Source organism: Ramularia collo-cygni, assembly GCF_900074925.1.
Source record: "Ramularia collo-cygni strain URUG2 genome assembly, contig: RCC_scaffold05, whole genome shotgun sequence".
Lineage (NCBI taxonomy): Eukaryota > Fungi > Ascomycota > Dothideomycetes > Mycosphaerellales > Mycosphaerellaceae > Ramularia > Ramularia collo-cygni.
Window position 1 is genome coordinate 18,332 of NW_019716259.1, and position 132,291 is coordinate 150,622.

Here is a 132,291-nt window from a genome sequence, read left to right on the forward strand (position 1 = left end):
AAGTCGAAGGGCGCTAATTAAACCGCCTATCGTGCCTGTCGACCGACTAACTGTTTTATCGTTATAAAAGCTTTAAGGTTAGCATAGTCGACGATTACTTAAATCGCATGCGCAGCGCCATCGAGGTACGGGCGCTACTGCTTAAACGCACTTACTACTACAAGTAGCTCTTTGTCGTGGGTCTCGTAATTGCATTCGGCCGGGATTATCTTCCGTGACCAAAAAGCAATAGGATGCCACTGTTTGTCCTTAAACTGCTGTGAGAGGATGCCCGCAAGCGCGAAGTCCGATGCGTCGGTTTCGACTCGCAGGCGAAGCGCAGGGTTATAGTGCCTTAGCAGTGGGGCTAACTAAAAGGCTTCCTTAAGCTGGCTTAGCGCATTCTCTTCGCTAGCGCCCTAAGGGATCTTCCCTAGCTTCTTGCCTTTAATAGCTCCCTTCGATAGGTCGGTTAAGGGCCTTATAATGCGTGAGTACTACTAAATGAACCGCCTATAGAAGTTGGTAAACCCAAGGAGTGCTTGCACATCCTTAAGGGTTTCTAGCCGAGGCCACTCGGCGACTGCGTCTACCCTACGTGGGTCTATCGTAACGCCTTGCGTAGTAACCACGAAGCCGAGAAAATCGACTGAATCTTAGAAGAAACTGCACTTCTTAAAGTTGCAGTAAAGTTAAAACTTCCTTAGCCTGTCGAGTACGGCGCATACGTCACGCTAGTGTTGCGCTCGGTCTTTGCTATAGATGAGAATGTCATCTAAGTAAACGACGCAGATTACATCAACTAGCCCCGATAAGGCTCGGTTAATGTATCCTTAAAAAGTCGCTAGTGCGTTGCACAGTCTAAAAGGCATAACCTTATATTGGAAGTGTCCGTAACGCGTGCGAAACGCAGTCTTCTAGCGATCGCTAGCCTTGATCTTAATGCGATAATACGCAGCCGAGAGGTCTAGGCTGGTAAAGAATGCGTTGCCCCTAAGTCGATCAAGCGTCTCGCTAATTAAGGGAAGTGGATAGCGGTTCTTAATCGTGATTTCGTTTAAGCCGCGATAGTCCACACATAAGCGCAGTGAGCTATCCTTTTTCGGAACGAACAGGATAGGCGCACCCGCCTCGCTTTCGCTAAGCTCGATCCAATCGTTCTTAGTCGCTTTAGTAATGTACTCCTATAGCTACACTAGCTCTTTCGGAGACTAATAATAGAGAGGTTTGAAGGGCGGCTTCTTGCCTAGCTCCAAATCGATAGCGTGCTCCACGTTATCGGGGAGCTTGCGCCTCGCCTCATCCGTAGGAAAGAACACATCGTAATATGCCTTGAATTCCTCCGGAAGTTCGGGCATGCTAAGGATTTCGCTAGTGCGTAATACGCTTACTGCGAGAACCCTTGTGTGCTTACCCTACATCTTACGGTAAAACTCCTGTAGATTAATAACCTTAATTCGGCTGGAGCTTAGTTTGCTAAAGCGCCACGCATCCGTAGCGCTGTCGACGATCACACGTTGTGTACGTCGCTAGGGGCGGCCTAATATTAGTTCGGGCTTCGGAGTTTCGTATGTATAGAAGGTTGCTTCTATTATTCGTTCGACTCCTTCCGAGTCTACGATACGCAGGCGCATAACGTGCGCTCCGTAGTAGTGACCTAGTTCTCCGGTAAAGGAGGATGTAGATGGCAATAGCGCATCCACTCTCGCTAGTAAGCCGGCTCGAAGCACGAACTCTCTCGATACAACGTTAATATCGGCTGCATCGTCTAGCAGGCAGTCGACCTACATTGGTCCTGCCTTCGTTTCGACTGCGCCGCGCTAGTGGCGCGCTAGATGCATGTCGACCTTGCTTAATAGCTTTGGACTTAGAGTTTGAGCTTTTTCTCGGAGTCCTTTGCTTTTTCCGTAACGACTACGGTGACCTTACTCCGCGCATTGCTCGGCCCTTGGCCTTCTACGCCGCCGCCTTTAGCCTAACATGTCTTATTAGCATAGCCGGTGCGGCCACAGTTAGAGTACTTTAGGTCTGAATTAGCGCCTTCTTCACGCTTGCGTAAAGGCTGCTCGCTACTACGGTTGGACTTAGGTTTGCGTTCCTTATCACGATTGTAGGTATTCTTGCGTAGTCTGCTGCCACTACGGTTATAGTCCTAAGACTTATAATTGCCGCGCTTAGTACCCGCAAGCTATGCGCTCGTACCCTTATCGGCTGCTTTAATGCGCCTTGCTAGCGCTACTATCTCTACCCTTGTTGCAGGTATAGAGTGTAACTTAATAATCTCCTAACGGAGAGCTGGTCTTAGCTTAGCGAGGAACTAACGCACGAGCTGYGCTTGCGTGTAGTCTAGTTAACTCTCTAGCACTTCTAGTTTAAGGGCGAATTGCTTTACCGTTTGATCCTGGCTCTGCCGAACCCTTTCGTACTTAAGCGTAACGCTGAGCGCGCGGTTCGTAGGGTCCCCGACGGTGTTGCGCACGAACGATTGGAAATCCTCCCACGTATAGCTCGGCGTAAGCGCCTCGATATCGTGCTCGTTGTGCCACGACTCCGCGGCGTTACCTCCTAGCTACATAACGCTATAGAGGACCTTATTATAGTYACTCTCTAGGCCAGTAGTAGTATTAGCGAAGATTATCTTRAGTTGGCGTAGGAATTCGCGTGCCTCTTTAATAGAATCCCCTAAGAATRGTTTAGGATCCTTTATCTTAGGTCTTGCGCCTACTCCGCTGCGCGCATGCGCTACGCTTGAACTCGAGGTGCTTATAGCATCCGGATCTTCCTTATGCAAGAGGCGCGTAGGCACGACTCCGCGGCGGGGTATAGCAGTGGCTACGCCTGCGTCGGCGCGGTTACGATTGCGCTTTATTTGTTAGACTTCTAACTGAAGTTAGCGAATCGTCTCTTGCTGCTGTAGAGCCTGCTTCTCGCCTTCGAGGCGCTGGATTATCTTATTAGCCGTCTCTTCCTTATCGCGTTCGATTTCTCCGTAATCTATCGTGTCTTCGTCTAGAGTAGGCTGTATAGGCTCTACGGCAGCGACTTCTTCGACATCGTGGTTAGGGAGTTCTTCGACGCGTTCTTCTTCGTAGCGCTGCTCGGGAGCAGTCGCTTCGCGGGCGGCGCGCCTAGGGGCCATTTCGTTAGGATCTAATAGATCGCTACCCTCAGAGAGGAAGAAGAATTAGAATTGTAAGGGTAAAGATGTAGCAATGTATTAGACACCCGTAATCACTCGATTAGAGATGAGACTAATTCTTGCAGGTTGAATGTGCGCTGTGCGCAGGAGTTATGCATGCGCCAAGCCTGCGCTAAGCAGTTAGGCCACATTACACTCCCTTCTCTGAGGTTGGTTGATCCAGCCACCTCTATTAATCCTGTTATTGCAAGGGCTCTCACACGGCCCTTACAACATCCCTATAAGTGTAATAATGCGGAACCTTATAGAATCGGTATTAGCGCTAACCTAGGCGGGTTCCGTACGGGAACTATCGGGACTAAAGGACTAGAGACCGCTAACCTAGGATAGTAGAGCCGACACTTTTAGGGATTACCTTCTTAGGCTAAAAAGCTCCTACCGAGTGCGTTCCGGCCTTAAGCTAACGCTCTCCGCGGACTACTACTAGAACTCTATCTACGACACCCTCCCTACTAGGGAGAGAGCGAGGATACGCTACTTCTAGGAAGCGGGGCTAGCCGCCGAAGCGACGGATCCCGACGCTTTCTTCACGTAGATCGAGAAAGTCTTCGGGGATAGTAACGAGAGAGCAAAGGCCCTAGAACAGCTTACGAGTCTTAGACACTCCCTTAGCTAACCTTCGTACGATTACTAGCTAGAATTCGACGGACTCCTACTAAGTGCTAGCGGATAGAGCTAGACCGACGATGCGAAGATCGTATACCTAAAGAACACCTTCTCGAACCTAGTACGTACGCATACGGCCTCTATATAGAAGTTAACGGACTACTACGACTTCGTAGAGGAAGTAGAAAGGATTATAACTAACCTCGAAGAGACAGACTAGTTTAAATCCTCGAATAAGAAGTAGAGGGAAAAGCACTCGGATAGCGGCACTACTATAACGGTTACTACTCGTTCTTACTCGAGACCCGCGACTTATCGCGTCGACTCCGACGGAGACGTAGTAATAGCTCCTACTCGACCGGGCGGGAACCGACTAAGAACTAACGGAGACCGTAAGGAAAACGGGAAATAGCGAGCTAAATAGGTTTCCTAGGCGGAGCGAGACAAATGCCGATAAGTAAGGCTCTGCTTCCGTTTTAGAGCGGGCGGACACCTAGTAAAAGATTGTCTATACGCCCCGGCTATCCGCCCCGCGACGTAGATTAATACGATAGCCGTCGGGCTAATGTTAGAGTCCGACTACGAAGGGTCGGACTAAGGAGGAAACGAGTCGGGAAAAGAGTAACTCCCGTTTAGAGTTAGGAACTAGGAGTAAAGGAAGCAATAGTAGCAGGATAGAGCGAAGCGAAGAAGATAATAGACGGTCGCCTAGTATATAGTAACGTAGTCCTCGAGAAAACCTTCGGAAGCTTCGCTCTTATCGATAAAGGCTACTAGGACTATGCTACAATTTACGGAGACCTTATAGAAGGACTCGGACTCTCCTTTATAAGTCGCGAGAAACGTAAGGTAAAAGGGGCTACTTTAAGCATAAAGAAAGCCGCGATAGAAGGAGTAGTAGCCCTTCGGATGGAAATCGACGGATATAGTTAAGTTATATACGCGTATATCGTACTAGACTTAGACTTTCCGCTAGTTTTGGGAAATCCCTAGAAGGCGTAGAATAAGGTTAGGACCGCGCTAGATAAGGGCCGGTTCTATTATAGAATCCTACGGAAGTAGGTAAAGGAAGGAAGGAACTACCTAGAGGTTAACGATATTACTACGTTAGCCGCTACTTGTTTAGCGGATATCGAGAAGGCTCTAAAGACTAAGAACCCTCGGACTCTCGAAGAATTAAAGAAGAGCATACCTCTAGAGCTTTACGATATGCTCCCGTTATTCTTCGAGCGGGAAGCGGACAAGTTAGCTCCGTATAGAGGGGAGTACGATTACCGAATCGAACTCCGAAGGGAACTAGACGGGTCCCTACTAGAACTGCCCTTAGGGCCCGCTATATAGTATGTCGAAGGACGAACTTCTTATATTACGAAAGACCTTAGATAACTTAATGCAGAAAGGATATATACGTCCTTCTACGTTATCGGTAGTAGCCCCCGTGCTTTTTATACGGAAGCCCGGAGGGGGGTTAAGGTTCTGCTATAACTACCGCGCACTTAATAAGTTAACGAAGCCGGATCGGTACCCCCTACCGTTAATCCCGGAGACCTTGCGAAACTTGTCGGGTGCTAAGTAGATTATAAAGGTAGACGTCGTAGCTATATTCTATTATATCCGTATAGCTAGCGGTTACGAAGAGAAAACCGCGTTCCGTACGCGGTTCGGTTCGTTCGAATAGTTAGTATATCCGTTCGGTTTGTTAGGGGCCCCGGCATCTTTCTAACGGTATATTAACGGGCTACTACAAAAGTTCCTCGACGACTTCTGCTCTATATATATAGACGATGTAATTATCTACTCTAGCGGAATAAAAGAGGACTACTTCCGGAAGGTTCGTTAAGTACTCTAGGCACTTTAGAACGGAGGCCTATACTTAGACCCTAGGAAGTACGAGTTCGTAACTAAGAAGGTAAAGTACCTCGGGTTTATTATCTATACCGACGGAAAAGGAGTAGGACCCGACCCGGAAAAACTAGAAGTAGTAAGAAACTAGGTAAGACCTAAAACTTAGAAGGAGACCCGCAGATTCCTCGGGTTCGCGAACTACTACCGCATGTTTATCGCTTGTTATTTAGAGCTAGCCGCTCCGTTAACGGCGCTTACCGGGAAGGGAACGCCGTTCTCCTAGGGAAAAGCGGAGGAGGAGGCGTTCGAGAAACTTAAGGCAGCGTACTATTAGGCTCTAGTGCTTTCCTACTAGGATCTAACGCGAGAGACCTTCCTTAAAGCCGATTATAGCGGGTTTGCGATTAGAGGCGCCCTCCTAAAAATTTAAGACGGAGTCCTATACCTCGTAGGCTTCTTCTCGCGGAAACTAAACAAGGCAGAGATTAACTACGACATCTACGATAAAGAGATGCTAGTAATTATCTCCTGCTTAAAATTCTAGACTTCCGAGCTAAAGCGTGTAGGTCCGTTACGATTTAGACGGATTATAAGAACCTCGAGTACTTTATAGTAAGAAGGCAGTTATTAGAACGCTAAATTAGATAGGTGGAATTTATAGCGCAATTCTAGTTCACCCTAGTATACCGACCGGGAGCCGAAGTAATTATACCGGACGCCCTATCGAGGAGAGAATAAGACACCCTTAGGCAAGACGACAAACGTTCGAGGTTCCGCCGATTCTTAAACCCGGATTCCGTAAAAGATTAGCCTAAACCCGTAGAAGAAGCTACGGACGTAGTTATAGCTACGACTAGCTCCCTCCGAGATACGGCTAGATAAGAACTCGTTCCCGTTAGGGAATAGCCGATCTCCGGAGAGATACCGTCGGAAATTAACGGACCGTTTTAGGAACGCGAACTAAACGTACTATAGGGGGAAGTGGAAAAGGGCGACTATGTCTACTAAGCCTTACGCCGCGTAGTTTAAGACGGAGACCGAACGCTACCTAGCGATATTAAGTTAAAAGTGTAAGCTAGCGATTGTTCCCTTAATAAAGAAGGGAGGCTCTAATACCGAGGCAAACTATAGGTGCCCGAAGTACTAATCTCGTCGGAATCCGAATATAAAGTAGCAGACTACGACGCTCTACGAGGAGACACGCTCCGGACGAAGCTAATCTAGTCCGTCTACGATTTACCGGTATACCGCTACCCTAAGCGGAACTCTACGGCATTGTTAGTAGGAAGGCAGTTTTACTAGCCTCTATACTCGAAACACGTAAGGCAGTTCCTACGTAATTGCGATTACTACGGAAGGAATAAGGTATAGCGAGAGCATAAGCACGGACTCCTAAAGCCCTTACCGGTCCCCGAAAGGTTCTTCTAGGAGATCTCTATAGACTTTATAACGGATCTACTAGACTCGTAGGGTAACCGCTACCTATAGGTAATTAAGGACCGCTTAAGTAAGTTAGTCGTATATAAGCGATGTCCGGCATAAAAGCGGAGGACTACGTATAGAACTTTATAGAGTATTAGGTGCGCTACTACGGCTTACTACGGGTAATTACTAGCGATCGAGGAACGAACTAGACTAGTACCTTTTAAAGGACCCTATGCCGCCTTACGGGCGTAACCTAGCGATTAAGCTCCGCTTACTACCCTTAAACGGACGGAGGCCCGGAAAAAATAAGCTAGGAAATACAAGCCTACCTTCGGAACTACATTAATAGGGAGCAATCCGACTAGAATCGATAGCTCCCCGTAGCATAATTAGCGCTAAACGGGAGGTATTAAGCGAGACTAGGGATAAGCCCCTTCTTCGCTACCTACGGCTACGAGGCGCTACCGCCCGTAGCGCTAGAGCCGGAGAACGACGATTCTCCGAAGCTAGCCGCCGTAGAACGAGCGGCTTAATTCGTAGAAAAGATTAAGGAAATTACTACCTTATCCTAAGCTAGTATAGCGGATTCCGCATAGAAATAAGAGGAAGCCGTAAACAAGTTACGCAAACTAGCACTAGTCTATAATATTAGCGATAAAGTCTAGCTCGACTTAAGGAACTACGATACCGACCGGCCGAAGAGGAGTCTAGCGGAGAGACACGTAAAATATACTGTCTCCGAAGTATTATCGCCGGTCTCCTTTAGGTTAACGGGGCTCCCTAAGAATATCTACCCCGTGTTTTACCCGGATAAGCTAATGCTAGCGAGTAGCGACCCTCTACCTAAGTAGGAGTCCGACGACAAATAGCCGGACCTAGTGCTATTTAAGACTTACGACGAGTAGGAGGTAGAGCAAATTCTCTATACGAGGAACAAACCTCGAAATAGAGGAAAGGGGAGGGAAGTGCTAGTAAAATAGGCCGAATACTACGAGCCTACGTAGGAACCCTTAGAAAACTTATCGGACACCGCGGCTCTAGACCTTTTCGAGACTTAATACGGCGACGTAGCGGAGAACGACGGCCCTAAGGAAAAATGGGGGAAAGCGACGACTAAACGCCGGACTTAAAAGGAGACACTACGGGGATAAAGGGTAGAGTATAGGATTACGGGAGTTTAAAGCGATTTAGGAGACTCCGGCCGTTATTTAACGGCCCCCGGGGAACGGGTTACGGATATAGGCGTTATACGATTGCTTTTTGGACTTTTTATTAGAGATTGTAGAACTTACGGGAGACCGACGAAAAAGAGACGGGAACCGACGTTTTATAATAGTAACATTTTATTTCTTAGACAGACTAGGAGAGACTTACGGACTCTAGGGTTATTCCTACGGAGCCCGACCGAAACACTACTTACTTAGGCTAAGAGCGGCGCTTTCCTAGCTATAGGGCAGGAACCAGACTACTAGGACTATTACGATTAGCGACGGAAAAGTAGCGGAGAACGGGGTAAACTTACGTAAGAGCGGCCTATATAGCCTTAGTGTCGATAGTAATGTTAAAAGTATTATATATATAACTAAAGTTCGGTTAGCGACGAAAAAGGGCCGGAGAGCGGAGAACTTACGGCGGGAGTAGCATCTAGAGCTTTAGAATCTCTAGAGGGTTAATAACCTTAATAGCGGTCTTAAGGTCCTTAAAGGTAATCTCGCTAAAACGCGCGTAAGCCGATAGAAAACGATCGGGAAGCGGGCAATATCTTACGCGTCCTCCTTATCCCTAGCTCTAGTCTAGGCAGCATACGTAGTATAGTAGAGAGACGGGCTAAATCCCACGGTTAGCGAGGTAAAACGGTCGGAACCTAGGGTATATATATAGGGCCTTATAGGGTTAACGCCTATTAGAGCATAACTTATAGGCGCGAGTGCGGGAAGACTAAGATATTAGCGGAGAGCGTAGGAAAAGGGTCGGAGTCCGGGACTTACCTTCTAAGTTAAGCAATCGACCCTAGAGTTGGCGTAGCTAATATAGTAGATATAGTTTGGCTTAGACATCTAAGGAAACCGGTTAAAAACTATCGGAGAGCAGGGGAAAGGGGGGATGCCTCCTAGGAGGAAGGGAAGGGGGGAAAGGGTAATAATACGCACGTTAGTAAAGGTATAGCTAACGAAAGAAAGAGGGGAGGGGAGGGGATCCGCTATATATACGTAGCGGAGCGGTATAGTAAATAGCGGGGCGGCGGAGTAAGGCAGCAGTAAACAACTCTAATTATAAGTTAGCGGCGCTTTTCGGCCTAAGTCCGACGGTTCCGGTGCGGAGAGGTAAAGTAAAGTAAGGGCGGAACGCGGGAAGGACGGGAAGCGTATATATACGCACGCGGCTACCTAATTATAAAGCGGAGGGCGGTAGTAAAGTAAGCGGCCGGAGCCCGGGAATTTTTTCCCGCGCTCCGTACCGAAAAGGAAGGGGGAGAGGGGGGAGGGGGGTAATATAATAGGCGAAGCCCTAAGGCCGAAGCATAGGCGTAGCCTATATAGAACGCTTAGCATCCGCGTACTTTGTGTCGGAATCCGCGGAGGATAGTTCTCTTCCCTATCGAACTTATTCAATCAAAACCTCACCTAAGCTCCTGTGTATACGCTGCTCGCCCGTAACACGTAGTAATAGCTTGGGCACTTACCACCTCCGCGGAGTGGCTTGGTATAGACATAGGGCATGCAAAAAGCAGCTTCTGTTCGAACTTTACATAGACTATCGAATCTTCTTCACTCATTTTCACGCCACTACCAAGTGTCCACGTTGATCGATCGCCTTCAGCCTTTAAGCGAGGACTATATCAAGAGCCTATAGTCCTGTCCATTCACTCGGCGAGGTACAGCAAATCATTCCCTCGTCCAACCACATACGCAATGCATGACCTCCTTGGTTGTTGTTGTGTGTTGTGGTTTGCGCCCTTCATCAGGAAGCGTATAGCACGCCGCTCACAAAACAAAGACACCCGTCCAGACATCCATACTTGCAATCTTTCGATCGCCTAGCTCTGCTACAGCACGCTCCATCGCGCGAATTTGAAACCCCGCCACGCCATCATATTCCATGGTTTTTACAGAACCCACCTCCCATTGCCCGTCTTCGACATCGGGACAGGCAAGCCAGACTTCCCGTTCGATCTTCAGACCAGCTTCTGAAGCTAGTCTCTGAATATCTGCCGGCGTGATCACTGTCCGCACGTTGCCATCCGTGATTGGATTGGCAGCCTGAGCTTTTACGGCGAGAACATGCGCATCAGCTGCAGAATTCGAGGCTCGCATGCCCCACTCCGCAATCAGGACTTTCATGGCTTTCCCGTCCCCGTGTCTCCGAGCCACGACGGCCAAAGCTCGAAGGAGCTCTACGAAGTACTGTTCAGACTCGAGGTAAAAAAGCGAGTGAGCGAGGACAGCAAAGTCTGGCAGTAGTTCCGATGTCCTCTGGATATATTGAATCGGATCGCTTTGCACCCACGTGATCTTTTCCCCGACTTGAGCTGAGCGCGAGATTTGGTCTTGCGCCTGACCGAGAGTGAAGGGTGCGCCGTAGTCCAGTGGAGCCGGATCTACGGCGATGACATGACGAGCGAAATGGGCCAGTGGCACCGTCATGTCCCCTTGCCCACAGCCAATCTCGAGAACGGTAGAGCCAGGTAAGATGTTGGATTCCGAGAAAGGGTCTCCAAGCCATGCGGTGAGGAGGTTCAGTCGGTGGCGTAACTGCGAGAGGTTGGTTGGGCTGTTCCCTCCAGACATCAAGGCAGACAGCGTGTCGATCACCCCGTCAAGGAGCAACTGAGACGAGCTAGAAGGCATTGCTGTAGGAACGAAGCTGTGGAAAGGTTGAGCAATTCGTCTCCTCGCATCGAGTGTATGTATCCATGGCAGGGCCGTTATGAGTCATGCTGGCTTGATCCTTCGTGCATCCTCCGTGGTTTCCGCTACGATTGGCGCAACGAATCCCATACGAGACCTGGTGCAAAGACTCCGCTTTACCGTCGTGATACGCCCTGATAGAGAAACATTGAGGTTGTGTCGTGTTCAAAAAGGCAAGAACGGGAGCCGCCACTCTGCTTCTAGATCTGACCGCTTGACATTGAACCGCAAGGCTGGCCACAATTCATCCCGGGACTCGTTGGGTTTATTACAGTGGGCAGTCACCGCACCGACGGAATGCATTTCTCAAAGGGACCGGTCGATGAATGATATTCTTGGGTCGATGGGAAAGGATGCGCGACGCCTCCAATCTCACTGTGGAGCCCGTCTCCCGCTTTGCCGAAAGCCGAACAAGGTAGCACACCTCACCTCCGTCAGCTTCAGCTTCGCCTTGATCTTCACGCCTACGAGCACACCTCCGCCGCTTGACTTTAACCTCGTTGTATCAGCTGTAGCATGTCTCTCCGCGAGTCTTTACCCTTCACACAATGGCCTTTGATCATCAATGCTCCCGTAAGCGCCCGCGGGCATCAAAGCCCACACAAACAAAACACTTACCGTGCGTCTGAAGCTAGATGGGAGGTTTCGCCCTCGCAGATCTCGCCATTGCAGTCTTCAAAGCGGGAGGTCTTGGCTTCATTGGATCTGATGGGAACTTGACCAACCTGGCAGCCGAGCTTACCAAAGTAGAAGAGGCACTCGATCGGCACAACGACCTACTACCAATTGGTGTTGGCATTCTTTTGTTTGCCATGAAGATGCCAGCCGTCCTCGAAGTGATACAGAGGTTCAGACCACGCATCGTTTGGCTCTTTGCAGCTCGCAGTATCCACGACTACACGACGTGGGCTGAAGAGGTCCGTAGAGTCTCCCCGAATTCTCAGGTGTGGGTACAGATTGGATCTGTCGATGGCGCGCTTCATATTGCGAAGGATGTCAAGCCTGATACAATGTGCATACAGGTAAGTAGAGGGCGAATAATCGAGGACTGCGGACAAAGCGTTGTTCAGGCCTTTGCTAACTTGTCCATTCCTGATCTCGTCCACCTTCAAACGCAGCTGATACGACATCAGGGAATTGACGCAGGTGGCCATGGATATGAGCAGGGTGCCGGGATCATTTCACTTCTTCCGGAGGTCGTGGACACGCTAGCCATTGCTGGATACAGCCACATACCTCTTGTTGCTGCTGGAGGTATCGTAGAAGGTCGAGCAGCAGCCGCCGCACTCACACTCGGAGCGCAAGGAGTCGTCATGGGAACCCGCTTTCTGGCAGCATCGGAGACCAACGTTCATCCCGAATATCGAAGAGCTATACTCGGTGCCAAGGATGGTGGACAATGCACTGTTCGATCCAAGCTTTTCGACGAGCTGCGAGGTCCAAACGCATGGCCACAACCGTATGATGGCCGGAGTTTTCGGATCCAGAGCTTTAAAGAGCATGCTAAAGGTGTCCACATTGACGAGATTCGTGAGCGTCACTCTGAAGCCATCAAAGAAGACAGTCGGGGATTTGCGGCGGATCTCTCTGGCAGAGCGGCCACGTGGGCCGGCACAGGCGTGGGTTTGGTGAAAATCGAGCAATCCGCCGGAGATATTGTGGAATCTGTCCGACATGGTATTCTTGTGGCGCTTGAGGCAGCGAGGTCAAGGCTGTAGAGCTTGCGTGCAAGCATGGCATGCGTATGTCTGGGTATCTATGTGCTGGATATACTGAAGGCGCGGGTGGAAAGTCCGCTAATCTTCCGAGCAAATCGCTTTGCTTTCCAGGGAATCTTGTATCCATTTATCTGCAAAGATCGTGCGCTCATCTCGACAGCTTGCTCTTCTCCTTCCTGACCTCGCCCTCGACCTTCTCTTCCAAATCACCCACTCCCTGTCCGTTCACTACAGCATACAGCCAGATCAGCAGTGCAGTGGATGCTGTCATCAAGAGCGCGGAGAAAGCGAAGAGCCTACAACAGGTCAGCGGAGCATTACTTTCCCATAGTTTGCGCAAACTCACCCGATGCGCTGTGTTGTATCGAGCAGCTCAAAGATGGGGTACGGGTAGAATCCGTTCTTCTGGTAGCAGTGTTCAATCCAAAACCAATACCCGAATGCAATGCAGCCACTCAGACCGAAAGCGGGGAGAAAATCAACTGCGTATGGAGGAGAAAAGAGGAGCAGGTCAAGGACCAGTGCAATAGAAGGGACAGCGTGGAAGGAGAGATCCGCGTGCAGCTCTAGCGGTGCCGCCCAGTCCGGCATGACAAGCTTGGGGTCAACGGCCTGTAATCCCCAGTACAGAATGCTGATCAGCACTTCCATTGGTGCGCTGGCGATACTGAGGGCATTCTTAACGCGKAACAGGCGCGGGGAGAGTGTGATGTCTGCGAGGAGACCAGCGCCAAAGGTGAGCGTTGCGAGCGACAGACCGATGATGGTGAGATACTGCATGTGCCAACCATAGGAGTCGCTGACCGGGTTGGGATGCTGGACGAGGTAGGCAAAGGAGTATGCAAAGGAGCTCAATCCTGCGACGTGCAAAGCCGCTGAAAGTCCGCGGGAGGGAGATGGCAGCCTCTGGAGATGGTGTACAAACACATTATGCGCCGTGGACTTTGCCATGATGCATCAATGCTAAGTTGAGCCGAATTGGAAAGGCACAAATGCGTGATTGTCGGTAAGTGAATGCATTTTTCGGACGTCATCTCTCGCTCGTCGCTTGGTGGAGGTCGCGTCGTCGCCGCTCGGTCCATCTCAATGCCGACTGCCGATGCCCGACTCTCTCTATCAATAGGTAAGGTACTACCTACTACGCACCGAACCGCGACGACGGCGACACCATACAACCCCCCACGCCTCCAACCTCGCAAGCTGTAAGACTTTTGGACCCGACGATTCTCGGACTACGGTACACACCCGGTGAAACTCCAAGCAGCGATCCCATGCATGCTCGACACAGTGACCAGCGACTTGCGAGCTCTTCAAGAGGAGTACCCACTGGACCATCCGAGGGCGCGCACCATGTCGCCGTTGCGTTGAAGTGTGAAAGCAAAGTCCCTATATGGACTCTGGAAGCGGCAACTACGAAGCACCGCCTACAAACACACCGTCTGCCACCGCTGAAAAGGTCGCATCGCACCAACAATTGCCATGCCTCGACCGAAGAAGGAAGCAGGCGCAGAGCCCAAAAAGCGAAGTCGCACTGGTTGTTGGCCCTGCAAGGCGCGGAAGGTCAAGTGTGGGGAAGAGAAGCCAAATTGTGCAAACTGCTCGAAGTCGGGCGAGACGTGCGATTAMAGCATTCGGTTGAACTGGGGAGGACGAACCAAAAGGGACAAAGATGGAAAAGGAGAGGGAGGCTTCTCGTTCGTCTCGGCACCAAGTGCGGCGAGCTACTCCAAGGAGAATGGCTCGGGACACGAGCACATATTCTCTGCTCAGCACATTGCCACAGTCTCAGAGCGACCCACCAGCAGCAGTTGCAGATCGAATGCGTCCACGCCGCAGGCCACGCCCAGCTCCAATACCGCCATGATCGACCCACGTCTGCAGGTGATTGGGTATGAGGCATACTCACCTCCCGATCCAAATGCGGCAGTTCCCTTGGTACCAGCCAATCCCCATCATCATGCGAGTGCAGCTTCTCGACTAGGAGCAGCGTCCACAACCTCTAATCCTACGGAAGAATTCCGCTGGTCGCCACAGCATCGTGCAAAACGTGTCAGGCTCAGTAGTCCCCGTGCCTTCCACGTCGACCCAGCTCTGGCGTCTTCGCAGTTTTCCATCCCCCCGGTCCAGTCTCCAGATTCGAGCCATGTCACCGCTCACAGCATCAGTAGCATTGTAAACACTCCGGCGACCCCAGATTCCAGCACAGCCTACGAATCTCCTTTTTCGGCACAGTCCACGGCGTTGGCAGTGCCGGAAGCACCAGATCTTCGAAGACTGTCGGTGAAGTCTCTGCTCTCCGACTCAACCGAGGAGACGCCGCGGGTACGGAGTACTCGTTCTGATAATCAGGGCTACCGCACATATGGATACGATCATGGATTCCCGGACCTCGATGTACCTCACAACGACGACCACAGCGTAGTACTGCCAAGATCTCCCGACCTGCGGCGCGCCAGTGCAGCTCCGTCTGAGGTCAGTGGGCACAGTGGCGAGATTGATGCCAGGCAGATTGCTTTCGAGCCTGGTGGATACTACGCACAGCCAGTCGCCGTACGACTCCCCACTTCGCTCGAGCCACTGCCTCCAGAGCTCGCGGGCAACCAGATGAACTTGCTCTACTTTCACCATTTCATCCATCACACTGGCCGAATCTTGGTCCCTCACGACTGCCCAGAAAATCCATTCCGCACAGTACTACCTCTGATGGCCGTACAAAATGTCAATCTGCTCCATCTTTTGCTGGCCTTTTCAGCCTCTCATAGAGCGAGACTGTTGGACCACCCGGAGCCAGCTAATCGGATTGCGGGATGGATGACCGACGTCCTGCCTGCCTTGCGTCAAGCTTTGGACGACCCTTCATTCCCGAGCATGCCTGAACCGAATGATCCGGCATCTCTGGCTCCTCTCACGACTGCGGTCATGCTCGCATCTCTCGAGATCATCACTCCTCACACCTTTTCCATCCGGATCCCGTGGCAGCAGCATGTCAACGTCGCGCGGGAATTGATCGTAGCCAAGGGAGGCCTGCACCACCTCTCTCAGGACGCTGACGGCGTCCGCGACAAGACCATATTCTTCCTCTCCCGCTGGTTTGCATATCTTGACGTGATGGGTAGCCTGTCCAATCGACATGAACAGCCGCTCTTCGGAGCATATTTGGAAGATGGCGGAGGGCTATGGCTAGTCAATCGCGACAACGAGGAGATCTACCAAATTGACTGCTTCTTCGGCTTTTCGGGGCGATGCATCGCTCTACTGGCGCAAGTTGCTGAGCTCGCCGCATCCTGCGATCTCCAGCGGATCGATGCTGTCATAAATGAGATCAGACCAGACTGGATGCCGAGTGAGGAGATCCAAACTCAGGCGGAGGAACTGCGCAAGCGTATCGAAGCCAGCGCAAGCACCGTTTTCCGGGGTTGCACACATTCTCACGCAAACCCGAATGCGCAGGAGCCGGGCGGTCACAGGGACGAGCAGGACATTGAGGAGATCTATGCCACAAACGAGGCATATCACTGGGCCGGCCTGATACATCTGAGCAGACGTGTGCTCGCGCTGCCATCGAGTCATGAACAGGTACAGAAGTCGGTTGAGAGGGTGATCCAGTCCTTGGCGAAAGTGAGGCGAGGGAGTCCTGCCGAAGGATGCTTGCTATTTCCCATGTTCTCCGCAGGATGCGAAGCGCAGACCGATGAGCAGCGGAAAGTCTTTATGGATCGTCTGTCTGCCGTCGAAGGATGGGGTATGTCGCATGTAGGCCGCGCTCGTTCGTTGATGCAGACGGTGTGGGACACGGGGAAACCGTGGGAGCTGCTTGTCAATGGTGAGTTCTTTGGTTGATTCAAGCAAGGAGATGGTGGGATTTCTAGGCGCATGTTTCAGAGCGATCATGCTGGTGGGTTGGAGAGCAAAACAATTACCAATTATATGCTTCAGAACGTATTTGCTCTGTGATACCGTACACACATGTATACATGTTACACCTCGGTTTCTTCTTCTCTCGGGTCCTCGTAGGAATCATCCTGGATCCAACATTTCTTCAACGCCCCGATTCGTACGCCTCCTTTCTTTGCGCGGACCTCCCGAACTCGACATCGCGAGTGGCATCTCAAAGATGTTGGTTGCTACCTCCCGTAAGTTTATTCGATCGACCGGTGCCTGTCTCAATCCCATCGGCCAACGAAATCACAGTGCAGATGAGACAGAGATACTTGAAGCTCGCATACTCTGATGCGAGCAATCATTGCTCTCTCACAGGCTGTGAATTATGAAGTGGAGCCCTAAGACGAGCCCAAGGATCGCAGGAGGTCGGGTCATGCCACTGGAAAKTACCAGAGGATGCAACAACACAAGGGCGCAAGGCGAGCGGATGGGGGGAGGGGAAGGCTGTGTGCACCTACGCGTACGGTTATGGAGAACATAGACGGCATCCGATGAAGCACTGTCGTCCAATTGTGTCCGAGGAAACTCTGCTCTGTAGCAGAGTCTGTACTCATTCACCTACGACATTTTGCTCATACGTGGCCAATTCGCTCCTCAGTGAACGTCCCAGCAGCAAGATGGATATCCTGGAGGCCAGCGAGATACAAAGACCTCGATTCTAGGTAAACTGCTCTCCTCGCGCACGCCGTCCGCAGCCAGCATAATCTCATGCGAGCGTCGATGAGAGACACGTGYGACATGAGTTTCAAGCTTTCGGACTTGATCATAATATCTTGTAGCTTTGAAACTCGTTACTTACGCATATCAGAAAGTTTGCATTGTCCACCCACTGCCAGAGTCTTCAACCTTCTCGACGCAGTGCATCTCAGACGGAGTCCACCTGTACGCTGGACCATTGAAAGGGTATTTGAGCCATTGGTCCGTCCAAGACATTGAGAACTTCACCAACTGGACGAACCGTCAGACGTGTCATCCATTGTTCCCATCAGATGAGTCCCCGTATCATGGTCTTTGTCACGCGCGGTCCTACTACTCTCACTGCCACTCGACCCCGAAGCTGGCGCTCTCGTCCCATGTCGGCCTGCTGTTCCGGGGGTAGTAGAGCTAGAGTGGCGGTGTGAAGGTTGGCCTCGCCGGTTCTGGTTGCTTGTTGTCGCGAGTTCAAGGCGARCTCGACGGGACGCCTCTCGGTCCGCGCTGATACGAGCCAGCGTGCTGTCGAGGTTGAATGGATGAGCTGGTGCTTCGATCTCTGCACTGCGGCGCGTAGAGGAATGAGTGAGTTGAGGCCGAAGCATGCTGCGACGTGAAATTCGTGGATCCCGCAGGTCGGGTATTGAGAGGGGATAACCGGTGTAGTTGTACGAGCCTGGATCAACGAAGCGCGCGCGGCGTTGAACCAAAGTCTCTAGACGGTGACGAGGGTTTGCCTCAATCGGAGTATCTGCGAGGCATGTTAGTTTTTGATCAAAGGGCACCAAATGGCGACGCAGATCCCACCCAGTAGCCGTACTCTGCTCAGATCCGTCGCTGTCCTCCTCGGATCCAGGCTCACCCATTCCCATCTCCATGTCGTCAGTCTGTCCAGCCTCATCGTCATCGCTAGCTGACTCGCCGTTTGTACTGCGATCGCTCTCCTCATCAACGTTGGATTCGCTAGCCTGGTCAGATTCCTCGTCTGAGCTTGACTCCACGTGGATCCGGCTACTTGCGTGATAATTGGCGACGGGCCGTGTCGTGTCGTTGCTCTCGTCGCTATCGTACTGAAGCGGTGAGAAGCCAGCATTGGCATCATGCCGGGTCGTGTCCTCGCTGTCAGATCTGCGGCTGCTCGACGTTTCGACGTCCGTTCGGTTGACGCCACGACTCCGCATACCGTTGGGCCGCACAGGGGGATCCTCGACCTCATCAGAATCGTCCTCTGAGTCGGAGTCAATAGTCACGGGGCGTCGTCGACGTATTGGCTGCATGTCGTCCGAATCGGATTCGGAATCGGATTCGTCGGACACCAGGAGTGGAGCTTGTCCTTGCGGTTGAGGTGTGTCTTCAAAGTCCACTGCCTCGAAGGAATAGTCCGGCTGGTCTGCGTCGCTCTCCCATCGAATGTCATTCTCAACGAAGCCCGAGAGATCTTCGGCATCCTCAGAATCCGAGCCGTCGTCGGATGATATGTCTGATATGGTGATGTGATGATGTACGTCCAGGCCGATGTGATCCTCCCCACTCATGTCAGATGAATCCGTATCGTCCGAGTCGCTGTCAGACGATCTTACACGCACGTGGCATGTGAGACACCAGCCGTCTTCCACCTCGTGGAGGCAATTCGGGCAACGATCCACGTGGTCACTAGTATCGTGGACAGCAGTGACGGGCCGTGCCGACGCACGCGAGAATGTGCCCTTGAAAAGTCCTCCTTGTCGCTCATCCGTGTCTGCGCGATCCTTTGCAACGATATCAGCCTCTTCTCGAGCCAATTGATGGTGCTCCTCAGATGTCTCGCCGTCTGCCAGCAATTGAGTTCGATTGACAAATATGAGCACCATCTCCTTGATTATGAATGCGGGAGTGGGCTCTTGTTTGGTGTAGGTGCGGCAGTCAGGACACGTTTTCTTATGGTTTGTCCCCATCCACTCGGCCAGACAGCTGTAGCAGTACGTGTGCCCGCATGGCAAGGCGTACGGCTCATACATGAACCGCTGGCAGATATTGCAGGTGATAAGGTGGCGCATCGAGCTGAGGTCGTTGTGTAGGCTGAGCAGTTCTTGTTCGTGGTGACATGGCTTCTTGTGGTGGTTCTCCTCCTTCTCAATGGGCTCGGCCGCCTGGCGAGAAGCCGTTTGGGCAGCAGAAGCCATTGTTTCCGACTCGAGGGTGCCTTCAATCGGAACGTCGTCGCCTGGTGAAACCCTCCGCCGTTTTCGTGAGGGGCCTACAGTGGACATCGGAGGAGRGATGGGGTGGTGTAAGGTGAGTGGTGATTTGTGTGTGGAAGGTGTGAGATGGGTAGGACATCCAAATTCCGAAAGTCGCGTTCGCCGTGAGATCGCAGATCCGCGATATCGGCCCGTGCCGTCGGGAATGATCGACAGCGGAGAGGCTTTCTTTCGGCTTTTGCGAAGTTCAATAAACACAATAATAGAGCAATTGTTCTCATCCCAAAGCAAGCATCATTTGAGCGAGCATGGCAAATTTGCACCAGGGCCCTGTTTGGATTCTACGGAAACGATCGCATCTCCAACTCCTTTGAATGGCAGCTGGACAAGCTCGCAAACAACGTGCGGCGCTCAGCCAACACAAATTGAGGCACTCTCCCGCCACACAAACTGTTTTCAGCTACACGGTATAACGAGAATCGTTGGTACTGGCCCGATCTTGTGCCCTTTCCCCTGAACGATCCACAGAATAAGCAGGACGACGACCAGAGGCCCGGCACGAATCGACTGCGATGCAATGGATCGCTCATTCTTATTAGCCGGCATGTGATTGCTGTCCTCATCGCCACTGTAGTGCGTGCTGCCGTCGGATTTCTTGTAACGGTAGCTGAGAAGTGCATATCAGCAGGTAATTCGAGTCGATAGATGATTGTCAAGCTGGACATGTGCATACCTTTCGCCCGTGTTGGAGCAGTGGTACGATACTTGACAGGGTTGAGAAGTGACGCAGATGCGCGAGCAGCGGTGATTCCCTGGTCAAAAGGCAGGATGAAGTCTTTTGATGAGTATTTTCGAGGGTCTCCAACGTTGTTGTCGGTGCCCGGGAGGTCACAAGAAAGGATCCTACCTTGCTGAGACCGATTCCTCCCTTTGATACGCGTTCCATGCGTTGAAGTCATGGTGAGAAGTCATATTGGCGGGACGTTGACAGATGGATGTTCGTAGACACTTTGCAAAGCTGGCGAGAAGAACTGTGTCGTAGTGACAGCGCGAACGGGAAAGGGGGAGCTTGGAATGAAAGGGAGGTCTTGGAAAGGAAAAGGCGGGGAGATGTGTTTGCTAAAGTCCCTGGAGTATGTATTCAGGTGAATTCTGTCAGTCCCCATCTCGGCCATGTACTTTAGGCGGCCAGCGGCTCTTGATACAATAGCGGAGGTCGTGCATCAGCGGAGCAATCAATTCTTGTAGTCGCCCCGACCATTCGATAGCTATGGAGCGATGAGTCGGGTTTGAATTTCGTGCTTGCATCATTTATTGAGGTCGACCCTCGCCTCCTTCGCCTTGGCCAAGCCTCTCTCTTTCCTATTTGCGGCCCGGCGCAGTGTAGGTGCTGCCTCCATTACCAGTGTTGTAGTAAGTACTACCGTTCGGGTTGGAGTAGTAGTAGCTGGCAAAGATTAATAAAGCACCTAGCCAATAGATGTTGTACTCACCTTCCGTCGCTGTTTGAATAGTGGTACGAGTTGGAGTTCGAGGCCGAGCTTCCATAATCGCGGGTGCAGTAGTGATTGCCCTGAAGATGTCATGAGTACGAAGGAAGGGTGCAAGTTGTACTTCGTCAGAGACATACGCTGCTGTTGGTGCCGGAAGAGGTCACGTTGTAGCCGCCAGCGCTGGAGCTGCCGGAGCTACCTTTGTTGCAAGACCCCTGGGTGGACGACATGGTTAAGTCCTGTTTTTCGCTTTGACGATCGAAATGCTGCTGTTCGTGTGCCGATTCGTTGTGGGTTTGCGAATCTGGTCCAGCGGAGGGGAGTGTGGTTCTTTTGTATTTGGGGAAGATAGGTACTTTGGCTGGTCTGCTCCTTCGCCCAGATCTTGGGCGCTCTAGAGCCGGCCTAGCGGCCAGTTCTTGACAGGGCTAACCTGAAAAGTCCGGGGAGTTGGAGTTAAACCAGCTGAAGATTGAAAAAGCAACGACGACGCCCGTGTATACAAGTCCGTGACATGATGATTTAATTGGTCAAACCTGCCAAATTCGCGCTTCCGTGTGCAATCGAACCAATCGAGTCAAGATGCGGATCCGCCCTGAACGATGGACCCTCTGTGATGTATGGAGCGGTTGATGAAAACACCTTACATCGATGACGGGTTGGTGGTTGACGGCGTTTTGTCATGCCGGTGGTTCAGAGCAACAAAGCCATCATAGTAAGAGCGACTCTACACTTCTTTTCTTGCAAATGCTTGAGGTATCTTCACGGAAGGAAGCTTCGGGTCGGATGGCCCCTTCATGTCCCACGGAAGCGTACTTGTATGTACGCATCTTCGCGATCGCGAGCACAGGAACAGCGTCTCCTGCATCGGCAGTGCATTGGCCAGGGATATATGTACCTTACACCTCGAAGAAGCTACCTGGGGCTTGAGAGAAGCCAAATGATTATCAGGACCGCGCGATCCGCTGCGAGGTTCTGGGTTGTACCTATGAATGGTTGGGCTGGCGAGCGGTGGGCCGGTGGCGGGTAAGATGTTTCTGAAGGTCTTGCTTGGCTAGCTAGACTGGCAAGTCACCGCAGATGCAGCTACAGTGTGGTGTACCYATTTGAGGCCAGTCTTTCGACTTTGTGTTCTCGACCTGTCATTTTTGTGACGTGCACAATGGAAAGCTGACCACTTGAGGCCAGGATGTACCTGTACCTGAGGGGTTGCCGGGAGAATGATGAAGTGTAACCAACCGGCTTGGCGGATCTGCAAGCAAGCGCCAACGCCCAAAACACACATCCAATGCCACCTCACACTCACACTTCCATTGAATTTCTGCCCTGCGGGAAAGCTACAACGACGCTCGAACCTGAAGGAAGTGATCACACTTCATCTTCTCCTCTCTCGCGCATGCTCGCTCATGCTTCTTCATCACAGGCGTCCATCTGAGATCATGGGTCAGCACGGAAATGAGATGGGCCGGGGGTCTACTTCTCCTACCCTGTCCGTGACACAGGACTAGAAAAGTCGGCACGTACAACGCGTCGCGACGCGAGACATGGGTAAGTCGAAGGACTGGTCAGCTTTCTTTTCGACGCGTCTGTCCTCGATGGTACAACTTCATGTAGCTCTCATTCTTTCTCATTCCTAACCTCGATCCTGCCCGACTCTCAGTGGTAAACATTGCAATGCCATCCAAACGGAAGTTATCGAGTGTCGCTTCCAATGCACTCCCTGCACAGACCACCCCTCCTGCGCCGCTCAAGCCAGGAAAGCTCAAGAGTATCTTGAAGCGGCCCTCCCCCTCATCACGTCTTGTGGCATCCACTCCCTCAGCTCAGATCAAGCTCGAATTTCAAGCGGCTGCACGTACTGCCAACAATGGCCAAGCTTCGAATGTCGCGAACGCCAGCCTCTCTACAGTTCCTCCACCAACGGCGGAGAAACTCAAACGCGAGATCAAGTCCGTTGACGTTCCGCATCCGAATGCTCCTCGGCCTTCCCTTTCCACGCATGTCGAAGTCGATGCCATCGAAGATTCTGCTGCTGAGACAGAGTCGCCCAAGCCACTGCGCAAGAAGATCAACTCGCCAAGATACGAAGATGACGGCGACACCGAAGACTTGATTACGGACTCGCAGCCGCAGTCTCTACACTCGGACGACACGCTTCTGATGTCGGGAGGCCTCGGCGAGGGGGAAAGTCCTTACAAAAGGATCGCCAATTCCACCAAGGCTAGTCCCTCCAAACGCAAGTCCAAGAAGAAGAGGACAAAAAAGAGCTTGAAAGTCCAGGAGCAAGTTGGGTCTGGGCCGAAGGACGGAGGCACGCTTGTGAAGGAGCAAGTCCAAGTTCCAATCTTGCCCGCTACCAAACTTGATACTATCAAGGAGAACGGAATCACAGCAGATGGGACAATGTGCGGAACTGTCTCGGATCTTGTCAAGTCAGGGGCAGAGCCAAAGCTGGAGCCCGGTACTACTGCACTTCCTCTCGATGCGAGGGTGGTCACAGCGACGTCCGCAGTAGACCTGAACATCGCGACTTCAAGCATGTCACAATCGCCAAGACGCACAGTCAAGCAAGGCCAGTCCATCGATCTGGCCGAGGTGTTCGAGAAGCTTGGGGAGTATGAGCGGACTCGTGAGATGGAGAGGCAGACTCTTCGTGAGGCATTACGAGTCGCTGAGGCGAWAGCTACACAGCTCAAGACGAAACCGAGTGAAGCATTACAGCTCGCCGAGGCAAAGATTGTGCAACTCGCAACTACGTCACAAAATCTAGAGGTAAAAGCTGCTCAACTCCACACCCAGCTCGAAATGTTGCGTGGGGAGCTTGAATCTCAGTCGAAGCGGCGACACCTCCAATACTCGTGGCACCTCAACAAATTTGCGATCTGGTCGCGTCGCACGTACTCGCTCCAAAAGGAGGAGGAGATGCAAGTGATTGCCGGATGTGACGACCTGGAGCACGCGAACGAGTTTGTCAGTAACATGTTCCAAGGCGAGATGAGGAAACTTGAGAGTGTGGTCGAGGATCTGGGCGAGGCGGCTTCGTTTAGCGATATCATGACCCGCATGCCAAAGGTCCAGATGCGGCTTACTCCCTGCGGTATGACAAAGTGTCGTGCGTACTTTACCGACAGTCGGTGGGATTTGACCGTCGAGCGGGTTGCTGGTCATTGATCCCACCGTGGACCTCCGGATGAAGACGGTTTTTCTTTCTTTGTGACAAGACAGAGGGTACCACCGTGCCACTTGTTGTCATCACTGTCAGCGCGAGTGTGTGTATGTGAATCGAAGGGTTTGAATGTATATGTATGGTTGTATATGTAGATTGAGTTCGTATATCAAGGTCAATAACTTATGCTATATGATTCTCCACAATGCCAGTGTGCCTTGCATCTTGACAGTAATGTTGTGAGAAGGACGTGCACTTACCGGCATGAAGCAGCTTGTGATGAGTCTGAGGTCGGCGCCACAAGGAATTGAAGCGCAGGGGCCTTGTCAAGTCTGAACGTTCGGAAAATGGCAACAAACATGAACACAGCGCGGAAGCTTTTGTCTGTGGATGTATCTAAGGTATGAGCATTTCCAGAGCCCGGTCCCGCTGAACTTCAATGAACATCAAATACTCAACGAAAACTTCCCCAGTGCAGACTCTACGCATGGTCTACTGTCGGCATGGCAAGCATCGCCAGTTCGCAATATCTTTTTTGGCATTTCCAACGAACTCCAACTCTCGACTACAATTGATGACTTCCCAATTAGTCGTCGAACTTAATACCCTTGGGTGTCAAATCGATCGCTCCACCGCGGTAGGCGCCTATGCACATGATGTCAGCTTTGGCCATGTAATAGCATCACCAGATGCGAGGATAAACCTACCTCTCTTCTTCTTGTTCTTTTCCTTGGTGAATCCCTTTCCCTTGGTGACCACCAGATCCCGGTGGGCGCGGTCGGCATAGTCGTAGCTCACGTAAGCGTTGCTGGCAAAGCGCGGATCGACTTTCTGGTCGGCGGGAATGCGAGAAAAGGGAATGACGGCACCCTTGCCCTCGGCAGCGATCTGCTTACGTGTAGCGGCTGGCAGGTCAACGACGGGGACTTGAGCTAGGCGGGATGGGTGGATGGAGGACTCTTGTACGTTTTCGGGTGCTTCGCTGGCGGATTCAGCTTCAAGGGTGGCGGAGGAGCTGGATGATGGGGCTTCGACCACGGCAAGTGCCTCCTTTTGGGCTTTCTTCGACTTCTTATCTTTCTTGTCCTTGGCCTTTGCTTCGACGACGACCACAGGTGCAGACACCACTTCGACTTTGGGCTGCTCTTCGGATTTGGTCTTCTTTGAAATTTTGGCCTTCTTGGGCGGAGGCGCAGGCGCATCAGACTCGCTGGAGCTGGAGCCATCATCGCTGCTGCTGCTGTCGCTGTCTGAGGAGGCGCTCGAGGAGTCCGAGGAGGATTCGTCGGAAGAGGAGGACGATGTGGAGCCAGATTCCGAACTCGAATTCGAATCGCTGGCACTCGAGGATGAGACAGAGGCGGCCTTTTTCGTCTTAACCTTTTTTGCAATGGGTGCCTCGTCGGCCGAGCTGTCACCGTCAGAATCTTCGCTCGAGGACGGCGGACTCATGACGCGCTTCCTCTTGTTTGCGGTGGGTTGTGCGACCTCTTCCTCCTCCTCTTCACTGGTGCTGCTCGACTTGTCTGAATCGTCGTTGCTGGTCGATTCGGCCTCAACATCCACCAGAGCGCCGGCCTCTACATCATCCATCGATGCGTCATCATCGCTGTCCTCCTCCTCCTCCTCCTCCTCGTCGTCATCACTGTCGCTGCTGCTACTGCTGTCGTCGCTGTTGCTGCTGGCGCCTTCCTTTGCGGCCGGGGGAAGCGTAGGTAACGACTTCTTTTTCTTCAGGTACACCTCATAAAGTTCGAGYAATGGTACGCCAGTCTGCTCGCTGATTGCACGCGACCATTCCGCGGGGTCGACAACGACATCGTTTTTGCTGGCTTCCTTGACAAGTGCTGCGACCGTCTTTGAGTATCCGAGTTGCTCGAGAGTATGCGCAATTTGAGAGAGGAGATCACTGGTGGGAAGCGGTGTTTCTGAGTTGGCCCAGAGGTCCGAAGACACAAGTGAACTGCCTGCCATGGTTGAGTATGGTGAGCGAAAGGTGCACGTCTCAGATTCTCAATCTCCAGAACTTTTCCACGGCGCGCTTTTTCTGGGTCTGGCGTCGGCGTCGGCACAGATTAGATTAGATTAGATCGAGGCAAGGTACCCTCCACGACAGTGCACGCTCGTGACGCTCCGATCCTCGCAGGTGCACTTTTGAGACCCTTCGCTTCATCTGGACCCACAGTCTGCTCGCAACATTCCTCCACGGTTCAACAACACGCCGCAAATCATGGCTCAATCACACGCTATGATTGCCGAAACAATTGCGGCGATGAAGGCCGCAATGAAGCGCAAGGCCGAGGACGATTTGGGAGGGCAACTCAAGCGACGCGACACCAGGCCTCACTTAAACCCGGACAGTCAAGATTCTTTGAGCTGGAGAAGAAGAGTCAACCACGCGGGATACACGCGCAACACCATCTCAACGAATCCCAAGCGTTACGACAAGTATGGCTATGCCTACTCCCCCGCAGCCTCGGACGACGAAGAGCTCGACGAAGACGCTGAAATTGAAGCGGAGGATGACAACCCGTTTGGAGAGGTGCAGCTGGAGAAWCTCCTACGACCTCTGAACTCTGCTGCCGACCTGGCCGAACATCCGAGTTTGAAAGTTGCGTACGAAAGCAAGGCATTGACGCAGATGGCCGATGAGGCCGCCGAGACATTGCGGAGAGAGCGTGCAAGTCTGTACAAGGCCAAGCGACTGCTGCGGCGGTTCAGAGGCGACGGAGATTGGGTGCCGTGTGGGCTGTTTGAGACAGAGCACGACGAGTATCTACTGCTGGGCGGGCACAGTAGCGTGGGCGTGCGAAGTATTGTACCCAGTGCTATCATGGAACAGTCCGCGATGGATTCGGACATCCCACCACCCCAGGGTGTCGAAGAGAATGCGGACCCTACGAAGACTGTGCCAGCCGGGACCCTGGGAATGGACGCTGAAGCGATGGAGGGCATCGAGAGAGTCGATCAGGCCGCTCTAGTGTTAGCTGATGACGCTGTAGAGAGCGTGCGGCCCTTGCAGGAGGGCACAGAGCCGGCACGGGAGAATACGGAGCCAGCGAACAGAAACGGAGACACGGCAGACCTCGTCAACGGAGAAACAGTCGAAGCCACCAACGGAGAGAGTACAGCACCGACGAATACCGACGACGCATGCCTCGAACCGGCCTCTAACCCCGTGGTCACCGATCYCGCCGACCGCGAGGCCAACTCAGAAACAGCGTCCAATTCCAACGCAACTGAGCGCCACGCCATGACCACGCGTGCACGTGCTAGATCACCTGCAGAACGCACGCCTTCACCATCGCCCAGCGACTCCGCATCGGTCCCGGACATTCACCCTTGGTTCATCGCACCACCCTCCGCCCTCACAGATCGTGATCTCGGTCTCCCTCCCCACGAAGCAGAGGACACACGTAAGCTTCTTCTCCTGTATGTTCAAAAGCAGGAGCAAATCTGTCGTCACCTAGAGGAATTGTGTTTCGGACTGCAAAAAGCGRATCGTTTGAGAAAATTCGTCTATCGCAGTGCCAAAGCCGAAGGACATGTTATCCTTGATGGGAAGGGAAATGCTGTGACGGAGATGAGCGACGGTGAGGACTGGTACGATGTCAAGGACTGGGATCTACAGCCGTGGGAGTTGAAGGATGGAGCCTTGGAAAAGGGCAAGGATGAGGTCGAGGATGTGGAGGAAGAGAGAAGGGGAAGGCCCGGGAGGGGTAGGAGAGTCAATCGTATTTAAACTAGTTATGTTGTGTACTACTAGTGACACTGAATCACAGCGACCTCCTCTTTCCCATTCTCTCATGCACATCTTACAGAAGAGTTGCCTTCCTTCACTCACAAAGTCAATCGTTATCGCTGTCACTACTCGATGAGTCCGACGGGTCGCCGCAGCCAAACAGATTATTTGGGTCGATCGGTGGGGGAGATTTGCGACGGACCGGAGGCGGCCTGTGCTGGGCGTTCTTGACGATGTCACGCATCCATTGGTACGACTCGTCGCCATCGTCAAGATCATCGGGGACCGCAGATGTCCTCCCAGGCTCGACTGTCTGCACATCTTTTGATAGGTCGGAGGCCGCTTTGGATGATGTGGAAGCGTCTGGGCGACGGAGCGAAAGCCTGCGTCGCCTCAAAGCCGCCTGGCTCTTTTTCTGACCCTTCTTCCCAATTACAGGCGTCGGTTTACTGCCTGGTTTGATTTTTTTACCATCTTCCTTCGGCGGCTGTTTCTGCTTCTTCTGCTGCATCTTCTGATAATGCCTCTGCCTCCACTCTCGTTCTTTCTTCTGCTTTTTGGCGGGGGGCGGCGGCATTGCCTCGTCTATCTCCTTTCGTTTCTTCAGCGGTGCTTCTTCTTCCTCGTCAATCTCTGACACATGACCATGGAATGGTTCGGCTGGTCTAAGTCTCTCGTCGTACGGGTCGTCGCCGTCGTCGCCGTCGTCGCCGTCATCATACATGGCTTCTTGCATGGGGTCGAAATAGTCAATTGGCTCGCCAGGCACTGGTCTCGGACCGAAAACAACAGGCTCCCTAAGGTACATGTCCTTGACCTCCTTCTCCCATGAATGATATGACCAGTATCGACCATAGACCTTCTTCTCAAAAAGGTCCAAATGTTGGGGCTGATCTCGTACCGGAGTAACGGGCGGTGGTCTTCCTTCTCTGAGAGCATCTTCACGCGCTCTGCGCATCCGAACAGCCTTGATACCGTTGATGATTTCGTGGTCTAGGTTGCAAACCGCTTGCAACATGTGCTCGTCTGTCGTCAGGCTCGCGTACATCCGATAAGCGGCCTCGGCATCCCCTTGAGAGTAGGAATAGGCTTCGCGCCAGATGCTCAGCTTGGTTGAGTGCATCATGCCGACCCTGTCCTTCTCTTGACCCGAGCCGAACGGTGGGGTCGTTGCAGCGTATCTTGCCTCTTGGTCATTGACCGCAGCGCGGCGTCGCACTAAGGGTCCGGCCCGGAAGTCCAGGACATCACTGAGGTCAGGGCGAGCCGGAATTACCACGTATGCTGTTCGCAGTGGTTTCGTCTGCGTTGAAGCCTTGGGGTAGGAAACGGGGCTGTCGGGGATGATGACCTCTTCGCAGTCGACGTCTGTGACTTGGACGTCCTCGGTATTGATGGCGTCCTGGACCACGATCTCAGGCTCTTCGGACTGATCCGTGCCGTCGTTAGCATCATCGACCGAGATCTCAGGTTCCTCGGAGTCTGCCATGTCCTTGGTGTTGAGAACGTCCTCGACCACGATCTCAGGCTCTTCGGAGTCGTCCATGTCGTCGTTGGCGTCCCCGACCGCGATTTCAGGCTCCTCGGAGTCGTCCACGTCGTCAACATCCTGCAGCACACTCTCTTCCTCCTGCACAACGGGGAGCTTCTCAGTAGTGCCCTCCTCTAACTGGCGCTTCGCTGCGGCTTGGGCCGGGGAGCTTCGAGTCTGGCTAGACAGAGGGAACATTGCCGGGCTGGAGCTGTGATACTGTGTCTGGGAGGCATGAGGCGTGTGGATGCCGCCCCCACTACGTCTTTGCGCCCTCTTCGCGGACACAGCTCGCACCTTCCGCAGTCTACCAATCACAGAGTCTTCAGTTCGGTTGGGAAAGTGCAGAGCTTGGATGTCGCGATCACTGATGCCCAGAGTCATGCATTTCCGTAACGTGGTCAGTTCGCTGGGTGACCAAGCTTTTCGAGGAGGCATCGGAGGAGCCGGAACACGTGGAGTGGAATTCGGCATATTGGCCAGTCTCTCCAGTTTGTCGCCAAATTTCTCCTGCAACTCCCTCTTCTTGCCTCGCACAGCACTCGCCGAGCGCTCGGACGGTAGGAGGTTGAGTAGAATCTGAGCCTGGCTCAGGCCTTCGCGAATACCTTCCGCCACTGTCCATTCCTCCTCCGATGTCCACTTTTGAGCAGCAGGGCGGCCTGCTGGCGTTGACCTCGGGGTCTTCGCGGCCTGAGAGCTTGCAAGTACGGTGAAGGCATTGCGCTAGATGTAGGTATGAGTAGGAGTCTATCCGCAAAGTGAAATTGGGGACTTGCCTCCGCAGGAACAGCCTTTTTGACGGGTTGCGAGACCTCCTCCACAGCATCACCGTCGTCTGCATCGATGGGTGATGACTTCGAGGCGGGTGGACGTTGGGCAGAGGGCGGCGTAGCGGAGTCGATATCTTCGCCATCATTGGGAATGTTCGCGTCTTTTCGCGACAAAGTCGCGTTTTTGGCTGCCGAAGATGACGGCAGCGCGCCTGACATGATGGTGGCGGGCTTGCGTACTTTCTTGGCCGTGTACACCTTCTGCGTTTTGCGTTTCCTCGACTTGAGGATGAAGTCGGGGGACATGATGGGCGAGCGAAAAAGTGGTGCGGTCAAAGTAGGTGGAAGAAAGCAGTGGGAAGTGGGATGATGAAGTCCGATTCGGAAAGTCAGGGCCCGAGCTTCACGGCACCTTGGGTTCCCTCGTTGCTTCCCAATGCCATGTCATCCAATATTTCATGACCTTGCAACTTCTAAACTCTGTGAGCTCACGACCAATTCCTCCCGCTGATGATGTCCTCCCGGTGATACCTAATGTAGAGTAAAATATGAAGGAATTACGCCCTACAATGCTCAGATCTACGGAAAAGACGAACGACCTGTCCAGCCAGAGCTGCAACGAGCTGCGACAACTTCACATCCGCAAAAAACGCTGGCCATTTACATGCTACAAGGTGCCTAGGTATGTATGCGCTATCATGGATGGCAATGCCTGCCTGCACTTTGCTCACGCGGAACTTGTCGGGCTCTACATGACAGTCTCGAGTTCTGCCACACAGGAAGGAATTCACACCCACAATGTCGAATTGCCACACCGGCTGGTACTTATCCATAAAGTAAGGTAGTCTGGGAATGCTCACGGCGATACGATCACTTGCGAAAATCGAGATCAGATTCAAGATCAGGATCAGGATCAAGATCAGAATCGGTCGATATGCCATCGCTCCGCTTTCAGATTCGTTTCAGCCTGCATTGAAAGACTGTGACACTCACGCATCGCATCGACACCCTTCCCTTCCCTTCCCTTCCCTTTCGCCAATTCCGCCGATGCCGCCGCTTCCCCCCGCTGTCATAGCGGGACAGACCGCGGGTGGATCATTCCCGRCCCACCTGCAGGAGTAGGTAACGTAACGTAGGTATGTATTACCGAAGWTGCACTATCCTGTCACGAGTGACGACGTGGGCGAACCACAAAGACGTCCCATCCAGTCGTCTTGTCACAGCAGTTTCGTATATCCCACACTGATGCACGCTCCCGTATGCCAATCCGTTCCAGGTATTACGAGCCCACGACGTACTTCCTCCCATCTTCAACGCTCAACCGACCATGAATGGGGACTTGCCATCTGCAGCTATGCGAAAGCGGTGTGCATGCCAAGTGGCAGCTCTTGTCGGACACATTCGCACCAGGACGGAGCCTTCTCAGATTGAGCCAGACGCTCGTCCACCAGCATCGTGTCCGTTGGATGCACAATCCAGTGGGTTGTGGGCCGTTTTCCGCCGTTCTTGCATTCCTCGACATACAGCTAGGTTCAACAAGGCCGACGTGTTGTCACGTCCCCTCTATGGAGTGACTATCGGAATGCCGCTGCTGAACCGCCACGCTCCCCAACTACGGACTGCGAACTCGGACCAACAGATCCTGCACAGTCCGCCACCCTCTTCTACCACAGCAGGGTCCACGAAGCAGGCCCGTTCCCGCTAGCAGGGTTGGTGCATCAGGGGTCGGCAAGCCGAACACAGCGCCTTTCCACACTAGGTGGAATTCGGCGGGCGCCCGGACCTGCGGTAGCGTATCACGATGTCAAGACATTGTGATTGCACCATGCTCCCATGTCATCCGATTACAGCGTGTGAGATCAAACTTGCTTGGGTGACTCGATACAGTAATCGCAGCTTCTTGAGTCCAGGAGAGGTACCGATAGCAGTACAGTACAGCCCTAACTGAACCTTCTACGCTAAGTCTTCTCGCAGTCTTCTGGGCTTCTAGCATTCGGCGCCTTTTTTCGACACAAGCAGAGATCTGGGCGACACTACGTTGTACGACGATGCCCTATACCACAGCGTTGCCCTAACTCGACCCTTCTAAGCTAACTATTCTTGCATGCTCCTAACCTTCTAACAGTATGTGCTGATTCCTACAAAGGCTATCAAGCCGCAAACTACTTGAACATGGCCACACGGCTGTGATGAGACAATCAAGAAAATCACGGTCTCATAACATTCATCAAGTGGGACGCTGTCGATAGCTGACTGGGAGCCATGATGATCATGAAGATCGCGAAATTGCAGACGCGACTCTCCGGCCTGGGCATCAGTACCTATCTCGATCTTTGCAGGACTCGTGCCGTGGCGACGACAGCAAGAGGTTGTCGGGCGCAGAGCCATCGATCATAGCCATTGATCATTCCAACAACATGCGCAATCCCGCGGGAGTCTATGGCAAGAGGCCTCTTCCCGCGCCACGATTACCGGGCTACCTTTCATCAAAGAGTTGCTTGACCCGGCTGCTTGGAACTCTATTTACACTACGAGGACTAGACATGATGCACAGCCTGGCGTGCCGAGTCCGGTGCAGTGCTGCGTTCTCTATGCACGGCCGGCCGCTCTTCCACGGCCGGTCCCGCCTCGAAAGATTCGCCTACATGCAGTAACACATTCCGAGCCGCGCCTCCCCAGATTACTCACTGGCCACACAAGGCCTAGTCAGATCCACTGTTGGCGTAGGACCATCGGCATTTCACAGGCATGTGTTTCACAGCAGCTCGACCAGATCTTGAGTGGTAACGGCGGCTTCCGCGCGGGCTGGACTGTGAATCGGCCCCACGACCTGGTCTACATTACAGGCACATGTTACACGGCTCCTGCTGTGTATTGCCAGGTTGGCGTATCGAAGTCGGGCAACGCTATGCGCAAGCGTGATTCCCGCACAATACCCTGCTCGAGATCGAAATCCACTGTACGCTGCGACAACTCCAGAAGCAGTCCTCAGCGAGATACCCACTACGTGCTGCGCCAATCTCGAAAAAAGTACACGGAAGCAGGTCCCCGTTGTCGCAAAGATCGTAGTAGCGCCTCCACCATCGACATCTATCAAAATCTCTGCAGTATCTTATATACTCGTGCATCCGGCAATCGAGTCGCCATCTTTAATACGCCGATCTGTCGTCCGCGCTACCCACACGAACTCCCCATCCATCACACTCAACCCGTTCTGCTCGCAAAGCCCGGCTGCTTTGAGTGAAACAGATCGACTGTGGTCAATACCTCTACTGTTGACATTCGATCGTTACAGTCGAATTGTTCCAAGATACTACAACTGCACCATTGCACGCTTGCTAATCTGCCAAACGCTTCTGGCGTCGATAATCTCGGCCTGACTCGTGTTCGTCGAAATGATTGTTGCAAGCAATCTAGTCTCCCGACCCGAAAGCAAAGGACAGGCAATGCACACAGAGACGACCGTTCATGGTCAAGGGCATCGTGTTAGTGAGGATGTTCATGCCATACGAGATCAACTTCTTACCAGCTGATAGGAAATCCACTCAATGGTCAAGCACCTCGAAAACAATGGCTTTGAAGATACACCTTTCGCCATTGTGGCCATCGACAAGGATGGCAATGCACAGGTTCATGCATCGAAACAGGTCAAAGGATTTCTTGACGAGCGACTCTTTGCCGCCAGATTTGAAGACGCGCACACGCTATCAATACAGCACAACTACTCCGGATCTTCCCGTTCGTATGCCTTGCCGTCTTGTTGACCATCAGCTGACGGAGTTACACAGCAGCTTTCTCGCCCGAGTTAGACTCAGCCGGTGAAATTTCCTGGCCATGTCATCTCAATTTGATGAAGCAACGGCAAACCCTCACATCCAACACTAGTAATTGCACGCTCCCAAGGGCGAGGCACCAACAGCGGTTATCTTTGCTGCGAGAACCCTCTCCAGCTTCTTCCTCGTACTCGAGGATTGTTCGTGGGGGAGCAGCATCCGATGCCGCAGATCATAGACCTGACTTCAAGAAAGGCTCAATGAAGTCCTTCAGAATCGACTCCAAGGCTGATGTCACTGCGTACCTCGAAAGTCGGCTCAAGCGGCTGCAGCAGCTGGCTGTCAAGAAGATTGCCAAGGCATGGATCAAAGGCATATGCCCCAAGAAGCAAGCCAACTTTCCCTATCGAAACAAGCAGAGAGGGAATGAAGTTCCTCGGATTCCTGGCTGGTGGCCACAGGAACAAGGGGTGTGTCGTTTCCTCGAACCCGACCACATCAAGCGTGAAGGTGGGCGTTGTATCCATAGCAGCGGAGATTTGTACTGACTTTTCCAAGAACGTATGCAGCTGTGCCTACACCTGCTTCGTCTGCGCCCAACTCCCCAGCAACTCCGCGCTTGGAACAACAACCATACAGAAGACAACAAGACTCATGTGCGGTGTGGTTGGACCGCGTTCCTCAAGGAGCTTGCTGGCCCAGATGTGTTTGATGATCTTCCCAAAGAGGCGCCGAATCGGGTCAGACTTAGACAGAATCTCTTGGCTCAGATGTATGAAGTCGCGGCAATGGAGGAGCAGCTCGAGAAGGACGAGATCGGTGAGTCTCAAGTCTCCACTCTGCCCAGGGGGCACATCCTAATATGTTGCAGATGGTGGATCTCTATACCATTGTGGGGAGGAAGAAGGGGAAGAGAGAAGACAAGTGGCTTTGAAGCGATCTCGTAGTTTATCACTGACCTCGAGCGTCGGAGATGATTCTGGAGATGATTCTAGCGAGTCAGTTGCATTGGCGAGGTGCATCGGGGCCAAAAAGCCAAGACAGAGCGACGATTCGGCTCTCACCTCGGCCGGATTGAGCTCCGAGGGTCGGATAGAACCTACGGAGAAGGCCAGTCGAGAGCAGTCCCCGCATTGGGATAATATTCAGGACCAGTCCTACAGTGAGCCAAGTGTAGCGATTGCCTCAGCCATGCCTTCGAACGATACTCGAGCATCCCGGGCTCTCCTTCAGTCTCACTGGACAAGCGTCCAACCATATCCCCAGCATATCGAGCCATCGATGATGGCTTCAGACGACGGCCTTGCAAGTTCGGATCCACCTGTCAGTATGATGAGCCGCAGACGTGCTGCCAGAGCCCAAAGGCAGAAGTTCAGCAACTCGATCGATCCCTCTCGCGTTAAGATCGAGACTCAACCTTCAATGCCAATACCTCAGGTTGATCAAGTCCAATCTTGGCGTGCTTCTGCTGGCCATGACTGGGTCGACGTTGCATCGTCGTTCGGGTCTTCTCGGGCGGATGCAAATGCGACCTCCGAGATCTACTCTGCTGGATTCCAGCCACTAAACTTTCCGGAAACACAGCGCTACGATTTCCCAAGCTACTCGGAGCATGGTTCGGGCCAATCACCACAGCAGATTCCCTGCACCCAAGTGTATCCAGCACAGAATCTGTTACGAACGGAAGTGTGTCTGCCGCCCAACTGCTGTGCGCAAATCGAACCTGCGGCTGCGCCCACGCCAATACCAATGTCATTTGGGAGCTTTTCGTTTGCGGCCGGTCTAGAAACGACCAGTATCGGGCTGCAACAGCCGTGGCAAGTTCAGGCCTCACCAGCACGCCATACGCAACAGCGCGATGGTGTTCCTGGCTTCTTCTACTCTTGGCCTACCAGTGCATGGGACAGCCGATGCTGATCTGGTATCAGCTTCCACCATACGGTGGTTTCATGGAATGATGGAATGATTGATGTAGATGATAATGTTAATGTTCATGCGACACCATGAGAGATGATGGAGCGTATCAAACGAGATGGGGAAGCATGAACCAAATGGCTTGCCGACACCGGCAATGCGAGGACCAAAATGGAGAGAAGAGACAGCATGAGGCGGACTACAGATATTAAGTATTGTATATATCCACAGTCTAATCGTTCTTCAATCACGCTATCTGCTGCCGTCCAGACTGTTTCGGTTGCAAAAGCGCCTCAGCCTCTACATTCGTTCAAGCGTCCGTATCCAGAGAGAGTTCGACTCATGCGTCGAACAAAACTGCGCGGTGTTGCATCGCGGCCGATGCTCGTCGGCCATATAGATGGAAATTGTAGCAAGTGAGGTTAAAAGAGGAACGGCATAGTTTCGGAAACCGGCAGCGAGATTGAAGCCTGAGTTGCCGCCCTTACTGGCAGGTATTTTGTACCGACTGCAACCAAAGACGTTGTCCTTTTCGCGAGAGGTACAGCACAATCGAGAAGACTTCTTTTGGCGAGACAATTGGATTGTGTGCAACACTGCTCGTTTTAGTGATCATAGCTACCCGTCCGTGGGCGTAGTCTTCGTCGCTTGAAAACGAGAGCCGGCAGGCTTCAATACCCTCGGCCCTCGTCCACGTGCTTCAATAGACAGCCGCATATCTTCATCCGAAAGTTTTGTCCATGAAAGACTTGACATCTGGATCCGGCTGTAGATTCCGCTGACTAGGCAGACTTTGCACGATCATTGTGGAAAGGCTTTTCGAACGAGAAAGTGCTACATACGCCTGTCCCGGAGCGAAGCATTCGCCCAGCGTTACGACTACATTGTCCAGAGTCATGCCCTGCGATTTGTGGATGGTGATGGCCCAGCTAACGATTTGATTAGCGTCAGCAATCGTTCTGCGCTCCGGATATGATGCTTTGACTTACCCGGCGATCAGAGGAATTTGGGTTTTAGAAAGTAGGCTGAAGGGCTCCGTAGTTCCGAGCTCTGTGATCGAACAATGTGCGTAGATCACGCGCTCCACACCGTTTGTGAATCTCACAATGGGCCATAGTTGGGATTCCTTGGACTGATACTTGAACTCTCGGACTCGTTCTTGAGCATACCGTTTGTGCTTGTGCGTGATGAGTGGCTCGCCATCAAGCGAAGTGTCATTTGCCTTTCTCTTTGCGCGAGGTAGCTTGGCGTCAGTCATCTCTTCAAAGCCAATGATTTTTCCACTTGAACCGTTGACAAGTCCACGTTCTTGATCAAGGTTTGCGACCAGAAGCACCTAAGCGAGGTGAAACGTCAGTGAAGGATGCTAGATCTTCTGGGGTTCACAATTCACCTGCCTTCATGCCTTGCTTCAACTCGAGCTCATCTTGATAACGATGCTGAGATAAGGATGCAGTGATCTTACGATCCTGATATTCCGGGTGATGTTTCTCCCAGTGGAAGTGATCCACACTCTGGTATCTACATTCGCGGGTACGAGGATCAGCGATACTTCAGACACGGAAAAGGGAGCTGGAGACCTATGTAGAGTTCTCCCAGAGCCCATGGCGTCTGAACAAGTAGCTGGCCATTCATGCCGATGCAGTCAACTTTCAACAAAGAGAGGGAAAGAGGGAAAGAGAAACCGGAGACGGTGGAAATCCTGCCTCTAGCGTTCCTCATGGATCCACTTACCGCTGGGTTGGGGTTTGAAGCTGCTCCATATGTGTCTCGTTGATCGTGTCAACCTGCTGTCGCAATGGATTGAGCTTCACGGCATCATCGAATACGACGTTGTGATAGTGATCGAAAAGCAAGTTCTCCTGTTCCAGTGACCACTTAACGCCCTTGCGAACGTAGTGCAGGATCTCGGTGTAGTGTGGATCTTGCTGACGATGTACCGTCACAAGCTGGACATTTTTGAATTGGCAGTCCTGCCACACGCTGCTCTTGAAAGCCCACTTGTCTGCGTCGTGGAAGTGACCATGCGATGCGCATGTTCCGGGGCTGGAGTTTCCGCTCGAGCGCTCTAAAACTTCGCCACACTCGATGCAGGTCCGAAAGGGTAGTACCGGTGGCAGCTGGAAAAAGTCGCCTTCCATCTTGCGTTGTCAGCGGCTTACCTTCGAACGGTGGTGTCCACTGTGCTGATACTCACCTGTGATTACTACCTGAACACCTCCGAATGGGAGATCAGGTGTCAATGCCTCTTGCATCATGCACGAAAGTCGAGACAGGGTGTCACTTTCGACCATGCTGATCTCGTCAATGACAAGCACATCTGTGTTCCTGAATCGGTTATACACTTTCTTCTCTCCCGCAAGCTTGCGCAGCTCCCCCCGAGAAGCTTGGGATAGTTTGACAGACCAGCCAGCATAAACGTGTATTGTGATACCGCCAACGTGGAGCGCGGCGATTCCTGTCGGTGCCAAGATTTGACCGGCGATTTCGATACTCGAAAAGAGGTCTGAAAATGCCTCGAGAACCCGGCTCTTACCAGTGCCAGCTGCGCCGGTGAAGAAGACATTATCTCCCATGGCAATAGACTCCAACAATTTGACTTGCTCATCGCAAAGTTCAAATCTACCCGCACACGATCGCACTTTGGTCAAAAAATGGTCCAATGCCGGGCAGTCCGAACAGACCTTTCGCCGGCCAAGGAGCGGAAGTGTCCCACACGCTCTACACGAGCGCCGATCCCTCCTCGGTCGAGATGCGACAGCATCGATGTGCTGGAAGTTTTGCTGCGAGGTCTGGACGACTTGCCTAGGTTGAACACAATTGCTGGTGTTGTGACAGCTGTACCTGCAATTGCTGGAGTCGTGGTTCATATAAGTGACTGCATCACGGACCACCTGATCCAAGATGTCGGAGTCGAGTCTCTTGGGTTTACCCTTCGGAAACGACTCATGGAGCGCGGAAGGAAATCCTTTACATTGTCGCTCTGCAGCATCCCAATCGTAGTAGAAACCTGGAATGCGTCCACGTAAGATAGCATATATCTTCTTGGTGCCAACAGGCACAGCATCGGGAYGAAGAGACCACAGCGGAACGGCCGGTAGAGGCACAGGCTCAAGGGATTCTTGCTTGATTTTCTTCTGGGGCAAGTCGTCTTCATCTTCCTCGTCGGGGCTCGCAGCCGACCTCTTCGCCGACATGTTCCGCACGATTGCGCGTGGCAGGGTCTCTGTGTCGTGTCATGCGGGAGCGAGAGGATTAATCATTAAAATGCGGCTTGGTGAGAGCGGTGCCCGGTGGTTCCCGTCTCGCGTGGACGACGGGATGTTCGCATTCGGCTCGGCATTCAAAACTCTCCGACGGCGCGTCCAAGGCGCGTCATGATTCCAACAATTCGTCCCACCTCTCATCCCATCTCCACCTCTCCTCCTCCTCTGCTTGCCGCTCCACGTCAGCTTGGGCGGACAACAGCCATGACCCTGCCCTCGTCTCCTCCCATTCTTCCCACGGCCATGGAAATTGACCCACCGTCATCGCCGCCGCTTCCGGCGCTCGCTGTCCCGCCCAGTCGGAAGCGCCAGTTCGAGTTTGACCTTTCCAGCGATCCCGTCTTCTCCGAGGGCACGACCGACTCGGAGGATGGGTGCGACCGGCCACGGAGGAAGCGCATGGTGCGGGGTCCGTGGTGGAGTATGGGCAAAAGGCCTCAACGGGATGGCTCCGTGCTCAACGAGAACAGTAGAAACGTTGACAGCGGGGTGTGGATGGGCAGTGACGAGAGCGATGTGAGTTCTGCAAGTCTACTCTCCAATCAGAGACGACTGCAGGCGTTGCGGGTAACTCCAACACCACGCGTGGTTGCAAAGGTCGGTGCGATCAAGGCGACAACTACGTCCATGAGCAGAGCTCGCCAGGTTGAGCAGGTCGCGGACAACATTATCAACAATTGCGTGGAGGAAGGCAACGAATCGGTGGACCTATCACAGCTGGACCTAAAGACGCTGTCATCGGAGACGCTTCGCCCACTTCAACAGCTCATTCGGCATGCGCAACTGAGCATGATGGAGCCGCCTTCAGAGGATCAATTCACTGCCTTGACGCCCGAGCTGAAATTGTTCCTGGCTGGCAATCAACTGACGAGACTGCCCTCGGAGCTGTTTCTGCTGGAGAATATGGTGTGTCCGGTGCGTCTGCGTCTGTCAAGCTGACATGCTAATCCACTCGCCAGACGGTATTGAGTGTGCGCAGCAACCTCCTGCCGGAGCTCCCACACTCCATAGGGCGACTCAAGTTGCTGAAGGAGCTGAACATTGGTCAGTCCATTCGTGAATGCCGGCGAGACGACCACAGAGGTGGCTGACTCATGTAAAGCGGGAAACCAGATAAAATACCTGCCGTGGGAACTTCTAGACCTCCTTCGAAGTGCCAAGAGGGTGAGCATTCGGCCAAACCCCTTGATCGAGATCGAGAGTCTGTCGACATTGGCGATACCTCAAAGCGAGACGACCGGAGAGGAGAACATGATGAGTAGTTCCCAGGAGCAGGCCGACCCGATAAGCACGCGCTTACATGAACGTCTGGCGCTCGGCCGCTCCCGGCACGCTGAACGTACAGCAGAATACAGTCTCACCGGTGACGAGTCCTGCGAAGCCCGGCAAGAGCTGATCTATTTGGCTTCCTCCAAGGTGCGATACTTTGACGTTGCTGGCACGCCTTGCCGAGGATCGGGTGAAGACTTTGCGGTCGTCTTTGACGGACTACTATCTGCTGCGTCCTCGTTACACAGACCACCTTCTCTATTCGAATTGGTCTTGCAGCGCGCACAAAAAGACTGCGACTTGTCGGCTCTGCCATCTGGCTTGCCCGGGAGCGTTCTTGCCGGGCTCTGCAAAGCTGCCGAAGCGGTGGATGTTGGCAACCAGGAATGCACCACATGCAAGCGCGGGTTTATCATTCCAAGAGCGACCTGGATGGAGTTCTGGTTTCGAGGACCGCCAACACAAAGGGAACTCAGCTCAGACGCAGTGCTGCCGTTCTTGCGGACAGCGTGTAGTTGGGCCTGTGCAGAGCCGACAGCGGCGGGAGGCTTTCGGTGAGGTCGCAGACCATCAACATACATTACATTCAAGCACCAACTCTGTGTACATACAACTTCCTCGAACAAACACCTCGCCGCTGGCAGCAACGATACCGCGCTAAAGCWCGTGCAAGTCAAACGAACTAGTGCCAAGCGTGGAACATCCCTCGCTCACGTTTCGAGCCATGCGATGTGACGCTAACTTAGATGCAGGGAGTTTATTCTTTGCACATGGCTGGGTGATGATGCAAGCAGCTGCATCTGCACACCGCATAAATTCTCCATTCGCCACGATCTAACTATCTGTGCATCACTCTAGTCGAAATGATCCTTTCGATCCTTGCACGGTCACCGGACAGGGAGCGTCTTGGCCAAGTGGAGAAGCTCCCATAAGATTTTGACAAGACTTCCGGCTTTCCGGTTCGCTCGAATGGTTCTCGCGACGAACGAACGGCTTAAAGCATGCAGTCTCGGAGCAAAGCTGAAGTCGACGTGGAAAAACAATCTTCCAACACCACATTTCTGGCATTAATAACCCCATCTCTCTCCGACGTATGGGTCATGCTCCATCGGCGATTGGCCGCAGGAATCGTGTGGGTACCCCGCGTCCGAAACCTATGACGAAATCACATATACTTTTGCTGCTGCAGGATCGTAAATTTGCCTTATTCGGTGTTGGCATGCCGCTGCGGAAGCTTATGCCACGCGACAAGCTTCGGCGACGACTCTTGTTGGTCGCTGAGCCGTAACGTCCATGCTCGAACCCGCCTTCGATTCTGCAACGTTGTACTAGAAAACGTCATGGAACATCCTTCGGTGGTCCTATGTGGGTCGTGTGCTCTGGTCGCGCCTCTTCTCTTCCAGCCCTGCCTTCATCAACTAAGTAGCCCCAGCCCTCGTGTGCCGTTTGTTTACTTTTCGTCTCAAGGAGCACTCCTCCCGCCCCCTATTTGGTTTGGCTGCATGGTGACACAGCACAAAACCAGTATCAATAACCATGCCGACTCACTTCTCGGAAGACCCTCCACAGGTCATGAATCAGGCCGACCTCAACTTGGCCAACGAGAAACTTCACGAACGTGATTCCTCCAAGGAAAATTCCGAGCACGAACGCGACGCGAATGGAGGCGAGAAGCTTGGCCKCCTAGGCACATACGACAAGTACGAGCTCACAGAGGAAGATTGCTACAATGAGCTGGGCTTTGGATTTCCCACGTGGAAGAAGTGGTACATCCTCAGCGTGATCTTCATCGTGCAAGTCTCGATGAACTTCAACACATCCCTGTACAGCAATGCAATCCCAGGCATACAAGAGGAATTTGGCGTCAGCGCACAAGCTGCACGATGTGGAGCTATGATATTCTTGGTCCTCTACGCATTCGGCTGTGAGCTGTGGGCACCCTGGTCAGAGGTAAGTTGCGGTGGAGAGGTCCTGCTAGCATGATGTGCAAATCTGACCGCAGTTTGCTGCAGGAATTTGGTCGTTGGCCTGTTCTTCAGCTATCGCTTTTCCTGGTCAACATCTGGCAGCTCCCAGTAGCTTTGGCCCCCAACTTTGCTACGATCATGGTCGGCCGCGCACTCGGAGGTCTCTCTTCAGCAGGAGGATCTGTCACGCTGGGCATGATTGCGGATATGTGGGAAGCCGACGACCAGCAATATGCTGTAGCTTTTGTTGTGTTTTCGTCCGTTGGAGGATCAATCCTTGGACCCATTGYTGGTGGATTCAGCGAGCACTTCTTGGACTGGCGGTCCGTCCCATTTGCTCCCACGCTCTATTCGTTCGCTGACTCGTTCGTTGCAGATGGTCTATCTGGATCCAGCTCATCTTCGGCGGAGCTGTTCAGATTCTACACTTTTTCACCGTTCCGGAGACTCGGACCACTCGCATGATGAATAACATCGCGAAGAAGCGTAGAAAGGCTGACCCGCAGGCCAACGTCTGGGGTCCTGACGAACTCGTTCCATTCCGGGATCGATTCTCTGCCAAAGAGATACTCGTCACCTGGATCCGACCTTTCAAAATGTTCTTAACCGAGCCCATCGTCCTGACTTTGTCGCTCCTTTCTGGATTCTCCGATGCCCTCATCTTCATGTTCATCCAGTCGTTCGCGCTGGTGTACGGTGAAGGTAATGGCTGGAACTTTGGCACCATTGCAATTGGACTCTCTTTCATCCCAATTGGCATCGGCTACATCATTGCCTGGATCGCTTTCATTCCCGCGATTCGTCGCAATATTGCAGAGCGCAAAGCCAAGCCAGAAGACGAGAAGGCTCAGTATGAATCGCGTCTGTGGTTCTTGCTCTTTACTGCCCCTTGCCTACCCATTGGACTCATTGGATTTGCATGGACCATTCAAGGCCCTCCCTTGCACTGGATCGGATCCATGGTCTTCGCAGCGATTGTCGGAATCGCCAACTATTCGATCTACATGGCGACGATCGATTACATGATCTGTGCTTACGGTCCATACTCTGCCTCCGCAACCGGTGGTAATGGCTGGGCTCGTGATTTCCTGGCTGGTGTCCTGACTGTTCCAGCCACGCCATTCTTCCAGAACATTGGCAGGGATAGCGGTAAGAATCTTGAATATGCGTCTACGATTCTTGCTTGTATCTCGCTGGTTCTCGTCTTGGCGGTCTACGCTGTTTATTACTACGGACCCACTCTGAGGAAGCGTTCCAAATTCGCCATGGCGCTCGCGAAAGGAAAAGAGGATGGCAGGCGTGCCAGCGCTGTGGACCCTGCTGGATCACGACAAGCCAGTAAGTTTGGATTTTCCTTGATCTCTTTCGACTTGGCTAACAAGATCGTAGGTGTTGCCGGCAAGGCTGATGGCGGCCGTCCAGAGATGGGGCTGAGAAGCTACTCTCAGCAACAGCGGTTCTTTGTAAGTTCCCGCAGTGGAATGATTCATGCTCAATGTCTAACCTGTGTACAGGGCGAAACCCGCGTCACCCCTCGTCAAACACCAAATGCTAGCAGAGCAAACTCTCTCGTTGGACGGCAATGAGCGGCGCTGTGAGATAAAATTTATTTCTAGTTAATGTTGTTACTTTATGACGGACGGAGTACAGCACGGCATGTCGCGAGCATTGCAGTGCCTGTCTGCTTGCTGTAGTAGCGCATGATGTAATGACTGTATTGGCATCGCTATGTCATGTCGTTTTCTGCATCTCATGGAATACGGTCTATGATTCTCTACCTGCGTCAGCGATACGAGGCCTTTGCTTACTATTGCGTTTGAGTCTTGATGATTCGTCGCCGCGCAGAGATTGTATTTTTTGGTTTAGGGTTAGGGTTGGGGTAGCAGGTCGGCAGCCTGGCAAGGGAAATGGAAGATGAGGATGCTCCAACGAGGACCTCGGTGGGCACTTTTATGAGCATTGTCAAAGAGACACTGGTTCTGCACATGCATGTCCTCTATAGGCCTCTCTTCGGTCGACGAATTCCTTTAGCGAAGCATTTTGCATGACTATTGGTGGTGGAGGAGGAAGGCTCGGAATGTTCAGGGTTCACCACCACGGAATATGCACTGAGATAGCTATAGACTCAAGCAAGCATCGCTCAAAGGGTCGAGCATTATGCTTCTCATGGCCTTCGGTCGCAAGAGCCCTGACCGATAAACTGGGAGTTGGAATTGTAAGCGGCTGCGTACTCACGCGAAAGCCAAGGAATGCCTTGTGCACGACATTGAGGTGAGAGCAATCGTGGACATGATTTGGACAAGCTATATTGAAAGTTTGTAGAAGACCGGACGCAACACCGCCCGCCTCTCAGCTGGTGTGCGTATTCGGCGTGGCTGGGTAGAAATCCTCATTGTACGTCTTGTTCAGCTGGACCGAGCCCACCCTATACCCAGTCTCTAATCGAATCCATGTGTCCACGGCATGGTCCTGCAACATGGCTTCTGTGACCAAGATCTGTCTGGCGCCTCTCGTCCAGTTTCCGTAGCCTCCATGACCGGAGTGCCTGGAGATGTGTTAGCTACGACCCAAGAATGATACTACATCTATTGCTCGTCGCCACGATGGCACATACTGCCCGAAACACAAGTCTACAGGGAAAGTTAGAGTCGAGCGACGGCAACATGGGCTGGCTGCTCACTGAGTCCATTTCCCTCGAAAGCCATCCCGGGAAGCTTCTTTTCCCAGCGATAGCACCACGTGTCTCCATGGTCATGGCCTGAGAACAACGCCATGAGTCCAGGAGTGGATGTGACAGCCTTCATGAAGGGAACGTCTTGCTCGCCGTATTCGCAGTCCTATGCGAGTTAACAACGGCCTACAACGCCCCCGCAATGACAAACAGCACTACTGACCTCCCCATTCGACCCATCGACACACCAGCCCGCAGCTTGTGGGGCAAGAGGCTTATCATCATCGATACCGGGCTGTCGATGTGGATCCACGCCAACTTCGTTCTGGAAGRTCCGACTAGCATTCACCGGGATATGCACGAATGCGAGTGATGGTATGATCTTCTGATGCAGCTGCGTGAGACTTTCACTGGTGGCTCTGAACCAATCCACTACCGATTGGTCGACCCAGTCTGCCTGCCCGATCTTATCACCAGTGGCATTCAGCTGTTGGTACAGAAACCCGCCTCGCGAGTCGAAGAACCACAAGATCAAGCACGGAACCGTCGCGTCTTTGCGAGGATATACAGGTAGGAAATAGTTGCTCACGCCTGAGTTGCGGCCAAACACCATCTGGTTGGTAAGGCTGTTCAAATGCAGCCGCTCATGGCCAAGTATGTCTTCACGGGAGAGATTGAAAGCGCTGTCGTGGTTGCCATAGGTAGATGCCCAGGGAAGATTGCGCTGCAACATTGGCCCGACAATCTGAGAGACATAGCTGGTGCTGTTTTCCAGAAATGTGTTTTCGCCGGTGATGAGGTCTCCGTTGAGGACAACAAGCTGTGGGCTTTCGACATCGAGCACTCTGTTCATGACCTTGACGGACTTTTTGTCATTTCGTGGTCCCCATGCTTCCCATGCATCTAACCAATATCAACGGCATAACTTCACCGAATGTGGAGCAACATACTCTCCCCAAAGTGCAAATCTTCGAAGATGGCAATTTGAAATGTGCCATTCTCTGTGAATGCCAGCGGCGGCCGCCAGCCGGTCGTCGTCTCGCTGTAGGATGGGATAGATCTAGCCCATGAAGGCAAGAGATGGCAACACAACGCCCACAGAACGCAAAACATGATGACAAGATGCAGAGCGTGTAAGTATTCCCTGGGGTTTGGCCGGCGACTCTTTCCCGCTGGGGCCTTGTCAACTGAGGAGATGGCAGCCATGGATGGTGATGGTTGCGAGCAGCTGCGCGTGATCGACACCGAAACCCAGCTTGTCAGTCACAGGCAGGGAATGCGTGTTTAAATGCTCAGCCAGTAGCATCTGAGACTGAGGAATCGTGAAGAAGACGCGGCAGCAGCTAATGCATCGCCATTATTACTCCATGTGACGTGGAGTGCTCACCGACCTCGACGACCTGCACGACGCTGACATTGCATGCATCTGTGGTATTGAGTTCGATGGAGCATGTAAAAAGACAATTTTATAACGTACCTACCTAGGTAGTTGGGGAGGCACGCTGAAAATGGGAATTGGAATCGGAATCGGCAGGCGCGGCACATGACATGGAGGTTTGCCGAAGCCTTGCCGGCAAAATCTCTTGCCAATACAACGTACTGGACCAAAATACTTCCAAGGTATCATCTCCAAGGAATCGTAGGTTGCCGCTCTACCTGTGGTAGTGGAAGATGATGTCCCTTCTACGACAACGACAACACACTTAAGAAGACATCTTTCGACGACATGTCTGAATCTCCGTAAGCCTGCTTCTTTCAATGCCTACAGCTACCTCATCGCAACCATTGTCATCATCATCGTCATCGTGTCACTCTAGGTAAGGACATCTGGAGCTTCAACTTCACCACCCCTCGCTCCCTTTGAACCGCACAGCAACCATGAACACCTCGATCGAGTGCGCACAATCCTCGAAATGAGATCGGGGTTCGAAACTCCAAGATCTGGACCGACGCATTGCGAGCTGGGGGATCAGTCTCATCGCCGCTGGGGCAGGCCGGTAAATGCTTATGGAAGGCCACTCAATCGCAATGATGCGAACATGAGCATGGAGCGACTTGTCGGGAATCTCTCGCATCACACCTCAGCATCGCTCGAGTCCGCTCGGAAATACGCCATCCGACCGAAGGTTGGATCCAAGGAGCGACCATCTTCCGCCTTGCGCAGTACCGGTAGGTTCGTGGACTGTAATGGCGGCGGTAAATGAGATGAGCAGGCGCATGCGTGTGTGAGTCCGAGCGAGTGAAGCTGGGAGGAGAGAGTAAAGGTACTTGAGTGAGTGAGAATTGGGGGTCGCGGTGATGACAATTTGAGACTTGGGCGTCCGCACTGGACTTGCCGTACTGGAGATACCTTAGGTATGGAAGTTGCGTACTACGACCTGTCCAGGTATCTTGAGCCCTCAAGGTTGTAAATCCTCTTCTCTCACAGTTGCCAGTCTGTATAGACTGTGCTCCCAAATTCCCTCTCATATTTAAATGAAACCCGCTCTCTTGAACCCAACGAACTTCTCGGCGACCATGGCTCCTCCTCACCCTCGTCCGCCGAGCTCTCTCTCCCCGGAGCCGGCAAGCTTCATGGAATCCATCACTTTCACCGACCCTTGGAAGCGCTGGGCTGAACTTCGGCTCCGGCGCGTCCTCCGTCTCACCTTTCGAAACAACGCGACCTGTTACACGTAACACAACGCAGCCCGACCACCGCCGGACTAACTTCTGAGCGCAGAGGTATTCCTTCTTCCTTGCTGGCCAGGCCGCTCACTGTCTGCGGTCCGCAAGTTCTTCCAGGAAATATGAAAGCCTAGATCGTACATGATGAGCTGCGGAAAGAAGCGTGGCCGTGCAGGGCATGAAGCACCAGTAGAAGCAGGGCCTCGGATCGAGCACTGCAACAAGAAACAGAAACATTGCAACGCGAACAGCAACAGTAATGGCGCACTACTCACGGTCCAGCAACCTGGAAGCTTGTGCCGAATCGCGAACAACATTCAGCTCAAGAAAGCTTTGTGCCTGGCCGATTCGTATGCCGCGGAACGGCAGAAGCAGGAGGGGAAGAAGAAGAAGAAGAAAAGGGAAAAGCAAAGAAAACATGCACTCCCTGGATCCACCTCTGAGCATGTCAAATCATCAAACACCACCGTCGACAATCGTGGGCGCAAGTTGACCTCAACAAACCCGGGCACAACTCAGCACGCTCTCCATCTGGTTCCCAACGACTCGAAGGAAGTCCGACCGAGCGATACCTCCAGCGCCAAGTTAAGCAAAAGACGCCGTCAACGCGAGAGGAGGCAGCGTCGTGCACTGCAATTGGAAGCCGAACAGACTCCACGGCCTGCTGTCACCGCAATCGAGACTCGTATAAAACAGCTCGATTCTGAATATCAGAACAGGAACCTGAAAGCATGCCCACCCGCACCACATGTAAGGACCCAAGTGGCGCAGACCACAAAAACTTTGCTGCGTGCCAAATCTACCATCACACCTTCGGCTCAGCTCGCCCTGGATCGTCAAGGATTAGAGCATGCGAAAGAGCTGTCCAAGGCAGGTGCACGGAGTTGGACATGCTTGCCGACCACGAGCATTGGATGCGCACAAGCCTCAAGTCTGTCAAAGCCGCAACTGCCCATCGACAATTCCATCACACCCGCTGCTCAGCGTGCTAGTGATCTAGTTGGCTTGAAGCAGGCGAAATGCTTGTCGCTCGCAGGTGCTCAAAAGCATCGCAGCCTTCAAGATACCACCTGTAAGAATATGCCCGAGGTGACTGATAGCCATTTACTTCCCACGCCCAGGTACGGCTTCTTCGCTGACTTGGTTGGAGACACTTCAGCTCTCGAGGCTCCGGTGTCTGTGTCATGGTTCACGGCTAAGGATGTACTTGGCAACCCATATTGCGCAGAGGACACGTTGCGTGGGCTTCTGACCACATTGGTCTTCAATGTTGATGATGCAACTGCGGCAGATGCCTTTGTTGGTGCATTCAGCTATAAGCTGCACGCTCAACCCGATACACCGCTCAACAAACCGCTTCCCGAAGAGCTCGAAAAGACAAAGCAACTGTCCGAGCGGGCGTCCGGTCACCTTTCGCTTGTGGCTGATGGACCCAAAGTTGCCAGGCTGCCGGACCCTCCCACACAGATTGAGCTTTGTGATGAGCAGAAAGATCTGGTCGACCTCGTATTGACGGGCCACAACGTATTCTACACAGGATCGGCAGGTACGGGAAAATCGACGGTTCTGCATGCCTTCTTCGAGCGTCTGATCTCTCAAGGAAAGCGGGTCGAGAAGCTCGCGCCTACTGGCCTCACAGCTTTGAATATCGGAGGGCAGACTTACTTCAGATTCGCTGATTGGAAACCGGACAGTAAGAAACGGCATCTCGATGTATTCAAAAACCAGGCAAGGAGCGGAAGGCAGTACAGGAGGATGAACGAAGCCGATGTTATCATAATCGACGAGATCAGCATGCTGGAGGCGCACCAGCTCGAACGCCTAGATGCCGCCTTCCGAGCCGCACGCCAGCCTGGCAGGTGTGGATGTCAGTGTCCTCCTCATGAGAAGTCTTGCAAGGTGATCGCCGAATGGTTCGACACTGGATATGGTAGCAGAAATTCCCGATCTCCCCATGATCCGGAGCTTCCGTTTGGCGGCGTCCAGGTCGTCATCACGGGAGACTTCAACCAACTGCCGCCTGTGAAGCCGTTTTCGACATGTTTTCCTTGCGGGCGAGAGACGAAGCCCCAAAACTCGAATCGTGGGCCGTGGACATGTGATCAGTGCCCCAACAAGACCTTCTATCTGGATGATCGGTGGGCGTTTCAGAGTGATGCTTGGAAGAGCTGTAACTTTGTAAATGTCAACTTGACTGAGATCCACAGACAAGCAGATCCAGACTTTGTCGCCATTTTGGAAACCGTGCGAAACTCCGGAGATCTCTCTCCAGACCAAATTGCACTTCTCCTGGATCATCCCTGTGACATTGAGGGTGCAGTTCACCTGTTTCCAAGGAATCGAAAAGCCGATAAATGCAATGCTGAAAATCTTGCAAAGATCAAGCGGACACCACGATTTTTTTTCTGCTACGACAATCGAATGGAGGGCGGAGAACATCATCAAGCGTGCTCGGGGAAACGTTCTGCTCGCAAACTTAAGGCATTGAAAGACCATCGATTTGCAGAGTCGTTGGAACTGAAGGTTGGCATGCGCGTAATGTACTTGGTAAACAGTCCAGATGATCCAGAGATCGTCAACGGAAGCCAAGGCGAAGTCGTGGGWTTTCTTCCCTACAAGCCAACGGCACTGAATGACCGACGATGTCTGAACGCCACGAGTGTCCCATTGGCTTCAGGTGAGCACGCCGGATACCGAAATCTCAGTGTGCGTAACTGGATCACACAGTCTCTAGTGCACGAATGGCCGATCGTCCGTTTCCTCAACGGGAAAAAGAAAGTCATACATCCAGTGTGCGAAGTGAAGGAGATCGGGAACAAGCAGCCATTCACACTTCAGTCCCGCACACAGCTTCCGCTGGTACCTGCCTGGGCCATCACAATTCACAAGAGCCAGGGCATGAGTCTGGATAGGGTCAAAATGGATTTGGATGATTCTTTCGAGCSCGAGATGACTTATGTTGCCTTGTCCAGGGCGAGGTCGCTTCAAGGCTTGAAAATAACAAGTCATGATGGACTGGCTGTCTTGCAGGGTCGGAATGGACGGGATAATTGTGCGGTACGAGAATTCTTGGAGGGTTGTTTTGGGAAGCCCAAAGGTCATACAAAGGCCTTGCACGCGGATATTGTACGTCTCCCATAAGTGACACCCCTCGAAAGCTCTTCAATTTCTTGCGACTATGTCAGTGTCTCTCATATCGTTCATAGGGGTCCGCTCCACTTTGGGTCGCTCGTGAAGTCGAGCCATCCCTTGCATCACGCTCGCGTTCCTCGCAACCTTACATAGAATGCTCGCGCTGGCATGCAAGCCCATGCCATACCTCATCTCTCTCTGATCTTTGCAAACTTCCATCTCCTCGATGCCATGCTCTTGTCCGCTCAGAAATGACCTCACAATCAGCCGCCGAGAGGATTCCATTCCGCGACATCTCTCCCCACACGCCCAGTTCACCAACCTCATTGCCACAATGGCTCAAGCGATCCCGTGGCCGATCCGCCATGTTCTCCAACGCGCGCCTCAAATTCTTCGCAATTGCATTGACATGCATGATGATGGGATGGACGGTTACTGCAATGTTGGGACCTTCTTCTGATGAGACGTTATTGGAAATTCCAGGGCTCGACATGGCTTCAGGAGGAGTGCTAGAAGATCCCACAGGCTTTGGACTGAAATCAGCAGCCCCAAAGACGAAATTGCAAGAAGGGATCATTGGCTCAAGTATCCCGGAGGATGATTATGGCCTCCTCTCCGAAGAAGAATTCATGCTCCGCAGCAAAGAGCCGACGGTGAAAGGTGCTCTAGCAGAACTTCATCACGCGGTGAAGGACAAGGTCAAATCTTGGAATCCTTATTTCGTTAAGCCTGATCCTTCTGGTGTGCTGGACACCAACGGAACAGCAGTCAGCAGTGCTGCGAAACCCATCAATACCACGGTCGCTGCTCTTACAGGAGAAAGTGTGAAGGACGGCATTAGCGAAGACGGCATGCTAGGCGCCCGCACCCGAATCGGGAAATGTACGATCCTGTTCAACGGCAACAGTTTCTGGGAACGAGCCATCAGGACTCACGAGCGGCATGATCGCGAACACGGCTACCGTCTCCATGTCCTCCGTCAACACCTCATGGACGACGTCTGGTCCAAACCAGCTTACATCCTCTCCCTCCTGCTGAGAGAACTCTCGAAGCCCGAAAGCGAGCGCCTAGAATGGTTATTCTGGGTAGACGCCGACACCATCATCTTGAACCCGTACATCCCAATCGAAGTTTTCCTCCCACCACCGGGAAGTGAATTCGAAGATATCCATCTCATGTACTCCAACGACTGGAATGGCCTCAACAACGGCGTCTTCCCAGTCCGAGTGAATCAATGGTCCGTCCACCTCTTCTCGGCAATCACATCTTTCCGACACTACCGTCCAACCGATGAATTGCAATTCCGAGACCAATCCGCCATGGACATTCTCATGAAAGAACCTCGGTTTGTCGACAACATCGTTCAAACGCCTCAGCGGTGGTTTAATGCTTATCAAGGAGAACACAATGAAACACTCGCACCTTTCCAAATTCGAAGGGGAGATTTCTTGGTACATTTTGCCGGAGTGCCGGATCGGGAGACAAGGATGGGTTATTGGTTGAATCGTGCAGAACAGCATCTTGATGATTGGGAAGTTCCGGTCAAGTCTACGAGCTACGGGCAAGAAGTCAAGGATTTTTGGGCTGAGCAAGCTGGAGCTAGGAGGGCCAAGAAGGAAGCTATGGCTGACATGCGACTGAAAGCCAAGGAAGCGATRGAGAAAGTTGAAACCGAGCTGAAAGATTATGGAGATCGACTGAGTGAGGAGCAGAAATTGGAAGTGGAAAAGACGAGGGATGAATTGAAGACTCTGCTAGATAACGAGATGGTTCCAGCGGGGTTGGAGAAACTTGAAGAGACGGTCAAGAAGTTGGAGGAAGCTGCCAAGCCTCTAAGGGGGGCTATCGGCGATGCGCAGAAGATGTTGTTGACTGCAGCGCATGAAGCGATCATCTCGGGGGAGAGGGATCTTCTGTTGGGAGGCTTTGGAGAGGGAGTGTCGACTTTGGAGATGATAAGGGTTTCGGATTCGGTCCGGGCGTTGAAGGAGTTGGTCATGACGCCGCAGGAGGATTGGAACCGGCATGAGATTTCATTGGCGACGAATGCTGTTACCTTGGCCAGGGCGAGGCTGCAAGAGAAGACGGTAGCGATGATGACGGAGACGCAGAAGGCGAAGAGTGCTGGAAGAGTGCAGGCCGGGTTGTTGAGGAATGGGTCGTTGCCGTTGAGTGAGATTGATGGCGCGCAGCTGTCAACCAACAGTGAAGCGGTCATGTCAACTCCAACTCCAACGCCCAAGATCGCGCTTGAAGCAGAAGCGCTGTCTGCGTCCGGAGTGGAAGAGCCAGCCACGATCGAAACGGAAGTCGAAGCGGGAATTCTTCCCGAAGTTTCAGCGGAGGAAACATGGGACCTACCTGATATCAGCGACGGCCTTGCTAGCTAGTTTGCGATGGGGGGAATTGTACGTCGAAGTGCATGCGTACACGCGAGCAATCATTACAATCTCTTCGTTATGTCGACACCTCAAACTCCCCCCCACCATCCGCTGTGACGCCGTGTGGAGCAGATCCATCGCATTTTGTTGAGTTGGCCGTCCATCTTACATCCTCTCATGACACTTCCAGACCAGATCAAGCGACCTGCAACTGCTGCGATAGGAGAGACTGCTCCTCCCTCAACAATCGTCTCAATCGTCTCCTCGACCTCCGTGCAGCCTGGTCCGACTTCTTTGCCCATCGTCGCGGATCAATGGTGACTTTGGGCAGCTCCGGGTATTGCCTCTTCACCTTGGGCACCGGGATTTCCGTCGTCTTCTTCGCTCTGGCCATTTCATTCCTCGTCAACCTCTTTGCCCTGGCACGACTCTTCTTATTCGCCATCTTCACTTCCGTCGTCTGAACCACCCGCACATCCGTCTCCGGCTCGATGTGCTCTCGCTTGACGACCACGGGCACCTGCACCTGCGCCTCATTGATGATTCCCTGCTGCGGCACCTGGACCTGTGCCTCCTTCACGTCATTCAACTCCACCTTCACATCCAGCTCGCCTCTTCCTTCCGTGACCTGCGCCTTCGCATCCGGCATGACTGCGTCCTGGACCCCATCAACCCCACTCTGCGCCGCATTCGATCCTCGTTCCGCCATGCGCACCRCTATGTTGTCCTCGTCTTCTTCCTGCTCGTGCTCGAGGGTATCCGGTGACTCGCTGGGTTCAATGTGATCGTCAAAGCTGAGACTGCGGGGTGTCGGGTCAGCATGATTGACGGATATTTGTACATGGAGATGCACACTCACTTTGGAATCTCCTTCGGCACGGGCATCGTCTGGGCAGCGACCTTGACGGCTCTGCGCTTGGCAGCGAGGGTCTCGGGGGCGTTGTAGACTTCGCTTTCTTCCAATCGTCGTTTGCGCAACAAGTTGCGCTTCATATCCTCGTCGTCGCTGTAAGAAATGGAGATGGTGGGAGACGCTGGGTTGGGTGGAGACCTGMTGGTCATGGTGGGGATGAGAAGCACACGAGAATTTGACGAGAGTATCCAAGAGATGCGTTTGTTGGTACACTTCTTGCGGTGGAGAGCGGATTTTCGAGATCGCCGTCGGTAGATGTTCGGGATGTCAAGGATTGTGATTATGCTTTGTGGTCCCTTCCCTCCCCCTCCCTCGGGCTCGTCCTTGCCTCTCAATCATTGACTCCAGCATGGATATGTGATGTGAAGTCTCACTTCCAAAGGCGAGACGTGTTTTATTGGAGGCCGCCATGCCCACTATCATCCCCGCTCGGCAAGGCGCCCACTGCCTCCTCCAACCCTCCCAAAAGCTCAAACTCACCACCCCATCCGGCCTGCAAGTCATAGATCTCTGGGCCTTTCCCACCACTGGAGCTCCAAGCTGGATGTCCATGGCGCAGACTCGCTCAACATTGCTGCAACTCAAACTTTCCATCGGCGACGTTCTCGTCAACACTCGCCGCGAACCACTCTTGAAGCTGGTTGAAGACAGCTCGGCGGGGACCCATGACCTACTCTTTCCACCTTGCGATTCTTGGAGATATGCCCAGGCGGGCGTACCAGGGCATGAAAGCTGTGGCGGGAATCTCAGGAACTCGTTGCAAGACTTCCTTACAGATCAGGATTCTCCATCACTGCGGGAGCTTGAGGCTACTATTAGGAATTGGGGATGGTCTCCAGAGCCCTTGAACGTTTTTATGAACGTGCCGTGGAGTGTGAATGGTGCTCTGCAAGTTCGGAAACCGCACTGCAAACCCGGCGACTTTGTGGCGCTGGAAGCGCTTACCGAGTGCCTGATCATCATGAGTGCGTGTCCAAACGATTTGATGGATACTAATGGTGGAAAGTGCGGGCCTGTTGAGTATGATGTCGTAACGTAGGAGGAAGGTATGAGAGTCGTGTCATGTCACAACAGGGCCTTTCTGTTTGGTTGCACTGCACTGCTACTGGAGGCTACCCATGCCAATGCTCGAAAACACGATGCAGCCCCTTTTTTAGGCTTCTGAGGGAATGGAGTAACTTTTCGTCGGAACAAGTCAATTCAGGCCATTCATTCATGCTAACTACATGCAGGTCAAGCAATGCGTTCCGCTCCAATCCCACCCGCCTTCGATGTCATGTCTTCTCCTCGCTCACATCTTTTGGTCAAGAGCCTCCTTCGCAGAGTTGGCAAACTGAGTGCAATTGCACCTCGGCGGCTCAGCACCGCTGAAACGGGCGCTCGTTAGCTGGATGCCATCATTAATGATGCAAAGTGTCTTACCACTCAGTCAGAGGGTCGCCAGTGATGGCGTTCCTCACACGACACCCGTTCCAGATGCCACACGAAAGTGTGCAGCCTGCATCCACCTGCGGTGCCGCGAGGGCGGTGGCGCCGAGGACGCTCAGTAGGGCGATGACGTTGGTGAGCTGCATCCTGGAGATTGGGAGATGAGTTGTGGTGGGAAGTGGTGGTGATTTGCTGTGTTGTGTGGTGGTTGTAATGGTGATGTGATGAGGGTAAGTCTGAACGGAACCTCTTCTTATATGTCTTTCCATTCCGTCCCCTCTTCTCCATTCTGGCATCCATCTCCAACTTTCCTCTCACTGCAGGGATGCATCTTCTGGCTTGGTATGACATACCCCTTCAAGACTCAACACTCACTCCTCCCCGACCCACCCACCTCGTGGTGTACATCCCTGCCTTTCCCGATCAAAGAAACGACCATCAATGCCCATCCTTTCCTTCTTGAACTCCAAAAGCGAAAAGAATGGATCACCTCCCTGGCATTGACGAACTGTTCAACGCAGACCGATGTGGTTGAAGGAGACTAAATGCTTGACCTTCGTCATTGTACCGTTTGCGTGCGAATGTCGGCACTTGATGTTGTCAATCGGTTAGTCCGATCGTCAAATGGCGGGAACGTGGCTCCTGAGGCCGCGGTGTCTGGTCAATGTGACATGGAAATGTGCATCGGGTAAGCTTTGGCGAAAGCGATGCCCTTTGAATGAAGCGGTTGTCTTTGGGTCCACAATAGCTACACGCCTACTTTGTATGCTGTACAACGGAGTACTCCACACATGCTTGACGCAGGAGTGTCGATCATAGCGTGTTGTCCGCGTGCGAGCCGGTCTTTGATATAGGCGTGGAGTTGCTCCATACTGTACATTCACAGATTGATCACTTCGAGCACGCTCTAGGGTCCAAGGCTTTCACTATCTCCTTCAAAGTCGTGCTTACAATGGTGAGCTGGCTCACAGCGAGCCTACTCCTTGACCCTGARCGTAGCCAAATTGAGGTTTTGGAGAAACAAACGTGGTTCGATTGTTACGTACGTGCATACACCGAACTCTACAAATTGATTGAACTGCCACTCATTAGGCGAACAGACGGCCTACTTAACTCGCCAAGGCGATCCTTCGCGCGCTGGAAGTTAGGGCATCTAATGCATGGCGATCAGGGTCAATCGATTGGTGGTAGTTCTCGCGTTCCAGGACGTACAATCTCGTACAACGTGCAGATTTCGAATCCTCAACTCGTCATTGACACCTATAGGTAGCTAAGGATCCTCTAGCGAGGAGAAGCTCGGGTTGGGGATTTGTGGTGGAAGTGGCTTGCTGCATTGATCCTTTGGTGTCAATCGTGCTGTTGAGATCACGGGCGATACGAGGGATGATATGGAGGAGATTGTGGGGCGATCGCGAGAGCAAGTCCAAGAGAGATTCAAAGAAATTCGCCGTGATGGTTCCGATGCATTGCATCCCTGGGAAATCCCGAGGGCCCTTTCCTTACCCCTGACGCAACACCAATAATCAATGGACTTCTTTGCATCAGGAGTACGACTCTGCTTGGTAGCTGGAATCATAAGAAAGCGAATGGATATCAACATAAGATACGGAGATGTTCGGGATCGAGACTTTTCATGCAGCATAGTGATGTGGAATGTGATTCGGCGTCTCCAATTTTACGATTAGTATGAAGCAGAGGCCATACTTTGGCGGGGAGGAAAAGATGCTGGCGGCAACAGGCTCCGCCTCCTGTCAAGTCGTTGTACCAAACCAGCTACCGTTCCTCATACAAACTCAACCCTCGTGATCCATTTGTAATACTTCCAATTACAATCCCTCAACAACTCCTCCTCCCCAGCCTTGAAACTCTCCGGCTCGCAAAACCTGTACTCAATCCCTTCCCACGCACGCGCCACATCCTGTACCTGATTGGAATCCCGCAAACTCCTCTTGCTGCTCAACATTCGCATCTCCGTGACATGCTTCCGATTCTCCCTTCCAATCATCCTCAACCACGATCCAATCTGCTCCAGGTGCCAGACACCTTTACTATCCGGGATCAAAATATCAACGGTGGTCGTGTAGATCCACGGCAGCAGTTCGTTTCGCAAGGTGTGGCAGGTTCTTGCGAGAGCAGGTTGCTGGTAGAGTGCGCGAGCTCGTTCTTGGTATTGAGCGCGGCGTTTGGGGTCGTAGCCCTGCAGGGGAGGGAAGAAGGAGTCGACGTCGATTTTGGGATGGTCGTGAAGAGCTAGTCGGGCAATCTTGACCCAAAGTTCTGTGGGGAGGTCGAGGAGGCGGAAGGGAGACTGTGGGGAGATGTTTGTCAGTTACGCTGGGCGCGATGCTCTCGTCTGCGGGTGTCGTGTTCCATCACCGACCACCAAGCAATGTCTTGCGTGGGAAGGGTCGCGTTCACAAGGATAAGTAGGTAGAAGTCGCGCGTTTCCGAACATGTCCTACTCATCCGGAGTAATGGCCGACGTAATGTAGCACCAACGGCTCCGAAGGGTCGTGGAACGGGGATTGACAAGCAAACCAACAGGCGGGAGAGGGACTACACGAAACGGGAGGGGCATTCACCTGCAATTGCCGAGCATCACCGTTGGCCTGCTGGTCAATTTGGGTTCCCGCCATCGAATTGTTCCGTGGAGCTGTAGAGAGCTGTTGCGAGGTGTAAATCTAAGGTAAGAGGGAGTCGCGTCGGAACCCTGAAGAAGGGCCCCGTCGAACAATTGGACGGGAAGGGGTAAAGTCTTGATTTTCGCGCTAATCAGGGGGATCGATCCTTCCAACGGCATTATCATTAGGTACTACTATCAAGTTACATCCAGCATCCACTTCAGCCTTCCCACACCCATCATTGAACACATCCTCATTCTCCWCCAACCTGTCCAGAGTCAACACCAAAAGCTTCATTCCCTCAACAATAAGCCCGAAAACTTGCAAACTGCTGATCATGACACTTTCCTTTCTCAATCTCCCACTCCCACCCTCCACAATCAACTCCCGAATGAAGAGTCACCAGACAATCGATCACGCCATACCAAATGAAAGATCCTGATCGCTTGACGGGGAAGCAAAACCCCAATCCAACCATCCCCTCCTCTGCAAATTCCGGCAACAGGTTTCCTTCCTCGCATCCGCTTCCAACATATGGAATCATAACCAGGTGTGCTGTAGGTGTGTGGAAGGGGAAGGTTGTGTCGAACTCTGCTTGTACGGTGGGTGTTGGAACAAGTGAAGCGTCGTGTGATGCAGGGAGCACGGTTTGGTTGTGGATGGCGRGGTTCGCGCCTATAATCGAGCTTGCGATTCGCATGTTGACGAAATGATGAGGCACTCTCGTAGCCAGACACCGGGTCGATGCCACATTTTATGCATGCTTGTCGGGTAGGCAATGTTCTACCCTCGGAGCGGGTTGCCCATCCTACAGGCTTCTCCATCGGTCTTGTTGAAACAGACACAAAGTACAAGCACAACCCCTTTCCGACACCGGTGACAGTACACGGTCCGCGTTCAAAACGCATCATTGTGTGAGACGCAGTCCAGTTACACTCGTAAAGCTCGTTGGACAAAAGATTCACCACCATTGCTTATGATGAGCTTGTCAATGCTGATGGGGTGATACTCGCGTATCCTCTTGACCTGTTCCATCCGGAGTCCCACCACTCCGGCTTCAGCAAGCATACGATCAACGAATGACCAGAGTCTCGCTCACGTAGGGCATGCTCCTGGGGTATTGTTGGGCCGAACACGGGTATCTTTCCTCTCCATCTCCAACGACGCTAGGGTGTCCCCAAATCTAGGATATGGCCACTATACCCACGGCATGCAAGCGAGAGCCTTTACACACTGGACTAGCTGGGAGATCTCATCGTCACTRCCTTTCTGCAGCACGTCTTCCGCATCGCCATCGCCAACCCCAGATGTGGCATTGTGCTGGACCTTTTGGACCTTTTCCAATTTGACAGTTGATTCGAAAGCCAACTTGCATGTAACAGTGAGCAAAGCTGCTAGAGCCAGCCAAGTCGAATCTGAGATGGATTTAGTCTTCCAACAGACGCTCCCGTCTTAAACAGAATCAAGCATCTCCTATGGAGTCCAGCAGGCTTGGCGATCGCTGTTGTAGACTTGTTGGGTCGTGGCCTGTAGAGCTCCGTAGAATTTATCGTATTGTTACATTTGGGTATCATCGTGATCGTAATAATTCTACACTTTGCGATGCATTTTCCCTGTCTGACCGTCCAACAGAACTTCATCGCCGAAATGTCAGAACCACTGCGTCTGCTTTTCTTGGTATTAGTCTTCTTCCAGGTTGGGATCATCCACTTGATTAGGCGCCTCCCTCAGTCTGGACCACCACCTTCAACAATAGCAGCAAGTCAGCTCATTAATGAGAGCCTTGATCCGAGATCTGCATCGCCCCACTCTTCTCCGCAATCTCGTCCTCCCAGGCCTTTTGCTCCTCGCGAGTTTTTCTCACAACATAAAAATATGTTCCCACGGCCCACAAAAAGGCCCAAAGAAACGGCAGCGTCCACCCCACGACGAAAGCTGCCTCGTCGTGGATCGTGAACACTAAGACTGTAGTTGCAACAGCGCAACCCATTGCACCAGCAGCCCAGAACCCGCCCAGACGACGCAGCATTGCACGGAAGACGTGCGAGGCTTCGTATCTCCGGTTGAGGGCTTCGCGGTACTCCGTACCTCCGCTTCCATCGACGGCGACTACGTCCTCGATCATGGTGTAGATGGCGGGACGAAGCTGGGCGCCTTTGGGAATGGATGACATGCGAACGGGTGAGGGAACTTGGAAGAATCGCAGAGTGTCGACGATGAGAAGCTCCCAGGCGAAGACGAATAGCATACTTGGGAGAGGCATGGCCAGCAGACGGATCGGCGGGTTTTCTTGGACGGTGCCGCTGCAGGGGACAAGTTCAGTATTTCGTATCATCGTCAGTGGATTGTGCGAGAACTTACATGATGAGTTCAATCATTACSGCGACCCAGCCAAGAGTAAAGTTCCAGTGAAACCAGTCAAATGCCCATCGACCCCATCTGCTTTCTCCAGCAACACGGCATGTGCTGTCCTTCTTCCACAATCGCCAAGCACGAACGAAGTACTCAAAGATACTAACACCTCCCAACGCGGCAGTCACAACGGTGAAGACCAGGTTGTTTGATAGATCCGTGRGATAGTGGAGGGTGAAATACAACACGATAGGGGTCGCCACACAGTCCACGAAGACCAGACTCCAGAAGATAAGAATGGACCACTTCCGTCCCCACATGTCATAGTTGAGGCGTGGCGGCTCCGGTTCGAAGCCAGCCAACACTCCTTCCGTGAACTGGTTTCTTTCAACATCCGCTGGATCCGGTGCGGTTAGGTTGCCCTCTAGGTCCCGACTGGGAGGATCACCCTGCCCGAGCTGCATCATTCCCGATGACCTCCGCCGTGACATTGTGATAGAAGGGCGTCCATAAGGACCGTCTCGCCTCACATCGAAGTCTCTACTCGGTCTTGGGCCCTGCATACTCTTGCGTCCGGCCGTAGGACTCGAGACATCCTGCCAGGTCATACTCTTTCTCCCGGGTGGGCTTGTGGGTGGTTTCACGTCATCTTTCTCGGTAGACTGAACGGCCGGACTCGATGTTGCCAATGTTGCGAGTTGTATGGAAGCGCGTGGGTCGGGTTGGTCGAATGGCCCATCGTGTCGCTGATCGAAATCGTGGTCGTGGTGTTTGGTGCTGTCATCCATATCCGTCGTTCACAATGTCCAGATCGCTCCGGGATCTTCCAAGAAACGTGGCGCGCGGACGGCAGAGGGGGCTGTGGTATTAATCGGCAGTGGCGATGAAGGACGATGAGCTCCAGGCTAGGTCCGGCGGCGTGCGCGTGCAGTGTAAAGTAACAAGACAAGAGAATCTTATGATGACAAGCGAGCGACGATGGTTGGACGTCTCCGCAAAGGTACTCGCGAGACTCGTCTCGAAGGCCTCCTATGGCGCTCTATGACGTGGTGTGGAGTTTTGTTACTTTTACGTTAGAATACTTGCTTCGTACTCACTTCCGACGAATTGTGCACCGATCTGATCTTTCACAATCAGTACATTGTTTGCCAACCGCATCTTCACACCCTCCGAAGCCTTTCCTGCTTACAGGTGATTGGTCTTTCTCGCTGCGGTCTCCGTGCCTTCCGATATGTTGTGTTGACAGTCCCAAACTTTCGGGCCGGGAAGACGCAACAACTACTTTAAGCTTCCGACAAGAACTTCGCCCATGCCATCACCTGTCGCGCACCCATCACGAGATCAAACAATATACAGCTTCAGGCAGCCTTGTGTCCGGCATGGCATCGCGGTCGCTTTCCTGTGTAGCAACATAACCTCCATCTGCCCTCGCAGCATCATCCTGAGTGTGCCAGGATGTTCGCCACCAACTTGATTCTCACCATCCTAGGCTCTCTTGGCGTCGTCCTCGGATCCTTCCAAACTCCGCTCCTCCGCCATGACGATGATCCCGGCCGGACGGTCAGCAACGCGTTGTTCGCGGAACTTGAGGAACTGGCTCGCATTGTGGACATTTCTTATTGCGTGGGCTTGACCAGCTTCGGCATCAGCAAGCCCTTTTCCTGCCTGTCACGATGTTCAGACTTCCCCCTGTTTGAGCTTGTGAGGACATGGAACACGGGGCCACTGCTTGCGGACTCATGTGGCTACATCGCCTTGGATCATGATAAGAAGCGGATTATCCTCGCATTCCGAGGCACGTATAGCATTGCCAATGCAATCGTGGACTTGAGCACGGTACCGCAGGAATATGTGCCGTATCCAGGATCGGGAGACGAGGAGATGACTGTCAATGTACTTTCCACCCAAGCCAGGTGTACGAACTGCACGGTCCATATGGGCTTCTACCGCTCGTGGCAGGTTACCCGAAAAGAGATACTCCCTGCTCTACAGCAGCAATTGCTGCTCTACCCAGGGTACAACCTGAGTCTCGTGGGCCATTCCCTCGGTGGAGCAGTCGCCGCGCTTGCGGGGCTTGATTTCAAGGCTCGAGGCTGGCACCCTACCATCACCACCTTTGGTGAGCCTCGTATTGGCAATGCGGCGTTGTCAAGATACATCGATGGCACCTTTGGGATCGGGAACGGGACATCGACGACCATYGACGACACACAACTTCAATTCAGAAGGGTGACGCATGTGGATGATCCTGTACCTCTACTCCCCCTGACTGAGTGGGGTTTCTCAATGCACGCGGGAGAGATTTACATATCCAAGTCGAACCTTTCGCCGGAGGTCGCGGACTTGGCACACTGTACAGGCGACAACGATGCTGATTGTATTGCGGGTCAAGACGCCACTGCTTCGAGTCTACAAGGAAAGGCCGGCCTTCTTGACTCCGTCAAGGATGAGATTCACGACATCGGGACTGAATCGTGGGGAATCCCGTCAAGATACAAACTATGGGAGCTACTATTCGCTCATCGGGACTACTTCTGGCGTCTGGGATTGTGTGTTCCTGGCGGTGATCCACTCGGTGGCGGTGGCGGGAAATACAGATATCGCAAGGACGACTTGTAAATTGCGCCATGTGTGAGATGAAAGAAACAATAAATTATGAACTTAGCGCGTTCAAACGGTGTATTTTTCCACAATGGCGGCTTTGTTCATCTCAAAAACGCCATTTCTGTTCCCTGGCATTGTCGACTTTGCAATGAAAGGTATCTCTATTTCCCCACTGCCCTTCTCAATCCTCTTCCGTCCATCAACGAACAGTCAGTCATTACTCAAATCATGCATTTCACATCGACGCTTCAATTCTTATCTGCGCTTCTGGCTGGCCAGATCGCAGCTTCAGCCCACATTCCCCACCACGGACGAGCACAGATTGTCCGGACTGAAGTTCGAACAATCTACTCCACAAAAGTCGTCTACGCCACCCCGGCGGCGGCGGTAAGCATCAATCCGAAGGACGGTCTGCCACTTGCACCTTCAATTAGCAAACTTTCGATCCCCTTGAGTAGTCTCCAGGCACTCAATCCGGCAAATGGACCTGCAGGCCCAAGTGTCCGGAAGCCTACGACCAGAAAGCCTGCGCCGACACCGAAGCCAGCTCCAAAGCCAGCGGGAAACTCCTTGAATCTCATGAACGGCCTCCCAACGCCCGTCGCCAATAAGCCAACCCCAGCACCAGCACCTACCCCAAAACCAGGCCCCGCGGCATCTTCCGCAGCGGCAGGCATCGCAGCAATCATCAGACAGCAACAAGCAAAAGCTTCTTCCGTCAAAGCTGCAGCTGCCCACATCGCAAGTCTCCTCGCGCATCTTCCCAAAACCCCTCGACCTTCACCTACTAAGCCCGGCATCGTCATTGTCCCTKTGACTTTGAAGACGACTACCAAGCCGAAACCCGCGGCTACCACCGAGCCAGCATTGCTGACGGACAGTAGACCTACGCCTGCCCCAAACGTTCCTGGAGCTAAAGCTAAGAGTTTGCTGGCTGTTTTGAGCGCTGCTCAGAACTAGGTAGTTTTTTGTTTCCATAATTCTCTCCTTCACATCCCTCTTCTTCTAGCCAATCAATCAAATCGTTTTCCATTTGCGGGTTCAAGCTAATTCAATTCATTGTCTCATTCATACAATAGCTGTCTACTTCGTCACACTAAAGTCGCACCGTTCCCGTACATCTATACGGACAGGTGACAATCAACCGTTCCCTCGGCCTGCCCCGTATACAATCATCATGAAAGAAGTGCCCGCAAGGTAAGGCCGTGATTAGCAGCGAATACGACTCCGCAAATGACTCAATGCAGATTCCACACACATCATTGTGCACACGGTCTTGAACCAGCTCATACCACCTGAAAGGTTGAGAACAGATCACATTCCTGTACGGAGCCGGCGAACGCTCAGGGATGGGCGGTGGTCTGGGGGTTCCTGGACCTGACCTTTGCACTATGAGTTCGGTGGCGTCAAAAGCTGCGATCACAGTATTCGGGGAGGTGGTGACATCTTCTTCCGTAATGTCGAGGGCTGCTGTGGTCCCATTGCCGATTTGCAGAGTCAAGCGCGGTGAGGGTTCCATGATGCTGTCATGATAGTCCTGGATACGCATAGTCGCCTCCGCGAGAGCATCACCCAGRCTGACCTCATGGGTACGATCCGATCCTGGTCGAGGGTCTCGGCCAAGTCGTCGATATGCGACGTTCCCGTGTGATCCTCTGCCTGCTCTCCCACGAGGAGCAGATGCGAGGCGTCCATGTCTTGTAGCGGTCCGAGTTAGAGAATAGTCCATCTGCGCGGCGGGTAAAGGTGCGGCGACTGCTGGTGAACCAGCATCAACAGCACCCACACGGTCCAGGTATTCAACCAACGATACGATCTCGAAATCGTCGGCATTGTCACCAGGTTGAACGCCCAGCCCATACAAACCAGGATCATTGGGCAAGATGCCATAGCCCATTGCCAAACGCATGTTGTTAACATTGTCACGGTGYTCACGTATCGCTGAGTCTCGAAGAAGCTCTTCGGTGGCAGAGCGCCGCACGAAAGCGTCTACCACATCTTTCACGAGCGATTCGTGCTGCTGAAGAAGCTCACCACCCATACAGAACGGACAGAGTGTCAAAGAGCCCCCGCGAGAGCTCTCCATCAAGTCCAGATCGCTGAAGGTGATGTCGTTGATGAGTACCTAAAGGCAAAGGGCAAAAGGGTCAGCGATGTCTCAAACATTCGGAGCGGGCAGAAGAGGCAGTTCCCAGCTGCGTAAAAGTTTTGTCGGGGCTATTGTCTTCCAATACCTGCTTGGGATGCCTCTCGCTCTTCGCTGTACTTACTACACCGTGGTGACACCTTTGGTAGGGGCAGTGTGCGTCAAAAAAGTTGTCGATGATTAACTTGTTTGGAGGACGCAGAGTGACGGTTGCCCCTGCGTCGATGTTACGATTGCGGGGTGTGGGATGTATGATGTGAGGTGGACGTAATGTTGCTCTTGATTGCAATCTCGCGCTGATCTTGTTCTTTTCGAAAACAACCCAATCTTCTGAAGGCAGCACGAATAGGTCAAGGTCGCTTTGCCAGTGAGTTCCTACCACGAGGAGCTCGCAGAGAGTGTCGCCTTGCGGAACCCGAGGAGCGTGCTGTATCAAGACCAGATCGCCGGAATGCGGTTGCAGAGAGGAGATGAGTGGTAGTAAGGCTTCCCTTTGCGGGACAAAACACGTAGTGGACATTCTTATTGCGATACGAATTGCGAAGATCAAGGTCGTGGTATGGGAAGGGGTGAAGATATGGAAAGGGTGGGCTACTAGTAAAGGGGAAGGAAACGCAACGATCTGGTGAATACAGCAGCTGTGCAGGCCTCGTGGTTGAGACATCGGCATCCTGTTCAGGTCACGGACATRCAGTGCAAACACTGTTCAAGTGCTCCCGATACCGTACGCTTGTTTCTCCGATAGACATAGTAGGTGGGCTCCATCTTTATGGACCAGATCGGATTGGAGGGCCAGAAAGTCCACGTTGGCAGCGTTCTTGTCTAACAGCCCGATGGTAGCATGAACGGTGGAACGAAAGCTGACGCCGACAAAAGTCTTGCATCATCATCTCCCGCAGTCAAAAGGCAACGTCCGCAGCCAGACAGCAAAGGGGGTAGAAAGTGCCAGCCTCATGGGTGTTCAGCTCTGATTTCGGGTTGAGACCGAGTCAGGAGAGCATAGGACCGGCATGATCTTTCGGTCAACGCCGTACTCGCCGCAGTACGGCGTAGAGTTGGCGTGACGGGTGCCACGAGCGATACCCTGGGGTGATGTTGATGTTGAACGTTCACTTGCGGAGTGATCCCGGTGACCGAGGAGAACGGCGGCCTAGACCGACGAAGCGGGCCGCTAGTTCCAACAGGCATGGACGGGATGTTCCTCTGAGCGATCGGTGGGGTTTGGGAGTCATCCATCCTTCACATGCAAAGCAGCTTCCAAGTCGCTGTCCGCACGCACACCGAGTTTCGTCGTCGTTGACCGACTCTCACCAATAAACAGAAAGCCATTGCAGCCACCATGTCTTCCTCCGAGGTAAGCATTCATTGTTACTCCAGCTACCTCAACACAGCATTGCAAAACTCATCAGGACTAATGGACGCCTCCTCACAGTTCTTCTTGCCCAACCCGGCCGTGGGAGATCGCAATGGCGTGGAAGATTGGCGCATTCGCGGCATGACACCTCTCACATCGCCTGACCTCCTCCAACACGAAATTCGCCAGACGGAAAAGTCCAAGGAGACGGTTGTTCAGGGTCGCAATGAGTCGGTCGATATCGTACACGGCAAAGATGAACGCCGCAGGCTGCTCGTCGTTATTGGGCCCTGTTCGATCCACGACCCGAAGATGGCTCTGGAGTACTGCGACAGACTGCTTGAGTTGAAGAAGAAGTACGAGAACGATCTCTTGATTGTCATGCGAAGCTACCTGGAAAAGCCACGCACAACGATTGGATGGAAGGGTCTGGTCAACGACCCGGACATTGACAACACCTTCAACATCAACAAGGGCTTGCGGGTGTCTAGACAGCTGTTCCTCGATCTCACCACCAAGGGCATGCCTCTTGCGTCCGAGATGCTGGATACCATTAGCCCACAGTTCACCGCAGACCTGCTGTCAGTGGGAGCTGTCGGTGCCCGTACAACCGAGAGTCAAGTGCATCGCGAGCTTGCTTCCGGCCTCTCCTTCCCAGTTGGCTTCAAGAACGGTACGGATGGCTCCCTGGGAGTTGCTATCGACGCTATTGGCGCGGTACAGCACCCACACCATTTCCTGTCAGTTACAAAGCCTGGCAACGTCGCCATTGTAGGCACCGACGGTAACGACGATTGCTTCGTCATCCTTCGTGGAGGCACCAAGGGAACGAACTTCGACGCCAAGTCCATCGCAGAAGCAAAGGCTGCACTCGAGAAGAAGAATCTCCGCCCACTTCTGATGGTCGACTGCAGTCACGGCAACTCTCTCAAGGACCACAAGAACCAGCCCAAGGTCGCAAAGGTTCTCGGCGATCAGATACGCGATGGTGAGACCGCGATTATGGGAGTCATGATTGAGTCAAACATCAACGAGGGTAACCAGAAGGTACCACCAGAGGGCAAGTCCGGTCTCAAATACGGGGTCTCCATCACTGATGCCTGCATCCATTGGGAGGATACCGAGGTGGTTCTGAAGGATCTTGCGGAAGCTGTGGCAGCGCGAAGGGAGAAGCTGGGTCCGGTCAAGCAGACGAATGGCGCCAATGGCCATGCTTGAAGATGAACGGGGGCGATGAAATGATGATTGTGGCGCGGCGTTACATGGGAGCGAATCGACAAAAGTTTCTACATGCTTGATCCACGAGTAAAGCAGAGGATGGGGATTGTGACAGCGTTGCTGCCTGACTATCAACAGCTTGATCGGTATATGACCATGTCTGTTTTCGCCTTTGCAATATGTTATGGATCGGCAAGGGCATATAGTCGTTGACACTCTGCCGGAGTCAACCCTAGACGCACTCACATTGGCACAGCACAAAGTGTTCTATCACGATTATACTCAGCCCACATTCAGAGTCAGTGCAGGGTCAGCATCTCGTATAAGGCAGGGTGTGAGTGGGTGGTACGCCTCGGAAGCTAGCGGGTGTGCTTTTTGAGCAAAGGTCACGAAGTAATCAGTGCTCTCCTTAGCTGCTCTCTCAACCTCCACCTTTCAGCAGCGTCGACGTCGGAATCTTCTTTGTGCGGCATCGAAAAAACATTGACGGCTTAACGCGATTGATGCGGCGATATGGAAAGCACATAACAGATCAGGAGTGTATACGGCGATTCACACATCAGGAAATGGTTTGACCAAAGACAATACCGCTATGATGGAATGCTGGGAAATGTCAGGCGAAAGCTGGACTTTTCAGCTACGACACGCATTGTGTTCAGCTGGGAAGCCCAACAACGCCTATGATAAGTCTTTCGCTCTGGAACGTCAATATGAACAACAGTCCCACTAAGACGGAGCAGTGCTTGATTTTATGCGTTCGTTGTTAAGTGTAAAGAAGAAAGACGTTTGGTGAAGAAAAGGAGCATTCTAATAGGCCATCTGCTAGCGCCAGATTTGTCAGCAAATCGTCCAGCATTTCTTTACGAAATTCTTCTGCGACGTCCTCTTTCTCCCGCATCAACATCATTACAACTGTCTCTTGCGGCAGACTTCTATCAAGTCTGCGTGAGCGCACATGGTAATAATGGTGATGGGACGGTAGGTTTCGGACTACCCTATACAGCCCTCTTCCTCTGCTCTGCCTTTCGGCGCGACCAAAAAGACCCCACGATTTGCCTTCTTCCTGGCCTTTTTCAGTGCCTGCCAAGATAACTTCATCAATCTGTGGAAGATCAACCATTCGGTGTAAGCAGCACCTCGTCTTCTCCACCCTTGCGAGCCTTTGTCCAGTGGCYCAAAAGGACTATTTATTAGACGTACATTCCTCAACAAGTGCACCGCTGTCTTGCGGACACACGTCACGCGTGCATCTCTGCCATGTATGTCTGCTCCAAGTCTGGTTGGCATTTTGTCAAATACATGCGACCCTTCATGCGAACTACCAGCATCGTACTCTTTGTAGTAGACGGTGCCTTGGAATTCTCCTCGAATGTTCGTGCACTCACAAGCATCCACATTTGCTACAGAAACTGCAATGCTTCGCTGAACTGTCAAGCCATGCAAGGGCTTCGCTGCAGATTGCAAATCTATGAACTCTCGATGTCTACCTCAACCGGCCTCCGCAACCCACCATGTAACACAAAATCAACTGCTGACCGGCCGCCGGCACAAAGGACACGCCTCAGGCTTCCGATCATACCTCTGAGCTTGAAAGTACTCCTCCAAACATCTCTCATGGTAGAAGTGCTCGCATCTGAGATCAACAATCCTTTCCCCCTCGACGTAGTCTTGTTGGCACAGTCCGCATATGTCATTCGCGACCCTCTCCTGCGCGATTTGGAACCACCTCAACGAGTGGGACGAGAGTCTGGGTCCCCCGGCCCATTGCAAAGCCCTCCTCGAGGAGTGTCTGGTCTGAATCGGCTCGGGAACTGGATGTCTCCGGACTGGTCTTGAAGTGTGCTCGGGAGTTGGCGAGGATCGTCTGCTCTGGTAACCAGCAGAAAGCGTTTGCAGACCACCCAACACCACCAGATCCACGTCGTGCGGTAGAGGTGCATAGTTCCTTTCCACACGCTTAGCATTTATGGCTTGAAGATGGGCTCGCATGACACTCTCCGTGTACCTGTCCAGGTAGGAGCACTAGACGCATGCTGTTAGTATTGGACAACACCGCAGTACTTGGAGATTGTACTCACAGTGACCAGACACTCATGCTTCTGTTGAAAGTCCGACCCCATGCAGAATGGACAGAGCGTCCACACTTCTCGCCCAGCTCTGCTTTCTGTTTCTCGAAAGTGGACATCGTTCACCGTYACTGGGCTCTTGCGGACCAACCCAGCCACACAATTCTGATAGAGACAAATGCCGCCGAAGTATCTCATCGTCAGCGTTTCAATKGTCGGATTCAGTGTGAGGCTATCCGTCGGCGAGAGCATAGCCTCCAGAGGCATCCCGTGCCAGTCAAGGGTCATGCAGTCGAGGTTCCAAGCTCCGTAACGTTGACAATCAAAGAGGTTGGCAGGGTTGATCTCATATATGCCCTTCACTGCTACACTGAAAGAGTGCCGGTGGTTGCTGGCGATGGTATAAACAAGGACGAGACATGATGCTGCCCGAGGTGACTCGGGTTCAACGAGGATAATGTCGCCGACGCGGACTCCGTGTAGAGCGTTGAGTTGAGCCGTGGTGAGAGTTTCCATGGGTGAAGTGGACATAGCCGGCCTCAGTACAAGTGGCGTCGGCATGGCTGGATGATGATACTGGATGGTGGATGGCGGATGTTTGCTCGTTGTTCTGGAAGTACAGGGGTGGTATGGTAGACGCAATGGGCCTTGGGAAACAGTCAGAGGACTTGAAAGCGGCAGATGATGGGCTGCAAGCTGCGCCAGAAGCAGTGCGTGGCCCGCTGCTGAAATCAGCGCTTTGTGACCTCCAACAGGTTCTCATGATCGAGGTCCTGTGGCGCTTTGATGTGCTGTTTGTTGAAGTCACATAGCGAGGCCGTGTCGAACACAATGTTGCTGAACGATGAGGAGAAAATTAGAAAGCGGGTCAGTCGTCGGAGACCTTCTAGGCTGAATTGTGAAAGCCGTTCCCATTGTACGTCCCAGCCAACGTCAACGAGGCTGTGTTTACTGAATCATGAAGCAGCTGCCTTTGCTTGCAGCATGAAAATCTCCTTCAAAGCCTGCGGGTCCATGTGTGCCCTTCGCTTCTGCATGATATATCTCTGCCTCACCGCGTGCCTTCCACCAAAAACTGTGCTGGGCTCAGGGGGCGTTGCAGTTTCGTCGCTCTCGCTGCTCGAGTCTGATGCTCCCGTGTGAGGTTTAGACCGCGTGCTGTCCTTTGCAGCTCTCTTCGCACGCTTCTCTTCTTTCCGCGCCCTCCGCTCTTCTTTGCGGGCTCGCTTTTCTGCTTTTAGCCTGGCCTTTTCGCCATCGTCGTTCGAGGACGATTTGGAAGATTTCCCGGCTTTCCGCGCAGCTTTTTGCAGCCGCCTCTCCGCTTTGGCCTTGGCCTCCAGCTCTTTCCGCTTCTTGCGCTCCTTTTTCTCTTTCTTTCCTTGCTCGACCTCGACGTCAGCAGACGAGTTGATGTCTGCTGTCTCACTCTTCTTCGTTTTCTTAACCTCCAGCTCCTTCGCCACTCCCTCATCCTCGGCCTTCCTCTTCTTGCTGGGCAGCACAGTTGATTTCGGGAACTCCATCTTGTCGCCAACCAAAAGTCCTCCACTCACAAAGTTCATGCTGCCGTATTTCCTTGCATGAAAACTGCCAAGCTCTACATCTCTGAGCGCATTCTGCTTCTTCTCCAGCTCCTCGTCGCTTTTTCCATTCAGGCGGCCCAGCAAGCCAGAAAACATGCTCAACCCAAAGTTTTCAGCGTTCCCTTTGCCAACTTGAACTCCAATCCCMATGTTTTCCTCTCGTAGCACAACGCGAATATGTGAGGCATTGGCGGCGGTGTAATGCGACGAATGCGCTGCATTTTCCGCTCCGAGATAATCGCCGGGCTTCCATCCCTGCGCCCTGAGGATCTTGTGGCCAAAGTTTTCCGTGGACTTGGACCAGTTGGTATTGTTGGGATCGTGGGCGAGTTTGGTCTTGTTCTTGACGCCGCTGAGTCCCATTGCGGCGGTGGTGGAGGATGGTCGCAAAGGATGTGGGTGCTGAAGTTCGCCGACGAAATCAGACGGGATGGAATTTTGTGGACCGACCCTTCGGTTGGATCCGAAAGCTAGTTCTACCTCTAGGGTCTAAAGTTGAACCACGACATGGAACGTGCGGTGAAGACTTCACGATATGGAATTGTGCAAAAGTGGGACTTGACAAAATTGCGGGAGGCCTTGTTCTCATTCGCTCATTGACTGAACACGCTTTGTGATGACTGGCAATGCCTGTGCATCATGTACAGCGTTCAGCAGCTTATCACGGACAGACCTCGATGAGTCCACGACTTCTCCACCACTGAGTGACCTTTCCACCTCCACCACCACCGGGATCATCAACGCTTTCTGAACTTTGGCTTTGGCTTACGCTTCTCTCGCTGTTGCTGCTCCTGACTTGGAGCCTTCGTGCCTTCTTGCTCGCCCATCAGTCCGGCCAGCCGCTCTGGATCCCTTGCAATGGCATCCATCTCTCTCCGAACTTGGTTGCGGAATACGAAACCTCCATCGAGAGATCCACACCTACGTAAGAGGGATAGTCAGTAGGGTCACAAGATCTCGGAGGTCCCAACCCGCACTTACTCGCACAAAAACTTCGCTTGCTCTTCGTGCGTGAGTTGTCGCAGACAATGGTCGATGACCATTCTCTCGGTCTCTGTGATTCCCTCCTCCTTGTTGGATTCTTGTTGCTCCACAAATATCTTGCTCAAAGCCGCGATCGTTCGGTCGCTGCGAGCTTGGGCTGCGATGCAGACGAGCATACTTCGTTTGACTGTGTCCGCAATCTCTTCCTTCGCTTGGTGAAGGAGGAGGTTATCCGCCACCAATGTCTTGTTCTGTTCCTGCAGTCTTTTGTTCCCTTTTTGTAGTGACTTGTTCTCTTCTTGTAGTGCGTAATCCTGTCGTTGCAGCAATAGTCGCCGGGCTTCGATCGCCAAAGCCTGTTTCTGTCCCGAAAGTTGCAGGACTTTGTCCTTTAAAGCCTGTCGTTCTGTCATGCCTTTTGTAACCTCAACTGCGAATTCTCCATTTGCTCGGTAGAGGTCTTGGGTGTCCTTCTTGATCGCCTCATTTGCTTCCCGTGTTGCTTTGTGACGTTTATGCAGTTCGAGGGTGTGCTTCTTCAGCTTCTCGTAGTCGCGCCCTAGACTCTCGCACTCTTCTTGCGTGTGGTTCGTCTTCACCTTCACAGTCTCCAGTTGGCATTTCTCCAAGGACGTCGGATATCTTCCGTGGTCGACAGCTGCCTTTAGTAGCGTGATTTCTTCTCGATACTCCGCTTCCTTACGATGCCAATTTTGCACCGAATATGAGAATCCCTGAAGAGTTTCCTCACGTTGATCTTCACTTTCCTGCTCAAGCTCTTTGATTCTCCCCTTGAGCTCTWCGCATTCCATCTTCAGAGCTGTCACCTCCGTCTTGCCCAGAGCTTCAACGACCGTCACACCCGGAGCTTCAATGACCGACTCATCCTGAGCTACCATCACCTCCGGCTCGCCGCTGCCGCCCAGCTCCTTCTCACTCGTGCTCATACTTTGTACGTACCTTTGTTTTTCCAGACGGGTGGTCGACGCTGTTTTTGTTGAGAGCACGTGAATTGGAGAGAGAGAAACAAATGACGCTGTGTGGTGGGATGTTCGTTGAAGTGAGGTGAAGTTTGGCTTCCTTGTTTGCGCCAAATAAAATTGAAATACGAGTAAATCTTCACTACTTACTTGAAGTGAATCAGATTGCCTGACGTCGGCTCTCTCCAAGGTAAGGTAGCAAGACTTCTTGCTATGTCCTGAGAGCCTTGGCGACCACGGTCCATCAGGCGTTCCGTCCARGGCAAACTTCGGAAACGTCACTCTGTTTACAGCATATATGTGCCTATCATGTCGTACACATGGAGAACCTCAAGCAACCAATTGAGAGGCGTCGGTGGGCTCACCAAGGACGACCCGTTCGAGCCAACTTAGGTAGTCATTACCTGATGAGGCTTCTCACTGTGAAGCTTTTCGCAAGAGGATGAGCTCCTAGGAACGAGACTCTTTCTCCAGTCCTTCTTCTCCCGTCACATCTGTTCAGCTATCAATCGATATGTCCTTCACGATCCCGAGGAGGCAGACGTACCAGTTGTTGATCTCATGATATGGGGTTTATCGTCCAAAGAGCTCGGGAGGTTGCGAATCTCCACCAGGATGGACATACAGTCGGCAGGGTCTGGGAGATGCAGGTAAGGTAGGTAAGGTAGGAACACTTTATTGATCCTTCCCTCAATTTGCCTGTCAGCTGACTTTCAAACTCGAATGTGTCTTCTATTTCATGGCACAAGTAGCCGAGAAGAAGTGTGCTGAAAGTGGTGCACGTACAGTTCGATGCCCTGCTCCTGCAATTACCTGCCTTTCCATGTCGACGTCCCTCAGGGGTAGGTTCTTCGAGGATGCGCTGATTTCGAGACGTTTTCGTGTCACAGACCCCACTCCCATCCGTTAGAGGTCGCATTTGAGCAATCCACTCCTGAGGCTGAGCCTTCACCATTGTTGGCTCTCCTTCCTCTGTTGCCTCCCGTAAAATGGAAGGTCGAAGCATAATGCGACCTGTCGCGGAGCAGGGTTCAATTGTGGAAGGATCTCCCGGCTCGGCTAGAACTAGCGTACCGACGTCGCGGGTTCGCCTACTTTACTTTCTGCAACACCCAGCAATCATTTCAGAAAGAACCACCAACATGTCAACAACCACATGGCGCCTAAATCGGAACCATATTGGGACTCTCGTGGTGTCCCAGAGCTACCTACTGATGTGCTGAAACTTTCCAAATTCGAGCGCAAGACCTGGCGCGCGAGATATGTTCAGGATCTCTACATACCTGATGGGCTCACCAAAAAGCAGGAGAAGGAATGGCGCAAGAAGAACACCGTCAAGGTGCTGACAGGAAACGAGCCAAAGGGTACCGGCGTACCGTTAAGAAAAGTTCCGTCCAGGCTACAATCAGCCAGCAATGCTCAGAGCATCAGCGCCACTAAACCCCAGCCGGCGCATGCACTTGGCTTCACCAGATTGTGCATTGCGCCAAAGAAGCAGTGGCATAACGCGGACGGATCTGTCTGGCAGCCGGGTCAACATAAAACCCATGCAGGTGGCATCGATGATCAAAGCTCGAATCGACAGCCGAAGAATACGACCTCTCAACCCATTTCGCCGCAACCGCTTGGCTTCACCAGATTGTGCGTCCCAGCGAGTAAGCAGTGGCATGACGTGAATGGATCAGTCTGGCAACCGAGCAAATCGGTTCTGAGTGCAGGCGGCAACGATGATTCGACCTCGAGTCAGCAGCAGCATGACACGTTCACTCAGCCTCCACCGAAACGACAGAAGACTCTTCACGTCATTTATCCCCCGGCGACCGAGCGTAGGCTTTCCAGCATCCCCAATAACCTGGGCTGGAGCAATGGCGAAGAAGCCTTCAAGCGCATGTCAGCCCTCGTCGATGGAAGCGACAGCGAACTTTCAGATGATGATTCAACCGATTCCTCGGATGATGAAGTGGCCGCTCGGCCAGTGGTGCAAGGCTCTGTCTCGGAAAGCTTCGCAGATCAAATCAACGAAGGCTCAGTGACGACCACCAAAGTGTCCCCGAACTCCCAGCTGCAGGCCACACTCGATGAGGCCATTGAGGAGAGTCAGCCTACGGACGAGCATGGAAGTCCATCACCTCTTGACGCGAGAAGCGATCTCGCTTTTCCGCCCAAATTCCACAAATCTCAAGACGGTGATACTCAGATACAGGATGCTGCAACAATCTCCAGCGACGCACTGTCAGACGACGGAGCAGAAAAGCATGGCCGAGCTGAGATACCGTCTCCTTCGCTTCATGCGGTCCCTATGACACAAGCTGCGAGGCATTTCAACCTCGATGCTCAAGAGTCGACCCAGGACATGTACGAGGCGGTCACTGAAGTACTTGAAGACGTTTGCAGCTCCACCAGAGCTCTACCATCCAGTACGTCGACCAAATCTCCTATCCGGAAGAGCCCACTTATAACGAGATCTTCTAGTCGTCACAGCGAGCTGGTGCTGGAGCCAATAACCCTGCAGGAAAGCCCGACTGCACTGCCCGATGACGGCTCCGCATCAAGCGRCAGCAATAGTATGGCTGAAGTCGGCGAGGAGGATGGGGAGCAGGACATAGAAGGCGTATCAACAGGTTCTGTTTCGGATGACGAGGGCAACATTGTGGTGGCGCTGAGAGTTGCTTCGAGAGATCATGCAGAGGACGAAGACGAAGACATGAAGGATAGCCAACCCGAAAGAGAGTCCTCCTTAGATTCCAAGTTATCTTCGAGCATTCTGGAAGAGCTGAGCCATTCTCCAACGCCCCCTCCGCCCGTCGTTGAGCCCCAGACGTCCGTCACTACGCGACGCATTTCCAAGAGGACACGAGCATCYCAGGCTGAGGTGCCTCAGGTACCGCCGGCATCACCGAAGGTCATCGTGAAGAGAGTTCCTGATGCAAGGCGTAAGATTACGGGAATGACTAGCAAGCACTTCTCTAAGTCAAAGCGATCGGAGGACCCGCTGACGATGCCACGGCAAAGTAAGCGAACAGCGGCACAACGAGATTCTAGGGTGGAGAACCCAGTACAATCTCGGATGTCTTCTCAATATGATGCGACTTGGGTACACGCAGACGATGAGTTTGATGGCGATGAGATCCAGGTGGCTTCTCGGCGTCGGTCCACTCGACAAGAAACTCCTTCAGACGAAACCCACGGAGGTGAGCAGAACAATCTCCCAGAGGTCAAGCCTTGGCCAGCTATGCTTTCTAGCCAACGAATTGCATATGTTGATCTGACCGGTCAGCGTTCAGAATTGACAGGCCAGCTAGAGACTCGACCGATCGCATACGTTGACCTGACAGGCGAGACTTTGTCTCTACCGAAGCCAGTTCCTCGGAGTTCTCCGCCCAAAGCCAGTGATGATCCGCTGGACCACCTGGAAAAGTTGCTGAAAACCCCGAACTTTGCAAAATCCAAAGAGGCGGTGCCAGCATCAAGTGCCATCGAAGAGCATGAAACGTCTACCTCAGCCAAAGGTGTGAAAGAGGAGCAGGAATCCAAGGAATCGGCCCCAATCACTCCTAGCAGACCAAAGCGCGCGCCGAAGAAAACCACCGGCACAAAGTCCCCACACTTCATCACAGACCGCGTGGATCTTTATAACACAACTTCTTCCTCGCGCCGGGCTCCCGCAGGAACATCCATCGTCCCCGTCCCAGCTCTGACTGCCTCAGCCTTCGGCATCATCCAAGAGAAACTCTGGGACGAGCCATTCTGGCTTCTTATTGCCGTAACATTTCTCAACAAGACCACCGGCCGCGCCGCTGTGCCCATCTTCTGGAAAGTCAAGAAACTCTTCCCGACCCCCGAGCAGCTCGCAGAAGCGAACCCTGAAGCGCTTCTGGAGATGGTCAAGACGCTTGGTTTACAGAACGCTAGAAGTAAGAGGCTGATTACCATGGCTAAGGCTTGGGTTGCGTCACCTCCTGTCAAAGGCATGACGTACAGAACGTTGAACTATCCACTACAAGGAGACGGCAGGGCCAGAGAAGTTCCGGATATTGCTGAAGAGGATATTGAAGTTTGCAAAGGGAGTATCGAGATTGGGCATATGCCGGGATGTGGAGCGTATGCTTACGATAGTTGGAGGGTATTCTGTCGTGATGTCTTCAGGGGCGTTGCAAAGGACTACGATGGGAAGGGAGCAGAAGGTGGCAACAAAGGTGGATTCGAGGCGGAGTGGAAGAGGGTCTTGCCTGGGGATAAGGAGCTCAGGGCTTGTCTCAGGTGGATGTGGATGCGGGAGGGTTGGGTGTGGAATCCGCTGAGTGGAGAAAAGAGGCTTGCAAGTCCCGAGGAGCTGGAGCTGGCGAAGAATGGGGAGATGTGCATTKAGGATGAGGGCGAGAGAAAGTTTGCTAAACAGGCTGTTGGGGTGGATGTTTCGTCCCCGGTCAAGGGAGAGGATGCGGGGGATGTGCTGTACTAGACAGTCGATCACGCCTTCACTGCTCCTTGTATGTGGCAGGAATCGTGTCAGCTGAACGTAAGCTTGCAACATCGCAGCACTCGTGTAAGATCCTGACAAGCTGTCCATCTGAACGAACTCTTTCGTAATACAGTATGCTTTGTCTCGTCTAGTCACACAGTCTCGTGAATAATTCCACCGTTCTCACCGTACCAATCTACTCCCTCTCAAGCAGTTTGGGTACCATAGCCTCTGATCTTATCCGCAAAGTCCCAGCTCTGGTTCTCCAGCTTCTCATCCTGGTGCAGCTCCACGCCCTTCTCGTCAACCACGGCGATGGAGTACTCGTTCATGCTGCGCGCATCGCGGTAAAACAGCACCTTCATGCACGCCTTGACTGCTGCGACTGCATCCTCCCTACTCAACTTGGCTGCCGCCGCCTCATCCGGTACCGCCCTTCTTAGGATCGGCTGTGCGAGATGTGCACCAAATCCGGTTGCCAGCGTCGGTGCGCTAAAGGTTGTGCCCAAGAGATCTGCGGAAGCCAGGAATGGCTTGTTCTTCTCGTCCAGCCCAACGATCAACAGCGCATTCCACAGTGGGTTGAAGTCGGTACGTCGCTTGTACATGACCTTTGCGAGGTATGTGTGCAGGTTCTTGGCGTTCATCATGGCGGCGTCTTCTCCTTCATCAATGCCCGAGTAGTTCTCTTCGATATTGAGGGAATTGAGCAGACGGTCGAGGTACTGCATATCGCTGACGTCGCCGCCGAATCCGACAACGGATTTCTTGTTGAAGGGCTTAATGCGGTGAACATCCGTAAATCGGGCGAGGGAGCCGTATGATGCGAGATTGTCGGCGGCGATGACGACTCCCGTGCTGAACTTGAGGGCGATGACCGATGTTCCGGTGACAATGGGCGATTGCGTGTGAGTGATGGGTTGCTGGGTGCCGCCGTGTGATTGAGGGAGGTAGGTTGGGTTGTAGCTGCCATAGACATCGTCGCGCGGCTGTGAGTAGTATTGTCAGTGTGGATTGTGATGGCGGTGATGGCGATGTTGCTCACTCTGCCCCACGCCTGCGGAAGGTGGTTCATCTTGCTGGATGTAGTTGTAGTTGAGAGGTGCAGGAATTCGAGAAAGGATTGTTTCGGCGGATGATGCGGTGTCGAGGTGTGGTGTTTGAGGGATGTGTTTGTGAAGTCGGTGATGTTGGATGATGGRGAGTTCACAAGAGCTCAGGTCAGGCAGGAGCTTGACGCGCATCGCATCGCACCTTCTCTAGAACTATCAACTACCGCGCTAGTGATAAAAGTAGCACCCAACACTGCCTTGGACTTTCGATGCATATCACGCGATCGCCATGAACTCACTCATCTCCTACGCCAGCAGCGATGACGAGGACGAGATCCAACACTACCCATCTCGAGCACTGCCAACAGAAACAAAGACAGCACCGCCAACACAACTCCAACCTCCACCTCCACAGAACGGACCCCAAGGACCCGCACMTCTACCACAACCAGAACAAGAACCAGAGCAACACCCGTCTGCGCTGCCTCAATCTAACTCACTCGAGTCCTCACCATACAGCACCAACCGCACAACACTTCGCAATCTCACAATGCCGACAACGCCCAACTTCTCCATCCCAGCAAGTCCGCCTCCTCCTCCCACAAACTCGGAATCATCCGCGGCTCTCGCGGCCCGAACAAAGAAGTTTGAGCGCTTTCTCGACCTCAAACGACAAGGCGTACACTTCAATGCTCGTCTAGAGGGAAGCTCGGCATTGAGGAATCCTGCTTTGCTAGAGAAGTTGATGGCTTTTGCTGGAATATCTCGTGAAGATTCATATGCCTCGAGCTTGGGCGAGGGATTGGGCGTTGTTTTACGATGGCCAGATGAGTGTCAAGCCGCTGCGCTGGTCAAGGCGAGTGAGCGGCGGGAGAAGAAGCAGCAAAAGCGAGGCGTCGATTTCGTGGCAGAGAGTGCCGGAAAGGGCAAGAAGGCGAGATTCGATCGTTGAGGCGCAGGCATTCAGAGTACAGACTAGGCTCTCGCCATTCGAAGGAGCCCCAAAAGCAGACCAGTATGGTTTGACCGGGCCTCAGGAGATATTGGAATGTAATCCATTGCTGTTGCATACAGCAAGGCGGTTCTAAAGTCAACCGGACGACGGCAAACCTGGACTACCATTTTCCACCTTCGCCGAGCGCTCTGGTGGTCTTGATTACACGTCTACGTAAGTCGGACCACACGGGTAAAAGAGCGAAGCATATACCACGACAGCGAACTGGCGCGAAGTACTGCTCTCCTTCATTGATCATGGAATACAACAGCATCGGACACCCGTCCTACCGGATCGCGTAACCCTCAGGAAGATTTACCTGTGAATCAAACCCGCCGGCGCCTCCTAATCTTGTYGCTTGAAGCACAAGGCTGGATTAAGCGTGATACTCTAAATATCACGCCCACGGATCAGGCCTGTGTCCCATATGCCAGGATCACGTCAAAATACCCGCGAGGACCTTCCCCTGCGGGCATTTATCTGGTGGCATGTGTCTTGCTGGATTGTTGAGAGAGAAACAATCATGTCCTTCATGTCAAATAAGGCTTTTCAACAGACTGCCTGCGAGGAACGCGGGCGGAGCGACGCATCGCATACACCAACTGATGTGAGAGAATACAAATGTGGCGTTCCGGAGGCTTGAGAGGGGGYGGTTTGAGATGAGAGATGTGCATTATGTGGTTGACCCTACCTACGGGCAGGGGCTGCCAAGTCGTTGGGGGATTTGATGATCGCACACCTCGAGGGACGCACTTGAACAGGTGGGCCCGTACCTCGTGTACAATTTTGAAGACAGAAGCGGGTCTGGTCGGTCATATTTGCACTAGGCTCAGCATCTCCAGCGGACAGCATGAGCATGAGCATGACATGAAGCGTTCGAAAGGTCTATCTCGCGGGCTTGATGCGAATCTTGAGCGGCTGCAGCTGCCAGAGAATCTGTCATTTACGATTAGCGCAATCCCTGGATCAGTGAGCTAGGTTTCTTTTCACAACTAACATAGAATCGTGCATCTCGGACCCAATTGGCGTGGTCACCGTCAAGCTCCAAGTCGAAATGCCACATCAGCTTCGCCATCACCAATCGCGCTTCCGCAAGCGCCAAGGCTTTTCCTACACAGTTGCGTGGACTTTGCATGCCAAAGTCAGTAGGACCCCGGAGATCTGATGTTCTCGTACTCACCCCATGCTGAAGGGCTTCATGATATCGTCCACACGCCGACCAGAGGCTTCTTGAACATCCAACTCCAGCCATCGTTCAGGCTTGAACTCTTTGGCTTTGTCGAAAAGCCGCTCGGATCGTCCCATACCCCATTGGCCCATGGACACGTGAGTCTGGCATGGTTAGCTTTGGCCTCCCGTAATTATTGACCGTACTCACCCCTCCAGGAACAATCTCTCCGTTTATGACATGTCCACCTGCCGGAGTCACCCTCGGCGTGATGTAGCTTGCCACGGGAAACATTCTTAGCCCTTCCTCGATCACAGCTTTCAAATAAGGCATTTCCGCGACAGCTTTGAGGGTGATCTCATCTGCGGAGGCGAAACTACCTCGAACCTCTTCTCTCAACTTCTGCATAGCCTGCGGTGTCTTGCACAGATGATAGAGCGTTCCACTCAGACAGGTGCTCGTCGTCTCCGCACCTCCGCCGACAATAAGGATCGAGTTGGAGATGATTTCCTCGTCTGTTAGCTTCTCTCCACCCTTAATCTCCCTCAGCATGAGGCCGACGATATCCGGCCGTTTCTTATCCCCTTGGATCTCTTCAGCACTCTCGGCCTTTTCCCGCGCAAGTCGCTTTTCGATGGCAGTCTTGGCAGTCATGAAGAAAGTCTCGATATCGGCTTTTGCCTTTTCAGACAGCAGGGGCTGCAGCCATTTGAGAGAGATGCCAAACCTTCTGAACTGGTTGAGCGCTGCAGTCCGCTTCAGGGCTCCGAGAAGAAACGCCGGCCAAGGATGCATTCTTCTCTTTTCCAGACATTCAAAATCCTGGTCCAGAGCCAGCTGCCCGATAACATCATTGAGAGCCCACAAAAACCATTCACCCATGTCCTGCGAGCCTTCCTTGCTGACAACAGCCAATTGAGAGCAGAGCCTGTTGACGTGTTTCTGTAACACGGACTCCACTTCCGCAACACCACTGTTCAGAAACGCCGGACCAGCGAGTCGGCGGAGTCGAGTGTGTTCCGCGTCTTCGGCCATGATCATACTCGTGGGTAGTCTTGCGTTGTCACTCACTGCGAAGTGGAATTGGGATTTGACGAGTTGTGGCCGGGAATTGTAGATTTGAGGCCATGCTTCCGGAGACGTGAAAGAAAGCTCATCGGGTGCGATACGGACTGTTGGTCCGTATTTCTCATGCGCTGCTTCGATTTGCTGGAAGAGAGTTCCTGAGGCGTGGTGGTACGATGCGAATAATCTGGTGGCTCGCCAGTGGATGGGTCCTGGATACTTGGATAGGGGATGGAGAGGGGAAATGTTGTACAGAAGCTTCAATACTACGGCTGCGAGGACCTATGCTCAAGGTTAGTGGGAGAATGAAATTTTTGGGAACGAATGGCTCTACTCACAGCGACAACGACCCGGAGTCCGATTCCGAAAATGAATGYAAATGCATTTCCAAGAATTGCCATGTTGGGCACTCTCTCTTTCGATTTACTGAACTCTCAGTCCGTGAGAGGGCAGCCGGGTGACTTGTACCTTCGCTCTGCACACTTCCAGAAGCTCGCAGGCAAGAGATTTGTGCTCTCCGTTTTGTAGTGGTATTGGGTAGCACAATTGACTCCACTCGAGGTGAGGGGAGCGGCAGCCGGAAGGTCTAAAGTCCTCCGCGACCGTTCGATCAGTTTGATAGCGTCAAAAGCACTTACAGTGTACTCTCCTGAACGGAAGGCGAGGCTGGAGAGCTTTCTTATGACATATAAAGGAGTTGAATACTTCGTTAAGACTACTCCGTAGTGCACGGTGCAAGTGGAAGACGCGAACGCTCTTGGCACGCATCGATATTTCGCTTGCAAATCTATCCCTGTTTGTCACTCATATCATTATCATACCAATGTCATAGTCTCCAATCCATTGTCGCCACCGAGAAGTGGACCGGAGTGATGCCTGATGATGGATCATGAGATTTTTGGTGTCATCTGCCCGAAAACCGGTGAATGTTCATGGGGTTTATAAAAAAAACATGGGCCGAAGCTATGGCTGTCCACACGATGACCGCACCTTGATATGTGGCTACAAAAGCTGGCGACACGCGATCACTTCTCAAAGTGTATAAAACAGAGACGCGCCCGTGAGCACGGCATCGATCTCGCCAGCACCAATCAGCCCGCTCGCAACTTGGTCTAAACTCAACTTAGCACCTATGTACAACCACATTAGCTAACCCGGCAATGGAGTCGTAGCACTCGATGGAAACATACCAGTAGAAAGCGAAAACGTCCTGTGATCAAACTGCAAAAGATCAATCGTAGCCTTGACCAAACTCGTGATCTCTGCCGCATCGAACAAACTATCACAGACACCATCAGCTCGAGCCACTTGCTACGGTGGACAGGATCCAAGGACATACGGCTTCTTCGCCTCAATAGCCTTCACAGAGATTGGAATAGTAACACCGACGCTGGAGAAGACATTGTCGACAATGGCCTTTGATTCCTCGGATGAAAAGCGTCCAGAGGCATCAGCAGCAGCTTTGGCCGCACGATTTACACGATGCACTTCCAATGATGCATTGAAGACTGGTCCGGCCTCGACAGCACCGCCCTTGTAGGCGTTTACAGCATTGGTGAGAGCCTCAACAGCCTCGCTGATGGCAGTGATTCCCTCGTTGGTGGCGGAGGCCGATTGTCGTTTCACGACGGAAGCGAGAGCGAGTGGCGCGACGAGGAGAAGGTTGAAGGCACGCATGGTGGTGATTTGCGCGACGTTGTGGGTAGTGCTGCTTGGATTCTGTTCTTTGTTGACCGTGTCATAGGCGCGCTATATACGAATGTGTTTCCCTCGTGACGCCACCGAGGTGCCGAGGATTTTCATAGGCACGTTGTGCTGCCATTGGTGGTCTCGTAAGAGATACTTTTGCTAGTGTTGCGATGCTACCACACTTCAGACGTGGCAGAGAGTGGTAATTGTTGAACTTCACTCCTACGGTACCTTACCTGTGACGAGCGGTAGTTGCAAGTGCAATGTTTCACATGCACCGAATGTGTCAATTTTAATGCATGTTATGCACTCACCAGAACGCAGGTCAGGGAACTCTCTTGAAGGCCAGTAACAAGCAGACATGCTGGTGCTCCTCGCTTCGAGAGGGCGACGGCAGCAAGTGAATGGCATAGCTGAATGCGCTCCCATCGATTTAGAACCGTGTGGTGTCCCGCCCAGCGTCGACATTGAATTGATACAAAGCCTCCTTTTCACAATTAGCAATGGAGACAGTTGCGAGATGTCTTTCCGATTCAGATGGTCGGAGAGGCGTTGCGGTGTGGTAAGATAGCTGTGTTTCGGTGTGGTGGTCCGGTTAGTGTCAATACCGAATTTTCTTCGAACCCTTCTCAAGTCCGGTCATTTTGTAGGTGACCTTCACGCCCATAGCTCTCGCCCAATCCACAGCATCTCTTCCAAGATCCGCACAGTCATTGAGGATCAGCTCTTTGACCATGCTTTTCCCCTCCAATGGAGTGATCCCGTCGACAGCTCCGTCGACTTGCTCGACCTGAATTCGTTTGGCTCCGTATATGACAGTCTTGAGGCTCGCGCCTGTAATCTTTGAGCCTCTCACGTCAAGGACTTCCAATTTCGGAAGCTGCATCATGATCTGCTCCAGCTTGTCGTCGGTCAGATCCAGGCACTCGCGCAGTGATAGCCGCTCCATCGAGTGAAGTCGCGGAGGCATCTCCAGCATTGCATGCGCGGGAATGGACGGCCGAAGTAGAGAAAGTACCTTGAGGGACGGAACAACCCCGCTCACTGAATGCTTGTGGAGATCGAAGAGCGATGTAAAACGATCAAAGTCCATACCAGGCACGAGAATGTGCGCCTCTTCGAGATTGGCCAAGTCGGCCAACTGTGAAGAATCTTGAGCGAAGAATTCGGGCCTGGCGAATCCGCTTATCAAAGCAAGCTTCAAATATCTGAGGCTTGTGGGAAAGCTGACGTCGCTGGCAGTGTTCATGAGGACTTGCAAATCCAAATGTGTCAGGTTCTTGCAGCCGCTCAGATCTAAATYGACTGGTCCAATTCCACTGCCGCCCACGTGCTGGTGGAAAGTCAGACGTTGTAACAAAGGCGCTCCTGCTACAAGGGCAGCTAGTATATCGGACAAGCCCGACTCGGAATAGCCAATGGTTAGATTAAACTCTCGGAGTCGTGAAAGTTCGGACAGAACAGGAGTCCAATGAGCGGGCGATGTCAGACGCTTGATGTGAGCAACTTGGAGTACTTCGAGCCGAGACTGGTGCTGCTGCATCACGGCTCGAAGGATCGTCTCGCCCATTTCAGTATCCTTCAAGATACGCAGTTCTTTCAATGTGGTCGCTGGCTCAAGGGCGCGAACGAATTCCATTCCTCGCAGACCGGTTGCGTCTAGTGTGAGCTTCTCAAGCGGGCAGTGACGTGCCAATGCGAACAGTGTCTTGTCAAAGTCGGTCAGGTTGTGGAGTGTCGCGGCTGTCAACTTCTTTCTTGCAATGTTGATCGCCTTACTGACGAAGCGCGAATGGACTCTCTTGCTGTTAGGCCCACTGAGGTTGAGGTCTTGCCAGAATCTGGGCTCGCTCATGATGAACTTCATCCAACCTGGGCTGGTCCTCGAAACCTTTGTCCGCTCTCTGAAGGTGAGATAATCTAGCACCTGCAGCGCCAGCTCGCGTGGAAGTCTCGTCATGGGATCGACGCTGTTTTTTGGCGCGCAGTATCCGAGGGCCTGTTCGTGCATCTTTTTCAACTGCTCGTAGCCGGCTCCAATATGTCTTACGCATTTCAGGCCGTGTGCATAGATGCTCAATGCTACTTCCGGCTTCTCCATCTTCGAAAGCACCGAGCCTGCGCGGAGGTATCCCGTTGCGTCTTCGCGGCCGAGATGGATGGCGTGTTTGGCGTCTTTCAAGGCTGCGGGCAGATCGTTGAGCCTGACATTGCAAGCGGCGCGATTGTCGTACAGTTGCACCGAGGGAGCGCGGCCGATTGCACGATTGAAGAGGGTGAGGGCAACATCATACTCCTTGGCTTTATACGCGTTGCGCGCTTGTGTTTGTAGAGTCGTCGCCGACATGGTTGAGTTGTTGCATTGATAATGTTCGTGTTCGTGTGCTGATGTGGGGAAGAAGGAAGACGCGCCTCCCTTGCGTGCTGGTGATGGAAATTGCAGGAACGAGCCGAGAAGCACTCGAAATGATTGCTGCTGCCACAATGGCTCTTACAAGCACGGATATAATAAGTAAATTCCGACTGTTCTATCTATGAGCGATAGACAGGCTCGTATCTGTCAGCCCTTTTATTATGCGCCTAGGTATTGTCAGTTACATCGTTCCACATTCATCACTGGTTCGTTCCTGAATTTGACAGAAACGCTCATAAAAGTCATCGATTACGCGCATACCCAAATCAAAGCCCTGTTTCTCATGAAAAACAGCCATGTATTCGATGTCGAAATGAAGTGCCTCTCAAGAGATCTGGCAATGGCTTTTCATCGAAATATCGACCAAAGCCACTACCCCAACCCTGACCCTACGAGCAAAATCTGCGAGGCTTCCTCCAATCATACATCTCAAAGCCAGACTGTCTTGGAACGCTAAGCCAAATCGAAACTCCCCGCCACTCATAGAGCGGCAGTCCGAGGAAAATTATTGGTGGAGTGGTCTGCACACCTGAGACTAAAAGGATGAGGTGACCTGAAGAGAAGCCGAACCGCGGCGCCGTCACCACCACTCAAAGTGCCCACCGTCCCACATTCTTTGAAAATCTCATGCACGATGAGCGCGATGATTGAACAGGGATAGAGACTCCGGCTTTCCATGTTCCATACAACCAAGTACCGAATCGTCCGTCCTCAATCGGTCCCTTCTCAGACGCCACTTTCCCTCGGGCTCTCATTTCCCTAAAGAAAGCAATCTTATAATTACCCTCTGACGACATTGCTATTCTTGGTCATATCGATTACAACAACGAGCCGGCGACAGCAACATTAACCTCGACCGATTGGAATAACGCTGAAAGATCTGCTCRAGGGTTGCACTTGCCGCTCCGACTCAACATGGCGCCCACCACATACTGCACCCGATCGAGTTCCTCCACCTCCACCCTCACACAAGAGGAGCCCACGCTCGGCGCATCTTCTGGCTCCTCCCTCCACCTGGAAACCGACCGCGCGCGACAGAGGAGACGGCACTCTTCATACAATTCCCGCTCGTGGTCCGCAGAGCGCGAAAATGCACAAATCGCCGTCGACCGATTCCTGGGCGATTTAGGCCGGAGATTGGAGATGCTGGAGACATACGGACATCTCAAGCTTGACTCGAGCATCCAAAGTGTCCATGAAACTTTGCGTTCCGTCCACGATCGATGTCTTTCCGTATCAGACGATATCTTAGACGCAGGACGAAGGCGGCATAAAGTCTTGGTGGACACGCTCGAGCTACACTACCGCGATGCTCTCACAAAGAAGGACACCCTTGAGCAAAAGGTGACAGAAGGCGTCAAGATGCTGGAGCAGAGTCTAGCTGCGTTGGAGAAGCGAGCATATGATATGCGCAAAGCTGGACTGTCAGCCACCGCGGGCTCCATGTTCGACTCCAGTTTGGCCTATATCGACGAGACGACTTCCAAAGCAGGAGATCTTCTTTCAGAAGGTGCCGATGCTGCTCGCCGAGCGAAGGATGCCATGAAGGTGAAGATCGACGCTGCAATCGCCCAAGCTCGCTCACACGGCCTCATAACGTACGAGATGCTCCCGGAACCCTGGCGTGTGAATCCTCATATCATGACTGGCTACCGCTTTTCCGAGACCAAGCTGGACTGCATTCGATCTTGCTTTACCATCTCAAACGAGTTCTTCAACATCTGGTCACACGCTATCGGTCTGGTACTCATGCTAGCGATAGCGTTCTACTGGTATCCCAGCACACCAGCATTCACCGACGCAACCAAATTCGACATAGTCATTGCCGGGGCCTTTTTCTTCGCTGCATGCAAATGTCTGGTCTGTAGCACCATGTGGCATGCCATGTCTTCGATTTCCAACCAAACATTGATGGAGCGTTTTGCTTGCGTAGACTATACTGGCATTTCTCTCCTTGTTGCCGCAAGCATAATGACGACGGAATACACTGCCTTCTACTGTGAACCAACATCGCGCTGGATCTACCTCTCGACGACGTTTGCCCTTGGTATCGCCGGGATTATCCTTCCCTGGCACCCGACCTTCAATAGGGCCGACATGGCCTGGGCGCGAGTGGGTTTTTACGTTACTCTAGCGGCTACTGGATTCGTGCCGGTCGGCCAGCTCACCTACGAGAGAGGATGGGAAGCGACTGCATTCTTCTACGCGCCAATTGTCAAATCGATTTCCGTGTATCTCGGCGGAGCTGTCCTCTACGCAGCCAAGATTCCGGAGCGATTCCTCCCCGGCTGGTTTGATTACGCAGGCGGGAGCCACAACATCTGGCATATGGCGGTCTTGGGGGGCATTCTCTTCCATTACTCTGCCATGCAGAGTTTCTTTAAAGTTGCATACAGCAGGGCAGAGGTCGGTTGCTCGATGTATTGATACATGGATCAATTCTCGTAGCACTTCATTTGTCGAGTTCCATTTGCACATTTGCCATGTTTGATGCGTTCGTTTAGCGGGAGGGTGGGTAAGTGGGAATGGCGTTGCATTTATTATGGCGCTTGCATTGTTCCCGGGAAGATGAGCCATGAGTGTTTCCAGTATCTGATAGCGTAAATGCATATCAGCGTAACAGCACTACAAACATTGAACTGCTATTTGACAACGCTGGTCAAACAGATTCCAGAGATTGAGATTTCGCACAATGGCCGTCATCGAGCAGCCAGCATTGGAAGACAGCGTATCTGTGAGTCTATTCTTAAGCATATCCACCTCAGACCACCCGCGGCTCCAAAGGCCAGTGAATCTGAAGGTTGCCGGTAGTATTTTTTTGTGAACCGACGACAGCGCTCGTTATCAGGAAACTGTAATCACAAAAAGAAGCAGCCTTGCGGAGAGCCCAATGTCTTCATAACGTGGCTGCCATTATCATTGCAGAGAGCAAAACAATGTTCAGTGTGGTAGGTAGGGCGGCAATTATCAACTTCACCGGGCCTGCCTCCTCATATTGCAAATCTATAACCCACTCTCCAGACATACTGGCTAAGCGGCATCAACCCAGCAAAGCTTTCTCCCTCTTGAGAATGTCCTCGACCTCATCCTCCAGACTAGGTCTGCTTGGCTTCCAGCCTAATACCTTTCTCGCACGCTCCGCCTTTGCTCTGGAATTGAGACCCCAACTGACAGCTTCGAAACCTGCAACGTCCAATGCTTCCTGCTTGCTAAGCGACTGCTCTTTGGGATCTTTGTTGATGTATCCCAGGTCCGCGGCCTTCTTTGCGACAAGCTTGGACAAGTCACTCCAGAGATGCTCGCCGTTTTCAGTGAGGAAGTAGCCTCTTTCACCCCATATTTCATCACTGAGGTTCTTCTGCACTGCTGCCTCAACCAGCAGAACAAAGACGTCCGAAAGGTCGTGCACGTGAACATTGTTCCATCTGGCTTTACCCTGTCCAATCACCGGCGCATATCCCTTCTGCAGGATGAGCTTGGACATCTCGTAAACCTGTCTTCCACGGCCACTGACAGGTCCACGACCATGGCCGTAGATCGTTGGGGGGCAGACGATGGCCGTTTTAACGACATCTCCATTCTTTACTCCAGCTTCCAGGACAATCTTATCAACATTGCGGTGGAAAGCTTCATCGGGAAGATTGGTGAGTTGGCTGACTCCGGAGTAGTCGTTGAACTCTTTCTCTTCCCATTCTCCCAGTTTGTCGGCAGAAGAGTCAAAGTAAGTCAGAATACCAGTGCCGCCAGTGTGGAGCCAGAAGCCCGGGTGTTCCTTGCTGTGACCTTTGGCAAGACCGCGAGCTATCGATTTTGCTGCTCCTTCGTGATCGGAAGCGTCTGCGGCATCTATCGAGCATGTTAATGGTTTTCACAACGACATTATGTGCGATGCAGACTTACGAAGAACGATGTCTGCCTTGGAAGCCTCCTCTTCCAAAAGGCTGCTGTCGTCCAGACCTCCCAGGACAATGTTGATCTTTGGGTATGCAGACTTCACTTTGTCGGCTTTTTCTTGGCTGCGAACGAGGGCAGTGTACTCATACTCTGGATGAGCATTATTGAGGACGTGGAGTGCATCTCCGGCGATATAGCCTGTAACGCCCGTGATGAAGATCTTGGGTGCCATAGTGGAATTTGACTTGTTGTGATCAAAGCAAAGAGTTTGACTTTAGATACATGGATTGAATGCTAGGGGCTTTATAAATTGAAAAGATGGAGCACATCAGGGAGGGACCTCCGATTGAACGTCATAGATGGTGCGAGGAAGAACGTTTACCCGAGGAGGCCCGTGGAAATTGAARGTTGACGCCCCACCTTACCTGTAGCAGGCACCATCTTGTCATGTCTGCAACGACGACAGCACGATTCACAAGACAACATCCAGTGAGACATTCGATCGTCCATATTTGACTCTGCGTGGGGCTGCTGCTTTTTGCGCTTGTCGCTTCCTGTTCGTGGCGGCAATCTTCAATTTCACCGGCCCTTGGACGCTCTTGATCAAGCTGCGGTTAGAACGACTCAAGTCGATTGGGGATATACGTGAAATCCGTCTTGCGAGAACAACCTTGCGTCAGAATAAGAGGATACGAACCGGGCGTACAACTTGTACATCGTTCCGATGGGACGTCTTTGCATCTCTACCACCAGGAGTGTGACACGCACAAAACCGCTCTCCAAGCCCAAAGGTCAGACTTCAATGATTTCACAATGATCGGCTGAGCAGATCACCCTTCGACGAATGGAATTGTCGCACGTTGATGAATTGCAGCAAACATGTGTCGCAGTAATGGCAGCAGTGAATAATGCTACGAGAACCAAGCAACAGTGAATAATGTTACGAAAGGTATGATTATCTGCCATGTTTTTCTTCTTACCTCCCCGTTACATCAAAAAGCCAACACACTCCACAATTATAACAAACCAAAGAACAAAGCTCAACATGCCAGACTTGGAAGACATCTACCCAGAACAATACACTTACCAGGAATACACATGCCCTTTCACCATATCGGACCTCTCCGCGGCTCCGATGGACGAATGCCACAAGGAGGAAGTCGTCAGACACTATGATCGACTCTGTCGTATCATCGATGAGCCAGACCAATACATCCGAGACGCCTATACCGACAAAAAATCCGCCCGGGAACAGCTCGCTCGCATGACTCTGGTAATCAGGGACTTCATGATACTTCACCGCATTGCCATTGAACAGGGCGGAGAGCCGAACGATACAATCGAAACAATGGTAGTAGATGTGGTGGGTGCATCTCTCTTCCTGCCAAATTCCAGGACACTGGCATATGCGAGTCGCCAGCCTCGGGTAGGGGAAGCGGAGCTTGAATTCCTCATGCACGATCTCGGTTCCGTAGGTAGTTTTCCTGCCGCTGAGATCTCACCCTGGGGATCCAAAGAGCTTCCTGACGACGTGACCTGCTCGAACAAGATTGGAGAAGATTTCCATCCTCGTAAGAATTGGAAGCGTTCGCGATCTTACGACGATCTCCTCTACCATCGATCGGACTTTGTGATCGAAGACAAGGAAAAGTGGGATGCAGAGCTCAGAGGATACAAATTCACAGAGCGAAAAGCCTTGGGCTTGTCGTGGACTGTAGAGCCAGAAGACTCTTGAATGGAACACATTGTTTGAACCGCTTCCCTCGGTGATCTTGCATCGCGCGCCAGTCATGCACAACAACATCTCAGCACGTGCAATCTGTCAATACTTGATGACCAAAGTCTCGGCTATCGAGGTAACTGATCGCACGTCCGCGTCTCCAGTGTAGCGGTACACTTGGCGAAGCCATGACCAGCACGCTGTCGGGAAGGAGCGTAGGATCTTATCCATTCATAGGGTCCATGGGCCAAGATACAGAAATTACGGGCGCATCTCGTACCGTCTGGCCAGAGGTGTTGCAATTTTTACACTCGTTTCGTGTTGGAGAACAAAGGAAGAGGAAGGAGCCCTACGAGCGAGATTACCTTACATCACCTCACAGGGAGAGCTGAGACTAGACCTATCCGGGTTAGCGGGAAGCTTAAGCGAAGTCATATCATCCGATCCGCAAACTTCACCCTTCAATCCGTGATACGATCCGTGTCTCCTTCATTTACCCAACGATTTTGCAGACCATGCGCAGCCCACGGTGTGCTCACGAGATGTCTGTAACCCCGTGCTCGGTACAGACAGGCCGTAGATTGTGGGTCTGACCACGCCACGCGCCATTCACCATGTGAGCAGCTTGCTGGTTTGCTGCCGCGTGGCAGGTTGCATGGCCGTGTCAAGGGTAAGGAATCTTGTTGATTGTACCTCTCCTGCCAGGGAGGTATTTTGACCTCTCTCGAGAGACGTGACCGGAGATGTTCACGGGAGAAGGACCGCGCCATTTGCCTGGCTTCGCGACGTCTTCATGGAAGATGAGGACCAACGCATAAGCTGCATGTCGCCGAATTCCCTGTTTGACACTGGCTGTCAGTCGACAAATTGGGATTTTACCCTGCCAAGGCGTCAGCCAGACTCGGGATTCCCGACTGCCTCGAACACAATGGGGAGTACAAGTCGCAGCCCGTCACACCTCATGTACACCATGGGCTTTGTTGACCAAGTCTTGTGCAAGGACAAGATGCAGCAGATCCACATCCGATCGTGCGGACCATTCTCAGGAACCATTGGAGCGATGCGGTGTATTCACATCATACACGGATGGTGCGATGTGGACTTCCTGGACCCGATGCACTACATTGCATCACGGGTAGCTGGGTAAGTGCCAGCTCAGACGCTCTCCCAGCACGTCAAACCAGGACCACGAGGCCTACTTTGCTTTGGTGGACGAAGCCCGGCAATGGCTCCGGCAATCTCGATTGGGTCGTGCTGTCACACATAAGTATTGTCTATCGCAAACCGTGTGGCAATGTGGCAGAGTGCGTCGTCGCGAAGTAAGATGGCGAAATTGTCGTGGAAATCAGATGAATCTCCACGGAAGCCGTACCCAGGGATCTGATGGACAACGACCTTGTCGTCCTGACCGGTAAGAGTCCTTCCCACAAAGGATTCCCGGATGAAGCCCATCATGTGGAGTATCTCGTGATGTGAGGTGTGGCTACACACCGAAGCTCACCCCGAAGAGTTTCTCGTCTCCTTTATCAAGCGCTGGAACCCACCCATATCGCCACCAATATCTTCGCCGAAGATCACATTTACCCCTGGAGACCACCAATTTACGATGGGGTCGCCCAGCTTAGGATGCTAGTGAACGGAATTAGACCCAGAACTCGCCGTTCGAGGGTATATCGTATCCTGCGTGCCACCCATAGATGTCCACTCGCTCATTCTGGGTCTCATAACTCCCCTCCCACGAAAGATCCAGCAACATACACGCAAGAGCTAGTCATATTCCGTGCCAATGTCGGACGCCGAGTCACTTGGTGCTTCGTCCGCCAGCCTCAAGCATGCCTCGACTCAATCGACGATACATTTCGACTCGACAACAATTTTCGATACCCCACTACGGAAGCCTTTGAGGATAAATCCGTTCAAAGCCGTCTTTAATGTATCAGTGGCATTCGGTCTCATTGGGGCACTTATCGCAGGTTATGTGATAGGGCTAAGGATTTTTGATCTTGGTGTTACATCCATTGGTTTATACGGGACGATACTACTTTCCGAATACTTTGTCCAGCTCGCCTGCGCTGTATACAACCGCTTTGATGTGAATCGAATTTCGAACCGGACGAAGGAAACATTGGTGCGCGATCCGGAGAAAGGAGTCGAATCCGTATCTGGCCTCTGCAACCCCGGTAGTGAGGTATCAATCGCTGTTGTCGGCTACCGCGAGGACGAGCAAGCATGGCGGCAATGCCTCCGCAGCGTTCAAACGCAGACACTCAAGCCTAAATGCATCATCGGTGTGGTTGATGGCAACGAAGAGCCAGATTTGAACATGGCAGAAGCCTTCGTTAGCGAGTTGGAACCACTCAACGCACCGCTGCTACACCTACCCGTATTGCTATCTAGCATACACCGCGATACCTACCTCAAGAACATCCCCGTCGACAGGAGATCCTTCATTGTCAAAGCCGGGCATACGCTCACCGGTCGTAGTCGTCCCGGTCATCGGCTGGCACTATCTCATGCCAGAGATGCTGTCATGAAGCAAGTTGCCGAATGGGATACCAAGTGGAACATTAGCAGCCTTGAAGCAGTTTGCTTCAGTCAACCCCATGGTCATAAACGAACAGCCATGTTCACGGCTTTCGCGATGAGTCTGTACGCCTTGCGTACGAGAGATGCCATATTTACTACGGATTCCGATACCATARTCCAGAGTAACGGCATCGACGAGATGCTCACACTCCTCCGATCTTCCCCCGAGATTGGCGGAGTGACTGCAGATGTCAAAATCTGGAACCGCGCCGAGGGACTACTTACCCGGCTTTGTGCAGCGCGGTACTGGTTTGCCTTCAACATTGAGCGAGCATGCCAATCCACATGGCGCTGCGTGGGTTGTCTTTCAGGCCCTATGAGCATGTACCGTTCTTCCGATCTAGAGACGATCCTCGGTCCCTGGAATTTACAGACATTCGGCGGCAAGGAGACCACATTTGGCGATGACCGTCATTTGACAAACCAGCTGTTGGCTCATGGGTTGAAGACACGCTATACCCACCGTACGTGGTGCGACAGCGAGTCTCCGACAACGTTCGTGCGTTGGGTCGCTCAGCAGACAAGATGGAGCAAAAGTTTCTTCAGAGAGGCATTTTGGTTCCCCGCTAGCTTTGCCTACCAGTCTCCTTGGATGCTGCTAGAGATGACCATCCAGACACTCTATCCATTCATTCTGGTAGCGACTGTATTCCACATGCTGTTCGACACTTCGGATCTGAGCAAATGGCGCCCGTTGATCTGGCTTGTCACAATGTTCGGCATCGCACTTTTCAAATCCATCATGGCGCTTCTTATCTGTCAGGACCCGTGGCTGCTCCTCTTCGCTTGCTACGGTGTGATTTACTTCTTTGGACTGCTACCATCCAAGATCTGGGCCTTGTTCACCATGAATCAGACAGGCTGGGGGACCTCGGCGCGCTCTTCTACGGAGCGGAAGCGTGGCCAATCCTTTTTGCAGCGCTCATTCCACGTCGGCCATCTGGTTGTTTGGTACACTGCGATATTCGTCGGCGTTGGCTTCTTTGTCTACAGGCTGTTTGACAACGCCCTCATGTTCCTCATTGGTATTTTTGCTCTACTAATATCAGTGCTCCTTTACTGGGATAGCTCCGTGTTTGGCGTGTACAAGGAGAAAGTGGTGGGGTGGCTGAGGAGGAAGAAGTCTGTCTCCGAAGACAATTCTGCACCTTTTGTGGCCGATGAATCAAAGCTTCCCAAAAAGCCTCAACCGAGCTTGAAGTCCTCCAACAACAAGGACCAGCTCACCAGCGTTGATGTCGAGGTCACTCCATCTGTTGGAGATACGATAGCCGGAGTCAGGTACCCTGCGAAAGCTGCTTGTCCTCCGTGACACTGTCATCCTCTTGCAAGCTCAGCAGAGGGCCAATCACGTTCACGCTCCTGCGTCTGGGTTGCTTCATTGGAGCAGCGGGGGTCAGACAAAGCCTGAACCTGCTGCCGTGAACTTGGGGAATATCTGAAAGAGAGCATGCTCCTCGCGRCGAAATTCACCTACACTTGGACTCTTGGTCCATGCATGTAGTCGCTATTTTGTGCAGGCAAAGCTTTCGGCGTGCTCGAGGAATTCCAAAAAATGAGCTCCAGAAACGCAGCCGGGTGCTGCTTGCGGAGTGGAGAGTGATGCATCTGATTTCGCCTTGTTCCGAGCATTGTAGACACTGTACAGAAGCGTATATGTGTAAAGATCAATACATTTTGTTTCCACTTCCGTCGAGTTGCGTGGATACTCCAGAGGTGGACCGAATTGGCTAAACCAATGCCCAGAGCGCTACGACATGGACTGAAAGAGGCCGTCTTACTTATTAAGCAGTTCACCTGGGGTTCCCATCTCAACAATAGAGCCGCTGTCCATGGCTAGATGGATACATCCATGGCGGCGATCAAGAATGACACGCCGATCCAGGTGCGGAGAGGGAGTTACCCGAGACGACCTTAGAGTCCCGTTCATGATCAATGTCCGATTCCGCAAGGATCAGATTCCGGACCGTGTCGTGTCGTTCGGGAGCCATGAATCTTGAGAAGCAGAAAGCATAGTGAGCGCTACCGGTGATAGAGCGAATCCCTTTGGATAGAAGAACTTCACCCAGGATGGCGTGGTGAAGAGTAGATTTGCCACAGCCCACCGGTCCGGCTAGGATTGTCAGGCGGATTTAGGAGAGTGTAATAAGTGTGATGCTTCGCAGAATGTCTAGCCTCTGGTCTCCCATAAAGGTTGCTTTTTCGATATGTAACCCGTACGGTGTGGCTGGCGTATATGGCCCAACGCCCTCTTCCGATGTCGCAACGTTTCCTGAATTCTCGTTTCCTGATGAAGTAGATCGCGAATGAGCTCCTCCGTCGAGCAAGGGCAACAAACTCGTTCCACATCCGTGGTGATCAGCGTCGACGTGACTGTCAGCGAGTGGAATTGCACCCAGGTTGAGTACCTTTGAATACACAGCTGTGACCATGGCGATGGACGAGGTCGCGGCTACCAATATGGTCATACTCCACAGTACGAGCAAGATCAGCTGGGAAACTACAAGCAGCGTGATAGAACTAGGTTGGAGATATCGCGGGCCATCTCGAACGACCTTGACATTACTTATCTCATCGAAGCTGATGAGCCCGGACCGGTAGGAGGAGGAAGAGGAAGAGTAGGAGGAGGAGGAGGAGGAGGAGAGAGGCGGGAGCGAGTTGGAAGACGGCCTGCTGTGAAGTCGAAGCAAGAGCCAGCACGTGGTCCGAAAAGATTGTCGGCTTGTGATATGACGCAAGCCATCATCAAATACCACCAAGAACCTCCATACGTACATCCATGTACATGTAACTTATGTACGAAGAAGGTAACTCCAGATGAGACATGAGGAGTGGAGAAATGGAAGCCACCTATTGTATGTTCAAACTCCGAGATCCGAGCATGCCTACCTTATCGCCGCTAGTTCTTTCCGATAACGCCTCTCCGTCGTCCATTCACCACATTCGATACGCACAGCACTAAAGCCACCGAAGATGGAGCGGACCAAAGATGCAGGCCGAAGAGCTCGTCATCAAAAGACTCGAATCAAGCGCAGGAGCCGAGCTCTCAGCTGGTAGCACGAACTTATGCATTTACAATTCTCTCCCCACCTCTTTCTTCTTTTGACCGCAGCCATGAGGGTCTTCGGATTGGCCATCCCGACCACAATCTTGCTGTCACAGATTCCCAGCACTTCTGCGTGGACGGTGCCGAGCTATGATGCAGACCAGAACAAGCTGGGAGCTGTGGCCTCCGAAAGCGCAGTTTGTACCGATGTTGGAATCGATACGTTGAAGGCTGGAGGAARTGCTGCCGATAGTATGGTTGCGACGGTGTTGTGTGTGGGAGTGGTTGGAATGTATCATTCGTAAGCCCATCACTCTACTCGTGGGACAGTGATCTGTTGCTAACGCCCTGAGTAGAGGCATTGGTGGAGGCGGTTTCATGCTCGTTCGAAGCGGAAATGGCAGTACGTAATTCACACTCCGTCTAAGAGGGCTTGTCTTAACGTCGAGACAGGCTATGAGTTCATTGATTTCAGAGAAACTGCTCCTTCTGCGGCATTCGAGGACATGTATAAGAACAACTCCGACGCTAGCTTGAACGGCGGGTTGGCAAGTGGTGTGCCCGGTGAGCTCCGTGGTTTGGCCCATCTCCACGCTCAATATGGTAGTCTGCCATGGAAGGATCTCGTGCTCCCGGCAGTCAAATTGGCGAGAGATGGRGTACCCGTGACTGCAGATCTGATTAGGTACATGGATTCCGCGACGACATCAAACAACTTTCTGGTGGAAGATCCCAACTGGGCACTAGACTTTGCTCCGAATGGTACACGCCTGGGATTGGGAGATACGATCACCCGCAAGAGATTCGCTGCAACACTGGGGACCATTGCAGAGCAAGGCGTGGACGCATTTTACACTGGACCCATTGCTCATACGACCATAAATACGTTGCAGGCGAGCAACGGAACTATGACGCTGGAGGATCTCGCCAATTACACCATTGCCATTAGAGAGCCGATGAACATCACCTACCGCGGATACAAGATCCACGGCTGCAGTGCTCCATCATCTGGGGCCGTTGGACTTTCAATAATGAAGATCATTGAGGGCTATCCGACCATCGGCCAAGCAGCAACCGTCAACGAAAGCACCCATATTTTCGACGAAGCGCTGAGGTTCGCGTACGGCCAGCGCAGCAATCTCGGTGACCCTCTTTTTGTCAAAGATATGGACCTCTACCAAGATGAGATGCTCAGCGAGAAAACCGTAGCTGCTGTTCGAGCGAAGATCAATCCAGACCACACTTGGAACACCAGCGTGTACGATCCGTCCGGATTCGAGTCATTGGAGACGCCAGGTACAAGTGCAGTGGTGGTAAGCGATGCCAGTGGCCTATCGATAGCCCTCACAACCACAATAAACACCCTGTTCGGCTCGAAAGTCATGGTCCCGGAGACTGGAATCATCATGAACAACGAGATGAATGATTTCAGCATTCCGGGAGTCAGCAATGCCTTTGGCTACATTGCATCACCGAGTAACTACGTCCGGCCAGGCAAGCGACCGCTCAGCTCTATAACCCCAACGATTGTGGAGAATGCCGATGGATCCGTATATTTCGTTGCGGCCGGAGCAGGCGGCAGCAGGATCATTACGAGCACAGTCCAGCAGCTCTGGTATGTGTTGGATCAGAACGCCACGTCGGCCGAGGCTTTGGCAAAACCTAGGCTGCATGATCAACTCATTCCGAATGTTGTTCAGGTAGAGTGGTCATACAACAACGCTACGACGGCGTTTTTGAAGGAGCGTGGACATAATGTGACCTGGGTCGAAACTGCTCCCAGCACGTCCCATCAGTTGAGGCGTCTTGCAAACGGAACCTTTGAAGCTGCCAGCGAGCCAAGGCAAGTCAACAGCGGAGCGCGAGTTGTATGAAGGGCACGAAGTGTATGTCGGGGTGAATATGAGTGGGAGAGCAGCCGTTCTGATAGAAGCATGCATGACTTGAACTTGTAGTTCTTGTGGTGCCGTTTCTTGCGGCGCTGGCTGAAGTCGTCCGCATCCTGTAGCTGATCCGACGTTCTGCAGTCACAACGACTGAACTAATCTCTTGACGATGCTTGTTCTTCTCGTAGATGAATCTTATCCTCGCTAGCAATGGGCATCGTAAGCAGAGAGGCAATATTRGGACGGGAGTGAGACCAACGCTTGGGAGGTGAGGTCAAGCATCTCAAAGCTTGTTCTATCGCTCTTGCCAAAGCTACAGTACTCAAAGCTTAGACTATCGCAAGACACTACGTCGATGCGACTAGCCTCACGATGCTCATCATCCACACGCGTAAAATCTGTATGCTGTCCGCCRAGAGCATGCCTCAATCAGTCTTGATTCATCAGAGGTATCAACGGCTGGGCCATACGCCCGCCATGCGCCTTAACGCCTTGCCGTGTCGTGCCATGCAATGCGCGTGCTGCGCCCACTAATATACACCGCTCCAGCTCGCGTTCATCTAATCCTGTCGTCCCTTCAATAGACGCTTGGTAACCTTGTCCTTTTCGATGATGTACACATGAGCTCCCCACCCGGAAAGGGCGTCACGATCGACGGCGTTGAGAAGCGCTTGGGAAATGGTTTCGAAGAGATCCTCGGGGCCAAGATCAGGCTCCCAGAGACCCTCACAGGTACCGAAGAGTTGGTCGGAGGCGGTACCAGAGACGATGAAGTCCTTGGCGAAGTCGATGCAGCCGATGCTGTCGAAGCTAGAGAGGAAGAGCGTCAGTGTCTCGTGGTCTCGGTGTGGTGTAAGAAAGATGTGTCATGCACTCACCCGCAGATGAAAGGCTTCCCTGTCGTGCCATTGATACCCGCGACAACGGGACTCACAAACCATGGTCCAAAGCGACGCTCGTACAAGCTCGAACTGACGAGGTTGGCAAATGTCTGAGGGCTGATGTCGCGCTCCTCGCGCAGACGGTACATGTTGACCTTGTATCTGAACAGCTCCGAGACAGTGCTGACATCCGTTGCCAGACCCGTGAGGCCGAGGTAGGTGCTTGTGCCGTAGGGAAAGATCTTGGGGAAGTTGTTGCTGACTGTGAGTGCTTGCAGACCGAGTCGCAGGTCACATGCGATGGCCACGCAGTCCTTGCCCACCATTGCCACGCAGGCGCCGCCGTCTGAATGATGTGGTTAGAATGWTATTCATCTTCTTAATGTGGCCCCCATGTGAAGCCCACGTACTGATGGCGAAAGGCGAGGACATGATTCCGGTGTTTCGTAGATCTTTTCGAAGATTTRGTGATGCGTTGACGTTCTCAGCGGGTATTCAATTGACGCGGCGGTGATTCAATTGTTGTTTGGAGGATGATTGTTGGAGGCAGAGTAGTGGGCGATGATGATCATGCGTTGTCTGGAAGTGGTCGTTGGATAGCTGCACTGCAGGCAGGTACGTTGACGCGGAGCTCGCTCTAGCGCCGTTTCTCGGAAATCCGCCGCCTCCATCTTCAATGTCACGCTTCTGATGATCATCATTCCCATTCCCCTTCGGACTTGACATATCACGACGACGGCTATGGAGCGACACGTCCAGCTGGCTCAGAAGCTCCATCCACGCCTTTTGCGTTTCTTTACCAAGTTTCCACCGCCGCAGATCTCCGCAGCTTCGCGAATGGCCACAGCGCAGAGCAGCCCAGCGGAAACAGCGACAGCAAGTGTGACCACCACCTCGACGACATCCTCCTCCGATCCCAACATTGGCGCTGCTTCAACAACAGTCTCTCTTTCACCTTCCGAATCGGACACCGCACATTCAGCCACGGAACTGAAGTCGTCACGAAATCCTTTCCTCCCACACAAAAACCCACGTACAGGCATCTGGCACGGACCCGCCATATCCCTCAGACGGCAAGCGGAGCTATTCAAGCTGGCATCAGAATACAAGGTCCTACCGCTGATGCCTGTCTCGCTAAAGCACCCAGAGATCAGAGAGCAGAAGCGAATTGAGAACGGTCTACGAGTGCAGGGTACARGTGTGGGCAAGAAGGTCAAGGGAAAGCTTTGGGAAAGGCAACTGAGAGGTAAATTGGAAGAGAGGAGGAAGGCGATGGAAAACATGCCCGAGATGATCCGCGAATGGAAGGAGCGGGGACATGGACGTGGATGGAAGAAGTGGCCGAAATAATAGGGAGTCATGTGCRGCGAGGCTGGGCATCGGAGTGATGGCATTGTTGGTCTGTGATCACACAGCGGGCATATGGAATGGTTTTCCACACGAATTGTGTTTGTAAGGGATGGGTATTACGTGTGGCTCGCCGCACTGCTACTTCCACAACTGGCGCTGTACACAACAGCTCAATTCTCGCTTCCGACAAGCAACTGTACAAATTCGCGAATGCTCTCCGCTCACATGCTGATCTCGGTGCGATTCCCACGCAGCAGACGAGCCTTTTGTCGTCCTGGGCGCATAAGAACGTTCGAACGGGAACACCTTACTCACCTCGGGCAGTGCCTGGTTGGTCACAAATCCGCTAATGCGCAGCTTTTCATGATAGCCAGGCCATTGATAGGTTCATTGATGCTGGTAAGGATAAATCCACATTTCACCTCGACGGATACATCCGGAGTGCGAAGACTACCTACTTACGTTCATGCCACCTCGAGACGAACACACACCAGCAGGAAGACTGATTCGACAGAGCACAATACACGCTACTGGGTGTGCAATTCCGCTGCGAGATCTTCGCCTTCGAACRTGGTCGTACCATGCTACATGACTCACGGAGCCAAGATCTTTGCAACAGCACGATACATATGGAAGCCTACGACGAATGACAACAGATTTAATTACCATCGGCGACATTCGGCTTCTTCAGAATTCAAGACAAGCGCTTGGCTCTACCAGTTCCAAGCCACCCATTGGACTCTACCAGTCCCAAGATGACGGAGATGATATCTGGTCGTGTTATAAACCAAAGATCAGGCAAGGGGACCGCCATTCGCTGCTTCGAGGTAAACACTAATGGGTGTTGGATGCCGTGCGCTATATATGCAGGAATCAGAGGACACCCAAGATTCCCTACACTCTACCCGCCACGCCATACTTTATTAGATCCTGGAGATGTGACTACCGGACCCAATGTCTTTGGAAGCTGTGGTCAACTAAGACTTTCGCCATGCAGCGTCCCGCGTCCGCTTCAACGTGTGACATCCTCTAGGCTGAGACACAATCTACCAAGATCCGTCCGAATGGTAATGACGGGACGTACTCGTTCCGTCAGGACCGCTTCTGCTTGGAGGCTTGTGAGAGTTGGCATTGCAACGCTTGACATATTGTATTGTTGGCCTTGTTGTCTCGAATCCGCATGGACCAGTCCCGTATCGCTTTTCTACATTGCTAGCCAGAGCTCAATCCCACCACCGCTACTCATACCACCATCCGGGACCGCCCCATACGCTTCGTGGAGCTGCGATCTAGTCGTCTTCCCAAGTCGAGGCTGCTTCTCTCAGTTGCACAACGGACCTTCACGTACACCCACAATGATGTCTGGTGCTCCCATAAGATTTCGCTTGATTGGACGATCCTTGGCCAACGCTAGGATCTGTTCAAGAGATAGGAGAGAGGTCCGCTAGATTGATTTGGTACTTGAGTACGGGCCGAGAGTATTTGATGTAGTTCTGCCGCTAGATGTGCGTCGAGTGAATAATGCCATCGCTTTCTAGTCTGGGCTGAATCCAGACTGGACAGGGCAATACTAGCACCGTGTTCGTCAGACATGTAGTCTCTCCTGACTGTGCCTGATGATCAATGTTCTTCAGATAGAATAGACTGTCTACACTCAACTGCATCAGCTTAGGGAGTATTATATACCAATTGACGCGCATGATGCACACGATTGCCGAGGGTTTTAAGAGAAACGGATAGTCTCTTAAAACGCGCCCATACTCTACAGGCATGTTGATAGCTCGATGAACACGCACTGCTATCATCTTACTGATTAGATATTGACGCTCGCTGGGTAGCTGCAAGTGACAAAGCGGCGACCAAAGCCAGTACTCGCAGGTCTGGTATCTGCGAGGCTGGGTGACGGCAAGAGGATGTAGGACATGAGAGTCTTGTGTAAATGAAGTATGTGGTGTCGGTGTCATACTTCAATAATAGGTATCAGCAACCCGTCTGATACTGACTCAACCTGTCATGTGTATGTTCGGAGTCTTGACCACGGCTTTTGTTCCATCCATTCATTCACTGACCATAGATCATCTTGACGGTCATGTGAGGCAGATGATATGCGGCTTCCCGGATCCCCGTAGACAAGGGTCTTTAATCGTATCGACACGGACCGTTTATGAGAACGGGCACCAGTCTCTTGGCTCCCCGATAACTCGCAAGACGTCATCGTTCACATCATCATCCAGGACATAGAAATACTCACGAGAGCCTTGAGTAGTCTACGAAAAAGATATGGTGTGTGACTTGAAGAGTTGTAATCCTCGAACTTGATTGAGTGACCGCGATTCATGGATACCACCACTAACCGAAGTCCGGACCGTTTCAGAACTAAGGCACTCCAGCCAGTAGAGGAATGTGCCGTTCCGGGATTGAGGGCCGTCTTCGTCCTTGTGCTGGCCGTTGAAAATGTCGTGAGCTCTTACCAGGTGGAGGATGGTCCCGGTAAGGTATACGAGATGAGGTGCCCAAGAGACAAGAGCCGTGAGGGAAGCAAGTCGCCGTGTAGGAATGGGCTCCGGGGAGGATCGGCAGTTGTTCCTTCCACGCGGTGCGGACCGTCTCCATCACTCATTTCCAACTCTTTCGACAAGGACGACCCCAATCACACTCGACATATGCCACAACCTCTTCGACCCACCATGCCAGCTACGCGATCTGTAGCACTGGATCATTCGCGCGCTGTTGCTGCCATGCTCGCTGCAGCACCTCAAGCTCACCGACACCATGGCGATTTACACACCAAAGAAGGGCAGGATTGACTGCCACAGGCGAGCCATGGTGGAGTGTGCCTCGTCCAACCAAAGGTAGATGCAGTGTCACCACCATCCTACGGTCGGTTCAGCGGTGAGGCCGCGTGAACTTGCTTCGAGGCATCGGAGCAAGGAAAAAGCAAAGCCAGGCCCAGGCAGGCCAATGAATTCATGGGAAGCCCCTCCCGAAGAGGATTCCCTCGCTTCACGCCTTACGCGGGCTGTCATCCAATCGTCCGGTAATCTGGTTCTCTGGCTCAGGCTGTCCCAGCATGGAAGGTAGCACGCCTCTACAATATGCTGGTTCCCGTTTACGTTCATGTTGGTGACCGCTGTCATGGCCGCGTGGGAGAATTGCAGGGCGAAGCGCGACTATTATCTGCAAGAGGAAGAGTAAAAGGGTTCTCGACTATCGAGGTCGAGCTCAGAGAACATGGCTTGCGCGTCTCTATTCACAAATGATCAATGCATGGCTGAAAGCAAAAGCTAGCATGATGCATTGTTGCGAAAGAAATGGAATCCAGGGCCGCTGCAGGCACCCCAGTCGACCCAAATGGCGGGAATAATGCCGGACGATTGTGATCGTTTCGGTACTACGGGAAAGCTGCACGAGTCCCCCGAATAACTCCCCTCATCGATGGTTGCCCAGTTCCACTCCCATTCAATTTTCCTAGTGGAGACGACGATAGCTCGCCTTGGCCCTCTCAGGTCCACAACCCTCCATGTCTGACAGGTACATGTAAGTCGCGACATCAGTCTCACTCACCGCGCTGTTTTGCATCACTCGCCCAGCTGTCCACCCTTCCAGAGCCAGCATTGTTTCYCGTGCAGCGTTCTCCTCAGCACACCTCTCTTTTCYCAAACCAATCACCACATCATGTCAGCATCATCGAGATCCGAGAGCCCGGTCAGCGACATCTCTGAAGACTGTGAGCAACAGCCAACCGTCGATGATGATAGAACGAGTAGCGTGCTGACATATTCGTGGCTAGTCGCCTGCCATACACCAGTCGTGTACCGCGCACACACCTTCGACGAGCTCCGAGCTTATGGTGCCGATGAGGTTCTCGAGGTCGCGCATCTTGCTCGGCGATCTGGCTGGGTGGTTTGTCTTCCGATCTTCCCGGTTGAGTGTCACACTTCGCACAGAGACGATCACTTCTGGTCGCGTCTAAGTGCACTGCCCATGTGCCAAGCCGAGATCAGTGCTTTGCGCGGTAGTGAAAGCGAAAGAATGGTCCAGTTTGCCCTTTGGGGCAAGCCACGGCTCGAGAGCGAATGGCGAAAGGGGGAACTTGATCAAAGCTCACAAGACGAGCCACCGGTTGGAAAGCTCTTGTCTCTCATAGGCATGCCTTTCGATGAGCAGGCTATCAACCCCTCGCTTCGGCCGCTGCATCCAAAGGTCTTGTGGCTGGTGTTCCATCCCGTGGGCCCGAGCGCGATGGAGATGATCTCGCTTCCACACACGCAGGACGTATTCGACTACGGTGCGTTCGGCAATGTCCCGAGAGAGTATTGTGCACTATGCGCCCGGCAGATTCCCATGGAGATCYTTCATACCCCATGTGCTTTTCATCCGAGTTCGTGCAGCGCCCGTGTTCCGAACCGGCGAATGCCCGACTGACTTGCTTTGTTAGGAGAGAAGCAGAACGACTGTTGGACGTGTTGCGCTGGACATCTCGGATGTATGCTGGAGAGAACGCATCTCCGACGCGAGGAGGTGCAGTGGAGAGAGCCGCAAGAAGGTCACTACCGCGTTTAACATGTTCAGCCGCGCCGCGCGCTTCTCGCGCCTAGCTGTCCTACCACACATTCTGCCATCACGCCACGTACATTGTACGTTCAGTTTGTCGCTACGGCTGGTGCGTCACGCTTCTCAAAGCTCAGGTCTCATGTTCGAAGGAAGGGTCAACAGGGCCGGCTCACTAAAAAGGTAACCTAACCTTAACCCGACGTATTAGGTAGGTAGCTCCCCAGCTGACCTCTCTTTCCATACGCTGCTGAGGCAGGTACACCGGCATGCGAGGTTCTTAGCCTAAATCTAAAGCCAACTTCACACGTCTTTCAAACTCTGAGCGCAACTCGATGAATGTCCAGCGCAAAGATAATCAAGGCCTGTAGGATCACCTGAGACACCTCATACTGGAGAAGGAAGCGAAATTGCTCCCAGGTCCTGCGGCCCTTGACCTGTGACTGCCTCTTCGCGCAGAAATGGGGGCCGGAGGATTATCGAAGCATCAGTGATACGGCTGAGAATTCCCACGCGAATGGCCGCGTACCCACGGAGGTATAATGTGCAGCATGACACATTTTGCCGGATCGACACAATGGCACAGACTATGCATCAAAGGTGGATCCTCCTGCCAGATCTTTCGCAAAGCTTAATATATATGCAAGGCCTCGGTAAGACGTGAGAGACTCGAGGGATACACGAGTGGCGACACTGGTCATCTATGGGCGATGGGGAGGCGTCCGTCGTGTCAAGCGGTGAAGGAACACGACTCAGTGCGCACGTCTTCGCGCATTGGCTGCCTGAAACGCGACCTTGAATCCCACTGAAGGGTCAACTATCCACGATCGTTACACGGAAGAATAAAAATTTCACACCCGCCTCCCTGTCCGACACACAGTGGGTACCTACTGTCAATCGCCATTGTGGAGCAGATGAACCAAGTCGAACAGGACAGCAGTTGGTTGGTTCCCAAACGAGCCAAGAGCTGCGATCGTCGAACGCGGAGAAAGCCATTGCGCCTGCATCTACAGAAGCACAGCACTCACTTGGCACTGGCATCTGCGTTTTTCCATCTGTTGATAACAGTAACAGTGCCACATGCACGGCACGAAACCTGGAAAGCGTCGAACTTGGAGGTCGCATTGGTCGAAACCATATTCCTCGATTTCGGGTACCACCGTTAAGTTGTAGAGAGACACATACCTTGCAACAATCTCGCGTGCCGCGGCATGGGTAATTTCAGAAACATTGTTGCCAAGCTGGCGGGTGTACAGCGTACTTTTATTCCCGATGAGCAAGAGCCAGATTTCGCTGTCGTTCTGCGAGGCTCGATTTGCTGCCAGCGCTCGAGGGCCGGGAAACTCGAGAGGACTCGGTGAGTTTGGAAAGTCTCTGATATAAGGAAGAAGATGTCATACAGCAATGTGCGAGCTTCCACATATGTTGTACCAGACGTGGATGCCCCTAGATAAGCCGAAGATGTGGCAATTCTTTTGAGCGATCGTACATGAGCTGGTCTAGCTGACATTTGATCCAGCATCYCTCATTCATCAATCAGTAGCAAACCGCRTCGACAATAGCGGCCTGCGGGGCCTCCAGATAGGATCAGGATTGCCCGACGAACTTTCCGATCGCCAGCTGCAAGGCGAGACGTTCGCAACCTCGCGCCTGCGCACCTCGACGTCCGATTCTTCCGTATGTTGTGGAACTTGAGCTCTCGTTACTCGCCGAGGCGGGGAGCGGGCCTCGGACGGCACTGCGGCGTTGGTTCAAGTCTCATCCTTGAGCGGCACAGCGGGGGTCTCGCCTGTCCATCCAACTGGCATTCTGATAGATTCAACAATGAACATTGCTCAGATCCAATCGAATGTGCCAAGGCTTCAGGCACGACAGGTAAATGGCGTCTGATGCCGACACTAGCGAGGTGAATTCCGATCTAATGCAAGCGTCCGGACCAGGGTTATGCCGGTACAGCACCTGAGAAAGGGATTGCGACTGGCGGCCCGATGCTGCCGAAGACATCATCAGATTTTGTCCATGGTCTCTCGACGTTGTGTATGGCCGTCAAAATGCGCTGTCCAACATCACAGCCGAAAATGAAGAGCACGTGTAGGATGGGTTATAAGAGGTCGAGAGGTCGCCGATGCAAAACACATTTGTGCTTTGCCAGCGACTAACTCCCTCTGAATTTCTCAACGGCCGAACGCGTCCCGCACGAAGTCACCGAAGCAATGGTAGAGATTGACATCTTCGCGGCTCAGTCCGATTGCAGCGGTATGCATCCGGCACTCTTGCATTTGGACACCCGGGCACATCACCGTACTGACAGAAACGATTCAGATCATCATGGAGACTCCCCCAGACTTCTCGATAACCAGAAGCCGTTGCTAGTAAGTATTCTGAGATCGATCTAATCGTCTGGAGTGGCATGCTTTGCCGAAGATAGATTACGCGACTGACCACAGTATGCTTCAGCTCTGGTCAATGTCAGTTGAAGAGATCAACAGGGCCCTTGGACATGGATTGGACCTTGGCCTTGATATGTTGTTCCGCGCCGGAAGTGCTGCCGCTCTCAGACTCTCGGCCACATCAGCTGTCGATCCCCAGGCTCCCAGGTACACCCGTGACCTCCTCCGTTTACCCAGACTCGCTGAAGCATCGCCGACACTGCGTTGGGTAGTCATGGGGCGTGCTAAGGTCTGGAGGGAATCGGAACGGATGGACAGTAGGCCAAAGCCAGACTCAGGCCTATGGAGTTCGTCCTCTAGCGGTCCGGGTGACACGCCATCTGTCGATTATTCATATCTGCTTGTCTTGCAACCGGAGGCCAACAACCCTCTGCAGCTATACAGGATGCCAGAGCAGCGATCCGAAGACAGCAAGCTGTCACTCATGTCACCACATCACCGTTTTCAATATCATTCGATCCTTTGGGAGCATCTATACTTTGTAGAGGCATTGATACTCCCCGGAGTTCTGGACGAACTGTACGTCGAATGTGCACGTTGCGGGAAGGCAGTGCCTACAGATCGCATGAGCGATACATGTCACTTCCATCCAGGTCAGTCAAAATTATTTTTGGAGTTCGCAGCTACTAACTACCTGGAAGACGAGGCGGAGGAGTGTGGAGCACCTACTGCCAACCGTGCGATCCCCACACCGCCTAACTCCTTTGAGTCGGTTTATTCAATGGCAAACGATGGTCGACTTGCGATGCAGTACTACAAATTTAAGTGCTGTATTYGAGCAGGGGACAGTCGCGGGTGTACGGCAGTGGAAGCGCACGTTCCCCGRGCGGCATCTACACATGATTTTTGATGCATGATATGGCGATGTTGGGTAGCAATGCGTTTGGAAAGGAGTGCTGTGGGCCAGGTATGCTTGCGAAATCTCCACTCAAGAAAATGATGCATCAACTATATGTGTATCGTTAAACTCAAATGTCTGGGTTTCATCGTCATATTCGATGCCAGTAGAAACCACTAGAACAGCGAGAAAAGTCAGTTTCGCCGATTGAGTAAGCCCATACGTTGTAGTCTGTCCTTATTATTGAAGGCGGTCTGGAAGGCTTTGCTTCGGACAATGCTAAAATAGCGACTGGTCTGAACATCAACAAGTGCACCTACTAGTCTCTTAGTCCGTCATCTAGGGTGAAATACACCGCCATTGGGGCGGAGCACGGTGTCCTAGCGAGAATCTCTCACGAAAACCCAAGCTCTTGGGATGTGCGTGGGGGTCGTTCTCAAAGACATATCACTGATTCACTGCATCGCCCCAGACTTCACAGAACCGCAAAAGTAGGCATCGGCCATCCTGGCAGGGGTTTACCGAGCAAATTCCGAATCGATCCAGTTGCGGCCATGGGTTGTGGAGTGAGCAGAGTTGGCGCACTTCCCTATGCGTAGACGCCTCGGACAGACCGGCAGAAGCATACAGCAGAGGAGCACGCCGAAACACATTCCTTGTCCAAATCATGGTCTGGCTAAGCGAAGTGTGGGCAGTGCCCTTTGAGCAGAATGAAGTGCCCAAAAGAGAAGACCGCAGCTTCCCGGTGCACCGAAGCATGATTTGGGTGATAACAGGCCACAGGTCAGCGCCGTAGTCGAACCCATTGAACTCCACCTTGACGCACGGGACACATCGAGTCAGCATTTCTGACGTCGAAGGTACGTCTGTTTCAACAACCTTTCAGATCCAGGGGAAACCGACCACATAGCCACCTGCACCAGGACACAATGACCGTGCGGTGCAACGTCCCTGTCTGTAATCGGTTGTAGACCTGAAGTGTGGTTGAGTGTGGTGTGATTAGGACGGTCAAGGGTGTGAGACGACACCGCCACGCCAATCTGTAAGCCATTGGCGACAGTCTTCCGCCTATGGCAGACCTGCAGACGGGGACGTTTCCGCCACTCGCCAGTGGCTTGGAAAGTACCTGGCATCCCGAGGTCTCACCCGCTACAGCCTATTCCTTGACGTTGCCTACAGTTGGGCTAGCGAGGTGCCAGATCATCCTCATATTCATCCGTTTAGGCCCGATGGTCCGGGCGGAAGACGTGCATATTTCAGATGTTACATCCTTTGCTCCCCGCTTGCCCCGTCAAATGCACGACAGGGCTACTCGATGAATACCGAGTTCTGCGGGTTGTAGAGCGCGCATCAAGTTCGTTACTTAGTCTCGCGTCTGCATCCCATTGATCCCAGCACCGAGCTCCATTCAAAGCTCCACATTGTTTCAATGTGAAAATGACAGGACGGAGGATCAGTCTGGCGCTTACGGCGGTTCTCCTTCGCCAGAAAGATCCACCATTTCTTGGCAGTGTGGTCATCAACATTGGTGGATGGCGTGAGGCAGGAACCAGGGCGGTCAATACTCAGGAGAGATGTGTTCGTAGCATCGGGAGTGGGTATCGCGGGCAGTAATCCAAGCCTAGCCGGTCGCTGCAGCATGGGCACAGAAGAGGCCACGATCGATGACCGCAGCATCCCGGACGTACCTCTGAGCTCCCCGGATGCGGTGCGCCCAAGGAAAGTGAACTGGCCTTTTGCCGACGTGCAGCATTTTGGATATCAGCCTGTATTCGGAGCAAGAAGGAGGAATTTCGAGTGCCGTGGCCCGTGAGATTCGCAGCCGTAATGCCCGTAGCTCAGATCGTGAAGTCCCATTTCGTTGCTGTCTTCAAGATTCAATGCAGTGGTCAAACGTCGGCTAGCGCTTAGGTTTAACACGGCGCCGATCCATGAAGTTGCATATTCCAGGAGTGAAAGGTATGCTTCAAGCAGTTCTGTCGGTCACATTACGCAACATATGACTAGGACGAACTAGAAGATAGTGAGCRTTCGTAGTCGCTGGCTGCGGATCAGCATAGAGACGGTCGCGTCTGATAGCATCTCACCTGTCTCCTGTCCTTCGGCACGCGAATTGCCTCATATCGCATTGGCCACCGACCGCATCACGACAGTTGCCGAATGAAGAGAGAGGAAAGAGCAGCACATAGCCAGGAGGTCCAGAAAGGTGAAGCATTGCTGCTTCCCAGATCACATCAATCTCCTTGCTAGCTGCCGGCGCGCTGCATACATGGTGGGATGCTTCATCCCGTGCGAGATCATACTCAAAGCTCATGGGCCTCTCTTCCAAGTGCACATAGTCCTTCTGCCTTTGCACGTCGCCCACTCTACGACCTGAAATCTGTCACATCCGGTGGCCAGCGCGAGCATTGGCATGTGCAGTCTGATCTCTGCGCAGATGTCTTGTATACACGGCTCACTGATTGGTTCGTTAGCTTTTGAGGGCAACTGTTCCCGATAGCAGTTCAAGATGCGCGAAAAGGAGTTTAGATTTTAGCTACGAGCCCTAGGAGTCGCCGTTGATGCTGTGAACAGCACCTCGCTAACGAGGGCATCGACATTGGAAATGTGAGACGGTTTGCTGGACTTGCGGCTCCAATCGGTCAAGCTTTTCGTTTAGGATACCTAGCTGGTGGATGCGCCAGGTATTGTTCCATCATTGCGCACTGTCCCAGTTCATAGACCAAAAAGCTTCTTCACCTCTGCCGTGGTCTCATCCGGGTTACGAACGCTGTGGCCGATGGTGCGTGGGTCAGAATAAATCTCGTAGTCGTTGCCGCCCTTTTCTGTCTTGTCGCCAAAAAAGTGGATCGTGGTGTAGTCAGTGCCACCCGGGAGATCCTTCTCCTTTGCAAGATGCTGCAAGCAGTAAGTCTTGTCCCAGCCTTGAGGGAAGACGTSGAAGGAGATCTGGCCACCAATGGAGTAGCTTTTCGAAGATTAGTATCTCGAAAAGCAGTATGTACGCAGGGATTCACAAACGTAAGTCCAAGATCTGGAAACTCCTTCTGAATTGCCTTCACAAAGTCGCTGCGAATGTTGTGCTTCAAATCGTACTCCTGGTATTCATTCCTCTCCTGCGTGCTGGCATTACGACCGATTGGCGAGACGTTTATCATGCCATTGCGGAACTCAATAAATGTTCCTCGCTTGATCGGTATGTCCAAATCCGCAATGTAGTGCAGGATGAAGCGCACGAGCTTCTTGTAGTTGTCCTCGCCAATCCACTTGATGAAGCTCGTGCTCGCCAGCGGCTGGCCCATGCGAAAGGCCGTCAGGCCGTTTTCCGAAAAGCAAAAGTCGAAGAGGGAAGTGACGGGGATCGAAGCGGTGCCGAGTTGCTCCTGCTGCTTGACCAAATCGGAACCGCCCACGAAGCCAATGGCGACCTTGTGGCGGAGAGCGGAAAGAAGCTGAAGCATTTCAGGCGAGACACCCTACGTATTGCTTAGCTCAGTGTTGACAACCGGGTACCAACCTAGGCCCATTGAAGCCATTGGGGTGGAAGGCTCACGAGGCGAGCCGGTGTGAGGGTGCCGTCGACGTCGAAGAGAACGACGGTGTTCTTGATGGGCCGGTCGGCCAGAGCCGGGACTACACTGCCTGCTGCTGCCATGTTGTCGTGGTTTGCGGATGGAAGTGGGAGTTGTTCAATACCTTGGGCGGGGGGTCGGGGGTTGTTGTGGCCAGTTCAACAGGTGAACGTGGGATTTGAACCTTAAAAATTTACAGCTTTCAATCGCATGTGACAATCTCCTCATAACCTGCTACCTACAAGCGGAGGTATTTTGCCTGACGCGTAATTCTTACCACTGAGACCAGTTCCATTTGTTCCTTCCACGGGAGTCATTTCAGCTACGACCACCGTGATAACGCCACCAGTGTGCGACTCCCCCTGCAATGCGAGTAATTCTGATCGTACGCCTTTTCTACCAACAATGCTCCGCAACGCTACAATTTCACACTGATCGTTCCCCCGTCATCCAGCCATAACGAACACATTTGAACACATCTCATAAAGTAGCGTCTATTATTTGCTGCCTTGAGGGTCCAGAGTCTCACCCTGGAGGATGGTGGCCCAGCCGATCAACCGCCAGTGCTTCTCGATACGACGACTGAGAGCGACCTTTTCGCCGTTCGCGGTACATGCTGGCGAGGTGAGCTGCAGCTTTGCAACATCTGCCTTGACGGCCAGAACCTTTGCACCAGTAGCGGTAGAACCAATGTTGACCATGAGAACCTCCTGCTTGGTAAGCTTGCCGACCTTTGCCTGCTTGCCATCGGCGGTCTTCACACCCAGAAGTCTCCGCAGCAAGAAGTAGTTGACCTCAATCTCGGTGTAGATTTTAGGAAGCTTGCCCTTCAAGCCCAGCACGAAACCGACAAGACGGTCGGCGCGGCAGAGCGTGGGATCAATCCGGGTACCAACACCGATGAGACCGCCAGGAACGGCAAATTTGAGGCTGTTGTTCTCTGCGAAGAGGGAGATGACTCGGGAGAAGATGGGCTTGCACTGAATCTTACCCTGCTCATCTTTGGAGACGATTCCAGGGCGAATTTCGATTTCATCGCCGAGTTTAAGGATTCCAGTAAGAATGGATCCTCCTGCTACACCGCCTTGAAGCTCATCAATCTCGGAACCGGGCTTGTTGACATCGAAAGAACGAATGACAATGAGATGAGGGTCATCTTGGAAGTTCCGCATGGGCACGGGGATCTTGGTGACCAGCATTTCGTTGATGGCATCGATGTTGAACTTTAGCTGGGCGGAGATGGGGATGATGGGCGAGTCGTCGGCGACTGTTCCGCGGATGAACTTCTTGATCGACTCGTAGTGCTGGGCTGCAGCTTCTTCGCGCATGAGGTCGACCTTGTTCTGGAGAATGATGATGTGCTGGAGCTTCATGATTTCGATGGCAGCAAGATGCTCTGAAGTTTGTGGCTGTGGGCAAGTTTCGTTGCCTGCAATCAGGAGAAGCGCGGCGTCCATGACAGCGGCTCCTGAAAGCATAGTGCTCATCAGAATATCGTGCCCAGGGCAGTCAACGAAGCTACAATACTGTCAGCTGATGTATTCCAACGATGCCGTATAGAATGTCTTACGAGACGTGACGGAGCAGGCGATATGTGCCCTCACAGCCCGCGCGTTCACATGGTGGATCAACCTCCTTCTCGCTCTTGTAACTTCGGTAGCATGTAGGACGTGGGCACTCCTCACTATCACACTTGTAAATCTTTGCATTTGCATATCCCAGCTTGATTGTGATGTTTCGCTCCAGTTCATTCTTGAATCGCACAGTCTGCACGCCGGAGATGGCCTTGACAACAGTACTCTTTCCGTGAGCGACGTGGCCGATGGTACCGATGTTGATGGTCGCTTGCCGGGCGATGATCTCGGGGGAGAGGGGTGTGAGGGTGGACACATCTAGCGTTGACGGCTCGGGCTGTTCGGGGAGTGTCGGGCGAGATGCTGCTGCTGCCGCTGCTGCGTTGGTTTTCTTCAGAGCAGATCTAGGCGCAGCAGCGGGGCCCTTCTGTCGCTCAATATCGCCGGGCTCGGTCGCGTTCATTGTAGGTGACTGAGGCGGCGTGTCGTCGTCTGACGGATAGTCGCCATTGGTGGCCATGATTGCGTTTGGAGGTGTGTCTCGAAGAGGGCTTTTCGGTGTGCTGATCTCCTGGATGTATGCTGATTGCCCGTGCTATACCGTGGCTGGTTGGAGGTGAAGGGGTGCAAAATGGCACTTGACTGTTCGCTTTCGATGAGTCTGAGGAAGGTGTGGAATTTTAAGCGAACGCGGGGCAGACCTTCCAAAACAGTTGCATGAACACCATAACTAAGGCATCTCCCATTCGTCTCGACAACCTCTAACTTACACGCATGTCACCTTACCAAAGCTTGCGTTTTGGGAACAAACTTGCACACCTTTCATCAATGACACTGACGACAGCAACTGGCCGGCGCAACAAGTATTTTATCCATATCGCTCGTTTCCTACGATGACCATTTCGGCCACTCCTTCAACACACTCGACTCGGCACAACTTCTTCCCATGCAGCAACCTCCTGTGCGCATTGCCCCGAGTTAACCCTGATCAGCTTGTTCGTGGCCTTTCTACAGATGTCAAGCGGGCGCCTTCAAACTGTTGAGCTCCGCGTCGTCGAACAAAGTCAAGGCCGGGAGCTTCCTATTGAGCTAAGTGCGACTTGCTGCTGCGAGACCCAGAAGCTTGTGAACTAATCCTTCGTCGTCCGTGTTCACAAAGGCGACGTCATTCAGTGGCTCTGATGAGACGGTTACAGYAAAGTGGCCATGATGCATTGCCATGCATGCTAGCCTCGAGCATCGAAATCAAACTTGAACTTGTGAGACTTCGTAGCTGAAGACAAGCACACCAGTCATGCATCCCGGTGAGAAGCTGGCCTCTCCGTACAGTCCTCCCATCTTGATGTATGGATGCATTCAAGACTCTTGGAATCTCTTACCAATAGGCGAGCCGGTTGATGTTGGTCAGCATTGGAGGACATCCAACTGGCTTTCATAAGACCCAAGTTTGGCATCCCTCGAATTCAATGTATTCGTGCAAAACTTGAGACTGGGAGTGCACAATTGAATGATGACATACGCTCGCGTCAGATATGTGGGCATGGCGCTGAGAGATACCTCCACTCGTACGAAAGTTTATCCGGTAGCGTGTTTTTATGTAGCTTCAAAATCAAAACAACAACCTTTACAACGCGATTACTTAACAACCACATGTCGCAATATAGCCTACCAACGCGCATTTTGATCCTAAGTGATAGGGCTTTCGATAGATACAGCTTTAAGGACATTGCGAAGCGTCGTCCTAGCGTAAAAGCTAATGGGGCTCGAAAGTTCTACAACCGTATATGTAAGCTTGCAAAATCGAATAACCTGGCAACACTCCTTTAATACGTACATGCACAACCTAGGGATGGAAGGCTATAGCGTGTTTTACCTAGATCCTTAACAAGCTAGTCCATCCGAACGTTTACACGGACAAAAGGACGATAGATGTTATAGCCTAAAGCTGCAAATCAAGCCTTATAAGAGTTGGAAAAATCGAAGGAATATAGACAACGACAACCTCTTAAAGAGCTTAAAGCCCCTTAGGTTCACAATATCCTATAAGGGAGAGTCTATTCTAAGAAGGACAAGATAGACAATCGAAGGATAACTCGAAAACATGCTCTCTAAAAGACAGCCCTTCAAAAGCTGGATTTGCCTAATAGGGAGCGTTATATACACGAGGTTTTAAAGCTGGATCCTTCCACCCACGTTATTATCCTTTGTAATAAAACCCCCATTAATTTTAGAGGGAGTAGTGGGCCTTCTTACGTATTAGCTCTAGAGGGGGTTGTTATGTTTAAAGATAAGAAAGATCCACGCTTTTTACGCATGTAATAGGGSGCTGTTACAAGCGACATACGTGCACGAAGGCTAGTAGTTGTTTAGAAGCCTGAATTAAGTGAGTTAACACTCTAGTTAGCTACTAAACTAGCCGAGGAACAGGCAAAACTTAACCAGTTTGTGGACCGTTAAATTAAGCAAGCATCTATCCCTTATACGATAGAATGGACGTACCTTTATACTAAGAACGAACAAATTAAGGCCTATAATGCTTAGATACCTCGTGGCCAGCGTACTAGACGAAAACAAAAGCTTACTATCTAACGTACGTTCAAAAAAGAGAGGCTAGTAAGAGACCACAAAAAGGGGGGTTTAGACTTCGTTTTTTACGTACTTAGGATCTATAAAACACACCTGTTCCCCTACTACAAACAACTCTAGGACCTTAATCCTTCTAAAACTGTGCTTATTATTAAGGACAACGTTAGTGTTTACTACCGTGTAAGGAGGTTACTAGCCCCTCTTATTTCAGAGCTGGGGATCAAGTTTATAAACACCCTAGCTAACTCCCTAGACCTTAACCCTATTAAACACCTTTATAAAGATAAGAAGAAGATCCTCCGAGAGTTTCGTTTAAGTGTAGTTGGAGCTGGTCAAGTTATTTAAGAAACGGCTGAGCTAGAGATCTAGTATGTTTAGTGTGAGGATCAAGCTTTTAATAATTGTGTGGCCAAACGAGCCTCAATTAACTACCTAAAAGGATTGGCTGAAAGGTTAATGAACAGTGACCCTCCATACGGTAATAGATACAAGGATAGCATGTAGTTCTGAAGTTATTACATTTTGAACAATATTACACCCTCAATTTCACGCCAAGACCGGACAGACTTTCGTACGAGTGGAGGTACTGTGACTCTGTAATAAGTCTTCACGCAACTCAGCAGCCTGGATTGACTTCCACTCCTGACTCGTACATATGGCATACTGTCACGATCTCTGTGATCCTTTTCCTATGAGCCTGTGAAGCACCTTGTACGAGTCGTTTGGGTCAGTAAAGTAATCCTGCACGCTCGAATTGACAGATGCCAAACACCGCAGATGCCAAAATGTATGTAACCCAATTTAAAGCACCAAGCCGCGCTTCTCCCGAGCATCCTGACTGTTGTCATTACAGTTTGACCACGGTACGAGCTCCATGCCTGTACTTCGGGGACCGGAAGCATGGAAGAAATAATGGCGCCCTTGGCGACGCATGACCATTTGTGTCGATACAGCACGATCATATTGCGATGAAGACATCAAAAACTCTCAGCACGAATGAAGAAAGCAAATACTGCCTCCGCAGGGTGGTCAAAGTACATGTACTTTATTGTACTCTCCAGCGTGCTGGGGCCCCAGAGCTTCGCTCCCCATCGTACTAATTTCGCTAGCTGGCGATCAACCAATCAATATGCAATCACAAAAGGCGAACTACAGCGMACGCGTCCGATTATCTCTAGATCAGCAGGGCGGGCAGGCCTGTCGTGAGTCTTGTCTCTTAATATAGGGAGKGCCTGCCTATATGAGAACGTAGACTGCTCGCGCAAACGACTTCCTCATCTCCGCTGACCCCACGCTCCTTCTTTCCTTGCCTTCAAGTTCTTACATCACCAACATGTTGTCCCTCATCCATATCGCCGTCGCGGGTCTGCTCGCGGGCTCCGCCATTGCCCAGTCCAATGCTGGTCTTCCATCCTGCGCAGCCGACAAGTGCGTGACGGCCGACTACGGTGGCTGCGAGGCCTTGAACGTCGAATGCATCTGCACGCAAGGCGACTGGATCGCTGGTCTCGCGTGCTGTGTTAGCGAAGCCTGCGACGCGGCCGGCCAAGAAGGTAGGATAGTAACCGCTAGTGGGTCCCTCAAACAGCAGCTAATCATACTGCTACTATAGCGACCATCGATTTCGCAAACGCCATCTGCGGCTCTGTCGGCAAAGCAGATCTCCTCCCCACCACCGCAACCTGCGCCGCTGGAGCCACCCCAAGCCTGAAGGACGGCAGCTCACCTTCCTCCTCTGGAACTGCCTCTGTCACTTCTTCCTCTTCGGGCGCATCCTCCGTCACCAAAGCTCCTTCCGCGACCTCCTCTTCCAGCGAGTCCAGCACCACCGCATCTTCCGGCTCTGCATCGACTGCGGCCTCTACCACAACAGCCGACGCGGGAGCATACGGCGTCCACGCCCAAGGTGCAGGTGCAGGCCTCGTCCTTGGTCTTGTTGGTTTCTTGGCTGCACTTTAAAAGAAAGATGGATTCGACTTACGGGTTGGAAGGAGGTTGGTGTTACCTGTATAATATACAATAAGCAGATCTGCACATGACAATATTTGATTTTTGACATCACTCCAAGCTTGAGAACGGCTTTCAAAAGGTGAGCGTAGACAAATTGTCTCCATTCTTTGATTCACATCCACGGCAGCATTCAGCCGTCACGAACGTGCATGCGCCGTGCGATCAAAGACACGGGACAGTTCGTTGGCATCTCGCTTCATTGAAAGATTTTGCGATGTCTACAAAGTTTCATCATCCACCCGTAGAATTCCTTTCGCCGTCGTTACGTCGTGAGATCGAACATTAACTCATCATTCATGTTTCCGTTCAAAGCGTTGCGCCAGTTCACTTCATCTCTTCAAGGCCTCGAGAACATGTCCAGTTTCCATTCCACCAAGCGCGTCGTTTTGGAGGAAAGCCAGCTTCCTAGGGACGCAGCACTATCCAGGCAGGTTCAAAAACGGCACAAGGAACTTCGCCGTCAATCTAGATGTGAAATAGCACTGGTTCTCCTGAGAGAATGCGACGTTCTCGCGAGACTTTAGATGATCGCCTAGTATCCGAGTCAGCATAAATTCGAACCATGAGCAGATGGCACATGAATAACACAACTTACACTTCTCCACGACAATCTCCCTCAACTCCTCCAAGAATACCTTGCTGCTGAGATCCTTCACCTCAGGTGTCCCCGGTCCAAAACTGCCATCATCACCCCATCTCTTATCTCTATACTTGCATTGAAACAAGCCGATGAGGAGTTTAAATCTTGCGTCGATCCTCTCACAAGCGTTGCTGGCTTGTCTATCCGCATCCTCGCGGGTCATATCGTTGCGGGCAACGGAGGCGTCCGCTTGGATGAAGAGGGTGTGTTGAACTTCTTCCAGCACCATTGCGAAACCTAGAGTGACGCAGAATGCTGGCAGCCAGGTTTGATCTTTCTTCCCGGCGGTATGTAGGGTCTGTTGCTGCCATTTGAGGAGTTTCTCATAGATGCCATTCCGCAAGACGGCAAAGAAGAACTTGAGTTGGCGATTGGCCAGTCGAGGAGAGGTGTATTTCTGATTGTAATTGCTTGGTTTGCGGGAATGTCGGACGTTGGCGATGACGGTCGGGACTGTATCGTCGGAGATGGTTAGAGTATGGCCCATGATGTATGTGATTAGTAGCATGCGGAGGATGTCGTAGAGGAGCTGTTTCAGCTGGGTTCACATTGTCAGCGGACAGCACATAGTGAGTTCAAAATGCTTGCACCTACAAGATCATCCTCGGTGGTAAGGTAAAGCTTGCAAAGCAGATCGAGCACTCCGGCTTGGAATTCATCGACGAGAGACTCCGCCTCGTAAAACGTCCATCCAAAATCCCAGAGGAATTGCGGCTGCAACAACTGGTCCAGGTACGTGTCCAAGTGCGCATCGTCGCTTGGCTCTATCTTGAGCAGGCCATAGGGAGGCGAGTAGTTGACCGTGCGCACCATTTGGTCACTGCCGTTGTCTTGATAGTATTGTAGTTGACGTAGATATTCTTCGCTTTTGGGCCTGAATTCGTACACCTTCCACCGAAGTGGTGGTCCATAGCCAGATGATAAGTAGATGTCGATGCCGTTGTCATGATCCCACGTGAGGACACTACTCGCAACGGAATCTTCAATGGTCTGTTTCTGGTGCATGATTGTCATGGAAGCTGTACTTGATCATCAGCGCAAGCACACGATAGAGGCACGATGCAACGTACGGGGCAGGAACTCATGTACGAAGTCCGGCAACTTTGAACGATCACAATCGAAAAAGTATGTTTGACCTCGCTGTGATCGCATGGTACAACGAGAACATGGATCGCCGTGGTCGCACTGCATTGCATGTCAGTATGAAGATTCTGACCCGGCTCGTGATTTACTAACAGGATCTCTCTGCATGGCGCAACGCCAGCACGCGCCGACTTTACGCATCACGGAGCTCTTTTCTCGCGTCTTGTCAGATAGGTGAGAGTTTCTACTGCGACCTCCCTTTCGCACGCGATCCGCGTTTTCTCGAGCGTGTAGGGTCGTGGATCGAGAAGACTCTGCCTGTGCTGCGGATCTCCTCGGTGGTTGATATGATGCTTGAGCCGCATCGAGACGATTGGCATTTGATGCGCGGATAGAGGGAATGGATGATTTGAAATTTGCGATTGCATGCAATGGTTGTTGTTGATACAAGGCGTCCGCCGTATGGAGCACTGGTTGGTAGCTGGAAAAATCATGCGACTGAACCGCAGCAGGGAGTTGGGGCGTGTTTGCAAACATTGCCGAGTTCCGAGACATGGACTGGATGTACTGACTGTACACAGAATCGTGCGATGGGATACTCGGCGAAGGTTGCTGAGGAACTGGGGCCACAAAGGCACTGCTGACACCGTGGTACTGCGCAAAACCATTGTTATTTGGTGGTCCTGACAAGTGCGCCATCTGTCGGGACAGCATCGCCATGTTTCCGAACGAGGTGCTTGACACATCATTGTTGGGCGGCGTACGTAAAGGTAGTCCTTGGTCCTGGTAAAGCGCGTCTGTGAAAGGGGTATCGAAATTGCCGACGTTTGACAATAGTTCGTTGCTGGTCCTGTGATTCGGGTGCATCTCCGTCGACGAGAGCTGCCGCGTGCTCTCGTCCATACCGACACTGGATGTGGATGTGAATGATGCTTGCCAACGTTGACTTGGGATCATGGTAGCCGTGTACGAATGTGGTGACTCCGAGGAATAAAATGGTCCTATGTTCGGGCCAGAGCTGCGTACGGAATGACTGCTACGATCCGATGGGTCGTTGTTGGAATGAATGTGAACGTAGTCGTCGAGAATGTTGTTGTTGTTGTTGCTCTCCGGGGAAGTTGAATCTGCCTCCAACTCCTGATCACCAACGCCATCCGCATCTTGAAAGTCAAGTTGAGTCGAGGTTGGTGTGAAGATCAGCGATGACCCGGTCGGAGAGCGCGAACTGCCTCCGGCGCTGGCCAGATTGCTCTGTAGTCTGGCGCCTCTCGAAGACATCGCCTCATCGTCTTCCCACAGCATGGAATCATCGTCAAAGGTGAACGCTGTCATTTCAGAGCTGTGAAAGAGCGAGGACTCGCAGAGCAAATCRCCGAGTCCGGAGTCGAACCCTTGAGGGAGATGCGGGCCATCCATATTGTTAGGCAAGTTTGAATACCGGTGAGCTCCATTAATCCCTCGTTGATCCGCCAGAAGGAGTGAGCCTTGTCGAGTTGGATTCGGAGTGAAGTGGTGCACGCCGCTAAACCGGTGAAGGCATCAAACTCGCCGTACTCATCAGATCATGGACGTCAGCAAAGGAATGAATTTCTTGTGAAGGAAAAGGGCATGGTTGTTTCGTTTTGTCTTGTTGGTTCTCTGTCTTGTGCGAGTATCATCACAGCGCGTATTCCTCTTCATCTATCTCACCTGCATCTTCGTTCCTAGGTAGTTCCTATCTTGCATTGCGATTGGCTCGCTTGTGAACGTGGACAGCGCAGGGAAAGCGGAGTCTTTCTCAGCCCCAGAGCGCTATTTCCGAGCGGTAAACGAGAGGCCGCCCTTCTCTTCTTCTATCGTGGTCGGTGGTCCGTACGACAATAATCCTAGCAGAATCGCGGAACAAGTTTGGGTGGCCATGGGCGAGTAGGAGACCGGTGAAAGCTTTCAAAGAGCCACTTCATGCCCTAACTCATCACTTCCATCTCCTTCGGATCACGACAAATGTCGATTGCCAGGCGTCGATTGACGAGAAGACCCCGCATTCCGCAGAGATGTGAAAGCCGACCTTTTCCATGAAAGTTGTTTCCATTGAGTGTCATCTAACAGGGCCAACCCATGGCATGACGTAACACTTCCTCATATTCTTCGAAGGTCCTGCCTCAAGACAAGTTCTTATGACATGTGCTTCCAAGGTTTGTTTTGTGCGGGTTTTCTGTATTCTGCTTCGATTCACGATGCTTCAACATCATCTGCTGGAACTTTGAGGCATTTGACCGGTGTGCTTTGAGCTACACGCTCACCCGATCCGAACCAGGATTCCCCCGGAGCTTTCACCATGAGCGGGTTCGAAGATGCCGAGAGCTCTCGGCGCAATTACCAGGCGCCTTATGGTCGACGCAATCCAATCCCCACCATTGAGAAGTACCAAAAGGAAAAGGCGAATCGTAGGGCGAATGCGATTGATGCGGACCCCGACCCACAGAGCGCCGACCTGAGCCCTTCGCGGACTGAAAAGGCCAAGGAGGGTTGGCGGAAGTACTGGGATGGAGAAGGAACGGATGATCAGGAAGGTGAGAATGGCGAGGGAGGCGAGGACGTCAAGACTGGCGAGGACGTCACGGCTGGCGAGGACGTCACGGCTGGCGAGGACGTAAAGAACAGAGACGGCGGCAGGGATGGCGGTTTTGGGGATCGATCCACGGCAGATGCACAACAAGATGATGAGGATGCGGCAGCGTGTGTCAATGACACTTCGGAAGCTACCGCAGGAGCGGGCGATCCGAAGGCGCAGAGAAAGCGTCAGAAGAAATCAAAGGATGAGCGAGCTGAGAGGGAGGTGACTGACCCAATCACCCATCTACCGGTGAAGATATATGACTTTACAACGCAGTCATTGGAAGAGATTGACGAGAACCCAACCCCATATGGGAGGACTTCGCGGACTGCCACCGGCCTGCAAAACAAGGGCAAGTCTGACAAAGAGCTAGGGGATGAGCAGTCGGAGCTCCAGCGAGGTCACGAATCTATGAATGCATTGTTTCCACCTCCAAGCTTTGAAGAGCTGCGAACAGAGCTCATCAGCACGAACAAGCTGGCTGTTACTGTTGGGCTGTGTGGCACAGCTGCCATACTTATGTTCGCTTTTGGTGCTGAACGCCTCTTGAGAACGAAGCGATTCGCTCATATGGTAGGTGTTGAGGATCCACACGGTGCGCTGTTTGGTGTTGGCGTCTGGTTGCTTGTCGGCCTTCTTAGCGTTGGTGCAATCTGGGAGCTCATAGGGGGCGTTCGGACGTGGACTGCCAATAGGATTGACGACATTTGGCAAGAGCAAGCGTGGGAGACAAATTTTGAAGCGCGGGAAAGGGAAGCAAAAGCACACGAGACTGAATCTGTCTCGTGGTTGAATTCATTGATTGGATCGGTCTGGCCGTTGATCAACCCGGATCTTTTCACATCACTGGCAGACACACTAGAGGACGTGATGCAAGCCTCTCTGCCGAGTCTTGTCCAGATGGTGAGCGTCGAAGATCTGGGCCAAGGCAGCGAAGCTCTGCGTATACTCGGAATTCGATGGCTTCCCACTGGTGCAGCTGGGCGCGCTGTAGGCGTAAATGGCGAGCTTCAAGCAGAAGAGCAGGGCAGTAGAGAAAAGAAGGAGGCAGTGGATGACGACGCTGGAGCTGAAGATAGCAAGAACGACCAGGGTGGTAAACGCTCAAAAGATGGCCGGTCTCAGGACGAGTCGCCTGATTCTGGAGTCAAGGACGGATTTGAAGCCGAAGAGGGAGACTTTATCAACCTGGAGGTCGCCTTCGCATACCGAGCCCGCCCGTCCAAGTCCATGGCCGAGAGGACGAAAGATATGCATCTGTACTTGGCCTTTTATCTTCCCGGTAAGTCGGAGAAGTCCATCGCCTCTCGATACCGCTAACTTCCTGAATTTGGTTCTAGGCAACATCAAGATACCCGTCTATGTCGATATGAGAGGTCTAGTGGGAATCTGTAGACTCCGATTGCAGCAGACACCAGATCCTCCGTTCTTCGCGCTGTGCACCATCACCTTTCTCGGACAGCCGAAAGTTGACATCTCGTGCATTCCGCTGGTTAAGCGAGGGCTGAATTTGATGGACTTGCCTCTGATTTCAAACTTTGTCCAGAGCTCTGTCGACGCAGCTATTGCAGAGTACGTTGCACCGCGATCGTTGACCCTAGATCTGAAAGATATGCTGGTTGGGGATGACTTCAAAAAGGATACCGCAGCAAAAGGCGTGATCGTGATTGACATCATCCACGGCTTCGACTTCAGGACTGGAGATGCTGCTATCCCCCTCATACGCAACGAAGCAAGTTCAGATCCGTACATCYCAGTTGCTTGGGCGAAATTCGGCAAGCCAATGTTCAGCACGAGAGTTCTTGTCAAGGAAATGGAACCATATTGGCGCGAGCGATGCTACATGTTGGTTACGCCGCAGGAAATCGATGTCGGAGAGAGGATCCGTTTGCAGCTGTGGGACTCTGACCGTTTCACTGCCGACGACGATCTTGGTCGTGTGGAGGTTGATCTCAAGAACATCATGACGGGGGACGAGACCAATGGTAAAATGCACAACCGTGTCGACGGTTTCAAAGCATTGAAAGCCGGTGAGGTAAGCAACGTCAAAGGCCGCAACATGAATAGTTGGACGAAAAGACACCCCAAGTGTGAATGTCGTCCGTTCGAACATTGCTAACTTGTTGCCCTTCCTTTAGGATATGCCTGGAAAGCTAGAATGGAGCATTGGCTATTTCTCAAAGACCCGCCTGCAGGAATGCCAGTTTCAGGCGCAGACGTACGACACCGATGTACGCTCGATGAAGCAGTTGAAGGACAAGGCAGATGCCTCGTGTCATAGAAAGCTTCGTGAAGCTCAGAGTAAAAAGGGCAGGCATTCCCGCGATGCAGAAGAGCTCGAGCAACAAAAGAAGCAAGAGATCAAACAGATGGAAGACGCCATGATCGCTAGTGCACCTCCACCCGACGACTACCCTTCCGGCATCTTCAGCATCCAAATCCACAACATCACGGGCCTGAGCTTGGAGAAGCTTAGCAAGAGCGATGTTGAGAAGGATATCCACCATGAGGATGAAGAGGAAGATGGCCAAGGACTACCTTCAGCTTACTGTACCGTGATCATCAACCATAAGAAAATTTTCAAGACACGAACCAAACCCAGGAATGGAAAGCCATTCTACAACGCTGGAACAGAGCGCTTCATCTCAGACTGGCGCAACGCGGAAGTCCACGTCAGCATCCGAGATGCACGGATTGACGAGAATGACGCTCTGATCGGCATCGTTCATTTGCCATTGGGAGAAGTATTGAAGGACCGCGCCCAGATCAATGCTACATATCCGTTGACCGGTGGGATCGGATATGGCAGGGTTCGCATCTCGATGATGTGGCGTTCCGTACAGCTGACTGCATCTCCTGAGAGCCTCGGTTGGGAGTATGGCACGCTCGAGGTGAAGTCAGGCATCTCCAGCGCGAGCATTCCTTCAGACTTGAGTGATCTCAAATTAAAGCTGCACAGTAACATCAGCAGCGCCAAGTTGTATGCAGAAAAGGAGGGTCAGGTGTGGAAGTCTCGAAAGAGAAACCGCAGCTTGTTCTTGCCTTATCACAAACGGTACTCCTCGTGTCTCGGAGTGCGGTTCAAGCACAATGGCGTGTTCAAAGATCATACTGCAGCGTTTGCCGTCCTTTGGCTGAGGGACATTCCAGACGATGTGGAGCAAGATCTCACACTTCCGGTGTGGAAGGGAGACTACGAGCGTGCAACCGCCTCATCCTTAGATGAGCCCGGAGAGAGGATTGGCGAGATCAAGCTCAAGGTGACGTTTTGGGCTGGTCTTGGTGCAGCGCATCGCAAATGGGTATGTCGAGATGGATAAATCTGCCGAGGAACCATAATTTGCTAACCATCAGATACAGGCATCCAAGGATCCTGATCTGGCGAACGTGGTAGAAGTTCTAGACTGCGCTCGCGACAGCCTTGAGAGTCACGAGGCAGAGGAGAAGCAAGGCATCGTGGAAGGCGATGGCAATGCTACAAGCGATTCCTCTTCGGATGAAGATGAAGACCAAGACGACGACAGCTCGGATGATGGTAATGAAAAAGAGAAACCCACGAACATGATTGACGATATCAAGACTTCTCAGCACGAGAAGAATCAGAAGCATCGCACACATCGCGGCGTGATGCAATACAAGGTCAGTCTAGACGAATGTCTATGATGGACGAGCTGGAGCTGACATTCACAATAGATGCCTCGGACTGCCAAGTGGGCTTCTGATAAGGCACAGCGTGTAGAGTCGAAGATTTCTGGAATGTTCCAGAGGCATACGCGGGAGCCAGGTATCGAGACGGAGGTGTAGTGATTCGGCTTGTGCCGGGATGTAGCTTGATCATGAAGTCGTATCACATATTGCATCATGCAGAGACAATACCGTTTCGATGGAAGCATGATTCCGCATATTCCATCGTAATCCTCGCGATCTGCTGCGATTGGTTTTCATGATCTCCAGTGAGTCTTGTGGTTTCCTGTCAGCGGTCTGAGATATAGTACCTTACCCAGTAGACGGTGGCGTTCGTTCCTGCCTAGATTTCAGCCTGACTTCTGTATCGGAAACACCACATTCTTCGGCTGGCCACAGTCAACAATGAAACAACGACATACAGCCGCGAACCAAACAAGCGCACGCTCGCCGCCACAATGAATCATCGGCGTACGCACTGCACACTTCCGCCGGCCCGCTGGACCTGAACCTGCACGAGAGTGAAGGCTGAAGAATCACTGCCCGTCGCAACTTTGGGAGACGCCTTCGGCTTTTTTCACAACAGACGAGTGAAAACCCGAAACACTCCACGGGAAGATGTGTCCATATATTCATGCATCCACGTTTTCCCAGTTGGAATAGATCACGGTGAAGATGAAAGTGATTGATTGGCAAGATGGATAAAACAGCGATCGGAGCACTCACCATACCGATTTGCCTTGGGCGAAATATTGCAACACAGAATCCTTTGGATGCCCTCCTCACTCCCTCCCTCTCCTGGGGTACCGCCTCTGAGACAAGGCAAGAATGTGAACGAGGACAGGAAAGCCACGTGAAACCTCCTGCACGGAGTCACCGCTCATCCATCAGGTCCTTGAATGCCAAGCCGAAGCCCGCGGTCCGTGATTCTCACCCGTCGGAGAACGGGAAGAGGTCAGCATGCTCAACGATGCTCAAGGATATGTCGACACACTAACGGTATGATGGATGATTCGACCATCCCCAGTCCTCGAATTGCGAAACTGTGAAATGTCCTTTTCGGCAAGAGAAGCAAGCCTCGTGGGTACAGAAGAGGCACATGTGTAACGCCCAATTCGAGCCCCCGGGGCTCGAATTGGGGGCCCCCTGCTCGCGCATGTGCTACCTTGCGTGGGGTAAGTTGTGCCGCGAGCATAGTTTTCTGGCGAAGCGCCAAAAGTCAAGTCAACTTCATCGGGGTCACAAGTTGACAACTCCTAGGAAGAAGATTGTTGATGAGGTCGATTGTCGAATGCACCTTGGATTGGATAGTCATAAATGGCGTGCGGCACAGTCTGTGCTTTCGGCTGTTGCTCTGGTTCGGGACGGCTTCCTATTGATTGGCAGATCTCTCACGTGTCGCCTTGCCGAACCAGTGATTCCAGCCGCATGGCACCACTTAGCTGCATGGATTGCTATCGGAGCGACGCCATCTGTGCAACAACAGACTCCAAGGACAGATAGCCATTCGTCAAGTGAAGGGCGACTAGAGAAGTCCCAGGACCACCGTTGGCCTCAAAGGGCGAAGACTGCAGGCTCAGCCAGGTTCTTGTTCCCCGCCCCAAGTCGACAATCGAACTGGACTCGTGTGCTCGGATCATCCCACTGCAAATCCTCAGAGGCAAGACGCGACCGCATGCTGTCTATGTAGAGACGGCTGATTCACCACTGTCTCGCTCCGTCTTCAAATCCTGCCTGCCGCCAGGTCTGGCTTGCATCGACCTTTGGCGTTCACCAGCTGCACATCACCAACAACCTTTCCATGGAGCGAGATTACGAGAAGAATATGAGCAAGGTCGACTACCGGTCAGAAGGCTCGACCGAGTTACCAGAGTATGGCGAAACGATTGTCCACAGCCGGCCATGGAGTGTTCGACTAGTCGACAGCTTCAAGCGAGATCCTAACGCGCATGCTACGCCAAAGGGAATTGTCGGGGCAGACGGCCGTGTCTTTGACGTGGAGGACGATTCCTCCGCAGTTGGAAACTCTTCACTTGAGCGTCGCCTGAAGGGCAGACATCTTCAAATGATTGCTATCGGAGGCTCTATCGGGACCGGTTTGTTCGTCGGMTCTGGCAGTGCTCTTGCAAGTGGCGGTCCGGCGTCTCTTTTAATTGCATTTGGACTCATTGGAATCATGTTGTACTGCACTGTTCACGCCCTCGGCGAGATGGCAGTCCTGTATCCGGTCGCAGGATCCTTTTCGGCTTACTCGACTCGATTTATTGATCCAGCATGGGGGTGAGATATATTTGTCATCTTGATTCGTACGCCACCGCTGATCATTTCTTCCCAGCTTTGCCATGGGTTGGAAGTAAGTGAAGTGCTCAATCCATGAGGTGATTTTTACTAACAGCACCTAGCTACTCTATGCAATGGCTGGTTGTTCTCCCTCTCGAAATTGTCGCAGCTACCATCACCATCGAATACTGGACCGACGGTGCCATCAACAACAATGCCTGGGTCGCCATCTTCCTCTCCCTTATCATTGGGATCAATCTCTTTGGAGTGAAAGGATATGGCGAGGCCGAATTTGTCTTCTCCATCGTCAAAGTGGTCGCCATAATTGGATACTGCATTCTAGGTATAATCCTCAACATTGGTGGAGGCCCAGATGGAGAGTATATCGGTACTAGATACTGGTCTGAACCGGGCGCCTTCAACCATGGTTTCAAAGGCATGTGCTCGGTGTTTGTCACTGCAGCCTTTGCTTTTGCTGGAACGGAACTGGTTGGTCTTGCTGCTGCCGAGACTGCCAATCCGAGGAAATCACTCCCGACTGCCGTGAAGCAGGTCTTTTGGCGCATTACCCTCTTCTACATCGTATCCCTGACYATCGTTGGCCTTCTGGTACCCTACGATGAGCCAAGACTGTTGAACAAGACGTCGAGCGCAGATATCAAAGCTTCGCCATTCGTCATATCGATTGTGAATGCTGGTATCACCGGACTTCCATCAGTCTTTAACGTGGTCATTATGATTGCGGTCTTGTCCGTCGGTAACTCTGCTGTCTATGGAAGTTCCCGAACCCTCGCCGCTCTGGCCGACCAGAACCAGGCTCCCAAGATTCTGGGATACATCGATCGCAAGGGCCGACCCATCGTCGCTATAGGTGTTGGCTCGGTGATTGGTCTGCTCTCTTTCTTTGCTGGATCCGACTTCAAAGACGATGCCTTCAACTGGATGCTGGCCTTATCTGGTCTGTCAAGCATCTTCACGTGGGGCAGCATCTGTCTCGCTCACATTCGTTTCCGGTCCGGCTGGAGGAAGCAAGGTCACTCTCTTGATGAGCTTGCTTTCACCAGTCAGCCCGGTCTCGTTGGCTCCTACGTTGGATTTGTCTTCAACGCCCTCGTTTTGATTGCTCAATTCTGGACTGGAGCGTGGCCTATTGGATATGCTGAGATGACTACCAAGGAGTTGGTTTCGTCTTGGTTCATGGCCTATCTTGCTGTGCCTGTTGTTCTCTTGTTCTACATCCCGTACAAGATCATTTACAAGACTCCCTTTGTGCGGAGTCACAATATGGATCTTCACACTGGGATTAGGGAGCTGAACATCGCAGAGCTCATTGAGGAGGAGAGGGCCGAGCGGGCGATGTGGCCAAAGTGGAAGAGGATGTACAAGTTCTTTTGCTAGACGAATGAGGACGATTACGAATAGATGATGCAGCATAGCGATTGTGTATTAATGAACTCGTGATGCCCTTATGCCTTCTGGTGCCAAACGCGAAACGGCTGGAAGAGGAATAGTGAGTCTTGGCAGTCTGTGCTTCTGCGACTACACGTAACACCACCACTCCACTTTTGGACCGCGACTAAATGTATGCCATTTGGCACGCGGGCGAGTGAAGTGCGCTGTCACAATAGGTCTTTCAGGAGCAGGCTGATAGCGACGAGAAAGAGGCTGAAATCGCAGCGCTGGATGGACATTGCCATGCGCAGCTACCCGGAAAAGGCATCGCCATTGGTGGAAACAGGCGTGTATCATAGAGGGCAGTCGCTGCTGTGTGGGAGACAACAAAGCCGCGCTGGAACAACAGGAGACGAGAGACAAGAGACGCTCGGAGATGAGAAGTTCAGGAGTTGAACACACTGGGACTTTCGTTTGTAGTGGCCCGGAGCGCGCAAAAGACTTCTACGGGGTGGACAAACGCGGCAAACGCTCCATGGCGAGTAAGGTATTGTCTTATTATTCTATTCCTTTCTTTCTCCTCATAGTGAAACCTCGTTCCGTGTTTGCACCTTTGATCCAAATTCGACACATTTTTTAAACTCTTGATTTCCACCAAACCGCATCCAGCAAACTTTAGCTTCAGCGAAGCCATCAGTACAACAAGAACGCGCATCYCCTCTTGCCTCTCACCCACCGTCCCGTCGCTTTCTCTGAAAGAGCAAAGATGCAGCGCTACACTGTTCATATCGTTTCCATGACCACGGCCACGAAAGTGCTGCTCGTTCCTTTCGAACCATCCGCGTTGGTCGCTGCCTTTCTGGAAGAGCTCTTCCTTCGCTTATCGCGTCAAAATGTGCCCCTGGCGCCCGACACACACGTCTGCACCCTTCACCTCGACAGCGAGACTGGTGCCATCATCGACTGCGAGGATGTCATCGGCGATGTTGTCTTCTCCGGTGACGCGCTCTTCGCCGTCTTCAAACCAGCAGAGCAGCCCTCCACCCGCGCCATGAGAAATCTTCATGGTGCAGACCACATGCTGAACGTCCGAATCATCACTGCTGCTCTCGCCAAGGACAATAACAACATCCCGACGCTCGCAATATCAGCATCATCAACGATTGGACAGCTCCACGAACAGGTCGCCGAGCATCTCAACCTCTCGCACACTGCCACGACCTTCCAGAACGAATGCAACTGCACCCTGGCCAAGAAGCTCTCGGACGGACCATCTTCGCCAGGATCATTCTTGGTCGCCTCTGGCAAAAGCGATGTTCATCGCATGAGTGTGTCGG

The 132,291-nt window shown here is 52.5% G+C and overlaps 54 protein-coding genes; 26 read left to right on the plus strand and 28 right to left on the minus strand.

Moving 5' to 3' along the window:
* Positions 1–2,869: 2,869 nt before the first annotated feature.
* Positions 2,870–3,118, minus strand: RCC_03725 (uncharacterized protein; the record flags this gene model as incomplete). The annotated part of the gene is made up of 1 exon (XM_023769010.1): positions 2,870–3,118. The coding sequence occupies one exon, from the start codon at positions 3,116–3,118 to the stop codon at positions 2,870–2,872; it is 249 nt and encodes an 82-aa protein (XP_023624778.1).
* Positions 3,119–10,038: 6,920 nt separating this feature from the next.
* Positions 10,039–10,902, minus strand: RCC_03726 (uncharacterized protein; the record flags this gene model as incomplete). The annotated part of the gene is made up of 1 exon (XM_023769011.1): positions 10,039–10,902. The coding sequence occupies one exon, from the start codon at positions 10,900–10,902 to the stop codon at positions 10,039–10,041; it is 864 nt and encodes a 287-aa protein (XP_023624779.1).
* A 695-nt stretch (positions 10,903–11,597) lies between these two features.
* Positions 11,598–12,680, plus strand: RCC_03727 (related to FMN-dependent 2-nitropropane dioxygenase; the record flags this gene model as incomplete). XM_023769012.1 has 2 exons in its annotated part: positions 11,598–11,984; positions 12,096–12,680. The coding sequence occupies 2 exons, from the start codon at positions 11,598–11,600 to the stop codon at positions 12,678–12,680; spliced, it is 972 nt and encodes a 323-aa protein (XP_023624780.1).
* Positions 12,681–12,828: 148 nt separating this feature from the next.
* On the minus strand, positions 12,829–13,631 carry RCC_03728 (uncharacterized protein; the record flags this gene model as incomplete). XM_023769013.1 has 2 exons in its annotated part: positions 12,829–12,976; positions 13,027–13,631. 2 exons carry the CDS (start codon positions 13,629–13,631, stop codon positions 12,829–12,831), a joined length of 753 nt encoding a protein of 250 aa, XP_023624781.1.
* A 528-nt stretch (positions 13,632–14,159) lies between these two features.
* RCC_03729 (related to acriflavine sensitivity control protein ACR-2) lies at positions 14,160–16,520 on the plus strand (the record flags this gene model as incomplete). The annotated part of the gene is made up of 1 exon (XM_023769014.1): positions 14,160–16,520. One exon carries the CDS (start codon positions 14,160–14,162, stop codon positions 16,518–16,520), a length of 2,361 nt encoding a protein of 786 aa, XP_023624782.1.
* A 1,533-nt stretch (positions 16,521–18,053) lies between these two features.
* RCC_03730 (uncharacterized protein) lies at positions 18,054–19,564 on the minus strand (the record flags this gene model as incomplete). XM_023769015.1 has 2 exons in its annotated part: positions 18,054–18,066; positions 18,123–19,564. 2 exons carry the CDS (start codon positions 19,562–19,564, stop codon positions 18,054–18,056), a joined length of 1,455 nt encoding a protein of 484 aa, XP_023624783.1.
* Positions 19,565–20,857: 1,293 nt separating this feature from the next.
* RCC_03731 (uncharacterized protein) lies at positions 20,858–21,218 on the minus strand (the record flags this gene model as incomplete). XM_023769016.1 has 3 exons in its annotated part: positions 20,858–20,942; positions 20,989–21,068; positions 21,126–21,218. The coding sequence occupies 3 exons, from the start codon at positions 21,216–21,218 to the stop codon at positions 20,858–20,860; spliced, it is 258 nt and encodes an 85-aa protein (XP_023624784.1).
* A 1,444-nt stretch (positions 21,219–22,662) lies between these two features.
* Positions 22,663–24,159, plus strand: RCC_03732 (uncharacterized protein; the record flags this gene model as incomplete). The annotated part of the gene is made up of 1 exon (XM_023769017.1): positions 22,663–24,159. The coding sequence occupies one exon, from the start codon at positions 22,663–22,665 to the stop codon at positions 24,157–24,159; it is 1,497 nt and encodes a 498-aa protein (XP_023624785.1).
* A 581-nt stretch (positions 24,160–24,740) lies between these two features.
* RCC_03733 (uncharacterized protein) lies at positions 24,741–26,128 on the minus strand (the record flags this gene model as incomplete). XM_023769018.1 has 2 exons in its annotated part: positions 24,741–24,799; positions 24,862–26,128. The coding sequence occupies 2 exons, from the start codon at positions 26,126–26,128 to the stop codon at positions 24,741–24,743; spliced, it is 1,326 nt and encodes a 441-aa protein (XP_023624786.1).
* Positions 26,129–26,402: 274 nt separating this feature from the next.
* RCC_03734 (uncharacterized protein) lies at positions 26,403–27,896 on the plus strand (the record flags this gene model as incomplete). Its single annotated transcript, XM_023769019.1, has 1 exon — positions 26,403–27,896. The coding sequence occupies one exon, from the start codon at positions 26,403–26,405 to the stop codon at positions 27,894–27,896; it is 1,494 nt and encodes a 497-aa protein (XP_023624787.1).
* Positions 27,897–28,002: 106 nt separating this feature from the next.
* Positions 28,003–30,506, minus strand: RCC_03735 (uncharacterized protein; the record flags this gene model as incomplete). XM_023769020.1 has 2 exons in its annotated part: positions 28,003–30,153; positions 30,207–30,506. 2 exons carry the CDS (start codon positions 30,504–30,506, stop codon positions 28,003–28,005), a joined length of 2,451 nt encoding a protein of 816 aa, XP_023624788.1.
* Positions 30,507–33,595: 3,089 nt separating this feature from the next.
* Positions 33,596–35,890, plus strand: RCC_03736 (uncharacterized protein; the record flags this gene model as incomplete). XM_023769021.1 has 5 exons in its annotated part: positions 33,596–33,685; positions 33,737–33,938; positions 33,992–34,483; positions 34,532–34,792; positions 34,845–35,890. The coding sequence occupies 5 exons, from the start codon at positions 33,596–33,598 to the stop codon at positions 35,888–35,890; spliced, it is 2,091 nt and encodes a 696-aa protein (XP_023624789.1).
* A 718-nt stretch (positions 35,891–36,608) lies between these two features.
* RCC_03738 (uncharacterized protein) lies at positions 36,609–39,084 on the minus strand (the record flags this gene model as incomplete). Of its 2 annotated transcripts, XM_023769022.1 has the most annotated exons (5): positions 36,609–36,816; positions 36,877–37,223; positions 37,285–37,408; positions 37,622–38,021; positions 38,085–39,084. In XM_023769022.1, 5 exons carry the CDS (start codon positions 39,082–39,084, stop codon positions 36,609–36,611), a joined length of 2,079 nt encoding a protein of 692 aa, XP_023624790.1. The 2 variants fall into 2 exon arrangements, with proteins under 2 accessions (XP_023624790.1, XP_023624791.1); XM_023769023.1 differs by lacking the exons at positions 37,622–38,021; positions 38,085–39,084 and adding an exon at positions 37,468–37,493.
* Positions 39,085–39,264: 180 nt separating this feature from the next.
* On the plus strand, positions 39,265–40,980 carry RCC_03739 (uncharacterized protein; the record flags this gene model as incomplete). XM_023769024.1 has 3 exons in its annotated part: positions 39,265–40,059; positions 40,113–40,197; positions 40,256–40,980. 3 exons carry the CDS (start codon positions 39,265–39,267, stop codon positions 40,978–40,980), a joined length of 1,605 nt encoding a protein of 534 aa, XP_023624792.1.
* Positions 40,981–41,958: 978 nt separating this feature from the next.
* RCC_03740 (related to multidrug resistant protein) lies at positions 41,959–43,975 on the plus strand (the record flags this gene model as incomplete). XM_023769025.1 has 5 exons in its annotated part: positions 41,959–42,372; positions 42,435–42,712; positions 42,766–43,727; positions 43,779–43,852; positions 43,904–43,975. The coding sequence occupies 5 exons, from the start codon at positions 41,959–41,961 to the stop codon at positions 43,973–43,975; spliced, it is 1,800 nt and encodes a 599-aa protein (XP_023624793.1).
* A 763-nt stretch (positions 43,976–44,738) lies between these two features.
* On the minus strand, positions 44,739–46,266 carry RCC_03741 (related to DNA repair exonuclease SIA1; the record flags this gene model as incomplete). XM_023769026.1 has 5 exons in its annotated part: positions 44,739–44,934; positions 45,004–45,019; positions 45,070–45,226; positions 45,284–45,963; positions 46,011–46,266. The coding sequence occupies 5 exons, from the start codon at positions 46,264–46,266 to the stop codon at positions 44,739–44,741; spliced, it is 1,305 nt and encodes a 434-aa protein (XP_023624794.1).
* Positions 46,267–47,868: 1,602 nt separating this feature from the next.
* On the plus strand, positions 47,869–50,868 carry RCC_03742 (uncharacterized protein; the record flags this gene model as incomplete). The annotated part of the gene is made up of 1 exon (XM_023769027.1): positions 47,869–50,868. One exon carries the CDS (start codon positions 47,869–47,871, stop codon positions 50,866–50,868), a length of 3,000 nt encoding a protein of 999 aa, XP_023624795.1.
* Positions 50,869–51,110: 242 nt separating this feature from the next.
* On the plus strand, positions 51,111–53,249 carry RCC_03743 (uncharacterized protein; the record flags this gene model as incomplete). Its single annotated transcript, XM_023769028.1, has 1 exon — positions 51,111–53,249. One exon carries the CDS (start codon positions 51,111–51,113, stop codon positions 53,247–53,249), a length of 2,139 nt encoding a protein of 712 aa, XP_023624796.1.
* Positions 53,250–53,436: 187 nt separating this feature from the next.
* RCC_03744 (uncharacterized protein) lies at positions 53,437–54,302 on the minus strand (the record flags this gene model as incomplete). XM_023769029.1 has 2 exons in its annotated part: positions 53,437–54,040; positions 54,100–54,302. 2 exons carry the CDS (start codon positions 54,300–54,302, stop codon positions 53,437–53,439), a joined length of 807 nt encoding a protein of 268 aa, XP_023624797.1.
* A 1,142-nt stretch (positions 54,303–55,444) lies between these two features.
* On the minus strand, positions 55,445–55,727 carry RCC_03745 (uncharacterized protein; the record flags this gene model as incomplete). XM_023769030.1 has 2 exons in its annotated part: positions 55,445–55,520; positions 55,576–55,727. 2 exons carry the CDS (start codon positions 55,725–55,727, stop codon positions 55,445–55,447), a joined length of 228 nt encoding a protein of 75 aa, XP_023624798.1.
* Positions 55,728–57,364: 1,637 nt separating this feature from the next.
* Positions 57,365–58,217, minus strand: RCC_03749 (uncharacterized protein; the record flags this gene model as incomplete). Of its 4 annotated transcripts, none has more annotated exons than XM_023769031.1 (2): positions 57,365–57,889; positions 58,164–58,217. In XM_023769031.1, 2 exons carry the CDS (start codon positions 58,215–58,217, stop codon positions 57,365–57,367), a joined length of 579 nt encoding a protein of 192 aa, XP_023624799.1. The 4 variants fall into 4 exon arrangements, with proteins under 4 accessions (XP_023624799.1, XP_023624800.1, XP_023624801.1 ...); XM_023769032.1 differs by lacking the exon at positions 58,164–58,217 and adding an exon at positions 58,000–58,047; XM_023769033.1 differs by lacking the exon at positions 58,164–58,217 and adding an exon at positions 57,958–58,047.
* A 286-nt stretch (positions 58,218–58,503) lies between these two features.
* RCC_03750 (uncharacterized protein) lies at positions 58,504–58,902 on the minus strand (the record flags this gene model as incomplete). The annotated part of the gene is made up of 1 exon (XM_023769035.1): positions 58,504–58,902. The coding sequence occupies one exon, from the start codon at positions 58,900–58,902 to the stop codon at positions 58,504–58,506; it is 399 nt and encodes a 132-aa protein (XP_023624803.1).
* A 1,071-nt stretch (positions 58,903–59,973) lies between these two features.
* On the minus strand, positions 59,974–61,045 carry RCC_03751 (uncharacterized protein; the record flags this gene model as incomplete). XM_023769036.1 has 2 exons in its annotated part: positions 59,974–60,505; positions 60,564–61,045. 2 exons carry the CDS (start codon positions 61,043–61,045, stop codon positions 59,974–59,976), a joined length of 1,014 nt encoding a protein of 337 aa, XP_023624804.1.
* Positions 61,046–62,009: 964 nt separating this feature from the next.
* RCC_03752 (related to triacylglycerol lipase) lies at positions 62,010–63,173 on the plus strand (the record flags this gene model as incomplete). Its single annotated transcript, XM_023769037.1, has 1 exon — positions 62,010–63,173. One exon carries the CDS (start codon positions 62,010–62,012, stop codon positions 63,171–63,173), a length of 1,164 nt encoding a protein of 387 aa, XP_023624805.1.
* A 213-nt stretch (positions 63,174–63,386) lies between these two features.
* On the plus strand, positions 63,387–64,118 carry RCC_03753 (uncharacterized protein; the record flags this gene model as incomplete). Its single annotated transcript, XM_023769038.1, has 1 exon — positions 63,387–64,118. The coding sequence occupies one exon, from the start codon at positions 63,387–63,389 to the stop codon at positions 64,116–64,118; it is 732 nt and encodes a 243-aa protein (XP_023624806.1).
* A 136-nt stretch (positions 64,119–64,254) lies between these two features.
* Positions 64,255–65,824, minus strand: RCC_03754 (uncharacterized protein; the record flags this gene model as incomplete). XM_023769039.1 has 2 exons in its annotated part: positions 64,255–65,283; positions 65,429–65,824. The coding sequence occupies 2 exons, from the start codon at positions 65,822–65,824 to the stop codon at positions 64,255–64,257; spliced, it is 1,425 nt and encodes a 474-aa protein (XP_023624807.1).
* An 819-nt stretch (positions 65,825–66,643) lies between these two features.
* Positions 66,644–67,876, plus strand: RCC_03755 (probable phospho-2-dehydro-3-deoxyheptonate aldolase; the record flags this gene model as incomplete). XM_023769040.1 has 2 exons in its annotated part: positions 66,644–66,658; positions 66,737–67,876. 2 exons carry the CDS (start codon positions 66,644–66,646, stop codon positions 67,874–67,876), a joined length of 1,155 nt encoding a protein of 384 aa, XP_023624808.1.
* A 1,524-nt stretch (positions 67,877–69,400) lies between these two features.
* On the minus strand, positions 69,401–70,503 carry RCC_03756 (uncharacterized protein; the record flags this gene model as incomplete). XM_023769041.1 has 2 exons in its annotated part: positions 69,401–69,898; positions 69,955–70,503. The coding sequence occupies 2 exons, from the start codon at positions 70,501–70,503 to the stop codon at positions 69,401–69,403; spliced, it is 1,047 nt and encodes a 348-aa protein (XP_023624809.1).
* A 395-nt stretch (positions 70,504–70,898) lies between these two features.
* RCC_03757 (related to Protein pxr1) lies at positions 70,899–71,891 on the minus strand (the record flags this gene model as incomplete). The annotated part of the gene is made up of 1 exon (XM_023769042.1): positions 70,899–71,891. One exon carries the CDS (start codon positions 71,889–71,891, stop codon positions 70,899–70,901), a length of 993 nt encoding a protein of 330 aa, XP_023624810.1.
* Positions 71,892–72,265: 374 nt separating this feature from the next.
* On the minus strand, positions 72,266–73,459 carry RCC_03758 (uncharacterized protein; the record flags this gene model as incomplete). XM_023769043.1 has 2 exons in its annotated part: positions 72,266–72,449; positions 72,510–73,459. 2 exons carry the CDS (start codon positions 73,457–73,459, stop codon positions 72,266–72,268), a joined length of 1,134 nt encoding a protein of 377 aa, XP_023624811.1.
* Positions 73,460–73,942: 483 nt separating this feature from the next.
* On the minus strand, positions 73,943–74,498 carry RCC_03760 (uncharacterized protein; the record flags this gene model as incomplete). XM_023769044.1 has 4 exons in its annotated part: positions 73,943–73,986; positions 74,040–74,176; positions 74,279–74,295; positions 74,385–74,498. The coding sequence occupies 4 exons, from the start codon at positions 74,496–74,498 to the stop codon at positions 73,943–73,945; spliced, it is 312 nt and encodes a 103-aa protein (XP_023624812.1).
* A 1,560-nt stretch (positions 74,499–76,058) lies between these two features.
* RCC_03761 (uncharacterized protein) lies at positions 76,059–77,954 on the plus strand (the record flags this gene model as incomplete). XM_023769045.1 has 2 exons in its annotated part: positions 76,059–76,683; positions 76,795–77,954. The coding sequence occupies 2 exons, from the start codon at positions 76,059–76,061 to the stop codon at positions 77,952–77,954; spliced, it is 1,785 nt and encodes a 594-aa protein (XP_023624813.1).
* A 206-nt stretch (positions 77,955–78,160) lies between these two features.
* Positions 78,161–79,029, minus strand: RCC_03762 (probable proteasome component PRE4; the record flags this gene model as incomplete). XM_023769046.1 has 2 exons in its annotated part: positions 78,161–78,943; positions 79,000–79,029. 2 exons carry the CDS (start codon positions 79,027–79,029, stop codon positions 78,161–78,163), a joined length of 813 nt encoding a protein of 270 aa, XP_023624814.1.
* A 266-nt stretch (positions 79,030–79,295) lies between these two features.
* Positions 79,296–79,958, plus strand: RCC_03763 (uncharacterized protein; the record flags this gene model as incomplete). Its single annotated transcript, XM_023769047.1, has 1 exon — positions 79,296–79,958. One exon carries the CDS (start codon positions 79,296–79,298, stop codon positions 79,956–79,958), a length of 663 nt encoding a protein of 220 aa, XP_023624815.1.
* Positions 79,959–80,885: 927 nt separating this feature from the next.
* RCC_03764 (related to isotrichodermin C-15 hydroxylase (cytochrome P-450 monooxygenase CYP65A1)) lies at positions 80,886–82,634 on the minus strand (the record flags this gene model as incomplete). XM_023769048.1 has 5 exons in its annotated part: positions 80,886–80,936; positions 80,998–81,127; positions 81,181–81,332; positions 81,430–82,515; positions 82,572–82,634. 5 exons carry the CDS (start codon positions 82,632–82,634, stop codon positions 80,886–80,888), a joined length of 1,482 nt encoding a protein of 493 aa, XP_023624816.1.
* A 631-nt stretch (positions 82,635–83,265) lies between these two features.
* On the minus strand, positions 83,266–83,910 carry RCC_03765 (uncharacterized protein; the record flags this gene model as incomplete). XM_023769049.1 has 3 exons in its annotated part: positions 83,266–83,363; positions 83,424–83,512; positions 83,573–83,910. The coding sequence occupies 3 exons, from the start codon at positions 83,908–83,910 to the stop codon at positions 83,266–83,268; spliced, it is 525 nt and encodes a 174-aa protein (XP_023624817.1).
* Positions 83,911–84,523: 613 nt separating this feature from the next.
* RCC_03766 (uncharacterized protein) lies at positions 84,524–86,269 on the minus strand (the record flags this gene model as incomplete). The annotated part of the gene is made up of 1 exon (XM_023769050.1): positions 84,524–86,269. One exon carries the CDS (start codon positions 86,267–86,269, stop codon positions 84,524–84,526), a length of 1,746 nt encoding a protein of 581 aa, XP_023624818.1.
* A 981-nt stretch (positions 86,270–87,250) lies between these two features.
* On the plus strand, positions 87,251–88,762 carry RCC_03767 (probable IZH3 Implicated in Zinc Homeostasis, membran protein; the record flags this gene model as incomplete). The annotated part of the gene is made up of 1 exon (XM_023769051.1): positions 87,251–88,762. The coding sequence occupies one exon, from the start codon at positions 87,251–87,253 to the stop codon at positions 88,760–88,762; it is 1,512 nt and encodes a 503-aa protein (XP_023624819.1).
* Positions 88,763–89,375: 613 nt separating this feature from the next.
* Positions 89,376–90,461, minus strand: RCC_03768 (related to nucleoside-diphosphate-sugar epimerase; the record flags this gene model as incomplete). XM_023769052.1 has 2 exons in its annotated part: positions 89,376–90,181; positions 90,236–90,461. The coding sequence occupies 2 exons, from the start codon at positions 90,459–90,461 to the stop codon at positions 89,376–89,378; spliced, it is 1,032 nt and encodes a 343-aa protein (XP_023624820.1).
* Positions 90,462–91,274: 813 nt separating this feature from the next.
* On the plus strand, positions 91,275–91,964 carry RCC_03769 (uncharacterized protein; the record flags this gene model as incomplete). The annotated part of the gene is made up of 1 exon (XM_023769053.1): positions 91,275–91,964. One exon carries the CDS (start codon positions 91,275–91,277, stop codon positions 91,962–91,964), a length of 690 nt encoding a protein of 229 aa, XP_023624821.1.
* A 1,771-nt stretch (positions 91,965–93,735) lies between these two features.
* On the plus strand, positions 93,736–95,847 carry RCC_03770 (uncharacterized protein; the record flags this gene model as incomplete). The annotated part of the gene is made up of 1 exon (XM_023769054.1): positions 93,736–95,847. The coding sequence occupies one exon, from the start codon at positions 93,736–93,738 to the stop codon at positions 95,845–95,847; it is 2,112 nt and encodes a 703-aa protein (XP_023624822.1).
* A 1,802-nt stretch (positions 95,848–97,649) lies between these two features.
* RCC_03771 (probable gamma-glutamyltranspeptidase 1 precursor) lies at positions 97,650–99,455 on the plus strand (the record flags this gene model as incomplete). XM_023769055.1 has 3 exons in its annotated part: positions 97,650–97,852; positions 97,938–97,984; positions 98,035–99,455. The coding sequence occupies 3 exons, from the start codon at positions 97,650–97,652 to the stop codon at positions 99,453–99,455; spliced, it is 1,671 nt and encodes a 556-aa protein (XP_023624823.1).
* A 572-nt stretch (positions 99,456–100,027) lies between these two features.
* RCC_03772 (probable 20S proteasome subunit beta3) lies at positions 100,028–100,780 on the minus strand (the record flags this gene model as incomplete). XM_023769056.1 has 3 exons in its annotated part: positions 100,028–100,277; positions 100,346–100,694; positions 100,759–100,780. The coding sequence occupies 3 exons, from the start codon at positions 100,778–100,780 to the stop codon at positions 100,028–100,030; spliced, it is 621 nt and encodes a 206-aa protein (XP_023624824.1).
* A 309-nt stretch (positions 100,781–101,089) lies between these two features.
* Positions 101,090–101,698, plus strand: RCC_03773 (related to ribosomal protein YmL25, mitochondrial; the record flags this gene model as incomplete). The annotated part of the gene is made up of 1 exon (XM_023769057.1): positions 101,090–101,698. The coding sequence occupies one exon, from the start codon at positions 101,090–101,092 to the stop codon at positions 101,696–101,698; it is 609 nt and encodes a 202-aa protein (XP_023624825.1).
* A 2,336-nt stretch (positions 101,699–104,034) lies between these two features.
* On the plus strand, positions 104,035–104,505 carry RCC_03774 (uncharacterized protein; the record flags this gene model as incomplete). Its single annotated transcript, XM_023769058.1, has 1 exon — positions 104,035–104,505. The coding sequence occupies one exon, from the start codon at positions 104,035–104,037 to the stop codon at positions 104,503–104,505; it is 471 nt and encodes a 156-aa protein (XP_023624826.1).
* A 3,568-nt stretch (positions 104,506–108,073) lies between these two features.
* RCC_03775 (uncharacterized protein) lies at positions 108,074–108,408 on the plus strand (the record flags this gene model as incomplete). XM_023769059.1 has 2 exons in its annotated part: positions 108,074–108,124; positions 108,190–108,408. 2 exons carry the CDS (start codon positions 108,074–108,076, stop codon positions 108,406–108,408), a joined length of 270 nt encoding a protein of 89 aa, XP_023624827.1.
* A 54-nt stretch (positions 108,409–108,462) lies between these two features.
* Positions 108,463–109,549, plus strand: RCC_03776 (uncharacterized protein; the record flags this gene model as incomplete). XM_023769060.1 has 4 exons in its annotated part: positions 108,463–108,505; positions 108,572–108,621; positions 108,707–109,292; positions 109,341–109,549. 4 exons carry the CDS (start codon positions 108,463–108,465, stop codon positions 109,547–109,549), a joined length of 888 nt encoding a protein of 295 aa, XP_023624828.1.
* Positions 109,550–112,252: 2,703 nt separating this feature from the next.
* On the minus strand, positions 112,253–113,192 carry RCC_03777 (probable phosphomannomutase; the record flags this gene model as incomplete). XM_023769061.1 has 3 exons in its annotated part: positions 112,253–112,505; positions 112,559–113,013; positions 113,091–113,192. The coding sequence occupies 3 exons, from the start codon at positions 113,190–113,192 to the stop codon at positions 112,253–112,255; spliced, it is 810 nt and encodes a 269-aa protein (XP_023624829.1).
* A 414-nt stretch (positions 113,193–113,606) lies between these two features.
* Positions 113,607–115,203, minus strand: RCC_03778 (probable eukaryotic translation initiation factor 2 gamma subunit; the record flags this gene model as incomplete). XM_023769062.1 has 2 exons in its annotated part: positions 113,607–114,627; positions 114,680–115,203. The coding sequence occupies 2 exons, from the start codon at positions 115,201–115,203 to the stop codon at positions 113,607–113,609; spliced, it is 1,545 nt and encodes a 514-aa protein (XP_023624830.1).
* Positions 115,204–118,602: 3,399 nt separating this feature from the next.
* RCC_03779 (uncharacterized protein) lies at positions 118,603–119,228 on the plus strand (the record flags this gene model as incomplete). XM_023769063.1 has 2 exons in its annotated part: positions 118,603–118,822; positions 118,882–119,228. The coding sequence occupies 2 exons, from the start codon at positions 118,603–118,605 to the stop codon at positions 119,226–119,228; spliced, it is 567 nt and encodes a 188-aa protein (XP_023624831.1).
* Positions 119,229–119,698: 470 nt separating this feature from the next.
* RCC_03780 (uncharacterized protein) lies at positions 119,699–122,280 on the minus strand (the record flags this gene model as incomplete). XM_023769064.1 has 5 exons in its annotated part: positions 119,699–119,811; positions 119,875–120,457; positions 120,514–120,938; positions 120,990–121,104; positions 121,156–122,280. The coding sequence occupies 5 exons, from the start codon at positions 122,278–122,280 to the stop codon at positions 119,699–119,701; spliced, it is 2,361 nt and encodes a 786-aa protein (XP_023624832.1).
* A 1,039-nt stretch (positions 122,281–123,319) lies between these two features.
* Positions 123,320–127,402, plus strand: RCC_03781 (uncharacterized protein; the record flags this gene model as incomplete). XM_023769065.1 has 5 exons in its annotated part: positions 123,320–124,880; positions 124,939–125,633; positions 125,737–126,900; positions 126,959–127,237; positions 127,292–127,402. The coding sequence occupies 5 exons, from the start codon at positions 123,320–123,322 to the stop codon at positions 127,400–127,402; spliced, it is 3,810 nt and encodes a 1,269-aa protein (XP_023624833.1).
* A 1,681-nt stretch (positions 127,403–129,083) lies between these two features.
* On the plus strand, positions 129,084–130,960 carry RCC_03782 (probable amino acid transporters; the record flags this gene model as incomplete). XM_023769066.1 has 3 exons in its annotated part: positions 129,084–129,562; positions 129,618–129,635; positions 129,685–130,960. 3 exons carry the CDS (start codon positions 129,084–129,086, stop codon positions 130,958–130,960), a joined length of 1,773 nt encoding a protein of 590 aa, XP_023624834.1.
* Positions 130,961–131,720: 760 nt separating this feature from the next.
* The window catches only part of RCC_03783 (uncharacterized protein), a gene marked incomplete at both ends in the record, with an annotated part of 4,752 nt that continues 4,181 nt past the window's right edge, over positions 131,721–132,291 (plus strand). The window contains one exon of the mRNA XM_023769067.1: positions 131,721–132,291. This exon is cut by the window's right edge and continues 4,181 nt beyond it. Coding sequence (XP_023624835.1) covers positions 131,721–132,291 — 571 coding nt within the window.